At 41.9% G+C, this 144179-nt stretch overlaps 4 protein-coding genes across 15 annotated transcripts; 3 read left to right on the forward strand and 1 right to left on the reverse strand.

Annotated features, from left to right (window-relative positions):
• The first annotated feature begins 15308 nt into the window (after nt 1-15308).
• On the forward strand, nt 15309-45497 carry thrap3a (thyroid hormone receptor associated protein 3a). Of its 9 annotated transcripts, XR_016494621.1 has the most exons (12): nt 15318-15743; nt 25030-25181; nt 33320-34258; nt 35008-35748; nt 36125-36297; nt 36863-36974; nt 37384-37468; nt 37592-37804; nt 41429-41610; nt 42021-42201; nt 42493-42642; nt 42857-45497. XR_016494621.1 is itself a non-coding variant. In XM_021595475.3 (11 exons), the coding sequence occupies exons 2-11, from the start codon at nt 25060-25062 to the stop codon at nt 42859-42861; spliced, it is 2694 nt and encodes an 897-aa protein (XP_021451150.2). In that variant the 5' UTR covers nt 15309-15743; nt 25030-25059; the 3' UTR covers nt 42862-45497. The 9 variants fall into 9 exon arrangements, 6 of the variants coding, with proteins under 6 accessions (XP_021451150.2, XP_021451134.2, XP_021451138.2 ...); XM_021595475.3 differs by lacking the exon at nt 37592-37804 and having other exon boundaries at nt 15309-15743; nt 42493-42646; XM_021595459.3 differs by lacking the exon at nt 37592-37804 and having other exon boundaries at nt 15309-15743.
• Nucleotides 45498-49867: 4370 nt separating this feature from the next.
• LOC110517404 (SH3 domain-containing kinase-binding protein 1) lies at nt 49868-70805 on the forward strand. The gene is made up of 17 exons (XM_036973780.2): nt 49868-50100; nt 50845-51002; nt 51281-51338; nt 51884-51993; nt 52969-53059; nt 53156-53217; nt 53329-53374; nt 54519-54613; nt 56390-56491; nt 58837-58888; nt 65542-65592; nt 65802-65925; nt 66979-67144; nt 68038-68091; nt 68342-68550; nt 69149-69212; nt 69519-70805. Exons 1-17 carry the CDS (start codon nt 50097-50099, stop codon nt 69555-69557), a joined length of 1485 nt encoding a protein of 494 aa, XP_036829675.1. The 5' UTR covers nt 49868-50096; the 3' UTR covers nt 69558-70805.
• Nucleotides 70806-78121: 7316 nt separating this feature from the next.
• LOC149984543 (uncharacterized) lies at nt 78122-81335 on the forward strand. Its single transcript, XM_090229274.1, has one exon. It carries the CDS (start codon nt 78502-78504, stop codon nt 78802-78804), a length of 303 nt encoding a protein of 100 aa, XP_090085400.1. The 5' UTR covers nt 78122-78501; the 3' UTR covers nt 78805-81335.
• Nucleotides 81055-109494, reverse strand: LOC110517416 (protein eva-1 homolog B). 4 transcript variants are annotated; one of them, XM_021595500.3, is made up of 4 exons: nt 109005-109494; nt 85622-85791; nt 83071-83170; nt 81055-82857 (listed from the first exon to the last, which is right to left on the reverse strand). In XM_021595500.3, the coding sequence occupies exons 3-4, from the start codon at nt 83135-83137 to the stop codon at nt 82427-82429; spliced, it is 498 nt and encodes a 165-aa protein (XP_021451175.1). In that variant the 5' UTR covers nt 83138-83170; nt 85622-85791; nt 109005-109494; the 3' UTR covers nt 81055-82426. The 4 variants fall into 4 exon arrangements, with proteins under 4 accessions (XP_021451175.1, XP_021451168.1, XP_036829685.1 ...); XM_021595493.3 differs by lacking the exon at nt 109005-109494 and adding an exon at nt 97331-97966; XM_036973790.2 differs by lacking the exon at nt 85622-85791 and having other exon boundaries at nt 109005-109443.
• Nucleotides 109495-144179: the final 34685 nt, after the last annotated feature.

Here is a 144179-nt window from a genome sequence, read left to right on the forward strand (position 1 = left end):
CTGTTTACTTACACTGTATTAGCCCTATTCATCCCTGTCATAATACGAGACAGAAACATAATTCATTTATGTTTGTTCCACCAGAGTTCTAAAGACCAGAAATGCTTGGTATGTTGGTTAATTATTCTCATGAGGGAATAAATAGTGAAACCAGTGCTAATCCACAAACCTACTGATACTGTGTTCACCTGTATCCACTGTCCTTGGCCCAGTTAAATACAGTCGCGTCCTTTGTTTTCGTTTCTGCTGACAGCTTCTATCACATTTGTCAAACCACTAGGTTTTTTTTTGCTGTGTTACAGCCTGAATTTAAAATCGATTAAATTTAGAGTTTTTTGTCATTGACCTACAAACACTACCCTATAATGTCAAAGTCGTATTATGTTTTTCCATATATATATATTTTTTTACAAATTAATTACAAATGAAAAGCTGAAATGTCTTGAGTAAATAAGTATTCAACTCCTTTGTTATGGCAAACCTAAATATGTTTGTTAACAAGTCACATAATAAGTTGCATAGACAATAGTGTTTCACATGACTTTTGAATGACTACCTCATCTCTGTACCCCACACATACAATTATCTGTAAGGTCACTAAGTCAAGCAGTGAATTTCAAACACAGATTCAGCTACAAAGACCGGGGAGGTTTTTCAATGCCTGGCAAAAAAAGGGGATCTATTGGTAGATGGGTAAAAATTGTAAAAAGCTGACATTGAATATCCCTTTCAGCATGGTGGAGTTCTTAACTACACTTTGGATGGTGTATTAATACACCCAGTCACTACAAAGATACAGTTGCCGGAGAGGAAGGAAACCGATCAGAGATTTCACCACAAGGCCAATGATGACGTTAAAACAGTTACAGAGTTTAATGGCTGTGGTAGGACAAAACTGAGGATGGACCAAAAACATTGTAGTTACTCCACAATATTAACCTAATTGACATAAGAAAAAGCAGAAAGCCTCTACATAATCAAAATATTCAACAACAAAAATGCATCCTGTTTGTAACAAGGCTCTACAGTAATACTACTAAAAATGTTGCAAAGCAATTTACTTTTTGTCCTGATTACAAACTGTTATATTTGGGTCAAATCCAATACAACACATTACTGACTACCACTCTTCATCTTTTCAAGCATAGTGGTGGCTGCATCATGTTATGGGTATTCTTGTAATCGTTATGGACCGAATGTTCCGGAGTGGCCGAGTTACAGTTTTGACTAAAATCTACTTGAAAATGGTTTTCTAGCAATAATCAACCATGAATTTGACAGAGCTTGAAGAATTTTTTAAAGAATAATGGGCAAATTCAGGTGTGGAAAGCTCTTAAAAAATTTACCCAGAAAGACTCACGGCTGTATTCGCTGCCAAAGGTACTTCTACAAAAGTATTCACATCAGGGATGTGAATACTTTTGTAAATTAGATATGACATTTTCAATACATTTGCAAAATGTCTAAAAACATGTTTTCACTTTGTCATTATGGGGTATTGTGTGTATATGGGTGAGAAAAAACAAACACATTTAATACACTTTGATTTCAGGCTGTAACACAACAAAATGTGGAAGTAGTCAAGGGGTATGAATACTTTCTGAAGGCACTGTAGCTCAGGTTCAACATGACAAAGTCTCTTTTCTAAGTCTGAAATCCAAACTGTGTGGGTCTAGTCTACAGAGGAAATTACATAATGTCTTATTATGCTTTGGCCAGTTCTGTTCAAAAACATTATTATAATTTTTTTGTATTTTTTAGTTGTTGTATTATTTATTACAAAAAACACAAGGAAGGTGTATCATTAAAGTATTAGAACATGAAGGACAAACAATACAGCATCTAGACACTATCAAACATGTATCAGTCTTTCCGCAACAGAGCCATCTTTATGTGTGACGGTGCACGTGCATGATAGTAATATAAAATATATGTCACAGTTTCCTTTTTCATGGTCACAATCTTGTGAAACTCAAAAAAAATACAATTAATTCTATTCCCCACCCCCAAGAACCCCCCAATGCACCAAGATAATAAACTAAAGAGAAAAAAGGAATAGACAGAAGAAAACAGCAGACAACAATGCAATTTTTTTTAGCAAAATAATACATTTAAAACAAAGGACTACTGGTCAAGGACTACTGAAATCATAACAGCAATGCCAACTATATGTGTTTATGTGCATGTCTTGCACTATTACATGCACAGTATATGTGTGTTCTTGTATGTGTTTATTTGAATGAGAGTGTGTGTATGGGCATGTGTACAAACACCTGCACGGCATCAGCCTCAGGCAAACCGACATTAGTTGTAAAAACACTGCCACTTAGTGTCATTCAAATGTACTTTAATTATGTTTTATTTAGACTTTTTTTTCCCTTTATCTTTTGACCATCATTCTCTCTCTCACACAGCAACTCCACTCCCACTTGTCTCCAATTCCACATACCAACCCAGCTTCCCACAGCCCATCCCATCTATCTCTGCTGACCATCCACTTTCTACGCAACACATATCTTTCAACTATGCTATGATGTTTAACGTACAATTTCAATCTATCTAATCGAATAGAATCTACAGATTGTGTGTTGAAGATAAATACTTTTACTAAGAGTATTAGTATATTAGTAATTGACTGACCTGGTCTCTCCAGATCTCCTAACAGTACTATTTCCATTGTCAATTTTAGATCAATGCTATGCATTTTCAGCCATTCCTGAACCTGAGACCAGAAACAGGCTACCTGAGGGCAATACCAAAATAAATGGTCTATTGATTCTGTATCCTCACAACAAAATCTGCAGAGCTTCCATGATTGTATGCCCCAAATATTCAACATTTTGTTGGTGGCAAGAATTCTATATAATAATTTTAGCTGAAAAGCACAAATATATATCAACTCATACACCCTTTACCATGGAATTGGTACATCAAATATCCCTTCCCAACTATTTTGCAATCTGTATGGCACAGTTGTCAACATCCTGGTCTTCAAAATGAAACTGGTATACTTTCCTATTTATGCTATGTTTATTCCTCCACCAGTTTTGATCCTTTATATTGGGCAGACAGACCAGTTCCCTACCTCCTCCCGCTGCCACCTGCCTCCTCCATTTTTGGGGCAATGCTGTAATCAATTGGTTGTACTCTTGGATTGAGCAGACCTTCCCGTACAATTCTGATAACTCCATGAAGGACATAACTCTACCATTACCATTTACAATATCGTTTAAGAACAAAATACCATTTTCAAACATCTTTCCCATAAATACGTGTTTCCAACACAAAGGGCCTATTTTGGAAAACACATTAGCTTCCTTGTGTGGACTTCTTCTTATTTTTCTAATGACGCTGTTTACTTAAACTGTATTAGCCCTATTCATCCCTGTCATAATACGAGACAGAAACATCATTCATTTCTGTTTGTTCCACCAGAGTTCTAAAGACCAGAAATGCTTGGTATGTTGGTTAATTATTCTCATGAGGGAATAAATAGTGAAACCAGTGCTAATCCTGTATCCACTGTCCTTGGCCCAGTTAAATACAGTCGCGTCCTTTGTTTTTGTTTCTGCTGACAGCTTCTATCACATTTGTCAAACCACTTCAGTTTTTTTGTTGTGTTACAGCCTGAATTTAAAATCGATTAAATGTAGAGTTTTTTTTGTCATTGGCCTGCAAATCTCAAAGTCGTATTATGTTTTTCCATATTTTTTTTTAACAAATTAATTACAAATGAAAAGCTGAAATGTCTTGAGTAAATAAGTATTCAACTCCTTTGTTATGGCAAAGGAGCTCTTAACTACACTTTGGATGGTGTATTAATACACCCAGTCCCTACAAAGATACAGTTGCCGGAGAGGAAAGGAAACTGATCAGAGATTTCACCACAAGGCCAATGATGACGTTAAAACAGTTACAGAGTTTAATGGCTGGATGGATGGACCAACAACATTGTAGTTACTCTACAATATTAACCTAATTGACATAAGGAAAAGAATGAAGCTACATAATCAAAATATATACAATTTAAAAAATGCTTCCTGTTAGTGACAAGGCTCTAAAGTACACCTAGTGTCTGGATGAAATTATCCTCAGGCAGTCCATCCATCTAATGACTGGCCAAAACTGCCTCACAACTGTACATACAGACAGTACTATACCTTTATTTTTTGTTTCTACTGCATATAACCATTTACACAATTAGCAGACTTGTTATCATTCATATGCCATTATAGTTGAGTTTTACTCATCTTACTGTACACCTTGAATGTATGAAATTGGAACAATTCTATTGTAACAGCGATTATGTCTGTCAGGACACAAATTCTGCAAAAACAATTCAGAGTAGTTTGACAAGTGTAGCACAGTAAAAATGTAATCCATTTGGCAGCCGAGTGGCACAGCGGTTTAAGGCAGTGCATCTCTATGCAAAAGGCATCACTACAGTCCCTGGATCAAGTCCAGGCTGTATCACATCCGGCTCTGATTGGGAGTCCCTTAGGGCAGTGCACAATTGGCCCAGCGTTGTCCGGGTTTGGTCGGGGTAGGCTGTCATTGTAAATAAGAATTTGTTTTTAACTGACTTGTCTAGTTAAATAAAATCAAAACATTACATTCACCTGTGGACTCCTAAATTAGCTTTCAGGAAAAGGCTAGCCATGTTAATGGAGACTCATATTTAATCTTGTGCTCTGCAAATTGAATCCAGATGTATGATATTTGGGCAGTTTTGGGAATCTGAACCATAGCAATGCCAGCGACGGAACAATAACCAACTCACTACTACTACCTGAGACAGACTTCCCTGGCGAAAAAAAACTACATAGACCATCCTAAATGTCAAGCTGGTCTATGCTGGTTCATAATGGTCTATGCTGGTCAAGCTGGTCTGACTAGCATGGTCTAGCTGGTTAAGCTGGCCGACCAGCTGGTCAAGCTGGTGATGCTGGTGACCAGCTCATGCTGATATGCTGGTGACCAGTTTATGCTGGCATGCTGGTGACAAAGCTGGTTCATGCTGGTCTATGCTGGTCGAGCTGGTCTTGCAAAACCTTGCCCTCCATGACCAAGGTACTTCTCACCCGATTGCTCAGTTTTGGCCGGGCGGCCAGCTCTAGGAAGAGTCTTGGTGGTTCCAAACTTCTTCCATTTAAGAATGATGGAGGCCACTGTGTTCTTGATGGAGGCCAATGCTGCAGGCATTTTTTGGGACCCTCCCCCAGATCTGTGTCTTGACACAAATCAAGGGCCGCAGGTAGCCTAGTGGTTAGAGCATTGGACCAGTAACCGAAAGGTTCCTGGATTGAATCCCAGAGCTGACAAGGTACAAATCTGTTGTTCTCCCCCTGAACAAGGCACTTAACCCACTGTTCCCCGGTAGGCTGTCATTGTAAATTAGAATTTGGTCTTAATTGACTTGCCTAGTTACATAAAGAATAAAGAATAAAATAAATAATGAATTACAAAAAAATGTATCCTGTCTTGGAGCTGTAAATTGTAGAAACATCTAAAAGATGATCAATGGAAACAGGAAGCACCTGAGCTCAATTTCGAGTCTCATAGCAAAGGGTTTGAATACTTATGTAAATAAGCTATTTCTGTTATTTGTTTTTAATAAATTTGCAAACATTTCTAAAAACCTGTTTTTGCTTTGTCATTATGGGTGTAGATTGTGTGTAGATTGATGAGGAACAAAATACATGTGGAAGAAGTGAAGGGGTCTGAATACTTTCCGAATGCTCTGTATGTAATGTACTGTTTTAAATAATTAAGCACTTTGATGATGGTTTATGCTAGTGCAGACCCAGTTGCGGTCTAATTTTTTTTCTGATTAAACTAACAGTTTGGGAGCATTACCAGGGTGTAGGTTTCATTTCTGTGCTACATTTCTTGATATGTAATGGCAAAGAACTGCATCAATTAAGATGATCGTAAATCTGTGTGTCAACTTTACGTGTCATATGTCTGCTCAGCAAATTTGGACTGTTGATTTTAATGACACGGTCGATAAAATCTTAGATCAGATGGCACCTTCTTGGGTTCCGACCCTCGTCTCCTTTGAGCACTGACACGGAGCGGTGTGGTCTGAGGAGGTCCGAGCCCTCAGGTCCCTGGAAACAGGGAGGTGATAAGAGGTTCCGAACAGCTGGGTGACAGCCCCTCTGGAGTCAGTCTGGAGTCATGGGCAGCTGCCCCCCACAAACGGTTTCATCCTCTCAACCCAACCTCAGGTCAGCCCCGGCCTGTCTTTCAAAGAAGAGGGGACGAAGAGACTGAGAGACACATGGAGCCCGACTTGGTAAAGTGTGAGATGTCCAGACTGATTGTGGACTACGATAGGACTGGCCAGATGGTAGAGACATCGCATATCAATTTACTGGACTCATTATGAATAAATGTGACATCTAACTAACACTACCATCCTGAAATATAAAGATTGTTAACACATCTGATGGCAGTCTGTGGCTTTAGGGATTTACAACTGAAATGGTGAAATGTACTACACACTGGCATTTTATATTCTTGAAGTCGCTAATTCTAGCCTTGTGGCACAAAAAGAACCCATCCTTCAATGCATCACAAACAACAACAGATCGGACAAGCATAATCAAATGCAGTTTGGGGGCTGAATAGTAGTGACAGTCAACAGAGGGTAATGGACATTGAACTGTTGTTTCATTTATTTGTTTTCTCTTAATGATTTGTATGGGACATTGTGAAATCTATGGATTTCCCCACCTAAATCAGGGCAATCAATAAACTCCTTCAATTCGTTCTAACCTTGGTTAGAAAGGTTAAAGGCCTCTATACTTAGGTGAAAAATTAGACCTTTATGGGTCCTCAACTCGAATCCTTTAAATCCAATCTAAATTCACAGGCCTCTTCTTTGAAGTTGACCTTTCTGGGATCCTTTGTAGCTGGGTAGTTGGAAGAGGCTCACATAAAAAAAAAAAGGCCTGTAATTGAATAGCAGTGCTTTGTAGAGCGTGGAACAGGTGCCACGGTTGTGTCAGCGTGGAGTAGGAAAGTGAGTAGAGGCTCGATTTGGGAGTTGACGTGGGCTATGACGATAGCATGGCGTCTTGGCTCCAACCAACCCCGTCTCCCCGCACCGCTGTTACCGGGCAGGAAACGGCGAAAGTGTGCACCACTACGTGCTCTATGTATCACTGCTCTGTGCATCACGTACATAGTCTGAGCATTACAGAGATATTGATCTGAATCTTGAAAATGTTGTTTAAATAAATTCAATAAATAAATCTACGATGCCTTCATGTCATCACAATGCTTCGTAGTTCAATAATAGACACATGACCAACTGTATTGTTAAACTGTAGATCCCTCCACGCTGTGGTAACCATTAACAGATGGTCAAAAGGCTTTAAAACAATATCATGCAAAGATACTGGCACGGAGACACAGAGAAAATAGTCAAGTTCAGAAGTGCTTCTGAGAAAACATGTCTGTTTCAGACTGCATGCCCATTTGTGATATTTGTGCTCACACAGCGATGTTGGGAAATCACACAGCCTGCCAAACACGTCACTTTCTATTTCAAGTGTGTCCTTGATCCCTAGTAAGGTATTGGTTAATCATTGGTCTCAATCAGTAGAGTTTAGATTTTGTTTCTCTTTGAGGTTCACATTAGGTGTTGGTTGAGTCTGTGCTTGTCGTCGATAAGCATCTCCTGCTTCAGTATCTTATGTTATTCTTTACTATGAAACTACACTGTCTGTGGACCCCTGCAGATGAGGGCGGTTTTCTGGAAGTTAGATTGGATATTGTAAAGACCTGTGTGTCCTGACCTGTCAGTTAGGGAGAAAACGGCTCCAACAGGTGGGCAGTATGTGGGGGAGTGAGACCTCGTTTATCCAGGCACAGATGGAGAAAGTGGTGTCAGATGGGTCGCCCAAAAATAAACCTCCCTGCTGTCTGTACACTCGTGGGTTATACCAATTCTGTGGGTCACAGTCCAGGGCTAATAGGGTAGGTGGGGAAGTCCATGAGGGGCGTGACTCAGGGGGCAACTATTCAACTGTAAGTGTTAATGCAAAACCACTCTTTAGTTCACACACATACACACAAACACACACCGACAATGTGGCCTGTGTTTGGAATGGGCTATTCAGTCGAAGAGAACCCAAATATCCTTGGAATCGATATATATCACTGGATAACTATTAATTAATTAATAATAAAGACAAATCTTTCTCTATTTATGTCTTCAAATGTGAAGAACTCACAAAATACTTAAAAGCTGCTCTGGACCATAGACTGTGCTCTGAACACATGCATATTAATTCTGTCAATTGGACAGTAGTAAATCATCTAGGATATTTGTTAAGATATGAGTGCACAAAACTCATGATGGTTAAACAGAAGAGTTAAACAACAGTTTAACACCTTAACACCCCCCCCCCCAATTTTTATTTATTTATATATATATTCTTACAGAGGTACAGTGTATTCAATAAAAGTATTGCAGCTAAATTATTTCTGTGGATAAAGAGTACGATACTGAGGCCTTTTGGTGACCCCTTACAATGCAAACTCCATAAACACTGCAAAACAACCCCTGCTTGATGGAGAGACAACTCTCTTTGATACTTTAACCACTTTACAACCACTGACCCCTACTTTGCCTGCTCTCACATCTACTCATGAGGTAAACAATGTACTGTAGGCGTTTGCTTTTGGCTTCCTGCTTTAAATTAATCAAATAAGCTCTCAGATAGCACTATTTGTTTTGAGATGGATTTGTGCCACACATTTGGTTATAGAAATTTGTCTTTACCATGCAAAATAGGTTCATCATCGCTGTCCAAGTTTCTGGCACAAGTGGAAGCCTGTTTCAAGGTTTAAACCTTCAAAGGCCTCTACTTTTTTTTAATCTTATACAAGGATCTTATACAAGAATCTTATACAAGAATCTTATACAAGGATTTTGGGACCAGGGCCCATATTCCCAAAGCATCTCAGAGTAGGAGTGCTGATGTAGGATGAATTTTACATTCAAAATCACAATGAGTAACATTACATGGACAGGGGGATCTGAACCTAGATCTGCACTACCACTCTGAGAGGATTCATGAATACAGGCCCCCTACTCTTTAAATATTGATGACGGCATGCCACACATGCCAGTAACGCTACACTAAGCTTCACAAGGAGCTTAGTGTCATTTTGTCGTCAGATACGTTTTTCTCTTTCACTCAATGCGGTTGTCCCACAATGAGTTTTCCTACTTGACAGAACAAGTATTACACAGTAGAAAACAGAACTTAAAGACAAACGCAAGAACTGTCTTTAGGTGATTTGTCAGCAGGCACTGTTATAGGCTGTGTTGCGTCTTGAGAACAAAGCTATTGCTATGAGTGGAAAAGTCTAACTTACCTTTGCTAGTTACAGTGGTGTAAAGATTTTTATTTCATTTTATTAACCTTTATTTAACTAGTGACGGCCTACCAAAAGGGACGGAGGCCTGGGATTAAACATTCAAAATAAAAACATTATAAATATAGAACAAAACACACATCACAACAAGAGAGACAACGCAACACTACATAGAGACCTAAGACAACAACATAGCAAGGCAGCAACACAACATAACAACAACCTGGTAGCAACACAACATGGTAGCAGCACAAAACATGGTACAAACATTATTGGGCACAGACAACAGCACAAAGGGCAAGAAGGTAGAGACAACAATGCATCACACAAAGCAGCCACAACTGTCAGTAACAGTGTCCATGATTGAGTCTTTGAATGAAGAGATTGAGACAAAACTGTCCAGTTTGAGTGTTTGTTGTAGCTCGTTCCAGTTGCTAGCTGCCGCAAGCTGAAAAGAGGAGCGACCCAGGAATGTGTGTGCTTTGGGGACCTTTAACAGAATGTGACTGGCAGAACAGGTGTTTTATGTGGAGGATGAGGGCTGCAGTAGATATCTCAGATAGGGGGGAGTGAGGCCTAAGAGGGTTTAATAAATAAGCATCAACCAGTGGGTCTTGCGAGTTTAGAGAGGAGATGACGAGTTTAGAGAGGAGTATTGAGTGCAGTGATGTGTCCTATAAGGAGCATTGGTAGCAAATCTGATGGCCAAATGGTAAAGAACATCTAGCCGCTCGAGAGCACCCTTACATGCCGATCTATAAATGACGTCTCCGTAGTCTAGCATGGGTAGGATGGTCATCTGAATCAGGGTTAGTTTGGCAGCTGGGGTGAAAGAGGAGCGATTATGATAGAGGAAACCAAGTATAGATTTAACTATAGATTTAGATTTGATATGTGCTTAGAGAAGGACAGTTTATCAACTAGCCATACTCCCAAGTACTTGGTAGTAATAACACCTGTGGGTTCTTCTTACCAAACCACATGACCTTTGTTTTGGAGGTGTTCGGAACAAGGTTAAGGACAGAGAAAGCTTGTTGGACACTAAGAAAGCTTTGTTGTAGAGCATTTAACACTGTTGTAGAGCATTTAACACCAAATCCGGGGAGGGTCTAGCTGATTATAAGACTTTATCATCTGCATATAAATGGATGAGAGAGAGCTTCCTACTGCTTGAGCTATGTTGTAGATGTAAATTGAGAAGAGCGGGGACCAAGGATCAATCCTTGGGGTACTACCTTGGTGACAGGCAGTGGCTGAGACAGCACATTTTCTGACTTTATACACTGCACTCTTTGAGGGAGGTGGTTAGCAAACCAGGCCAAAGACCCCTCAGAGACACCAATACTGCTTAGCAGGCCCACAAGTATGGAATGGTCCATTGTATCAAAAGCTTTGGCTAAGTCAATAAATAGCAGCACAATATTGCTTAGAATCAAGGGCAATGGTGACATCATTGAGGACCTTTAAGGTTGCAGTGACACATCCATAACCTGAGGGGAAACCAGATTGCATACCCAAGAGAATAGTATAGACATCAAGAATGCCAGTCAGTTGATTATTGACAAGTTTTTCCAACACTTTTGAAAAACAGGACAAAATAGAAATAGGCATACAACAGTTTGGATCAGCCTAATCTCCCCCTTTAAAAAAAGGATGAACTGTGGCTGCCTTCCAAGCAATGGGAACCTCCCCAGAAAGGAGAGACAAGTTAAAAAGGTTGGAGATAGGCTTGGCAATGATAGGGGGAAGCAAACTTAAAGAAGAAAGGGTCTAACCCATCTGACCCAAATGGTTATTTGAGGTCAAGTTTAAGGAGCTCCTTTAGTACCTCGGACTCAGTGACTGCCTGCAGGGAGAAACATTGTAGCGGGGCAGGGGAAAAATAGGGAGAAGCATCGGGGATAGTCGCATTAGAAGGAATGGGAGATGAGGAAATGTTGGACGGGAAAGGAGGCGTGGCTGAGTCAAATAGGAATCCTGACTTAATGAGGTGGTGATTAAAGAGCTCAGCCATGTGCTTCTTGTCAGTAACAACCACATCATCAACATTAAGGGACATGGGCAGCTGTGAGGAGTAGGGTTTATTCTCTAGGTATTTAACTATTTTCCAGAACTTCTTGGGCTTAGACCCACAGAGAGAGAACTGCTCCTTAAAGTAACTAACTTTGGCCTTCCGGAAAGCCTGAGTGCACTTATTTCTCATGTGCCTAAACAATAGCCACTCAGCCTGATTATGCGTGTGCCGAGGCTTTTGCCAAATGCAATTCTTGAGGTGGAGTAACTCTGTGAGATCATTGTCGAACCAGGGGCTGAACCTGTTTTTAATTATTATTTTCTTTATTGGGGACGTGTTTGTTAACAATATCACTGAAAACATAAAAACGAAGGTCCAAGCATCTTCAACAGAGGGGATCAAGATGATTCTATACCATTTTTCAAAAGTAACCATTCCACAAGCTTCCCACTATGAGTTGGGTACATTTTGGCCCATTCCTCCTGACAGAGCTGGTGTTACTGAGTCAGGTTTGTAGGCCTCCTTGCTCGCACATGCTTTTTCAGTTGTGCCCACAAATGTTCTATAGGATTGAGGTCAGGGCTCATGATGCCATCTATTTTGTGAAGTGCACCAGTCCCTCCTGCAGCAAATCACCCCCACAACATGATGCTGCCACCCCTGTACTTCACGGTTGGAATGGTGTTCTTCGGCTTGCAAGCCTCCCCCTTTTTCTTCCTAACATAACGATGGCCATTATGGCCAAACAGTTATATTTTTGTTTCACCAGATCAGAGGACATTTCTCCAAAAAGTACAATGTTTGTCCCCATGTGCAGTTGTAAACCGTAGGCTTTTTTATGGCGGTTTTGGAGCAGTGGCTTCTTCCTTGCTGAGCGGCCTGTCAGGTTATGTCGATATAGGACTCGTTTAACTGTGGATATAGATACTACTGTATCTGTTTCCTCTGCATCTGGACCCAGGTTCAGAGAAGAGACCAGACAAGGAATCAGCGGTTAAGGATAAACATAACACTTTACTGAGAAACGGTAACGGAAGGATCACAGTATCACTGGGAAAACAACAAACATTAAGTATCGAAAACTCACTCAGAAGTCAATCGCACACGGCAAGCTTCAGCAAAGGACAACCAAAAACACACTTCTTTTAACAGAGAAATAATAATAAGTAAATAGGACACCTGAGTGTCGTTAATCTCTCGAGGACGGTCTCTGCCACCCTCTGTGGCAGAGGGAACCATGTCGTCTGCCTCCACTGCCTCTGATCTGGCAAACTCAATAACACAAATACTTTATTTGTAAATGATGTCTGAGTGTTGGAGTGTGCCCCTGGCTATCCGTCAATTAAAAAAACAAGAACACTTGTCAAGGGTGTGTACGGGAGGCAAAGTCGGGTGCAGTAGAGCAGAGTGTAGTGAACAGGCGCACTTTATTTCCGTTCCAAAAATTTCAGCACATAAAAACAATAACGTGCCAAAAACACAGAACATTGCAAAAGTAAAGCGCCTGACAATAATCCACATAACAAACAAACAATTACAAACAAAGACAATTGAGGGGAACAGAGGACTAAATACATGCAGTAATTATGGAATGAAAACCAGGTGTGTAATGGAACAAGACAAAACCAATGGAATATGAGAAATGGAGCGGCGATGGCTAGAAAGCCGGTGACGTCGATCCCCGAACGCTGCCCGAACAAGGAGAGGAGCCGACTTCGGTGGAAGTCGTGACAACACTGTGCTGTCTGGTTTGTTTAATATAGCATAAACTTTTGCTTATGATACTTACGTATATTTGAGCAATTCAATGTCGTTTTTAGACTTATCTTTAAAACCAAATATTGTTTTACTTTTACTCAAGTAGTTTTTTACTGGGTGATATTCACTTTTACTTTAGTCATTTTTTATTATTATTATTGTATCTTTACTTTTGCTCAGGTATGACAATTGGGTACTTATTCCACCACTGGCTAGTTAATATTTGGGTATTGTCTTCTAGTTGTGTCTACGCAAGGGTTTATTTTTAGGTTACTTGTGGGTCACTTGTAGGCTTACCTCTGGAAAGCTGTAGGCCTACATGGCATGGGAAAATTATCACTATTTACATTCTATCTGGTCTATGTCAAGATAAAAAGCAAAGATTAAAAGGTAGTGTCCCCTGGTAATATACGTCAATAGTTGGGCTTGTGGTTCTTGCAATTTGAATGGGCTCAATACTACTCAACAGAATTTTGCCTAAGGGCTTGTTAGTTCACTGTCTTTCGAGACTGTGTTAGCTTGATACATCCTAACATGTGCCAATATTTGCCATGCAATTACACAGCTCAAGGCAATGTCACTGTAACCCCAGGACCTGAACTGTCAGTGCATCCATTTGGTCCAAGCACTCAGGTCCGTTGATAAATGAATATGTCGATCACGCACGGTAGATATTGAAAGATTTGTGCAAGGTTCATGCCACCGTCATCATTTCAGTCTTCATCATCATCCTCCTGTCCAATTTATGCCAGGACAGAAATAACTTGCTGTAATATAGCGACAAATTATGGAACATGTCTATAAGTCCTCTCGCCTGCCTTAGAATCTTTCTTATACTGTGTATGCAGCGTACATGACCAATGACATTTCTGCAGAAGAGCTGTAATGACTGCAAAAATGTAACAACTGTGGTGGACTTTGTTACAGTGTAACACGCAGTTGCGGAAGAAGTAGAAAACATTTTGCTAGTGTAACTATACTGAACAAGAATATAAACGCGACATGTAGCAATTTCAAAGATTTTACAGTTCATGTAAGGAAATCAGTCAATTTAAATCAATTCATTAAGCTCTTAATCTATGGATTTCAAATGACAGGGAACACAGATATGCATCTGTTGGTCACATATATCTTTAAAAAAAAAGGTAGGGGCATGGATCAGAAAACCAATCAGTATCGGGTGTGACCACCATTTGCCTCATTCAGCACAACGCATCTCCTTCGCATAGAGTTGATCAGGCTGTTAATTGTGGCCTGTGGAATGTTGTCCCATTCCTTTTCAATGGATGTGCGAAGTTGATGGATATTGGCGGGAACTGGAACATGCTGTCGTACACGTTGATCCAGAGCATCCCTAACGTGCTCAGTGAGTGACATGACTGGTGAGTATGCAGGCCATGGAAGAACGGACATTTGTGTATTGATCCTTACGACGTGGGGGCGTGCATTATTATGCTGAAACACGAGGTGATGGCGGTGGATGAATGGCATGACAACGGGCCTCGGGATCTTGTCACGGTATCTCTGTGCATTCAAATTGCCCTCGATAAAATGCACTTGTGTTCGTTGTCCATAGCTTATGCCTGCCCATACCATAACCACACCAGCCACCATGGGGCACTCTGTTCAGCACACCGCTCGCCCACACAACGCCATACACGTGGTCTGCGGTTGTGAGACCGGTTGGATGTACTGCCAAATTCTCTAAAACAACGTTGGAGGCGTCTTATGGTAGAGAAATTAACATTCAATTATCTGGCAACAGCTCTGGTGGACATTCCTGCAGTCAGCATACCAATTGCACACTCCCTCAAAACTTGAGACATCTGTGGCATTGTGTCCCGGCAAGAAGTGCACTTGTGTAATGATCACGCTGTTTAATCAGCTTCTTGATATGCCACACCTGTCAAGTGGATGGATTATTTTGGCAAAGGAGAAATGCTCTCTAACAGGGATGTAAACAAATTTGTGCACAATATTTGAGAGAAAATAAACTCTCTTTTTGTTTTGCATATGGAACATTTCTGTAATATTTTATTTCAGCTCATGCAACATGGGACCAACACTTTACACGTTGCATTTACATTTTTGTTCTGTGTACGTTTGACGGGGGGATACCAGGAAGGAAATTTGACCTGTGTGCGTGCACGGAGCACTAGTCACACCCCCTGCTGCGCTGCGAAGGAAGGCTCTACTGTAGCCAGTACTATAGCTTCATATTGTATGCGTTCTCGGAGAATTTCTCCACTTTTGAATTCATTCCTCGTGAGCGCACAGTGCAGTGTCGCATTACAACTGCTCTAGCTATTTAATGTGACATGAATACGAAACCGATCTGATGAAAGGCTTGTTGAACGAGCTGATAAACGTCATCCCCGCACATTTTTTCGGTCAATACGATGCTTGACACACAGTAGTCAAATTTAGCTCAACTGGCCTGTTTATTCGGATTGCAACCTATCATCTAAAATTATTTGGTTGATAGTGTGACAGCAACGGATCCTCCGCCTGCTGTCACCCAAGAAGCTATACGACCCGGACCCGCCAGAGGAGCGTGAAAAAAACAGAAACATCGGAGGTAAGCTATAGCCTGTCTGTCCTTGCTCTAGTCTAGTGTGTCCTTGTATCCCCGCCAGCTACTATATATGATATAATGTATCACATGTGAGGTTATTCTCATGGCACGATACAGTGTAGTTACTATTATTTAGACTAACGTCTCGGTAACAATGTTATGTTTGCATTTTTCTGGGATTTCTTTGAAACCATTTCTCAAGCTACAGAAAGTCGACAGCTCGATTTCACTCTAAATTGCATTCCTTGTTGTCGATTGACTGATCAGCAATGTTAGAGCTTCAGTTCAGTCAGCCAGTGAGGTATCCAGCTTTTTTTCTTCCATAAATGCATCAGTTGCATAGTGCAAACCCAATTCATTGTTCACCCCCCAATTATAATTTCAAATGATTTATGAGCAAAAAATAAATACAAAATGGGACAGGGTTGATTGTGCCACCCTTGGCAGAAGTAATCACTACATCATATCGTATATCCTGTTGCAGTGTGCTCTAGGATCCTGCCTTATTGTTCCCTTAGAGCAAATAATATATGTTCAAATGTACACAGGAGAAAGGCGTAACCACATCCCCACCGGTATCCCGGCACAGGTCCTTATAACAAAGAAGCTGTGCTGTACTGTCGCTTTAAAAAAAAAATGTTTTACTAAGAATAACTTTTCTATTTGCTTATTTATGAGGATCATTGAAAAGCCATGGAATTTACAGTAATCGGCCTTGTGGTCTTTCACAGTTTGTATGCTCTGTTGTTGACTAGCCTACAGTTGATGCTGTGAATTCTGTATGGTGTACATTTGAGGATACCCCTGTTACTGGCACTCCAGTGTCGGGGTGTTGAATCTACAAGGGTGTTGTATCAACACTTGCCTCTTCACAGGATTCGCAATTTACGTGTCATTTCTTTTCAGACAGTCCAAAATGTTCACAGGAGAAGTCGACAATTTGATATGGAGTTTTTGACACAGCCAACTCTGGGGTAATGTCACTTGTGTGTGACTGTCACGACTTTGGCCCCGGTAGAATGGCTAACACTGAAAGTTGACCAAATGCACAGGATATCTACAGCTTTAGCCTACATTTGAATGAAAATATCTGTCAATAGGCAAGACCTAACATATACATATTCTCACCACATTGCTGAAATAAGGAATGATAGCTTGCCATTTGCCATGCTGTTCACAACGGACCAAAATAGAGAGGACCTTTAGCTGTTGAGTTCCATCTTGATAGCAGCAAGTTAAGACGCATATCCTCATGATTTGAGGATGCCTCAGTAATTTTCTACTATGTATTTTCAGGACAACAGTTGTGTAAATCAAAAGCTCACATAGCTACACATTAACGTTTTCACCTACTTACAGCAGCCCAAGAAATAAACATACTGATTATAGTGCTGACTGAGGAGTTTTTTTTAAGAAGTCTCAAGTAGCAACAAAGAGTGATTATATGTACCGCACATGAATCCTACATCTTTGGTGGGACTAGACAGACACTGAACTTTTAGTGAGACCCCACTGCTATGGGGTGCTGTATTTTCTCACTCTGAGAAAACAAAGCACATTACTTTTCTCAGCCTTTCAGTTACCGGGTGAGTCTTTTTTGATATGGTTTTAGTGATTATTGTTGCATTATCCGATTCAACGTTGGTTTGTCAACTTTGGTCGGTGTTGAGTGTGCTGCAGAAAATCACAATGACGCGGCCGTAGTTGAATTCATTCTTATTTGAGAGTGCCATTATTAATAGGCCTAAATCAAGTTACAATGGGCTTATTTGGTAATAAGGCAACTTTAAGAAACATAATAATTATCCTCTGATCTGGACTCTAGCAGCAGAGTCCGCTTGGCAATCCTTGAACTGCCTCTATAAAGCCACGTCTTGAGGAAAAACTCTGACACCCTGACAATGATGCCCACATTTCTGGTCCATTTTGGTTACCAAAGACAACATCAGTGACAGTTGCTGTGGCGAGTGTCATCTCAGTGGTCCATATAGATGCCAAATGTGATTCCAGCTGCTTCTGAGGCATCCGGGTCTTAATGATAGTGTAGTTGATTGAGCGGAGTGTGTCTGTTTATACTCTTGCTGCTGTATCGAGTTGCCCAACCATTGTTCGGGAACAACTTTTGCCCTAAAATGAACAGGTGACCGGGCTTGAGCAGCTGTCACTCTTTGCACGAGGGGCCCTATGGGTGTGTTTGTGTGTCTGTCAGTACAGGGTACATAATTAGTGTAGATGCTTGTCACAGCCTTTTGGAAGTTTAAATCCTAGTGATTAGGCCAGGGAGCACACTCTGTTAGGAAGAGACAGGCAGCTGCCTCTGGTTATCAGTTGGAAGTGGGTCACTGTTCTCTGACTGAAATGGACCCACGATTCATCACACTTTACAGACACTTATTAAGTTACAGTTAACTACACCTGGAATGGTCTACACATATCCTTGCAGTTTTACCAGTAGGATAAACCAGTCACACACAATTCAGGGGAGCATCTATTTAAGTTAAATATGATGATACATGATTTAATAGTTACCTAGTGAATGCCCAGTTTGCCCAGTTTTGGCCCCTGCAATTCGCTACACGGTTTTACCAGTAAGATAAACCAGTCACACAAAATTAAGTGAAGGAAGTGATTATACTATAGTTACCTAGTGGATGAATGCAAAAGTTATGGCCCTCATCCTGTTTAGTTTCATTTCACAGGCGTTTGAGAGCTTTCAGAAAGGTTTATTCTCAGCCTTATGAAACCAGTCCCGAGAAAAACAGATGTTTTTCTTGTTTGTTTAATGAGTTTTAAACAGATTCTTGGTATTACAGTATATGCAGTTACACAGCTACACAGCTATAGTCTACAGCTAATAAATCAACTGTGTTTGACTAGGTGATAAAGGTCTTCTGCAGAGAGTACCTAGCACAATGTCTAATTTCATAATATGCCATACCATCTGTTGACCAGGGTTTAGTTTCCCTTTATTTTTCCAAAATGTGGATACGGGAGCACGCTCTGAAATGCCAGTCATGAAATGTGCCCGGTAAGCAAAAAAGTATATTCCAGTGCATTCAGGAAATTAGCCCTGGAAGCCAAAAATAACAAGCGCAGTCTGCAATGAAGAAAAACGAGGGAAGGAGCACCATAGAGGAGTAGCAGGAGGAGGGATCCATTTCAATACTCACTAAAATAGTAGCAGGGATATACTCTGTGTCTAGCATGTGCTGCGTGATGCCGGTGCACCGTTTATGAAGTCCTCCCAATGTTTAGCCTGCAATTTCCTCCTCGTGGCATCCCCCTTCAGATGCATTTCAAAATGAAAAATACATGTTTTGATCCCTGCTCACTTAGACCGAAGATCATATGCCATGGTGAGTGTCCATAGACTGAATAACCTCATCTGCGGGATCATATGAATCACTCTCAGAATATAGCCAGAATCCCCTTATTAAGGAATCGTATTTACCCTCCACAGGGGTAAGAAACATGTTTGGCACTGATTGTGCTATTGAAGAATGGACATTCTCTGGCCACTGATTGGTAGTTGCTTAAGGCCCAATAATCAGACAATCTTCTCAACTCTCATGAGCCAATCCACTTGCTGGTCTGGCACCATATGACGTTATCCTTTCAATGAGTTTATTTCGAAGAGTGTTTTTCACACATTGTTGACATTCAAGGTGAGCCAGAGTGACCTCTTCTTTATTGGCAGCCTAGTTGTTCAGTCTGTGAATCTTACCAAGCTCTCGAGTCGTGTCTTGTAACTTTGTATAGTCAAATCAAAGTTTATTGGTCACGTACACGTATTTGCAGATGTTCTCGCAGGCGCAGCTCCAACAGTGCAGTAATAATACCTAGCAATATGAAACTATACGCACATAATCCAAAAATCAAATCAAATGTATTTGTCACATACACATGGTTAGCAGATGTTAATGCGAGTGTAGCGAAATGCTTGTGCTTCTAGTTCCGACAATGCCGTAATAACCAACGAGTAATCTAACCTAACAATTCCACAACTACTACCTTATACACACACAAGTGTAAAGGGATAAAGAATATGTACATAAAAATATATGAATGAGTGATGGTACAGAACGGCATAGGCAAGATGCAGTAGATGGTATCGAGTACAGTATATACATATGAGATGAGTAATGTAGGGTATGTAAACAAAGTGGCATAGTTTAAAGTGGCTAGTGATACATGTATTACATAAAGATGTAGTAGATGATATAGAGTACAGTATATACATATACTGTATATATGAGATGAGTAATGTAGGGTATGTAAACATTATATTAAGTAGCATTGTTTAAAGTGGCTAGTGATATATTTTCCATCAATTTCCATAAATTCCCATTATTAAAGTGGCTGGAGTTGAGTCAGTGTGTTGGCAGCAGCCACTCAATGTTAGTGGTGGCTGTTTAACAGTCTGATGGCCTTGAGATAGAAGCTGTTTTTCAGTCTCTGTCCCTGCTTTGATGCACCTGTATTGACCTCACCTTCTGGATGATAGCGGGGTGAACAGGCAGTGGCTCGGGTGGTTGTTGTCCTTGATTATCTTTATGGCCTTCCTGTGACATCGGGTGGTCTAGGTGTCGTGTACGCCGAGGAACTTAAAACTTACTACCCTCTCCACTACTGTCCCATCGATGTGGACAGGGGGGTGCTCCCTCTGCGGTTTCCTGAAGTCCACAATCATCTCCTTAGTTTTGTTGATATTGAGTGTGAGGTTATTTTCCTGACACCACACTCCGAGGGCCCTCACCTCCTCCCTGTAGGCCGTCTCGTCATTGTTGGTAATCAAGTCTACCACTGTAGTGTCGTCCGCAAACTTGATGATTGAGTTGGAGGCGTGCATGGCCACGCAGTCGTGGGTGAACAGGGAGTACAGGAGAGGGCTCAGAACGCACCCTTGTGGGGCCCCAGTGTTGAGGATCAGCGGGGTGGAGATGTTGTTACCTACCCTTACCACCTGGAGGCAGCCCGTCAGGAAGTCCAGTACCCAGTTGCACAGGGCGGGGTTGAGACCCAGGGTCTCGAGCTTGATAACGAGTTTGGAGTGTACTATGGTGTTAAATGCTGAGCTGTAGTCGATGAACAGCATTCTCACATAGGTATTCCTCCTGTCCAGATGGGTTAGGGCAGTGTGCAGTGTGGTTGAGGTTGCATCGTCTGTGGATCTATTTGGGCGGTAAGCAAATTGGAGTGGGTCTAGGGTGTCAGGGAGGGTGGAAGTGATAGGGTCCTTGACTAGTCTCTCACAGCACTTCAAGATGACAGAAGTGAGTCGTAGTCGTTTAGATCAGTTACCTTAGCTTTCTTGGGAACAGGAACAATGGTGGCCCTCTTGAAGCATGTGGGAACAGCAGACTGGGATAAGGATTGATTGAAAATGTCCGTAAACACACCAGCCAGCTGGTCTGCGCATGCTCTGAGGACGCGGTTGGGGATGCCGTCTGGGCCTGCAGCCTTGCGAGGGTTAACACGTTTAAATGTTTTACTCACGTCAGCTGCAGTGAAGGAGAGTCCACATGTTTTGTTTGCGGGCCGTGTCAGTGGCACTGTATTGTCCTCAAAGCGGGCAAAAAAGTTATTTAGTCTGCCTGGGAGCAAGACATCCTGGTCCGTGACGGGGCTGGTTTTCTTTTTGTAATCCGTGATTGACTGTAGACCCTGCCACATACCTCTTGTGTCTGAGCCGTTGAATTGCGAATCTACTTTGTCTCTATACTGACGCTTAGCTTGTTTGATTACCTTGCGAAGGGAATAGCTCCACTGTTTGTATTCGGTCATGTTTCCGGTCACCTTGCCCTGGTTAAAAGCAGTGGTTTGCGCTTTCAGTTTCACGCGAATGCTGCCATCAATCTATCAAAAGTAAAATAAAGAAAAATCAGAACGAGCAATGTTAGAGTTATTGGATACGCCCATCGAGTACCGGGTCGGATCCCTCTTTGACTCCAGAACAGAATGAATTCTTCGGGGGAATTGGTTCTACAAGGTGTCGGAAACGTTCGTTGCTCAATTGATATCAAGGGACCTAAAGTGTGCCAGTACACTACTGCCACCAGCCTATACCAGGCAGGATGCGTCCATGGACTCATGCTGCTTACGCCAAATACTGACTCTGCCATCAGCATGATGCAACAGAAAACGGGATTCTTTGGACCAGGAAATGTTTTTCCACTCCTCAATTGTCCAGTGTTGGTGATTGGGGGCCCATTGGCGCCACATCTTCATATTTTTTCCTGGCATAGATTAGGCCCCTTGATACCAGAGGAACATTTCCATGCCCCAAATAATTCAGGCTATTTTTGGGTCAAAGGGGGGTCCAGCCCTGTACAAGATGGGTGTACCTAATAACTGTATATATAATTGTGTATATAGACATGTTCGGCCCGTCAGAAAGTCCAGGTCCCAGTTGAACAGGGAGGGGTTCAGACCCAGGGCCCTGACCTTAGTGATGAGCTTGGAGGGAACCATAGTGTTGAAGGCTGAGCTGTTGTCTACAAACAGCATTCCTTACATAGGTATTTCTCTTGTCCAGGTGGGATAGGGCAGTGTAATGGCGATTCCGTCAGCCTTGGATCTGTTGGGGCGGTATGCGAATTGTAGTGGGTCTAGATTGTTGGGTAAGGTGGAGGTGATATGGTCCTTAACTAGCCTCTCAATGCACTTCATGATGACAGAAGTAAGTGCTACGGGGCGATAGTCATTTAGTTCAGTTACCTTTGCTTTCTTGGGTACAGGAACAATGGCGGACACCCCACTTGCATCAAGACAACTGACTGAGAATTGGAGAGATTGAATATGTCTGTGAACACTCCAGCCAGCTGGTCTGCACATGCTCTGAGTACGCGGCTTGGGATGCTACCTGGGCCGACAGCCTTGAGAGGGTTATCACGCTTAAATTACTTAATCACGTTGGCCACGGAGAGCGAGAGCACACAGTTCTTATGAGTGGAGAGGGTCTGTGTTGGTGTTTCAAAGTTGTTTTCCTCCAAGCAGGCTTAGAAGGTGTTTAGCTTATCTGGGAGTGATACGGTGTGTTTGACGTGGCTAGATTTCCCTTTATAATCCGTGATTGTCTGGAGTCCCTTCCACATATGTCTTGTGTCTAAGCCATTGAACTCCACTTTGTCCCTGTACTGTTGAATATACACTGCAGTTATGATGACCGAATAAAATTATCTTGGGAGGTAATGTGGTCTACATTTGATGGGGAGGTATTCCAGATCAGGAGAACAAAAGGACTTGAGTTCATGTACAGTATGTTACCACAATCACACCATGAGTTGTTAATCATGAAACAAATACCTCCGCCTTTCTTTTTCCCTGAGTTTTTTCTTCCTGTCTGCACGATGGATGGAGAACCCCGCTGGCTGAATGGATGGGGACAATATATCCGGAGAGAGCCATGATTCCGTAAAACAGAGTATGTTACAGTCCCTGATGTCTCTCTGGAAGGAGATCCTCACCCTGAACTTGTTTACTTTATTGTTCAGGGACTGAACTTTAGCAAGTAATATACTCAAAAGCAATGGATGGTTTTCACGCTGCTTGAGTCTGGCTAGGGCCCCACTTCTTCTTCCACTTCTCTGGACTTCTTCCTCTTTCGGTGCAGCCCCCAGGATGAATAGAGCTGCCTCGAAAAGTTCAAACAAAGGATCCAGGTCAGGGAAGCCAAATTTCTGCTGAAATGAATGATGAGTGACCGCTAATCTAATGTCCAAAAGTAAATTTTTCAGCTCTAGATAATGCTACAACAAACGCTCTGAGCAAATAATAACACAACAACAACAAAAACACTGCAAAGTTGTCTAGGAGCTAGAAACAGGGCGACCGTGTCTGTCGGCGCCATCTTGTCCTGTCCTGTATAATGATGATATAGTAACGCCCCTGACCTGTAAATGTTGCCTGTCATTTTCTATTACATTCCATTTAGCGCTGAGGCTGATTTGGAAAGTTATAAACGTGTTATAAACATCAGTCATGTATTTTATTATTCCTTCATTGGTCCATCGTGTCCATAAAGCCGTCGCTGTCACTCCTCATACTCCTTCTCTCTTTTTCTTTTCCACCTTTGCACGTAAACAAACTGGTTTTAAAATAATCTACACAGGAACAAAAACAGGGTTGTAATACTATTAAATATTGGCATGATTAATTAGTTTTCAGTAAGACTGTCTGTGCCGGGTAGATAACATAGAATGCTGTCCTAACAATGAGACTGATGGGTGTTTGGTAAGTAGTGAAACAGCCCCTGCTCTTTCCTCTTTTACCTTTGCTGAAAGCTGCTATTAGTCTATTTTTGAACAGCTGGCTATAAGGATTTCTCTCTTGAGAAAACAAACATTCCCATCCACCATTCTTAGACTAGCACACTAATTAGGGACAATGTGAAAGGCTGGTGGAATGTAAGATGATTGTTCCATTTGTTACTGAATATACTGTATAAAGTGTGTATAGAGGCTCGAGCCTGGAATGCATCTATCCCATTATAGGGAAGGTCTATACTTACGCAGACTTAGTGTAAGGTTCCTCATCTTTTCTTGGGACCAATACAAGTCAAAAGTTCAGTCCCATTACTGGAATGAAACTGATTCCTTAATGCAAATGACTGACTACATGAAACTGGTTTGACTGACTACATGAAACCGGTTATGTTACTTGCACCTGCAGTATCCACACTGTTCTCCAACAGTTTTTTTGGCAGCAATAGTTAGTGTACGGTAGTAGCTTTTTTGCACTTCTTTTAAAACTGCCTCAGTGCACATTTTTGCACAGAAGCTTTTCTGAGGTATGGCATCTCTTGAATGCTTTATATCTCTTGGAGGTGTTGTTGTCATGGTTTTCTCGAGTCACAGCTCTTTATCTTAATCCCTCTGTTTCTGCAGTGACTGTAGATAATCATTCAGCGGCCTAGCCGTCTGGTTGTAGTTTGCCTCCTGACACTTTGGTCACAGTGATTGACAGATTCGCCCACTTGTACTACTTGACAGTCATTTTGCTCTACATATTCAAATATGTGAAGAATCCTTTATTTTGTTAATTTGTTTTAAATTGTGGGTATCTCCTATGTAGTAGGCCTCTTTGAAGAATATCAGTTTTTGTACGCAATGGTTTCAATGACAAAAAATGAAATAATAGTCAATTATTGTTATTAATCCTATGATCAGCAAATTTTCCTTGTTCTACTTATTCAATGTTGCCTATGTGGGCCTATGGAACGTGTGGGTGAAATGTTGAAATTAAATGGATGCTCATGATCACTCATGACTCCCCTCTGTTTGTCTGACAGGCTGTCGTCTCAAAGAGGTTGCCTGCGGTGATGTCCAAGGCAACGAAGTCAGCATCTAAGTCTCGGTCCCACTCTGGGTCCTGGTCCAGATCTCGCTCTGTCTCCCGCTCCAGAAGCAGCTCACGGTCCAGATCTAGGAAACATCGCTACAGGTGGCTAACGTAACTTACCTACATATTACGGCCCACCTCAAACTAGGACATTGTTATGAATTCATGTTATTTTGTCTATAAATTGTCTTTAAACAGCTTAAGAGGGATGAACCAACATATTCAAATCAAATGTATTTATATAGCCCTTCTTACATCAGCTGATGCCACAAAGTACAGAAACCCAGCCTAAAACCCCAAACAGCAAGCAATGCAGTTGTAGAAGCACGGTGGCTAGGAAACACTACCTAGGAAGAAACCTAGAGAGGAACCAGGCTATGAGGGGTGGGCCAGTGCTCTTCTGGCTGTGCCGGGTGGAGATTATAACAGAACATGGCCAAGATGTTCAAATGTTCATAAATGACCAACATGGTCAAATAATAATAATCACAGTAGTTGTTGAGGGTGCAACAGGTCAGCACCCCAGGAGTAAATGTCAGTTGACTTTTCATAGCCGATCATTGAGAGTATCTCTACCGCTCCTGCTGTCTCTATAGAGTTGAAAACAGCAGGTCTGGGACAGGTAGCACTTCCGGTGAACAGGTCAGGGTTCCCTAGCCGCAGGCAGAACAGTTGAAACTGGAGCAGTAGCACGACCAGGTGGACTGGGGACAGCAAGGAGTCATCATGCCAGGTAGTCCTGAGGCGTGGTCCTGGGGCTCAGGTCCTCCGAGAGAGAGAAAGAAAGAAAAAGAGAGAATTAGAGAGAGCATACTTAAATTCACACAGGACACCAGATAAGACAGAAGAAATACCCCAGATATAACAGACTCTCCCTAGCCCCCCGATACGTAAACTACTGCAGGATAAATACTGGAGTCTGAGATAGGAGGGGTCAGGAGACACTGTGGCCCCATCCGATGATACCCCCTGACAGGGCCAAACAGGCAGGATATAACCACACCCACTTTGCCAAAGCACAGCCCCCACACCACTAGAGGGATATCTTCAAACACCAACTTACCATCCTGAGACAACATTTTTTGGGGTTCTAGTCAGGATTCTAGCAGCTGTATTTAGCACTAACTGAAGCTTATCTAGTGCTTTATCCAGGTTGTCGGAAAGTAGAGAATTGCAGTAGTCTAACCTAGAAGCGACAAAAGCATGGATACATTTTTCTGCTTCATCTTTGGACAGAAAATTTCAGATTTTTGCAATGTTACATAGATGGAAAAAAGTGAGTTCAGGGTCCAGAGTAACGCCGAGGTCCTTCACAGTTTTATTTGAGACGACTGTAAAACCATCAATATTAATTGTCAGATTCAACTGAAGATCTCTTTGTTTCTTGGGACCTAGAACAAGCATCTCTGCTTTGTCCGAGTTTAAAAGTAGAAAGTTTGCAGCCATCCACTTCCTTATGTCTGAAACACAGGCTTCCAGCGAGGGCAATTTTGGGGATTCTTGGTGCTTCATATTCCACTTTATAAGGACTTATACGTATATATTTGTTTTCTTTATAAGGTACAAATGAAAGCTCGAATTATTCTACAACATAGAAAATAGTAAAAGATAAAGAAAAACCCTTGAATGAGTAGGTGTGTCCAAACCTTTGAACGTCCAAACGTTTGTCATTTCATCGGGCTCTGAATAATACGGAGTGTTGCTGCCCTTTTACTCCACCCATTCCATTGGCGGTCACAATGCAAATCACTGTATATGGAATACATAATCATCACATGTTTGATTACTGCACTACAGAAAACTCTCTAACCAAACAACAGTGCAGTGAATGAGAGCTGAATTAAAGGGCAACTACTGTTAGATTTCTAACAGACCTCAAACCAAATCAGGGGATGAGTTGTTGTGGACACAGAAAATCAAATGTTGTTGTTTTTCTGTTTAAAATGTGTGAACAACTAAGCGAAAACCTGAAGATATTGGGAAAATCCCGAAACCTGGAAAGACTAAACTGAGAAAATGGAATTCGGCAAAAAAAATGATTTTAAAAGGCCACACCAATGTTTTTTTGCTGTGACTGACTGCATTTTGTTAAGAAGTTGGGCCATCCTAGAAATGTTTTAGAAAAACGTAATATTTCAAATTTAGCAGATGATTAAAATGAAAATACGTGAATAAAAATGAATACATTTTTATGCCCTGGGAATCGAAACCACTATTCTGGCATTGCAGTGCTCTACCAAGATGCTTGACAGGGTTATAAATTCTGTGTGAAGCCTCAATTTAATATGGTATATAAGGCCTTTATTAAGCTGTGCTTATGCCACCTTTTATAAAGCACAGGTTTATGTCATATTTGACATAGCGGGTTATGTCACATTTCACATTGGTGGTTATGTCACACAGTTATGCCACCTTTATGAACCCTTTACAAAGCATGACATATAGTTATAGATCAGCAGGTAGCCTTAGTGGTTAGAGCATTGGGCCAGTAATCGAAAGATTGCTGGTTCGAATCCCCGAGCTGACAAGGTAAAAATATGTTGTTCTGCCCCTGAACAAGGCAGTTAACCCACTGTTCCCGGGCGATGACGACGTGGATGTTGATTATGGCAGCCCCCCGCACCTCTCTGATTCAGAGGGGTTGGGTTAAATGTGGAAGACACATTTCAATTGAAGGCATTCAGTTGAACAACTGACTAGGTACCCCCCTTTCCCTTAGATGATTTGTTACACATTTATGTAGTATTTATGAAGGGTTTATGAAGCCTTTATAAGCTGCATGTCATTTAAAGATGGAATAAGCAAAAGCTTTGATTTATTCTTATATAAAATCACAATCATGTTGAATTAAAGACCCCTGCCAAATAGTGTCAACACTTAACAATTTTTTCTGCCTTCTGTAAGTTTAAGAAACATTGTCTTGTGCCTTGAAATTCTGTTACCAAAATCCCACATATCTTTAAGATATTTTCTAATTTCTGACCTTCATGAGGAGAGAGGCTAATGAAAGTTCACAGAAGTTACAAGTAAAGGCAGACCTACCAATTAGTTATAGTGTTTTACTAATATACATTTTGTTTATGAATTATTAAGTGAATACAAATCGGTAACAACATTTCATAAAGATCTGTAACGGGATTTCTGCTATTTAATAGGCTAAAATGGGAAATCATAGTACTCACAAACCACAATTGGGTCACCTGCTACTGTCCTCCCTTCCACTGGAATATTTTTATGTTCAGCTGATAACGGTTTCCTTTCTGTTGTCTGGTGGACAAAGCAAGAGTGTGAAGAGTCGGACAATCCTCCTTCTCTCTCCTTCCCTACCTCCAATTAATGTTACCTCTCACGGCTCTTAACACCTACCCATGAGCCCCCTCTCTTTCCATTTACTGTAACCAGCAGCATCCTCATCCACTGAGCACAGACCGATACCGGACGTCCATGGACGTTGAAAGTTAGTTGACATTTGGTCAGTCCGCCCTAGCCTTGATTTCAACGTCTACAAATGTCAGGACCGGCCTACATTTGTCCCAGACCGGACCAAATCTGAACCAATCATAGATATCTATGTTTCTAAAATGTGGAAAGCACAGTACATTACAGTACAGTAGAGCACAGTGGAGTACAGTACAGTAAAGAAAATCAGTGTATAGTAGATTAGAGTGGAGTAGAGTACAGTACAGTACACAGTAGACCATACTAGAGTTGAGAACACTATAATGTATTGTACTGAACTGTACAGTTCTGAATACTGTACGGAACTGAATTCTATTCTACTTTAATATACTCTACTGTACTGAACTCTATTGTACTTCACTGAATCCTACTCTATTGTGCTGTGCTGTTCTGTACTGTACTCTACTATACTCTACTATGCTCTACTGTGCTGTACTTTGATGTCCAAACTAGAGGTTGACCGATTAATTGGAATGGCTGATTAATTAGGGCCGATTTCAAGTTTTCATAACAATCGGAAATCGGTATTTTTGGACACCGAGTTGTCCGTTTTTTATTTTGTTTAATTTTTTTGACACCTTTATTTAACTAGGCAAGTCAGTTTAGAACACATTCTTATTTTCAATTACGGCCTAGGATCAGTGGGTTAACTGCCTTGTTCAAGGGCAGAACGACAGATTTTTACCTTGTCAGCTCGGGGATTCAATCTTGCAACCTTACGGTTAACTAATCCAACGCTCTAACCCACCTGCCTTACATTGCACTCCACAAGGAGCCTGCCTGTTACGCGAATGCTGTAAGAAGCCAAGGTAAGTTGCTAGCTAGTATTAAACTTATCTTATAAAAAACAATCGATCAATCATAATCACTTGTTAACTACACATGGTTGATGATATTACTAGTTTATCTAGCGTGTCCTGCGTTGCATATAATCGATGCGGTGTGCATTCGTAAAGAAGGACTGTCGTTGTTTCAACGTGTACCAAACCATAAACATCAATGCCTTTCTTAAAATCAATACACAAGTATATATTTTTAAACCTGCATATTTAGTTAACATTGCCTGCTAACATTAATTTATTTTAACTAGGGAAATTGTCACTTCTGTTGCGTTCTGTGCAACAGAGTCAGGGTATATGCAGCAGTTTGGGCCACCTGGCTCGTTGCGAACTGTGTGAAGACTATTTCTTCCTAACAAAGACAGCCAACTTCGCCAAACGGGATGATTTAACAAAAGTGCATTTGCGAAAAAAGCACAATCGTTAGGTACAGTCGTGCAACCATAAACATCAATGCCTTTCTTAAAATCAATACACAGAGTATATATTTTTAAACCTGCATATTTAGCTAAAAGCAATCCAGGTTAGCAGGCAATATTAACCAGGTGAAATTGTGTCAATTCTCTTGCATTCATTGCACGCAGAGTTGGGGTATATGCAGCAGTTTGGGCCGCCTGGCTCGTTGCAAACAAATTTTACAGAATTTTACGTAATTATGACATAACATTGAAGGTTGTACAATGTAACAGCAATATTTAGACTTAGGGATGCCACCCGTTAGATAAAATACGGAACGTTCCGTATTTCACTGAAAGAATAAACATTTTGTTTTCGAAATTATAGTTTCCGGATTCAACCATATTAATGACCAAAGGCTCGTATTTCTGTGTGTTATTATGTTATAATTACGTCTATGATTTGATATTTGATAGAGAAGTCTGACTGCACGATGGTAGGATGGCGGCAGCAGGCTCGTACGCATTCATTCAAACAGCACTTTCGTGCATTTTGCCAGCAGCTCTTCGCAATGCTTCGAGCATTGAGCTGTTTATGACTTACACTGGCAATACTAATACTGGCAATACTAATACAAATGGTATAGAGAGAAATAGTCCTATAATTCCCATAATAACTACAACGTGAAACTTCTTATCTGGGAATATTGGAGTCTCATGTTAAAAGGAACCACCAGCTTTCATATGTTCTCATGTTCTAAGCAAGGAACTTAAACGTTAGCTTTTCTACATGGCACAAATTGCACTTTTACTTTCTTCTCCAACACTTTGTTTTTAAATTATTTCATTATTTATTTGAGGCTAAATTTATTTTATTGATGTATTGGTATTTGGTCCGGACCAAATGTCTTGTTTGGTGGCTGAGCTCATTAAAATAATAGCCAGTGTGTAAAATAATAACCAAATATGCAAAGGAGGATATTGCATATTTCTACCTTTTGTATACCTATTTAGAATATACCACCATGAAGAGAATTACATTCACATCCAGATCAGAGACCCATGATGCAATTCCTTTAACGCAATTCTGTTAATGAGTGTAAATCCACTTCGCTTACTGTAGTTCAATAACCAAAATAGATTTTTGTTCAAAGTCAAGGTCTCATGTCATAGCTGACACCCCGTTCTTTCTGCAGATGTCCATGGTGTAATATGTGAGTGTGCTTGGAAGAGGTTGCAGTGGTGTTGAAGAATACACCTTTTGATTATTTTCTGCCTCAAAACCCATGCACTTCCTGTGTTTTATGGTGAGTTGGCGCTCATATTAACTGCAGAGCGACGACAGCTTTCTATTATGGGCCTTACCCAGGGTCTGGTGCACTTTATACAAAATAATTTGATGTGTGTGTGGGAAAGAGCTCTGGTGCTGTGATGGCACACTTGCCTCAGTGAGACTTGGTACTTGGCTATTGTGATGAGCTCTACCACTACTACACATACATTTGACTTGCACCAGAAACATTTCAGAGTGATTTGCATCACCCACACCTCTCTGATTCAGAGGGGTTGGGTTAAATGAGGAAGTCACATTTCAGTTGAATGCATTCAGTACAACTAACTAGGTATTCCCTTTCCCTTACTACGATATTGCCATTCCTTAGTAGGCTACATGTTCAACATCTACCTAGTGTTTTTACTATGTTGCTTTGTAGTCCTAAATTGAAATTCTTTGGCAGGGGTGTGGGTTATCTGTCAGTCGGCTGCAATGTTGTTAATTTGCAAGGGAAACTGTGGTTTGAGTGTGACTCCACCGGCCACTCTTGCTGCTGGCAGAATTGTTTTGTGTCTATTAAAATGGAGTGCATGGCAGCTCTTTTCCGGGGAGTGACACTGCACGGCATGGCACTATTAAGCCATGGTCTTGAGTTCTGTGAGTTCAGAAAAGAGACGGCTTGAACCTGAAAGTCCATGCTGAACCTGGATTGGCCTATCGCTGTTTACGGTGTGTGAAATGTAACCCTCTCGCAATACAAGACGGCACACACGCACAAACATGACTTATTTTAGTTGTAAGCATTCCATGAAATGTTCCTTCATCAAAGCTACTCCATGTAGACACAAATCCTTAGCATTACAAGTGAAATCTAAATCCATTGCAAAGATAGCCTACATTGTTTGGTTTGAAAATGCTGTATTATGTAATATTAGACCATTTCATTCATAAAACTGTGATTTTAGCTGTCCTAAATCCCTGTATATAGTTGCTGGCTGACTGAATTGCTCCTTTTAAGCCTAGGTTTCTGGGCAGGCTAGCCAGCCAGGGTAATTGGCAAGCCTAGCCCCCTCCTTTTGCTTTGAAGGATTAGAGTAGACATTTTTCCCATATGGCCCATGTGACCGCCTCTTTCCACTAGTGCTCAGCATAAGAGATGCAGATTGTCTTGCTCTCAATGTGAGTGTGCAATGCTGCTCGGTGCACTACTTTCTCTGCTTACTCTTTATTCCAATGAAAAAACACACGGGGTGAGTTGTGCCGCAGGGCTTCAGAAGTTTCCAGATGGGTCTTATTTAGAAATACTAGATTGTTTTCTGTCAATGGTGGTTTTCTGTTTTGATTTTGTGTGCTTTTAGTCTTAAGCGATGTCATTTTAGGTATTTTTCTGTAATGCTGACTGTAGTTTGGATTTCTCATTGTTATTTGTGAAAGTTATCCATCTTTGCCTGCACAGGGGAATTGACTGCAGTGCATAGCTGCGGAGCAGGTTGAGATTTTAATGACTTTTAACTCGCATGTTATCATCAAAGGATTCTGATTATTTACCAGGCTATTTATTGTTGGATCGTGCTGATATGTGAGAAGTTTCAGAGATGTATCCTCTTTAAAATGAGATTTGTTTTCTTTACTGTAGCTAAGATGGACCGTATGTGTCAACTAAATCTTAATACTTACGGAGGCGATAGATTGTTTTAGAAACTGGAGAAACTTGTCTAGTGGTACTGAAGGCTACCCCTTTAGCGTCCATGGTGCTAGGGAGCCACCATGTGGACTGGGTAAACCTCACAGCCATGTCTCTAGACGAATCAAGTTTCTCTCCATTGGTCCATTGTACACCCATGTATTTCCACTTCCCAGCAGTTAAATGTTAAGATGTGGTTTTTCTACTTCTGTTAATATATTTGTCAGATGCACACATCACTTTTTTTTCTTTTTTGTAACCAGAAATCACTTGAATTTAAGCTGTAGACCCATCACATTTCTCATGGAAATGTGAACTTGAAAACAAAATGTGTTGGCCTAATTGTTTCAAAGGTTTTGGAAGGAGGTCAGCATCACTTTCATACGCAACACAAACAAATTAATTGCTCATAATATAAGGTTGTTTATAGTCTTGAGAAAAACAGCATTTCACACCTTTTTCCTCAAAGCACTTTTTTCTAATGAGATATATATATATATAATGGAAGGTGTAATCAGTCTTCTCTTCGTCTTCCCTCCCTTTCATCTCTCTATCCCTTCTGCCTGCTCTCTTTCTCCCACTTTCAAAAGCTCTAGGTCCCGCACTCGCTCACGCTCCAGATCTCATTCTCCATCCCACAATAACCGAGAGCGGAACTACCCAAGGGAGTACCAGAATAATAACCGCGAGTTCCGGGGCTACCACCGAGGCTTCCGGAGGCCCTACTACTTCAGAGGCCGAGGGCGTGGTTACTTCCCACGGGGGCGCTTCCAGAGGGGTGGGGGAGGTGGCTACAACAACAACTACCGCCCCAATAACTGGCAGAACTACAGGCAGCACCCCCAACAGCAGCAGCAACAACAACAACAACAACAGCAGCAGCAACACCCCCACAGCCCGAGACGGGGACGATCCCGTACCCCTAAAAAGCGCTCGGGTAGCCCTCGTTCCCACAGCCACTCCAAGGTCTCGGACCGCTCTTCCTCGCCCCGATCCCGGCGTTCCCGCCACTCCTCTTCCTCACATTCCTCCTCTCCCACACGCAGGTCGGGCTCTGGGTCAGCCACGCAGAACTCTAAGGATGTCAAGGAGGAGCGCTCTGCCTCCAAGGAGGTCCATAAGAAAGGAGGAGGAGAAGGAGATGGCCAGCCCGTGGAGATCACAGGGGTGTCTGCAGGGCCTGATGGGAGCGCTGGTGGGGACAAGCCCAAGGCTAACTGGCAGGGTGTGACAGATCATAGCAACAGCACCAGCCCCAGGGGGTCAAGTCCTCAGGTGCGCTCAGCTGTTATCATTGGTCAGGGCGCCCCAGCTTCGACCCAGTCTAGTCCCTCTCCTAAAAGCACTAATGCTAATGGCTCCAATTCCAATGGTGCCCCCTCATGGCAGATTCAGACAGTGGGCAGTTCACCTTCCACCAAAAGCCCTTCTCAGAAAAGCCCCACACCTGTGTTCTCTGGCTTTGGCTTCTTCTCTAAAGATGACAACCTGTCAGGAGATAAAGCAGCTATATCCTCAGTGTTCAAAAGGTAATACAAATATTTTTATCCTTTTCTCTTTGCCACTTATGAAATATCTTTAGAAATGAAAGGCTAACACACACACTACCATGTTTTTCTCATTTTTTGGTGGAGGAATTTACTGCCCCAAAGTACACATTGTAGCACACGATTACTGTCAACATTTTGGTCAAATACCCTTTTCAAGGCTAGGAAATATTTGTCATATTTTTTTGAAACCTTTTATTTAGTGTGGTTAGTGGATAGTTGTAACGTGCCAATTGTATGAGTCTAGGACTCTTTCTGAGAGTCTTTTATTTGTATTTAGAATTCATGGTTCTTTCCCAATGAGTCATGCACCACATATAATTATTTGTCCCTGGTATTTTTCCTTGGACCTAAGCCCTTAGGGAAGTGGTGGTCATCATAGCAAGCTGAAACAGGAGTTTGTAAGTTGAGAAGGCATTACGGACCCTTGGGAGTTTTGAGACGTGTGTGTTTTCTTGGCCAGTCAACGCTGCACTAACCATGACAAATCCCTCATGGCTTGGGCCTTTGAAGAGGGGAGATCTTTTGCTGGCCGTCATATTCTATGTTTATAACTGTATCATCCATTACCCTATGTCCTCCACAATCAATGGGATTTTTACCTACACCATTGACAAGCGTCCTTATTTCTTTCACATTGTTTTGTAATTAAGTTGCAGGGCACTCACCGGAACAGTTGTCCGAGATGCATTTTAACACGGTTGTTTCTCTTTCTCTCCAACATTTTCTAGGTTCTTGGAAGAGCACAATCATAAGAAAAAGCAGTCTGCTTGGGAGAATGGCAGAGAGATGGAAACTAATGATGGGGATGTTGAGCGGGAGAAAGGGAATGGCATGAAGGCCTCTGGGGGCATCTTTGACAGAGAGCCCGACAAAGGGGAGAACGAGAAGTACAAGTACATGGAAGACTTTGACGATGACCGGAACGTGTCGTTGAACAGCTTCATGAAAGCCTCCCCTTTCTTTTCCTGCGATGGCGAGGAAGAGGACGAGGAGATGATACCCAAGTCCCGTCCCAAGGTGCTCCGCAAAGAGCATGCCCGGGAGGACGACGGGTCGCCCAAGCCCAAGTGCAAAGTCACCCTCTCGGCCAGGGAGCTATTTGAGGAGCGCTTCGGCAAGTGGGAGGACCTGGCCTACTTGCAGGCGGCTGCCAAAGACGATGATCTTGATGCCATGGTGGAGGAGATTTACCGTAGCCAGAAGCAGGAGAAGGCCACGGCCATAGCTGCGGCCTTGGCCAAGAGAGAGGCCATAGCGGGCATGCTCAGAGGCTTCTCCCCAGAGAACGTCAGCAAAGACAGGAGGATGGAGAAAGCTGCCTCCAGCCTGTCCCCCATACCCGCACCACGGAGGAACTCTGACCGGGAGATGTTCATGGTCAGGGGGGAGGACTCTCCCCCAAGGGCCTCTGAGAAAAGAGGAGCGGAGTTCAGCGTCAGAATGGATTCCCTCAGAGATGACGTGGCAAGGTAAGCAGAATGCACCATCATCACATAGATTCACATAGAGACTCTGATGCCTTATCGCCTTAGATAAGTTTCAATCTCCATTAGCAGAAAGCCATGACTCATGAGACGCACTCTTTGGCTCAGGCCTGGACCATGTTTTACAGCCTCTTTGAGTCATAGTTCTATGAAACCATGAGCTTTATGAAAATGAATTAAGATGTGTGCTAAGACAATTGAGATAATGAAATTACCTCTCCCGATTTAAATCTTTCAGGTGTTGTTTATAAAAGTCTCATGAAAAGGATCCCATTCTTTGTTTTCTGTTTATTTTTGCCAAAAAGGGCAAAGGTGAAACATCAAGTGAAATGTTTTTGTTGTTGTTTTGTCTCTTCCCCAGTTCCTCTGGTGTTATGGTTGGTGAGCGAAGGTTATCACGGGATCTTGTGCATCCTACTAAAAAGGAGCAGGAGTTTCGCTCTATCTTCCAGCACATTCAGGCCACACAGTTACAAAGGAGTCCCTCAGAGCTGTTTGCACAGCACATTGTCACCATTGTCCACTACATTAAAGGTGACTGACCTCTCTCACCTCTGCTCCTTTGCAACTGACCAGTCTCTCTGCTAGCTGTGCATTTACACAGGTGCAAGTTTAGGTGCAATTGCGATATCAAAAGGTTTATATAGCCTATACAGTATATCAGTTGATATTTCAAACTGAAAAAGGTTGCCAAGTGCTTGTGAATCTAGCCGTGCAATGCAATCCTGTGTGGGAATGATTATGGAAAAATATTGCTGTACACCGAAAAAACATGGAGTCGTTTTTCAGGCACAAATGTTATGTAATTTCATTTGGTTTCGAGAACCTTTCCAAAAATGGTTTTCATTGCTATGACACATTTGCATAGTTATTATACCTTTTGTGATCCTACATGGCTAATAAAATCACATTTAAATATATATATATATATATATATATATATATAATCGTTAATGCAGTAGCTGAAAATGTAGTTTTTATGGTCACAAGCTAATACTGTATGTAACTTCTGAATTTAAAGTAATGGGAAAGTGCATTGGCACCGAACGTACGGTCATATTTGTTGTTTAACACAAGTTCTGGTTCCTGTTGATTACAGCACAGCACTTTCCATCCAACGGAATTACTCTAAATGAGCGATTTGCCATGTACCAAAGAAGAGCTGCACAAAAAGAAATGATGAAGCCAAGAAAGAGCCCAGAGATACACAGGTAGAGTCTCCTTCTGAGTGACCATCTCACCTTTCAGTGTGCTGTGGCATCACCTCTAGTTTTATCAAAGCTTGCACAGGTATTTATCTTACCTTTTGTCATTCAGTGCAGGTTCAATGGTGGTCTTGTTTGCTATGTGACATCCTGGAGTTACATATGTACATCGCTCGTAGACTTATTCATTTTGGTCCTCATCTGATCATCACTGAAAATAAGAATAATTCATTGCAGTCATTTCAGTCCTCGCCTGAGCAGCACAGACTTGGAACTAAGAGTAATTCATTGCAGTCATTTCAGTCCTCATCTTAACAGCACTGACCTAAAATGTTTTAGAGTAATCCCTTCCTCGTGTTATGTTTGCAACCAGAGCTGTGGAAAAGTTAAGACCGTGTGTATTTCTCTCTTGCAGGAGAATTGATGTTTCTCCCAGTGCTTTTAAGAAACACTCTCACCTGTTTGAGGGGATGAAAAGCTCCGGGGATGGCAGTTACAAGGTGACTGAACATTTTTGAAATATGAAGTATTTTGGGAAAACTGACAAAACAACAGCAAGTGAGCGAGCCAGCCATCCCCCTTTAGACTGCGTTCTCCGTCTAAGCCTGTGCTTGTCTTTGAAGGGAGATGCATAACGTCTCAAAGCAAATGCAAAACGAGGCACATTGAATTTGTTGTGTGTTATATACTCCCCCTCCACGTATGATGATTTGGTGATACTGTGGGTACAAGCCCCCATGAGACCATTGAGTCGAAAAACATGAGGGGTCAGAAATGGAAACGGCCAATTGAATCCTGTGTCCAAGCCATTCAAAGGACTCTAAACAAATGTCATAGTAAGTATTATTCTTCAACAAATAAGGGGAAATATAGTCAAAAGCAAAACCTGTTGTACGTATAGAGTGCTTATACAGTCTCTAGTCTAGGCCTACTTATTACTTCGGTCGTTTGATGAAATCGGAATGAGACCATTTTGCGGTATGGTTAAGTTGAACTTTCTTCAAAACGGAAACACTTTAGGGGAATGAAACAGCGTGAAAGTCAATGAACTCAACCTTCAGGAGTTTGTAACCTCATTATGTCCGGTTGTATCGCAGAGGTTCAACATTGTGTTGTGCAAACCTGGGAAAGTACACTGAACAAAAATATAAATGCAACATGCAACAATTTAGAAGATTTTACTGAGTTACAGTTAATATGAGGAAGTCAGTCAATTGAAATGAATGTTTCAGAGACTAAAATCTATGAATTTCACATGACTGGGAATACAGATATGCATCTGTTGTTCACAGATACACTATACATCTCTGGAAAAAAAATATTTTTAAAGACCACTGCAATATTATCAGTTTCTCAGGTTTGACTATTTATAGGTATGTGTTTGGGTAAAATTAACATTTTTGTTTTATTCTATTAACTACTGATAACATTTATCTCAAATTCCAAATAAAAACATTGAAATTTAGAGCATTTATTTGCAGAAAATGACAAGATGCCGTGTTGTCAGACCTCGGATAATGCAAAGAAAATAAGTTCATATTCATTTTTAAACAACACAATACTAATGTTTTAACTTAGGAAGAGTTCAGAAAATCATCACGGATCCTCCACCAAATTTCACAGTGGATGCGAGACACTGTGGCTTGTAGTCCTCTCAAGATTTGTCATCGCCAGCCCAATCTCCAGACCTGAACCCCATTGAAAACCTCTGGAATGTGGGTGACTTTTTATGCCTCTCCTGGCACAAAAATGCAAGCAGCTCAGCTTTGTTTTATGGCTTGTGACCATCCATTTTCCTCTTGATCACTTTCCAGAGGTTTTCAATGGGGTTCAGGTCTGGAGATTGGACTGGCCCTGACAGGGTCCATCACAAAGACAAATCTGCCTGATTCCAGCCTTGCTGAAGCACCCCCAGATCATCACCGATCCTCCACCAAATTTCACAGTGGGTGTGAGACCTGGAGAGGCCTACAAGCTACAGTGTCTCGCACCCACTATGAAATTTGGTGGAAGATTGATGATGATCTGCGGGTGCTTCAGCTAGGCTGGAATCGGGCAGATTTGTCTTTGTGAAGGACGCATGAATCAAGCCACATACAAGGTTGTCCTGGAAGAAAACTTCCTTCTGCTCTGACAATGTTCCCTCTGAGGATTGTTTTTTCCAGCAGGACAATGCTCCATGCCACACAGCCAGGTCAATCAAGGTGTGGATGGAGGACCACCAGATCAAGACCCTGTCATGGCCAGCCCAATCTCCAGACCTGAACCCCATTGAAAACCTCTGGAATGTGATCAAGAGGAAGATGGATGGTCACAAGCCATCAAACAAAGCCGAGCTGCTTGAATTTTTGCGCCAGGAGTGGCATAAAGTCACCCAACATCAATGTGAAAGACTGGTGGAGAGCAGGCCAAGACGCATGAAAGCTGTGATTAAAACTCAGAGATATTCCACCAAATATAGATTTCTGAACTCTTCCTAAGTTAAAACATTAGTATTGTGTTGTTTAACAATGAATATGAACTTATTTTCTTTGCATTATTCGAGGTCTGACAACACGGCATTTTTTTTGTTATTTTGACCAGTTGTCATTTACTGGAAATAAATGCTCTAAATGACAATATTTTTTTATTTGGAATTTAAGAGAAATGTTGTCAGTAGTTAATAGAATAAAACATTTTTTTTTTTTTTTTCCCTAAAAACATACCCATAAATAGTAAAACCAGTGGTATCTCAATTTTTTCCAGTGCTGTATATACAAAAGTATGTGGACACCCCTTCAGATTAGTTGATTATGCTATTTCAGCCACACCAGTTGCTAACAGGTATATAAAATCAAGCACACAGCCATGCAATCAACATAGACAAACATTGGCAATATAATGGCCTTACTGAAGAGCTCAGTGACTTTCAACATGGCGCCGTCATAGGATGCCACCTTTCCAAAAAGTGTTTGTCAAATTTCTGCCCTGCTAGAGCTGCCCCGGTCAACTGTAAGTACTGTTATTGTGAAATGGAAACATCTATTAGCAACAACGGCTCAGCTGCGAAGTGGTAGGCCACACAAGCTCACAGAACGGGACCACCGAGTGCTGAAGCTGCCCGTCAAAACTATGTCCTCGGTTGCAACACTCACTCCCGAGTTCCAAACTGCTTCTGTAAGCAATGTCAGCACAATAGCTGTTTTGTCATGAGCTTTATGAATGGGTTTCCAGGGAAGACATTTTCAGCTTCCAAGAATTGTGAACAGATGCTTGCGACAGGGGGCTGTGCATTAATATGGTAAAAATGAGGTGATGGTGGCGGATGAATTGTACGACAATGAGCCTCAGGATCTCGTCAAGGTATCTCTGTGCATTCAATTTGCCATCAATAAAATGCAGTTGTGTTCTTTGTCCATAGCTTATGCCTGCCCATACCATAACCCCACCGTCACCATGGGGCACTCTGTTCACAACATTGACATCAGGAAACCACTCGTCCACATGACGCCATTCATGCCGTCTGCCATCTGCCCGGTACAGTAGAAACCGGGATTATTCCGCGATGAGCACAATTCTCCAACGTGCCAGTGGCCATCGAAGATGAGCATTTGCCCACTGAAGTCAGTTACGACGCCGAACTGCAGTCAGGTCAAGTACCTGGTGAGGACAACGAGCACGCAGATGAGCGTCCCTGAGATGGTTTCTGACAGTTTGTACAGAAATTATTTGGTTGTGCAAACCAACAGTTTCATCAGCTGTCCAGGAGGCTGGTCTCACAGGTGAAGAAGCCGGATGTGGAGGTCCTGGGCTGGCGTGGTTACACGTGGTCTGCGGTTGTGAGGCCGGTCGGATGTACTGCCAAATTCTCTAAAACGACGTTGTGGCTTATGGTAGAGAAATGAACTCTCTGGCAATAGCCTGCCAATGGCACGCTCCTTCAAAACTTGAGACATCTGTGGTATTGTGTTGTGTGACATTTTAGAGTGGCCTTTTATTGTCCCCAGCACAAGCACAAGGTGCACCTGTGTAATGATCATGCTGTTTAATCAGCTTCTTGATATGCCACACCTGTGAGGTGGATGGAGTATCTCAGCAATGGAGAAATGCTCACTAACATGGATGTAAACAAATGCGTGCACAATATTTGAGAGAAATACATTTTTGTGCATATGCAATATTTCTGGGATATTTTATTTCAGCTCATGAAACATGGGACCAACACTTTAAATTTTGCGTTTATATTTTTGTTCAGTGTAGTTCCAGAATGGTCTGTTTTCACTTATGCTGGTCAACTGTAACGCAGCAGCCGTTAAACGGGCAGTTCCCAGAATTTGTTGGTTATTTATGGTCTTGTAACAGTTCTCCCGGCCCCTCGCATGCAGTGTGCAAACAAGACTGACTGCAGACTGACATCACTTCTCCACGCTAACCCATAGCATGTCCACATCCTTGTGTTCTTTTTCTTTTTACCTGCACAGGACGAAGGTAAAAAAATGAAGGGTGACTCAATGGACCTTCGTCTGGATATTGAGCGCCGTAAAAAATATTCCACCCGGGAGAGTGATTATAAACAGGATAGGGGGAGAGATTCAGGAGACTCCCCAGAGGCTAGCAGGGAGAGGTCCGCTGAGAAATCCTCCAAGCACCACAAGAAGTCCAAGTATGTTCAACCAACTCACGCTCTATAACAGTGGTTCTCAAACTTCTCCCCGGGGCCCCCAGCTGTTCCACGTATTTGATTTATTGCATAGCTAGCACACCTGATTCAACTTGTCAACTAATCATCAGGCCTTTGACGAGGTGAATCAGGTGAGCCAGTTCAGAGCTACAGCAAAATTGTGAAAGGTCTGAGGGTCCCTGAGGGGAGTTTTTTTAGAACCACTGCTCTATCACAAGCATCACAATTACTTGACTTTACTACATTCTATTTACTACGTTTACTTTACAAGTCCTGTTCATATCTAAAACTAGCCAGGGTTGTACAAGACAAGCAATGGAGCCAAATGTCAATAACAATAAACTGACTTTTAAAGGGGGTTTTGGTCCCTCAACCTTCACCTCTTCCTCCAGGAAAAACAAGAAGAAGCCATCTCGCTCCTCCTCTTCCTCTTCTTCTGCCGAATCTCACAGGGGAGGAGACTATCCCCACGAGGAGCCTGAGCCCAAAGACGAAGGCTTTAACAAGGCCAGGCTGGGGCCTCGGGGGGACTATGTCGGTCCCACGGAGAGGGGACGAGGACGCGGAGGCTTTGTAAGTCTGCTCATGGACGTGCGCTCATATTAATTTTTAAAAGTAAAGGGTCTAATAAAGAAAATAAGCGTCAAGAGAACAAGACAAAGTACAACCACAACTAACCTGAAACAAAACATTTAAAATAGAAAAATATGTTATGATGGCACGTTTGTTTTCTTCTTTGACGTTGCACTTGGACAGATTTCTACCGGAAAACTCAAACTCAAGGATAGTTATTTTAATTTGTGCAATAATTATTGTCTTCTTGTTTTTATGATCTGGGTTCTCTGTGTCTGACTCATATTGCAGCAATTTAGAATAAGAGGAAGGGGCTGGAACAGGGAAAATGACCAGGGAAACAATTCCAACAGTAATACCGCTAACATTTGCATACCAGTTCACCCTAAGAATGAGGACTGGGACCCAGAGTACACCCCCAAGAGCCGAAAATACTACTTGGTAGGTTTGTACCCATGCCATTATAAATTATATCTTTGTTTCCTCTTGCCTATATATAACATTCCATCCTCAAATGAATTCATTCCTCAAGTCAAATCGGTGAATTCACCAAATTCGCAACTCCTTTGAACTTGCTAACAATGGTATTACCTTCAAACTCACTTCAAGATATGAACTGTTTCTCTCTTTTCCTGTCTTTCCATTTCTCCTTCAGCATGATGACAGGGAGGGCGAGAGGAAGTGGGTGGACAACCGAGGACGTGGAGGACGGGGGAACTTCCTGCGTGGCAGCAGGGGCCGTTTCATTATCCGGAAGGCCAGCGTTGGCTTACCCAACAACCACGCCAACAACAACAGCAGCCCCAAGTGGACACATGACAAGTTCCAGGTCAACGGGGGGAAGGAGGAGGGCGAGCCCCAGGAGGAGGACACAGAGCAGGACCACAAAGACCAGGAGAAGTCTGAAGACATGGAAAACACTGAGCAGTGAGGGAGCTCAGGGAGAGAGAAACATTGTACCAGCACAGTGGAAATGTTCTACTGTCTCAAGTCATCTGGGTCGTGTTGAAATGGATGAAAACGGACTGAAACGGGAGGAAAGGACTACCTGGACTTGTCCAATAACAAACACTGTCCAATAAGAAACTACCTGGACTTGTCCAATTAGAAAAGACCCTGCTCACAGCCTATATCCATCACAATGGTTGGACATGGGAGAGCTTTGCCCATGCACAAATACACACATTAGGAATCAATCAGGTCTAACTTTGACACAATATCTTTACTTATCATTATGTTATACCTTTGTCAGGGTATAGCTAACTTGTGTTTTATCTGCTTATAGTAGAAACACTGTTAGACAGTGAACTGCTGTGTTGGAATAGGAAATCTACGTAACCAACCTCTGCGCTTGATAGGTTAGCGTGATGAACAGTACATTGTGGGGTGTTATGCCTCTTAGTACAGGGCTGATGCAACATTGCATAACATTTTTAAAAACATTTTTATATCTTGACGCAAAAAAGTCACATTTTTACAGAGCATGACAGGAGGATCTTTTTGTGCCTTAGACTTAATAAAATATGTAGGACACATATTTATATAATGAAATGACATTTGAGGCCAAATGGATGAATACTATACTAGAAGATAAACATTTTATTTATTTATTATACGGTAGTGATAAATCGTACACTATTACACAGTAGATATCTTTTTAGACCAGTTTAGCCATCAACTGCAGAAAATACAGTAAGTATACTGTTGACTTTAGCAAGTTTTAGGATTCAACAATGTAACCTACGGATTCAAATACGTAACCTGCTGATTCAAATACATAACATTCAACTACGTAACATGCAACTTTGCAGCATGTTTCTGGATTCTACCAGGCTAAAGTACAGCTAGAGGCAATCGAATCCCCTTTTTACATGACAACTGGGCCAGTGTCTAATGGTCTATATGGTTTAGACCGTATGGTTTATAGTGGTCTTGCTAGTCCAGCATCTTGCAAGTGACCCCTCTGACAATGGGACCAAATTGGGTCAAAGGTTATATTCTACAGACCTGCACTGTGGAGTGAAACAAGATGCTCACAGTCCCCTAGAAGAGCAAACAGCAGTGGTGGAAAAATGACCCAATCGTCATCCCTTAAAAGAAAATGACTCAAGTAAAAGTTGAAAGTCACCCAGTAAAATTCTACTTGAGTAAAAGTCTAAAAGTATTTGATTTTAAATATACTTAAGTAACAAAAGTTAATTAAAAAAATATATATACTTAAGTATCAAAAGTAAAAGGATAAATAATTTAAAATTCCTTATATTTATCAAACCAGACAGCACCCTTTTTTTGTTTTTTAAATTTATGGATAGCCAGGGGCACACTCCAACACTCAGGCATAATTAACAAACAAAGCACGTGTTCTATGAGTCCGCCAGATCAGAGGCAGTAGGGTTGACCAGGGGCGGTCTCTAGATAAGTGCGTGAATTTTACTGCCCCGGCTAAGCATTCGAAATGTAAAGAGTACTTTTGAGTTTCAGGGAAAATGTGCAGAGTGAAAAGTCCATTATTTTCTTTAGGAATATAGTGAAGTCAAAATTATAAACATTAAAGTAAAGTACAGATACTCCCCCCAAAAAACTACTTAGGTAGTACTTTAAAGTATTTAAATACTTTACACCACTGGGAAACAGAGACTGTTAAATAAAATGGCATACCCTGTCTGCAAAGTCACAATGGGCTACCTGGGTGTTAATCTTGTCTAGTTTGTTGAGAATCCTCTATTGGATTGTTATATCTTGTACATTTCAAAACTGTTAACTTGGGTTGGGGGTGTGTACTACTTATTAATGGCTCAATTTATAATTATTTGTAGCAATTAATGCTTCCTTTGTATATGAAGAAAAAAATGGTGATTGATTATATCACGGCATTGATTAGATCATGGCACACTCAATGCTTTGATGTGATAGGTTTTCTCATTGAATGGGGACTTTTCCCCCTTGTACAACGTCTGTTAAGTTTTGATTGCTGAATAGTATGTGTGGGGTGCAACACAGTAAACTTTGGTTGAATATAAAATAAAACAACTTCTAAGGTATTTGAATTTGATCCCCAAAAAATTGTGCTGTTCAATAAAATATAGTTTATAAAAAATTCTAGAAAAAGTAGACTGTTGCACTATTTGGATTTGTTTGTCTTGCTGTGGGAGGCACTACTCTTTAATGTACATGATAAATGTTGTGGTTGACACTTTCATGTTCAATTCTATGTGGTTGGGGCAATAACTTTTTTAAATGGTTCCTGTAGACAATGTTTTTCAGATGTAAATTAAAAAGAACTTTGGTTAATTTAACATCTGTTAAATTTACTTCTGTGTTGCTTATTTTTCATATCTTTATTCAATAAGGAGTTGAAAATCTAACATTTACATTATTGACACCTGTCTATACTGTACTGGAAAGGTGAGGTTGTAAGAGCCAGAGCATAGACCACACAGTACATGCACTATACACATAGACACAAGAGCAGAGATTTATAAGTCGTTATACTGACTGTCAGTACTGTATTCTGTGTATAGGGAAGAGAAGTGGTGAATGCTTTGATTTACAGATGTAGGATCTTAATTTGATCACTCTTCTGTTGTTGAGAATTTTACTGCACTGCAGGAAATGCAGATAAGCTTCATCCTTATTCCAAGATGGCGTAGCAGTCGGATGTGTGTTTTCTCTTGTCTTGTGTTTTGTCTTCCTCGTTTTTTTCGTATATATTTTGTATATATTTTAATCACTCTTTCCATCTAAGGACTGAATATACTTTCTTGCAACCCACCTCACCCAATGTGGTACGGATCTGCTAATTTTATATTTTAGAACCGGAACCCCCATCAGCAGCTAGCCAGTTAACTAGCTAGTAGGCAGTAAGCCACTGCTAGCGGTCTTCAAACAATCACCCCTCATCACGGTCAAATGGCCATGCTAGCCATGCTTTCCACCTGGCTACTGCTACCCCGGCCAACAGCTCTGCACCCCCTGCAGAAGCCTGCCCAAGTCCCCCCCGCTTCTCCTTCACCCAAATCCAGACAGCTGATGTTCTGAAAGAGCTGCAAAATCTGGATCAATACAAAGCAGCAGGGCTAGACAACCTGGAGACTCTCTTTCTAAAATTATCCGCCAAAATGGTTGCAACCCCTATTACTAGCTTGTTCAACCTCTCTTTCGTATCGTCTGAGATTCCCAAAGATTGGAAAGCTGCCGCGGTCATCCCCCTTCAAAGGGGGAGACAATCTAGACCTAAACTGTTATAGACCTATATCCATCCTGACCTGCATTTCTAAAATCTTCGAAAGACAAGTTAACAAACAGACCACCGCCCATTTTGAATCCCACCGTACTTCTCCACTATGCAATCTGGTTTCCCGAGCTGGTCATGGGTGCACCTCAGCCACGCTCAAGGTCCTAAACAATATCATAACCGCCATCGATAAAAGACAGTACTGTGCAGCCGTCGTCATCAACCTGACCAAGGCTTTCGACTGTCAATCACCGCATTCTTATCGGCAGACTCAATAGCCTTGGTTTCTCAAATGACTGCCTCACCTGGTTCACCAACTACTTCTCAGAGTTCAATGTGTCAAATTGGAGGGCCTGTTGTCCTGACCTCTGGCAGTCTCTATGGTAGTACCACAGTGTTTAATTCTCGGGTCGACTCTTTTCTCTGTATATATCAATGATTTCGCTCTTGCTGCTGGTGATTCTCTGATCCACCTCTACGCCACCTCTAGAATATGTGGACAACTACAAATACCTAGGTTTCTGGTTAGACTGTAAACTCTCCTTCCAGACTCACATTAAGCATCTCCAATCCAAAATTAAATCTAGAATCGTATTCCTATTTCGCAACAAAGCCTCCTTCACTCATGCTGCCAAACATACCCTCGTAAAACTGACTATCCTACCGATCCTTGACTTCGGCGATGTCATTTACAAAATAGCCTCCAACACTCTACTCAGCAAATTGGATGTAGTCTATCACAGTGTAATCTGTTTTCTCACCAAAGCCCCATATTCTACCCACCACTGTGACCTGTATGCTCTCGTTGGCTGGCCCACGCTAAATATTCATTGCCAAACCCACTGGATCCAGGTCATCTATGAGTCTTTGCTAGGTAAAACCCAGCCTTATCTCTATCAGTAGCACGCGCTCCAGCAGGTATATTTCACTGGTCATCCCCTAAGCCAACACCTCCTTTGGCCGGCTTTCCTTCCAGTTCTCTGCTGCCAATGAATGGAACAAATTGCAAAAATCACTGAAGCTGGAGACGTAAATCTTCCTCTCTAACTTTATGCATCAGCTGTCAGAGAAGCTTACCGATCACTGCACCTGTACATAGCCCATCTGTAAATAGCACACCCAACTACTGTACCTCAACCCCATATTGTTATTTATTTATTTAGATATATTTTTTGCTCTTTTGCACCCCTATATCCCTACTTGCACATCATCATCTGCACATCTATTACTCCAGTGTTAAAGCTATATTGTAATTATTTCACCTCTACATTTCACACTACATTTGCACGCACTGTGCATAGATTTTTCTATTGTGTTACTGACTGTGCATTTGTTTATCCCATGTGAAACTGTGTTGTTGTTTTTGTCGCACTGCCTTACCTTATCTTGGCCAGCTGTAAATTAGAACTTGTTCTCAACTCCCTTACCTGGTTAAATAAATGTGAAATTAAAAAAATTCTCTCTATTTTTTTTAAACATAAATTCACTGAAACTACACTCTCAAACACGGTTGGCACTCCAGTTTCCTTTTCACCTCATTTAGCACCTGATTTTCATGACTTGGCACAAGTGAGGTGGTGGGCCTTTCCCCTTTTGCTCTCTATTGCTCCTCTATTATTCCTCAGGTGACTGTTGACATCACAGATTCCCATCACACCAACTCATTGAATGCTCTTCTCCTTGAAGTTTGCGGTTGTGTAAAAATATATATATATTTTGCCTTCAGTGTGTGTACTTCACTGTATTTACGGTTGGGATATCGCTCTTCAACTGTAAAAGTTCAAAATCGCTGTTAGGACGTCTTTAACAGTGTTGCACGTTTATGTACAGTCGTGGCCAAACGTTTTGAGAATGACACAAATATTAATTTTCATAAAGTCTGCTGCCTCAGTTTGTATGATGGCAATTTGCATATACTCCAGATTGCAAAGTCCCTTTTTGCCATGCAAATGATCTGAATCCCCCAAAAACATTTCCACTGCATTTCAGCCCTGGACCAGCTGACATCATGTCAGTGATTCTCTCGTTAACACAGGTGTGAGTGTTGATGAGGACAAGGCTGAAGATCACTCTGTCATGCTCATTGAGTCGAATAACAGACTGGAAGCTTCAAAAGGAGGCTGGTGCTTGGAATCATTGTTCTTCCTCTGTCAACCATGGTTACCTGCAAGGAAACACGTGCCGTCATCATTGCTTTGAACAAAAAGGGCTTCACAGGCAAGGATATTTCTGCCAGTAAGATTTCACCTAAAAACAACCATTTATCGGATCATCAAGAACTTCAGGGAAAGCGGTTCAATTGTTGTGAAGAAGGCTTCAGGGCGCCCAAGAAAGTCCAGCAAGCCCCAGGAACATCTCCTAAAATTGATTCAGCTTGCAGGAATGGCAGCAGGCAGGTGTGAGTGCATCTGCACGCACAGTGAGGCGAATACTTTTGGAGGATGGCCTGGTGTCAAGAAGGACAGCAAAGAAGCCACTTCTCTCCAGGAAAAACATCAGGGACAGACTGATATTCCGTAAAAGGTACAGGGATTGGACTGCTGAGGACTGGGGTAAAGTCATTTTCTCTGACGAATCCCCTTTCCGATTCTTCGGGGCATCCGGAAAATAGCTTGTCCGGAGAAGACAAGGTGAGCGCTACCATCCTGTGTCATGCCAACAGTAAAGTATCCTGAGACCAGTCATGTGTGGGGTTGCTTCTCAGCCAAGAGAGTGGGCTCACTCACAATTTTTGCCTAAGAACACAGCCATGAATAAAGAATGGTACCAACACATCCTCCAAGAGCATCTTCTCCCAACCATCCAGGAACAGTTTGGTGATGAACAATGCCATTTGCAGCATAACTGAACACCTTGCCATAAGGCAAAAGTGATAACTAAGTGGCTCGTGGAACAAAACATCAATATTTTGGGTCCATGGCCAGGAAACTCCACAGACCTTAATCCCATTGAGAATTTGTGGTCAATCCTCAAGAGGTGGGTGGACAAACAAAAACCCACAAATTCTGACAAACTCCAAGCATGGATTATGCTAGAATGGGCTGCCATCAGTCAGGATGTGGCCCAGAAGTTAATTGACAGCATGCCATGGTGGATTGCAGACATACACACACACACACACACACACACACACACACACACACACACACACACACACACACACACACACACACACACACACACACACACACACACACACACACACACACACACACACACACACACACACACACACACACACACAATTACGTCACACTGATGTATTTGTAGTCTTGTATTTTTCCCCATACAATGTGTGACAGTTACTTGTACAGCTGACAATATGTGGTCATGTTCTTTTTCAACCTTGCCTATCATCTCTCTCCTTCAATTAGAAACCTGTCCCACCTGTTCTCTCTCTCTCCTTCTCTTACTCTCTCGCTTGCTCTCTCTGACCCATCCTCCTCCTGGCTGGTGGCTTGTCATGACTAGCCTGAAGTAGATGTTAATGTTTGACTAGAGGGAAGGAGGGCCCTGGCTGGCCATATATAGCTTTGCTTCTTGGGCAATGCTCTCACTTTCTTTCAGTTCTCTTCCTGTAGCATATGAGGTGTCTGTCTGTCCATCTGAAGAGGAATTACCTACAAGTCTAGAAGAGAGAATAAAGCTTTCCTAAGAAGTCATGGGTAAGTGCATTGTAACTGTGTTGTCCATTCAGTAGTGTTTACAAGGGTTTGGGGAATGTTTACAATGTCTGTCAATTAGTTACATTCAGGGCAATTGACAAGAACTCTAGCTTCGAAACTGTGTGGTCATTTTGTAATCCCAAATAAGATTTGCGATTGGAGGGGATTTTAGTATACCAGATATGTAGGCCTGTTCATGTTTGTAGATTATACACCCTCTTTTTCAGAAAAGAGATAACAGAGATAATGATCTTGCTTCTTTATTATCCTGAAAGCAAAGAGGTAGTAAGTCTCTGGGTGTCTACGATACTTTTGTATTTGGTGTTGCAGGGTTTCTTCATAGCTACCATTGACATAAATGCCTAAAGCCAGGTAAACAGGTTAGCACTAGTACTAGCAGTGGGTAAGGTACATTTTTCATTATTTTCTTACTTGCAGGTTGGTTGTAGGCAATGGGTGTGTGTGGTACTGACATTTTGTTTTGTATAGTCCTTGCCTAAAAACTACTTGAACATAAACTTTTTCACAATGCCAGGGCAAATTCCAAACTGTAATTTTTGGTATCCATTTTGCTGCCCCGGTGCTGTACTGTAACTTTGCTTTACGTATGTGTTGTTCAAACACAAATATGCTACAGGAGACTGGTTTGGCTTACAAAGGCCTTGGTGTTTATTCAGAAAAAGTAAAGCTGAAATCTTTTAACAACATACCTCTTCTCCCTCCTCCTCCATTTGCATGTCTCAGAGGTGCTGGTGCTGATGGACTTTGAGGGCATGATGGGAGATGAGATGACGGTGCAGGTGGGAGACGTGGTGACGAGTGTCACCAAGCCCAGCGAGGAGGGCTGGCTGGAGGGAGAACTGAGGGGCAAGAGGGGCATCTTCCCCGCTAACTTCGTCAAGGTACAGTGTGTCCATCAAGAGTTTGCCTTCAGTCCCAGTATTAGGATGAATACCATCTCAATTCAGTCAACGAAGGAAGTCAAATTAAATTATATTCTGTCAAGGAACTGAAATTCCATTATTTCAGTTTACATCCTTCCTTGACTGATTTGAAATCAATTTGACCCCGACTCTGACCAGCCTATTGTTCGTGCATTTCTCATGTGCAATCCATTGTCTAATACTTGACTCATTAGCTTTTTCCTTGTGTGTGTTTGTATATTTTATTTCCCACACAGGAGGTGCCAGTGTATTTGATAGGTGGCAGCCAGAGGGAACCGAGAAGCCTACGGAAATGTATGTGTCACTCTCCAATGGCTTTAAACCTCCACTACCATAACGCTCTGCTTATTGTGTGTCCCATAACTTGGATCTGTAGCTTAAACTGTATCCAGATATGTTTCCCAGTCTGTCAAACACGAACCCTGTTTTGTACTGAAATGTGCAAGTGTTTTGGTTCGTGCTCATCGAGATACACGCACACTTTGTCAGCACGACAGGCTCAAACAAGTAATTAAAGGCCTTGTGTAGATATACAGCCTCGCCTGCTAGCACCAAGCTTAAATATAATGTACAAGGAAGGAACAGATAAAAACCACAGTCTACTGTTACAGCACAGTCCCTTTGAGGGATTCAATTAGTTACAACACAAAGAAGCTTTGATTATTCTAGTCATGCTCTGAGTCTGGAGTCTACAAGTTATCATATTGAGACTTCTGTATTTGTTTACTTCTGAATTTCTCTACTGAATTTCTATTCATCATTAGTTTTAACTATCATTTTACAATAATAAGAGCAGTCTTGACTAATGATGTGGCTGGTACAATGCTTTGCTCATGCAGCAAGGATGATTAAGCAAACAAGGAAGTGTGAGGTGGCCTTTGCCTACAGTCCCTTGAATGAGGATGAGCTGGAGCTGGTTGTCGGGGAGACCATTGAGATCCTCAGAGAGGTATGGTGTTGCTTTTATCATTACTGACACTATCAATAGATGGGAAAACACTTGCAAACATACTAGAGAATGAATCTCAAAGAAATATCCCACAAGACAATTTAACAAGGCCCTAGACCCAAATTAGTTTGAGACCCCTGCTATAGTGTATCAGTGTAAATTAGTTGTAGGTTCTTGGAGAGAACATTAGCTGCTCTATTTCGAAAGATATGTTTATGTTTTTGCTTCATAATTGGAGTGTCATATCATATTTACTTTCTTTGCATCATCTCTCTAGTAGCAAATGCATGAGCAACCACAAATCATTTATCTTGTTTGCCTAGCTAGATATGATACTGAAATATCACCCCTCCAAAAGCTCAGATAACCAAATTGTCGCACAGACATTTCAGCAATGCATATTCATTGTGATGTTTCCCCAAGATTATGCTGAGAAATCACATTTCCCGCACACATTCCAACTTCACTTTGAGGTGTGTACAGATGTCGGATCTTAATTTGAGCCAGTTTGCTACAGCAGGAAAATAATCCTGCAACAGTAACAGGAAATGATAGATATTATGTGGATCACAGGAGGTGGGTTGCACCTTAATTGAGGAGCACGGGCTCGTGGTAATGGTTTCACCGTTCCAGACATTATTATGAGCCATCCTCCCCTCATATAGCCTCCACTGATGTGGATTGTAATTCATGGACATTTCATAGGGGAATTTACAAACTTCTGAAACCTTTTTAAACCTCAAATACACTCTGAGTTTTTAATTTCCTGCATTGCAGGAAAGTTCTCCTGCAACAGGATGATCAATTGAAGATTCTACATCTGTAGACATTATGCTGACCAAACCTGTTGTGAGAATTCCTATGCATGTGGATGATTGGTGAAATATGCTCTGCTACACTGTACTATTCTTACATTTCCATTTCTCTTTCTTTTGACTTCTTTCTCTTTTACCTCTCTCTTGTAACACCTGACAGATTGAAGATGGGTGGTGGATGGGAATGAAAAGTGGTAAAGTGGGAGCGTTTCCATCAAACTTCACCAAAGAGATATTTGTCTCTCCAAAAGGTGGGATGGGCACAATTTTCACAAGGCCTTTTTTTGTTCTGAGAGTGGACTTGAATCAATATATCCTTATAGAACTTCCTTCTCAATCTTTTTCAGATGTTAAGCACAACGAGAGCAAAACCAGACCCAAACTCTCAGATACAATGTTCAGTAAAGAGGTATGGAATGCAATATAAATCAAAATACACTAAATCTGGGACTTTTTCTCTCCTGAAAAACTAGTTGTGAGATGCCACTGATTAATTTAATACATTTGTCTTTTTGTTAAGACAAAGCTACCTCAGAGGACGAGTGTGAGGAACAAACCAAAAAATTGTAAGTTTCTATAGTTCTAATTCCTACTTTATGTAGGTCGTATAAATGAGTGGACTGCATTCTGAAATACATTTTAAATTGTCAAATAAAAGGCCCATCCCTGTACCACTCATCAAATTCATCCTCCTTGTGGGAGATACTTTTTGATACATTGAATGAAACTGCAAAGCAATGTCTCCACTGAATGTAGACATGTTCTGATGTACTACAACAACAGTGAGACCTCTGCTTGTGACAAGTGTTCTATTTTTGGACCAAACTACCACTTAGGCAGGTGTCCACAAAGAACAGACAGCCACATCATTGGCATGTGACAGTCAGCAATTCCCGCAGTTTACCAAATAGGCTATGTGGGTGTGTGCCCACAGAAACTCTGACAGTAACACTGGCTTGGTGTCACCGTTTAACGTGGAAAGAGATTAATGGTTCAAATAGGTTCAAGTCAATATCCTTCTCAGAAAAATGTATGGATGTATGGACTGATATTCTTCTTCGATTGGTTAGTCATGATCAGTGGTGTAATGTACTTCAGCAAAAATACTTTCATTAAAGTACTATTTAAGTTGTTTTTTGGGGTATCTGTACTTTACTATTTATATCTTTGAGAACTTTTACTTCACTGCATTCCTAAAGAAAATAATGTACTTTTTAATGTACTTTTTACATACATTTTCCCTGACAACCAAAAGTACTCGTTACATGTTTAATGCTCAGTAGGACAGGAAAATGGTCCAATTCACGCACTTATCAAGAGAACAAGTGGTCATCCCTACTGCCTCTGATCTGGCAAACTCACTAAACACAAATGCATTGTTTGTAAATGATGTCTGTTGGAGTGTACCCTGGCTATTTTAAAAACTGAGGTACATTTTAAAAACAAGACAATGGTGCCGTGTAGTTTGCTTTATATAAGGAATTTGAAATTATTTATATTTTTACTTTTGATACTTAAGTATATTTAGAACCAAATACTTTAAGACTTTTACTCAAGTAGTATTTTACTTGGAGACTTTCCCATTTACTTGAGTAACTTTATTTTTTAGGTATACATACTTTTACGACATAATCTTAAAACCAACCTATTCCAGCCAAGCATTGCTTAGGTTCTCTTTATAACGCTCCCCTCTCTATTATGTCTACTCAGTGAAAGAATGTTGTCAAGTCATGTTCGACTACGCAGCCTTGACCGAGGACGAGTTGAATCTAAAGAAGGGAGACATTGTTACAATCATCACCAAGGTTTGGGTCTTTGTACTAATGTTGTCATTCATGTTCCCCAATACAATATACTGTACCTTCATGACTTTATGCCTTTTGGGGCCAAAATCAAGAATATAATGCCCCAGTTTTGGACTAGAATTAACCTGGTTATACAATTTCATCAATATTTTTTTCTCCTCAACCAGACAAGCCTGTTATGTGACTTGTGAGCAATTCTGTGAAAATATGTGCCACAATACACTAGATGACAAAGCATGCACAATTACATAAGTAGGGAAACCATCCCAAAATCTGATGGTATAAATTATATTCCAAATTACAGTGGTGTAAAGTAACGACATTAAGTAAAAATACTTTGAAGTACTACTTAAGTGTTTTTTTTGGGTATCTGTACTTTACTTTACTATTTATATTTTTAACAACTATTACTTTTACTCCACTACATTCCTAAAGAAAATATGCACTTTTTACTCCCATACATTTTCATTGACACCCAAAAGTACTTGTTACATTTCAAATGCTCAGGTAGGACAACAATGTAGTCCAATTTACGCATCTTCAGTATCAATATAATGTGTTGTCATACCTACTGCCTCTGATCTGGCGGACTCACAAAAAAAATAATACTTTGCTTGTTAATTATGTCTGACTGTTGGAGTGTGCCATTAGCGGTCTATAAAACAAATAATTATATATATACACAGTACCAGTCAAAATTTTGGACACACATACTCATTCAAGGGTTTTTCTTTATTTTTACTATTTTTTTTTGCATTGTAGAATAGTAGTGAAGACATCAAAACTATGAAATAATACATATAGAATAATGTAGGAGCCAAAACAGTGTTAGACAAATCAAAATATATTTGAGATTCTTCAAAGTAGCCACCGTCCGCCTTGATGACAGCTTTGCACACTCTTGGCATTCTCTCAACCAGCTTCATGAGGTAGTAAAACTGTCCAACTTTTCTTTGCGGGGATGTGAAACACATTGCAGTGCTACTGTGCTTTATTACCGTTCCCCTGGAATGAATTTCAATGAACAGGTGTGCCTTGTTAAAAGTTCATTTGTGGAATATCTTTCCTTAATGTGTTTTAGCCAATCAGTTGTGTTGTGACAAGGTAGGGGTGGTAAACAGAAGATAGCCTACATATTACCGCAAGGAGAAACGACAGTCCATCATTACACTTTTTTTGGTTCCTACATGAGTCCATATGTGTTATTTCATGGTTTTGATGTCGTCACTATTATTCTACATTGTAGAAAATAGTAAAAAAAAAAAGAAAAACCCTTGAATGAGTAGGTGTGTCCAAACTTTTGACTGGCACTGTTTATATAAAAGAGAGAATCGTGCCGTCTGGTTTGCTTAAAGTAAGGAATTTGATGTCTAGTATTTACTTTCACTTTTTATTTTTACTCAAATATGACAATTGAATACTTTTTCCACCACTGTACTTAAGTATATTCAAAACCAAATACTTTTAGACTTTTACTCAAGTAGTATTTTACTCAAGTAGGGTGACCTTTACAGTTACTTGAGTCATTTTATATTAAGGTATCTTTACTTTTACTCAAGTATGATATTTGAGTACTTTTTTCCACCACTGCTAAATTATAAGTGGAAAAGGGAGGTTTATGATAACTTTGAAGATCAAATAATAGTGTCTACTGTGGGCAATGACCATGCTTCCCCTGACCCTCTGTTAACCTCTCAGATGTTCAGATTACTTGTCGTTTTATGATCTGTTGTGTAGTTCTTTGAGTTGCTCTTTACACAATCTCTTCTTCTGAAGGAAACAGAGGACGAGGGCTGGTGGGAGGGAGAGATGAACGGACGCAGAGGTTTTTTCCCCGACAACTTCGTCATGGTGATACCGACGATCGACGGTCTCCAAGTGAGTTAGAGCAGGGAATCAGGGAAACATTCCCAGGGATAGTCTCGCTGTAGCCCTTTGAATGGGAAATTCCCCCACACATTCCAGTGGGGGTTTAGCCATTACATTACACTGACCTAAGCAGCTATGACACCAACCAGTAATGAACATGAGCTATTTATTAGACCGCAACAGGTCAATAAAAACAAAGCCCTTTATCTACAGTTGGCTAACATAAAAATACATTCTCAGTCAAGTTTTTCTTATATTTTTTATATAACCTTTGTTTAACTAGACAAGTCAGTTAATTAAGAACAAATTCTTATTTACAATGACAGCAGGTTAACTGCCTTGTTCAGGGGCAGAACAACAGATTTTCACCTTGTCAGCTCAGGGATTCATCTAGCAACCTTGCGGTTACTGGCCAAATGCTCTATCCACTAGGCTACCTGTCAACTTTTACTTAACTAACTTATAAAGGTTTCTGACTCAAAGATCTCTTCGACATCTGCAGTTTAGGAGTCACTGACTTTACATTTCTGTCTGTGGAAAAAGTGTGTTAGTTTATTTTGAATTGTATTACTTTTATATATACAGTGCCTTGCGAAAGTATTCGGCCCCCTTGAACTTTGCGACCTTTTGCCACATTTCAGGCTTCAAACATAAAGATATAAAACTGTATTTTTTTGTGAAGAATCAACAACAAGTGGGACACAATCATGAAGTGGAACGACATTTATTGGATATTTCAAACTTTTTTAACAAAATAAAAACTGAAAAATTGGGCGTGCAAAATTATTCAGCCCCCTTAAGTTAATACTTTGTAGCGCCACCTTTTGCTGCGATTACAGCTGTAAGTCGCTTGGGGTATGTCTCTATCAGTTTTGCACATCGAGAGACTGGAATTTTTTCCCATTCCTCCTTGCAAAACAGCTCGAGCTCAGTGAGGTTGGATGGAGAGCATTTGTGAACAGCAGTTTTCAGTTCTTTCCACATATTCTCGATTGGATTCAGGTCTGGACTTTGACTTGGCCATTCTAACACCTGGATATGTTTATTTTTGAACCATTCCATTGTAGATTTTGCTTTATGTTTTGGATCATTGTCTTGTTGGAAGACAAATCTCCGTCCCAGTCTCAGGTCTTTTGCAGACTCCATCAGGTTTTCTTCCAGAATGGTCCTGTATTTGGCTCCATCCATCTTCCCATCAATTTTAACCATCTTCCCTGTCCCTGCTGAAGAAAAGCAGGCCCAAACCATGATGCTGCCACCACCATGTTTGACAGTGGGGATGGTGTGTTCAGCTGTGTTGCTTTTACGCCAAACATAACGTTTTGCATTGTTGCCAAAAAGTTCAATTTTGGTTTCATCTGACCAGAGCACCTTCTTCCACATGTTTGGTGTGTCTCCCAGGTGGCTTGTGGCAAACTTTAAACGACACTTTTTATGGATATCTTTAAGAAATGGCTTTCTTCTTGCCACTCTTCCATAAAGGCCAGATTTGTGCAATATACGACTGATTGTTGTCCTATGGACAGAGTCTCCCACCTCAGCTGTAGATCTCTGCAGTTCATCCAGAGTGATCATGGGCCTCTTGGCTGCATCTCTGATCAGTCTTCTCCTTGTAACAGCTGAAAGTTTAGAGGGACGGCCAGGTCTTGGTAGATTTGCAGTGGTCTGATACTCCTTCCATTTCAATATTATCGCTTGCACAGTGCTCCTTGGGATGTTTAAAGCTTGGGAAATCTTTTTGTATCCAAATCCGGCTTTAAACTTCTTCACAACAGTATCTCGGACCTGCCTGGTGTGTTCCTTGTTCTTCATGATGCTCTCTGCGCTTTTAACGGACCTCTGAGACTATCACAGTGCAGGTGCATTTATACGGAGACTTGATTACACACAGGTGGATTGTATTTATCATCATTAGTCATTTAGGTCAACATAGGATCATTCAGAGATCCTCACTGAACTTCTGGAGAGAGTTTGCTGCACTGAAAGTAAAGGGGCTAAATAATTTTGCACGCCCAAATTTTCAGTTTTTGATTTGTTAAAAAAGTTTGGAATATCCAATAAATGTCATTCCACTTCATGATTGTGTCCCACTTGTTGTTGATTCTTCACAAAAAAATACAGTTTTATATCTCTATGTTTGAAGCCTGAAATGTGGCAAAAGGTCGCAAAGTTCAAGGGGGCCAAATACTTTCGCAAGGCACTGTATATATATATTTTTAAATAAAACAATAAAAGACTATACGAATGGCCGCTCGCGTCAATGGGTGCTCTAATCAGTGGGTGTGTGTTGCAGCAAATAGGCAGCAAAGAGAGACTCAGCCAACCTGTTGTGTTTTCTGTTGCTTTTCCTACAGTCTGGAAGCACCAGCCAACCACCTGCGCGCCGTGGCACGGAAAGACGCTCAGGTAAATACAGCAACTTCCTGTTTTAACAGAGAGACCAGTGCAACAGCATATACTGTTACACAAGTTAGTCCATGACACCAATATGACAGTACAGAATGTCTTGTGATTTAGATGCTGACGATGGAGCTTATGAGGTGTAACATAATAACTGGTGCAACAAAATATACTGTGACACCCATAGAGATTCTATTAAATGACTATTCTAATTAGTATTAGTGTGTTAGTATTTTAATTCCTAATTCTATGGTGACACCAATCTGTGACACACCAATATGACAACATAGATTGTCTTGTGATATAGAGATGCTAATGGAGGCTGAATTAGAGAATTTACGGTGGTGCGTGTTCAGTCTGGCACAGTGTTCATGTTTTAGGGTGTGTGAGGTTGTTGCTTTAGCAGCTGAATATGAGATTTTGTGTGGTCCAAATTGCTTCCTGAATATTTCAAAATCTAGGTCTTTGCATTTTACAGATACTGTTCTTGTGGATGGAAAACAGACATTAACATAGGAATGTCACAAAAAAATGTAATACTCAGCATGAGTGAGTATGGCGACCCTAAGGGTCAAATTAGCTTTTAAAATTGAGTGACATCGGCACATCCATTCTGCCTGTCTGTCTGTCGGCTGTCTGTAACTGAACTACAATTAGGTTTTTATTAGCAAACCAGGCCACCAACACACTCACATTTCCTCAGTCCAGGCTACATAGGCATATCTTATGTAAGTGAAAATCTACCTAAAGAGCAATATAACACAGAAAAGCCCAAGAATGCTCATCGATTTCTGCGTCAAATTCAGACAACCACAGCTACAGTGCCTTGCGAAAGTATTCGGCCCCCTTGAACTTTGCGACCTTTTTCCACATTTCAGGCTTCAAACATAAAGATATAAAACTGCATTTTTTTGTGAAGAATCAACAACAAGTGGGACACAATCATGAAGTGGAACGACATTTATTGGATATTTCAAACTTTTTTAACAAATCAAAAACTGAAAAATTGGGCGTGCAAAATTATTCAGCCCCCTACTTTCAGTGCAGCAAACTCTCTCCAGAAGTTTAGTGAGGATCTCTGAATGATCCAATGTTGACCTAAATGACTAATGATGATAAATACAATCCACCTGTGTGTAATCAAGTCTCCGTATAAATGCACCTGCACTGTGATAGTCTCAGAGGTCCGTTAAAAGCGCAGAGAGCATCATGAAGAACAAGGAACACACCAGGCAGGTCCGAGATACTTTTGTGAAGAAGTTTAAAGCCGGATTTGGATACAAAAATATTTCCCAAGCTTTAAACATCCCAAGGAGCACTGTGCAAGCGATAATATTGAAATGGAAAGAGTATCAGACCACTGCAAATCTACCAAGACCTGGCCATCCCTCTAAACTTTCAGCTCATACAAGGAGAAGACTGATCAGAGATGCAGCCAAGAGGCCCATGATCACTCTGGATGAACTGCAGAGATCTACAGCTGAGGTGGGAGACTCTGTCCATAGGTCAACAATCAGTCGTATATTGCACAAATCTGGCCTTTATGGAAGAGTGGCAAGAAAGCCATTTCTTAAAGATATCCATAAAAAGTGTTGTTTAAAGTTTGCCACAAGCCCCCTGGGAGACACACCAAACATGTGGAAGAAGGTGCTCTGGTCAGATGAAACCAAAATTGAACTTTTTGGCAACAATGCAAAACGTTATGTTTGGCGTAAAAGCAACACAGCTGAACACACCATCCCCACTGTCAAACATGGTGGTGGCAGCATCATGGTTTGGGCCTGCTTTTCTTCAGCAGGGACAGGGAAGATGGTTAAAATTGATGGGAAGATGGATGGAGCCAAATACAGAACCATTCTGGAAGAAAACCTGATGGAGTCTGCAAAAGACCTGAGACTGGGACGGAGATTTGTCTTCCAACAAGACAATGATCCAAAACATAAAGCAAAATCTACAATGGAATGGTTCAAAAATAAACATATCCAGGTGTTAGAATGGCCAAGTCAAAGTCCAGACCTGAATCCAATCGAGAATCTGTGTAAAGAACTGAAAACTGCTGTTCACAAATGCTCTCCATCCAACCTCACTGAGCTCGAGCTGTTTTGCAAGGAGGAATGGGAAAAAATTTCAGTCTCTCGATGTGCAAAACTGATAGAGACATACCCCAAGCGACTTACAGCTGTAATCGCAGCAAAAGGTGGCGCTACAAAGTATTAACTTAATGGGGCTGAATAATTTTGCACGCCCAATTTTTCAGTTTTTGATTTGTTAAAAAAGTTTGAAATATCCAATAAATGTCGTTCCACTTCATGATTGTGTCCCACTTGTTGTTGATTCTTCACAAAAAAATACAGTTTTATATCTTTATGTTTGAAGCCTGAAATGTGGCAAAAGGTTGCAAAGTTCAAGGGGGCCGAATACTTTCGCAAGGCACTGTATATTAACGGATGTCCCTGGTAACAGGTTAGATGTAGTTTGTAGTTTGTATGGTTAGGGTTAGGGTTAGGAAGCTCCTAATCATCCCTATTTCAGATGCTCGTTTTTATTGCCTCTCAATTATCTATAGCTACGCATCATACAATGAAGTTGGGTAGCACAAATGATTGTTCATTGTTGAAGTTTCAAAGCTGTTTCAATTTGACCTCTCTTGACCTGCTATCTATGTGGTGTATCTCGAAGACACAGTTCCCTTTTGAGTTTTTATGACTGTGTGTTGTTCAATGAAGGAATAGACCCACTGGGCACACCACGTCATTTCAATGTGGATAATACCGTTCAAAATTAGGAACAGATTATTACAGCAATTGTGAGGATCCCCACAGACCTGCGACAACCTATGCATGCTATCTATAACATGTGATTACATAAGAAGAAATGTAGAGTCTCAGTAACCTCACAGCGACCAACCATGGTTGTGTTAATCATGTTAAGGATGAATGTTACATTAGTTTGTAAGATAGACTTAACTTTTACTGTATTACAAAAGGTAATATTGAATTGTGCTTGGTTGATATGAAGAGAGAATCGTGCCGTCTGGTTTGCTTAAAATAAGGAATTTGATGTCTAGCATTTACTTTGACTTTTTACTTTTACTCAAATATGACAATTGAATACTTTTTCCACCACTGAACTTAAGTTACATTCAAAACCAGATACTTTTAGACTTTTACTCAAGTAGTATTTTACCGGGTGACTTTCACTTTTACTTGAGTCATTTTCTATTAAGGTACTGTACCTTTACTTCTACTCATGAATGACAATTTAGTACTTTTTCCACCACTGCATTGTAGAATAATAGTGGAGACATCAAAACTATGAAATAACACATATGGAATCATGTAGTAACCCAAAAAGTGTTCAACAAATCAAAATATATTTTATATTTGAGATTCTTCAAAGTAGCCACCCTTTGCCTTGATGACAGCTTTGCTCACTCTTGGCGAGACTAGCTTTGTGAGGTAGTCACTTGGAATGCATTTCAATTAACAGGTGTGCCTTGTTAAATGTTCATTTGTGGAATTTCTTTCCTTCTTAATGTGTTTGAGCCAATCAGTTGTGTTGTGATAAAGTAGGGGTGGTATACAGAAGATAGTCCTATTTGGTAAAAGACCAAGTCCATATCATGGCAAGAACTGCTCAAATAAGCACAAATAAACGACAGTCCATCATTACTTTAAGACATGAAGGTCAGTCAATCCATAACATTTCAAGAACTTTGAACATTTCTTCAAGTGCAGTCGCAAAAACCATCAAGCGCTATGATGAAACTGGCTCTCACGAGGACCGCCACAGGAAAGGAAGATCCAGAGTTACCTCTGCTGCAGAGGATATGTTGATTAAGAGTTACCAGCCTCAGATTGCAGCCCAAATAAATGCTATACAGAGTTCAAGTAACAGACACATCTCAACATCAACTGTTCATAGTAGAAGGTGTGAATCAGGCCTTCATGGTTTAATTGCTGCAAAGAATCCACTACTAAAGGACACCAATAATAAGAAGAGACTTGCTTGGGCCAAAAAACACGATCAATGGACATTAGACTGGTGGAAATCTGTCCTTTAGTCTGATGAGTCAAAATGTGCGATTTTTGGTTCCAACCGCCGTGTCTTTGTTAAACACAGAGTAGGTGAACGGATGATCTCCGCATGTGTGGTTCCCACCGTGAAGCATGGAGGAGGAAGTGTGATGGTGTGGGGGTGCTTTGCTGGTGACACTGTCTGTGATTTATTTAGAATTCAAGGCGCACTTAACCAGCATGTCTACCACAGCACTCTGCAGCGATACACCATCCCATCTGGTTTGCACTTAGTGGGGCTATCATTTGTTTTTCAATGGGACAGTGACCCAACACACACCTCCAGACTGTGTATGGGCTATTTGACCAAGAAGGAGAGTGATGGAGTGCTGCATCAGATGACCTGGCCTCCATAATCACCCGACCTCAACCAAGTTGAGATGGTTTGGGATGAGTTGGATCGCAGAGTGAAGGAAAAGCAGTGAACAAGTGCCCAGAATATGTGGGAGCTCCTTCAAGACTGTTAGAAAAGCATACCTCATTAAGCTGTTTGAGAGAATGCCAAGAGTGTGCAAAGCTGTCATTAAGGCAACGGGTTTCTACTTCGAAGAATCTAAAATCTAAAATATAAGTTTTGGTTACTACATGATTACAAATGAGTTATTTCATAGTTTTGATGTCTTCAGTATTATTATACAATGTAGAAAATAGTACAAATAAAGAAAAACCCTTGAATGAGAAGGTGTGTCCAAACTTTTGACTGGTACTGTAAGCAGGACTTGGTTAAAACCCTGGACGGGAGATCAAAGCTATACGTGAGTTATCCAGTAGGAGGTGCTGCCTAGCCTAATGATCTGGCATTGTTTTAAAGTTACAAATTCAACTTATTTTATGTTGAGATTTGGTGATGACATAATCCTGTGGTTGTAATTTCACCCTCAAAACAACAGTTTACGAGAATGACTTTTTTCAAATCAATGTCGTTTCCATTTAGATTCCGTGTCACAACACGCTGACAAATGAGATTGAAACAACATTGATTCAACCAGTTAGTTCCCAGTGGGGAGGGACAGACAGCTTGTGACACATGTTTTGCCTTAAACAGTAAAGAGGATGTGAGAGTCCAATCTTGAGACTGTCAGTGCCACACATAGCAGGATGTGGTGCACAGGCAGTTTTTATCTGAGGGCACCAGATCTTGTTTCAAACACACACTTCTGCTGAAGGTGCACATTGTGTTTAAGACGCTAACTGTTAGTTAGCTGTTAAGGCTGGATGTTTCTTCCCAGCTTTAAATAAATGAAGCCTTTCTAATTGAATACGAAGGGTACACAACATTAAGATACAATATTTCAATCACGTCATTTATTTTTTATGATACAATCAGTGCATAAATACTCAAAGGAAGCTTGTTATTGCTACATGGCCCCTTTGACATTTTGAGGCGCTCACTCTCGCTGAACATTCACAAACGTTCATATCTTGTGTGTATGAGTTTGTGTTCAAACATTAAGAGGCCTAACAGTCATTTGGAGATAATATCATCCCAGAGTCAAGCCACTGCCCTTGAGTCCCTGAACCCCACCCCATCGCTCCCACTACTCCATTGGCGTCTAGTGTCACTGGGGGGTTGCAGATATGTCACAGGAAGTCCTACACCATGATGGAGAAGGGGGTGTAATACAGTACGTCACATGACCTGGCTGAGATGCCTTGGAGGAAGCCAGGGGGTGGGGGACCGTAGAGAGCTCTGTCTGTCACAGTGGCTTTTCACAAGTGGCCCAAGCAGCAACTCTGCAACAACTCTAGTGCTTCACATTGGTGGAAGGGCTTGGTCAGGGAGTTTTACGTGTCTTTTGAAGAAGGTAGGCTCTATCCTCATTGATTTGCTATTGGCACTCTTAGTCTGTGGAATTCATCATCACCAGTCACTTTTCGTGGTTTATTGTCTTACATGTCAGCATGACACTCAGCATGTTCTTCCTCTGTATCTTGAGAGATGTGCTAAAAGCTATAATGCAGATTCATGTTGTTATTGACTTAGCTGTTTTGTGGTCAGTTCCCTTAACTGCACTCTAGTTGATCGTTTCTCGTTTTTATTAAACACTATAATTGCTTGGTTAACTCTTAATGGTAATTGAGAGGCAGAATATTGTGCTTTGTCAAAAGACAATCCCATAAGTCTATTATACATACTGTAGCTGTTCACACTTTAGGGATCTCCTTTATGATAAATAAGTTATTTCCACCCCCAAGCCAAGGCCTTCTCAAGAGAGACTCTTGGGAACAGTAACTACAGTCTTTTGGATTCTGTCGGATTCTATTGGACACAGCTGTGACCTAGCCTGCTCCTATGACATGCAGCATCTTGGCTTCCCATGCCACTCTACTGGTTGGAATTTCTTCAAACTCAAATGGAAGAAAATGAACAACGTTTCTGCCCTACATGAATATGAATTTGCATTTGAATTAAATTATGTTAAATTCATTTTTGCAGAGAACGATTAACCCCAGAGGTCTGGGTCTTGATGCTGTTGTACACTCACCGTTCTCATGGCAAAGAGAACAACACACCAGTGGCAAGATAGATAGCTGTGGCCGTGTATAATATGGTGTGAGTTTTGTGCTCTAATGTTCTTTTAGTCAAGGCTGAGGGTTCAGCGATGGAGAAGAGCAGCCCTGCAAAAGCAAAAGGTAAGATACAGCATGTCGATACTGTTCAATAAAAGTACAGTTTTACTGTGTCTGCAGTCTCATTCAACCAGATGTTGTATTACATTATACTTCAAAATACAGAGGAGATGATGCTTCACAATTGCAAAGAGGTGTGTGTTGTTAATAAGTACTTACGAGTACCGTTTGCTTACTACCAGCAATGCTTAAATGTGCACATGTGCATACAGATGAGAAACCAGAGACTAAAGACCTGAGAAGCAACCCTCCAACCAAAGTCAAGCTCCCTGTTCCAAGTAGACCTGCACTACCACCTCCAGTGAAGCACAAGCCTCAGAAGTTCGGTTGTAGCAAGTGAGTGACTCTAGAACAGCCATTTTTTTTTGTCTCGGTCAACACCAACCATTTGGGTAGAGTACGGAGGTATAGTAGTGCCGACGTAAATGCAATCTTAATCCAATGTTGACACTAATATCACTCCATAGTATCAAGTATGAACGTTAATAGTGAGACTTGTAAAATAAGGATTTCTTCATGAAGCATCGCTTTCAGTCTTTGCTACTGATCAGAATGGACAAATAGGGCGCTCATATGGAAGCCTTAGTAGTTATATATTTGCAAAAGCCAAATAATACGAAAGCAAAAGGTCTCTGTCAAGACAGGAACTGTTTGTTCTCTTTAAACTGGCAAGGAAGGAGAGTGTGGAGGAGAGTTTTGGTTGGTGCCTAGGTTACTATAGCACATAGTCGTCATGTCTTGACGCTGAATTGCCAGGATTCCCAAACCTTGAGCGGTGCACTGGAAACTCTGGGATGAGTCAGTGTGGGCCTAAACAGACGAGAGCAGCCCATTTCCTTCTTTCTGAACAAACACACACTACTGGGAAAACAAAAAGGGCCGTCTTTACCAAGGGGAAATTGACGAATAAATATTGTTCTTTCTAAATAAAAGGTCACATGTTGGAGGCAATGCAATGACAGTGTGGCCTTGGCTAAAAGCATATTGCTTATTTGTCAAATTAATTTGAGATTATACTTGCAAAGGTCAAACAAGTTTGTATATTTTATTAAAAGCTATGGACGTCTTTTGTTTGTTCTAGTGAGGGTGTGGACGATGAAAGGAGAAGTCTTAATGCTTGGCTAAACATAAACTCACTGAGGTTTCAATATGCAGTGCATCAGCACCTGCCTCTAAGACCTTGCAAGAGGAAACAGGATACCACTTTTTCCACACTGAACCACAGCTTTTGTCATCCACTGATAATCTCAACCGTAGAAAATGAAGCATCTCTTTCAGTTCTCTCTCTACATCAGAGCAATTTGGGTCAAGTTAACCTTATGAATCAACCAGTGTAGGCCTGAAAGAATGAATGTTTCATTTCTCTGAAATGATTTTTTCTCCCATTAGAGCCAATGGCGATCTCCCTCCCCTTTCACCAAAATGTACAGAGGAGAGCAACTCGGACCAGTTTGACGGAGTGGAGGTGTCCCCTGAGAAACTGAGTCACCCCACAGCCAACAGAGCCAAACCCCCACAGAGACGACCCCCATCTGCCCCCGTCACCGGTCCACAGGTATGGCAACAATATACCATACTGTATTATTATTAATATTATTATGGTACAGAATGCACCTCTGTACAGTGTACATATTATGACATACTAGGAACAGAAGCGTTTCGCTAAACCCACAATAATATTGACTAAATATGTGTATGTGACCAATAAAATGGTTTTTGATTTGATTTAGGACAGATCACATATTAGGACAGAGTCACACATCCATGGACGTTGTCAGAGTCACTTTGAGTTAGTATCGTTGTCATATGTGTGGACACACCACACAGTTATGTTTCCTTCTGAGACCACAGGGAGACAATGTGGCTTAATCACATGACACATGACACATCACATGACAGTAGACCCACAACCCCTAGGTTATCATAGCGATGATGATACAATCCCTGATTTGTCTAGTGTCATGACGCCACCAGTCTATATCTGCCCAAAGGTGCACGTTGTACACCACATCCCCTCTGAAACCACAGGGGGGCAGTGTGGCCCAACACTCATCATGCAGCGACATTATGAACCGACAACCCCAGGTTAACATAAAGATGATGATATATTCTCGGGTTAGTCTGATGTCATTTTCTAATGTCACGCCACAAGTACATATCAGCCTAGAGGAATCACTGTCAACACAGTCATAGGGGCATATCAGTGGAGAATAGTGGCCCTTGTTAGATTTAATTCCTCCAGAGTTTCCCTGAAGACTGTTTGTTCGTATGACGTGGCCCATCTGGCCCACTAAGTCTTTACTCACCCGCCCAGAGAGAGAGAGAGATGGCCTGTTCATAAGTGGCTTGACAAGTTGCATGCCATGAAGGGTTAGTGAGGCCATGATGCGAGGAATGACTCTTAAAAAGGAATCGTCATTAAGGTCATGGTTGTTGTTCTAACCCTAGGCTCTGAGTGGCAGGGACCAGACAGATGCAGAAAAATCGCCTAAACTGCTGAAGGTTTGCAAAATTGACTTTGATTCCATATTCATGAATACTCTATCATCATGTTAGGCCTTGATGGCAAGTACGTAGAACACAAAATTAACATAACGTCAATGTATCTCTCTCAAAGTATCAATTAGCCACAAAGTAACAACTGACTTTAAATAAGATTACTGAGATTGAATAGATTTAATATAAAAGTGTTTGAATCCTAGACCTGTCAATCCTTGACAAAACATTGAGATACCTTGCTGAAACATTGCAGGTTGCAGAAAGTCATTCACCGCCATCCAAGCCTGAACATCCTCCCAAGAATCCGGTAGTCTCCGGTAATCCGGTAATCTCCAGACTAGTGCTACCCAAGGCTATAGTGGAGGCTAGGGCAGCCCAGGAGGAGAAGCCTTGTCTGGCCAGCCTACAAGCTGAGGTCAGGGCACTGAAGATTGCTCTGGAGCTGCTGCAAAACAGACACGAGTAAGTAGTATTACCCAGTTATTCAGACTTCTAGATAACCAGGGGAAAAACTTGAGGAATCAGGTACATTAACCCATTTGTTCAGTTGTTCCACCAAGCTATTTTCAACTATTTTGATAAAAGGCATAATCTACCGCACACTCAAAAACGATTAGTGAAGGTGCTGGAGGCAAAATGTGAAACTAGAAAGACAGGAAAAAGTCCCTGCACACATCCAGTCAGATCTCTCCTAGCCTGGTTAAACCAGACTGAATGCTGGACTCACCATTGTTGAAACACTTCAGTATGTGTTAACCAGGCTACATTTCTCCTGCCAGAAATGTAAACCATTCCTTCATTTTCTGACTCTTCTTTGACCTCTTAGTGCATCTATTGAGATATATATATATATATATATATATATATATATGTGTGTGTATATATATGTGTATATATATGTGTATATATATATATATATATACATATATATATATATGTGTATATATATGTGTATATATATATATATATGTGTGTATATATATATATATATATACATATATATACATATGTGTATATATATATATGTGTATATATATATATGTGTGTTCTTTCCTTCTAGACAAGACATACAGGAACTGAAAGAGGGACTGAGAGACGAGAGAAACAAACGTGTGGCTCTGCAGGTACGTGGAATATTTACAGTGAGCTCCAAAAGTATTGGGACAGTGACACATTTTTTGTTGTTTTGGCTCTGTACTCCAGCAATTTAAATTTGAAACAATACCATGACTGAGGTTAAAATGCAAACTGTGCACAAATATCACACAAATAGTATAACCCCAGAACATGCTAACCTCCCCTGTTATTTTAATAAATAGTGAGAGGCTAGCATGTCTTGTTCTGAGCATGCAGTGGAACATACAATGTTTGGAGCATAAACACAAGCTTTTGATTTAGCTGAATATTAACACAACGTTTCCCCTGTGCAGGAGGAAGTACATGGTCTTAGGATTAAACATTCATCCTAACTGACACCATGACCGGGCAGTACATCTAAGTAAGGCTCTGCTATGTCATTCCCTTGAACACAAACTTGAAATGGAATTAAAATGTTCCTGACGTTGGAGTGCAAGAGGGGATGGAAAGGATGCATATCTGCTTCCTCTGCAGACATACCAGCTGAGGCCACATTAAGGCCTGGAATCAATCCGTATCCCTGAAGTATCGTGGAAGATCCCCTTTATAGCTCGATAAAAACATTTGAAGGCAGTGTTCCCACATTTGCATTTACGGTAAACACTGCATTGGAAATTACCTTTAAAGCGACACTTTGGGATTTTGGAAAGTCTACTTCCCCGGATTCAGATGAACCCGTGGATACCATTTTCATGTCCCTGCGTGCAGTCAGAAGGAATTTTCTAACTAGCGTAAGCGCAATTTCTAACTAGCGTTGGTGCAATGACCTGAAGTATCTACTAGCATGCTAGTAGACACCATAGACTTCCAGCCATTGCTAGTTAGCATAGTTTGCATTGGCTCGCAAAACTACCTCTATCCTTGAGTTTATCTGACTTTGGGGAAATACACAAAGGTCTTCATTGTCAAAATCACGAAGTTTAACTTCACATTTTAACACGGACCTTCCGCAATACTTTTGCGATAACGATTGAATCCAGCCCTAGATTGTGGTTAGCCATTTTTTTTTTTGAGGGCATTCTGGACTTGATTGGCAAGTGAATCGACCAAAATGCTTTGTATACATCGACCAAAATACTTTGTAGCCGGGATTCAACTCAAGGTGGGTTATAGCGTAGTGCACAATACAACTGACAATGTGTCTTTTTAAGGGACTTTTCCCCAGCGTTTACATGGTAAATGCTGCAGACGTTGGACCAAGCCTAAATCACTTAAACTTAAAGTATGTTATAGTGCGGCGTGCTTTAACACGCCTTGCATTGAATCCCGGCCTTTGGGTAGAAAATGTGTTTTATTTTATATTGATGATATTGTAAATTTCATTGAAAGAACAACATCACACAACAATGCAGAGGACTGGTTTTATACATCGACTGTGGGCTATGTTTCTCAGTGCTTATTTTTCTCTGAAAGCATATTTCTTGTTTTTTGGGGTATGTTTGGGAATATTTTGAAGCATAGTGTTTGGGGAACATGAGTCAACTGAACAAACTACTTGTATCTTTTGTGCGAACTGCCATTGTATATAAGAGTAACTATTTTGTGCCTTTTTTAAAATATTAAATATTACTTGTCCAAAATACTCCAGTGATTTAGCAAGCAATATTTTGCAACTATTCTGCAATGCTGCATGTGTCCATTGGGAGGCACTTTTGTATTACTGTTGTTAATTCAGTGCTGCACTGTAGTTGACTTTCAGTCCACAAAAACAAAACTATATTAGTTAATTCTGTATAAATGTACCCTTTTCTCATTTTTGGATATGTCTTTTAGAATAGGTGCTAAAGTGAATCTAATTAAAACCATGAAAATACAAACACAGTGAAATGAAGTGATCCGCAGTGAAGCATGTCGGTATTATACTTTTGCAGCTGGATAAAAGTGGCTGCGTCAGTCACACCAGAACATTAACTTACAGCACACTGAAAGTGAAAACAAGTTGACTTATCATAAAAATAGAGGATGAAGGAAGAAAAACAAAAAAGAGATTTACTGTCGGATATTTGATGAGATTTGATGATCAGTATTTGTTGTTTAGGGCTTTGGGCTCTCTTGAGTGAGCCCTATAGATCTGTTTCCATCTCAGCATTGGCGACATGCTTCTGGCATGGCCTGGGAAGTCTGTGAGCTGGAAAGCACATCTGGAGAGCATCTGGAACACATTAGAGAGAGTGGGCTTCTGAAACTGCCATGGGAACAAACTATTTTTAAAAATGGCATTGAATACGCCTGATGGAGTGCATATTCCCTCTCGGGCTAAAACGGCTAGTGTAACATGAAATAAACTATAGTAAATAAATAGGGATTGTTGGTACGGCAGTATTTTCATAATGTATTTCACATAAGGCCTATTGAAAGTCATCCTTCACCCGTATGAACCTGCAAAGACAACTGAAAACAGTACTTCATAAAACATATTTGATAGGTCATTAATCATAACTGTTAACAGCACAGGCATTTCCATGAAACACATCAATTTTGCAACTTCATGAAACGCCATAATCAACCAAAGAGACAATAGACAGCCTTTTCATTAGTCCAGAGCAATCTTTTTTTTTTAGAGGGAAACAGTTGCTGCAAAAGAGGAGGGATTTGAGAGAAGAGAAATGGTATCGGCAAGAGGCACGGAGCCAGAAATAAGATACGGAGGAGGGTCAAAGGTAAACTAAAATTAGCCTTAATAAAAAAGGGTCTGATACGGAGAGAAAGAGAACAGTTTTACCTCGTTTCTGTGAAAAGGAAATTATGGATGAGTAGAGGGCACGAGCTTAAGCGGGTTAACCTCCAGGAAATGACAACAAAGCCCGTTTTTAAAATGTGTCAATGTGTTCATAAGGAGACACAAGTCACAAACAGTACAGTTGTCACTGGTGACTGACATATCATTCAAAAGACATGGGCCCATTATGAATGCTTTTATCAATCATTCCTTCCTCATATACTGTAGGTTCAAAACCTTAGTGACACAGCACAGTTAAAAATATACAGTTGAAATCTACAATAGTGGATGGAAATGTGAACACACATAACCTAAGATGTTATTATTTCATAGAATGATACATTGTAAAAAAAGAAGAAAAAAAATACATTGTTATTAGCATGTCAGCATCTATACTGAACAAAAATATAAACGCAACATGTAATGTGTTGGTCCCATGATTCATAATCAGAAATAAAAGATCCCTGAAATGTTCCAAACACACAAAAAGCTTACAGTTGAAGTCGGAAGTTTACATATACCTTAGCCAAATACATTTAAGCTCAGTTTTTCACAATTTCTGACATTTAATCCTAGTAAAAATTCCCTGTCTTAGGTCAGTTAGGATCACCACTTTATTTTAAGAATGTGAAATATAATAATAGTAGAGAGAATGATTTATTTCAGCTTTAATTTCTTTCATCACATTCCCAGTGGGTCAGAAGTTTACATACACTCAATTAGTATTTGGTAGCATTGCCTTTGAGTTGTTTAACTTGGGTCAAACGTTTCGGGTAGCCTTCCACAAGCTTCACAAATTAAGTTGGGTGAATTTTGGCCCATTCCTCCTCACATGGCTGGTGTAACTGAGTCAGGTTTGTAGGCCTCCTTGCACGCACATGCTTTTTCAGTTCTGCCCACAAATTTTCTATAGGCTTGAGGTCAGGGCTTTGTGATGTCCACTCTTGACTTTGTTGTCCTTAAGCCATCCTTAAGTCCATTTGGAAGACCCACTTGCGACCAAGCTTTAATTTCCTGACTGATGTCTTGAGCTTCAATATATCCACATCATTTTCCTCTATCCTCATGATGCCATCTATTTTGTGAAGTGCACCAGTCCCTCCTGCAGCAAAGCACCCCCACAACATGATGCTGCCACCCCCGTGCTTCACGGTTGGGATGATGTTCTTCTGCTTGCAAGCACCCCCCTTTTTCCTCCAAACATAATGATGGTCATTATGGCCAAACAGTTCTATTTTTGTTTTAGAGGACATTTCTCCAAAAAGTATGATCTATGTCCCCATGTGCAGTTGCAAACCGTAGTCTGGCTTTCTTTATGGCGGTTTTGGAGCAGTGGCCTCTTTCTTGCTGAGCGGCCTTTCAGGTTATGAAGTAGATGTCTTAACCGACTTGACAAAACTATAGTTTGTTAACAAGAAATTTGTGGAGTGGTTGAAAAACTAGTTTTAATGACTCCAACCTATGTGTATGTAAACTTCCAACTTCAACTGTATGTCAAACAGAAAAAAAACTGGATGGACATCAGAAATAGATGGGGGGGGTTGAGGGTTGAAGTAGAACAGGACTAAAAACAAGCAAAATATAAGTATTGTAAAATAGATTGTGTCCTAAAATGTATGTATAATGTATGTAGTATGCATAAGCTGGAAGTAGAAGCCTAAGTGTTGCTGTCCATTAGTTTACTCCAATTAGGGGAAGGGTGGTAGGGTTAGCAAAAAATAATACAGGAAAATACATTTTATAAATATGTGTATACTGTATCTATATAGTATATATGTACGTTTGGACATACTCATTCAAGGGTTTTTCTTATTAAAAAAACTATTTTCTACATGTAGAATGATAGTGAAGACATCAAAACTATGAAATAACACAAATGGAATCATGAAGTAACCAAAATAGTGTTAAACAAATCAAAATATATTTTATATTTGAGATTCTTCAAAGCAGGCACCCTTTGCCTTGATGACCCTTAAATGAGTATCTGTGTCCAAATTAATATTTTCATTTTATTTAACTAGGCAAGTCAGTTAAGAACAAATTCTTATTTAATAAGAAATTGTGGGTTAACTGCTTTGTTCAGGGGCAGAACGGCAGATTTTACCTTGTCAGATCGGGGATTTGATCTAGCAACCTTTCGGTTACTGGCCCAATGCTCTAACCACTAGGTTACCTGACACCCCAAACTGGTAGTATTTTATTTATTTTTATTTCACCTTTATTTAACCAGGTAGGCTGGTAGGTAGGCGACTTGGTCAAGATAAAGCAAAGCAGTTCGACACATACAACAACACAGAGTTACACATGGAATAAACAAACATACAATCAATAATACAGTAGAAAAATCTATATACAGCATGTGCAAATGAGGTAGGATAAGAGAGGTAAGTCAAATAGGCCATGGTGGCGAAGTAATTACAATATAGCAATTAAACACTGGAATGGTAGAATGTGCAGAAGATGAATGTGCAAGTAGAGATACTGGGATGCAAAGGAGCAAGATAAATAAATAAATACAGTATGGGGGTGAGGTAGATTGGATGGGCTAGTTTACAGATGAGCTATGTACAGGTGCAGTAATCTGTGAGCTGCTCTGACAGCTGGTGCTTAAATCTAGTGAGGGAGGTAAGAGTCTCCAGCTTTAGTGATTTTTGCAGTTCGTTCCAGTCATTGGCAGCAGAGATCTGGAAGGAGAGGCGGCCAAAGGAAGAACTGGCTTTCTTGTGACCAGTGAGATATACCTGCTGGAGCGCGTGCTACGGGTGGGTGCTGCTATGGTGACCAGTGAACTGAGATATGGCAGGGTTTTACCTAGCAGAGACTTGTAGATGACCTGGAGCCAGTGGGTTTGGCGACGAGTATGAAGCGAGAGCCAGCCAACGAAAGCGTACAGGTCCCAGTGGTGGGTAGTATATGGGGCTTTGCTGACAAAATGGATGGCACTGTGATAGACTGCATCCAATTTGTTGAGTAGAGTGTTGGAGGCTATTTTGTAAATTACATCGTCGAGGATCGGTAGGATGGTCAGTTTTACAAGGGTATGTTTGGCAGCATGAGTGAAGGATGCTTTGTTGAGTGAAAGATGCAGATTCTAGATTTAATTTTGGATTGGAGATGTTTAATGTGAGTCTGGAGGGGAGTTTACAGTCTAGCCAGGCACCTAGGTATTTGTAGTTGTCCACATATTCTAAGTCCGAACTGTCCAGAGTAGTGATGCTGGGCGGGTGTAGAGTATGTATATATATATGTATATATGGGGTATGTACAGTATTCAGATCCCTTGACTTTTTCAAAATTTTTCTAGGTTACAGCTTTATTCTAAAATGTATTACATTTTTTTATTAAAACATTTTTTCCCTCATCAAACTACACACAACACTCCATAATGGCAAAGCAAAAACAGGTTTTTAGAAATGTTTGCTAATTCAAAAATAGAAATATCACATTTACATAAGTATTCAGACCCTTTACTCAGTTCTTTGTTGAAGCACCTTTGGCAGCAATTACAGCCTTGAGTCTTCTTCGTTATGGCGCTACAAGCTTGGCACACCTATATTTGGGGAGTTTCTCCCATTCTTCTCTGCAGATCCTCTCAAGCTCCGTCAGGTTGGATGGGGAGCGTTGCTGCACAGCTATTTTCAGGTCTCTCCAGAGATGTTCGATCGGAGTCCAGGCTCTGGCTGGGCCACTCAAGGACATTCAGAGACTTGTCCTAGTGTTGTCTTGGCTGTGTGCTTAGGATCATTGTCCTGTTGGAAGGTGAACCTTCGCCCCACTCTGAGGTCCTGAGCACTCTGGAGCAGATTGTCATCAAGGAGCTCTCTGTACTTTGCTCTTTGCCTCGACCCTGACTAGTCTCTTAGTCCCTGCCGCTGAAAAACATCCCCACAGCATGATGCTGCCACCACCATGTAGGGATGGTGCCAGGTTTCCTCCAGATGTGATGCTTGGTATTCAGGTCAAAGAGGTCAATCTTGGTTTCATCAGACCACTTCTGGCCACTCTACCGTAAAGACCTGATTGTTGGGGTGCTGCAGAGATGGTTGTCCTTCTGGAAGTTTCTCCCATCTCCACAGAGGAACTCTGGAGCTCTGTCAGAGTGACCATCGGGTTCTTTTTCACCTCCCTAACTATGGCCCTTCTCCCTCAATTGATCAGTTTGGCCAGGCAGCCAGCTCTAGGAAGAGTCTTGGTGCTTCCTTACTTCTTCCATTTAACAATGATGGAGGCCACTCAACTCAATTACTACTACTGAGATTGATCACATGTCCGATGGAAAACAAACGTAATTTACTCACATTTAGTCACACTATAACTTATACAGCTTAAAGAAGCTTTCATAAGCACTACGTAGATGCTTCACAAAGCATTTACAAACAAATGTCACTATATAAAGGCGATGATCTAATTGGTACTTTGAGAATTGTGGCATGACCCTTTTGCCGGCCCTTATATGGTATGACATTCGTTTATACATTATTTGTGAAGTATTTAAGGCCTTATTATATGAAAACAAATACTTCAGTGTCTTCAATGATGGAGATTGGACCGTGAACGTTGTACTGAACAGCATTCATATATTTCCAGATTAATTGCCATACGATTTCATCTAATTGAATGTTCTCTAATGTACTGACATACCCTCTCATTGAATTGTAGTTACAGTAAACGCTAGTCAACATCATTGAACAAAAAATGCCGAGAAACATTGCAAATTCAATAACAAAGTCTGACACCTGAAAGGTCATCACCACTACAACCATAAAACAATGCAATGCCCATTTGTTCTAAGATAACCGTTATGCGACTATTAAGTAGCCCGTTCCTGCACTCAAATGACCTAGTGGCCTCATGGGTGGAATGCTATATGTTTGCAATTTCATAATTAATTAACATGAATTGTTTTTAAACGCCTGAAAATCCAGTGTTTCTATGTTAACAGTTTTGTTATATTGCAGTCTTCCGTGATGTATATAAACTGTAATATTGCGATGCAAACTCAAAATTGAATATATGTCAACGCTATATCTGACATAGTACACATATCTTATTTTGTTTTAAGCCCATAACCATGTGTGTGAGGTGTATACTTTTGTTTCAAAGTAGATTTGTTTAAGACCACCAAGAAACACTCTGTGTGACCCTGATTTTGCCCACTGCAGTAAAAGGTTGAGGCTTCTGAGACTTACGAGCTGTCTATAGCAATCATAGTCCAAGCTGTATAGGACGGCAGGCAGGGTCAAGGTCAGGTCAGGCAGAGGTCAGTAATCCAGAGTAGTGGGGCAAAGGTACCGAACGGCAGGCAGGCTCAGGGTCAGGCAGAGGTCGGAAATCCAGAGTAGTGGGGCAAAGGTACCGGACGGCAGGCAGGCTCAGGGTCAGGCAGAGGTAAGTAATCTAGAGTAGAGGGCAAATGTACAGGTCGGCGGGCAAGCAGAAAGGACAAAACCGGGAAAACAGACAAGGCATGCACAAGGGGAAACACAGTGGTAGGTTTGAGGAACAAAACAAACTCACAGACAGACAGAAAACACAGGTATAAGTACCCAGTGGATAATGGTTAAGATGGGCGACACCTGGAGGGGGGTGGAGACAAGCACAAGGACAGGAGAAACAGATCAGGGCCTGACAAACACGATAAATTCATTTGAGTTGGTAAAAAATACATTTATGGGACCTAACTTGCTTACCACTTTTTCCATGTGGTTTCTTCCTTCACAGATTCCATGAAATTATGACCTGTTCCTAAATGTTTGGTTAAATTATACATTTTGTGTATGGTTTCCCAGAAACAAAGGTGGCTCATCTTACCCCTTTGGCTCATCTTACCCCTTTGGCTCAACTTACCCCTTTGGCTCAACTTACCCCACTCTCCCTTAGCGTTCTTAGGTCCGGCCTGAAAAGTAGAAAAGGCGTTGTTAATCGTGTTACTATCAGTCTTTTTCTAAGAAATTAGTGTTCAATGGCTGTGTAATAAAGACTAGGGGCTCTATTCAGTCCGCATCGCGGAGGTTCAGCTTTACAGCGTAATTGAAATTTAAAGGCAACGTTCCCGCTTTACCAGAGACTACATTCATGATACACGCTGCATGTTTCGGCTAAATCGAAAATGACCTTTACCTTTCTATTGCGGACTCATAGAGCCCTAGCTCTTTAGAAGAGGGTTTATACCAGGGTTGGGGTCAATTCAAATTAAACTCAACAAATTCAAGAAGTGATTAGAATTTAATATCCCAAAATGCCAAAAAACATTTGACATAAATAGCATATCCTTTTCAGTTTGTCAACTCATTGACAATAGATTCCCTTTTTCAATTATTGAATTGGAATTTCAGTTTACTGGTATCAGCCACACTAAGATGTCAAGTCATTCTAAATAGATTACACATTCAAATTATATTGCTATTCATTTTATGTATTGATAGCATTGTACTCGTCAGGGGTATTACGTTTTCATCAACATGTCAGTTTTCACATCAGTAACATAGAGTCCGCTATAAAGCTAGCTTGCTCCATGGGCCTACAGTGTTTGGAAAACGGCTCACTAAGTGTGTCACATGGAGGAGGGTAAGGCTCAGGTCAAGCCTCTGACCGACAAGATCCAGGAGCATGCTGAGAAGATCCATGAGCAGAAAAAGCCCTTCGTCAGTGAAATCGAGAAGCAGGTCCACTTCCACCCCATGACTGACAACATCCAGACCCAGTTCAGTCCTCTGGCTGACAACCTGCAGGCCCAGTTAATGGCCCTGGTCAACAAGATGCAGGCCCAGTTCAAGCCTCTGGCCGATTACTTCCAGGACCAGATGGAGCAGCTCTTCCAAGGCCAAGGCTCTCACCCCCCCCCCCCCCCCCCCCAGTAAAGCTAACATAACATCCTCCTAGCTTGGATTCAGACCATAGAAGGGGGGGAGGTTGATTCCCCTCTGTCTGTTTCACCTGTGTCATGTCCATCTAACTCCTTCTCTTGACATTATGCAGACATTTCACCAATAAAGTGGTTGTGGATTTGTCTGTGATTGTTTCTCTATATAAACTCAGCAAAAAAAGAAACATCCCTATTCAGGACACTGTCTTTCAAAGATAATTAATAAAAATCCAAATAACTTCACAGGTCTTCATTGTAAAGGGTTTAAACTGTTTCCCATGCTTGTTCAATGAACCATAAACTATTAATGAACATGCACCTGTGGAACGGTCGTTAAGTCACTAACAGCTTACAGACGGTATGCAATTAAGGTCACATTTATGAAAACTTAGGACACTAAAGAGGCCTTTCTATTGACTCTGAAAAACACCAAAAGAAAGATGCCCATGGTCCCTGCTCATCTGCATGAACGTGACTTAGGCATGCTGCAAGGAGGCATGAGGACAGCAGATGTGGCCAGGGCAATAAATTGCAATGTCCGTACTGTGAGACGCCTAAGACAGCGCTACAGGGAGACAGGACGGACAGCTGATTGTCATTGCAGTGGCAGATCACGTGTAACAACACCTGCACAGGATCGGTACATCCGAACATCACACCTGCGGGACAGGTACAGGATGGCAACAACAACTGCCCGAGTTACACCAGGATTGCACAATCCCTCCATCAGTGCTCAGACTGTCCGCAATAGGCTGAGAGAGGCTGGACAGGGCTTGTAGGCCTGTTGTAAGGCAGGTTCTTTCCAGAAATCACCGGCAACAAAGTCGCCTATGGGTACAAACCCACCGTCGCTGGACCAGACAGGACTGGCAAAAAGTGCTCTACACTGATGAGTTGTGGTTTTGTCTCACAAGGGGTGATGATTGGATTTGCGTATATCGTCGAAGAAATTAGCATTACACTGAGGCCTGTACTCTGGAGAGGGATCGATTTGGAGGTGGAGGGTTCGTCATGGTCTGGGGCGGTGTGTCACAGCATCATCGGACTGAGCTTGTTGTCATTGCAGGCAATCTCAACGCTGTGCGTTACAGGGAATACATCCTTTCCCCTCATGTGGTACCCTTCCTGCAGGCTCATCCTGACACGACACTCCAGCATGACAATGCCACCAGCCATACTGCTCGTTCTGTGCATGATTTCCTGCAAGACAGGAATGTCGGTGTTCTGCCATGGCCAGCGAAGAGCCCTGATCTCAATCCCATTGAGCACATCTGGGACCTGTTGAATCAGAGGGTGAGGGCTAGGGCCATTCCCCCCAGAAATGTCTGGAAACTTGCAGGTGCCTTGTTGGAACAGTGGGGTAACATCTCCCAGCAAGAACTGGCAAATAATTTTGCACGCCCAATTTTTCAGTTTTTGATTTGTTAAAAAAGTTTGAAATATCCAATAAATGTCGTTCCACTTCATGATTGTGTCCCACTTGTTGTTGATTCTTCACAGAAAAATACAGTTTTATATCTTTATGTTTGAAGCCTGAAATGTGGCAAAAGGTCACAAAGTTCAAGGGGGCCGAATACTTTCGCAAGGCACTGTATGTAGCTAGGACCTTGGCCACATAAGGGTTTAGCCCTGACCTCAACAGAGAAAACCTTGCCAAGGCAAACCTGCTACCCTGTCTGCTTTTCCAGCACATTGTGTACTTCGAGGAGGTTTAAGACATGTTGCAGAAGTTCTTGGCTGGTTTCCTTTACAAGCAATGCCTTCCTCCTCGCAACGTTGGCCTGGCCTCTCAATACATTGGTGTCCAGCACAGTCAGACTCTAGCTCTAAGGCTTCTGGCTGCTAGGTTGGCCAAAAAGTCAAATGGATATAAAGCATACCTACTGATCACACACTGGTTGAATCTATGTTGTGTCGAGATTCAAGTTTTAATGTCACGTGCACGAGTACAGTGAACTGTCTTCCTTGCGGGCTGTAAACCCAACAATGCCGTGATCAATATAAATGACTGCATTGGTTCAACGTAATTTCAATTGAATTACGTTGAACCAACGTAGAATAGATTTTGAATTGATGTCTGTGCCCAGTTGGAGGGCCAGGTCTTTATTTGGTTAGTAACCTGTACAGCTAAAGCCCAAGAGAACCAAAATGGATAATGATCATACCAAAGAAACATACGCAGATTGTGTCACTTATCATTGTTCAACATGACTCTGTTGGCAATCAAATATCCTTTTGTCCTGTGTTTTATTTCAGACAATAAAATAAGACTTTATTTAGTTTAGATAGAACACTGGGTTTTGCCAAAACATTTAGCAAACAAGTTTTCAAGATATTGTATTATAAAAATCACATCTATTTAACATTTCAAGGCACACATGGTAGCAATTGGTTAAGATTAAAAATAAACAATGAGTGACCTTACAATCCATTGTAATTAAATGGCTCAACTGAGGTCTTTCAGTTGTTAAATTTCACCCCTAGACAATCTTTATATTGTACAGTATATTCAAAATACATAGCCCAGGGACATTTTAATAAGGAAGAGTATTGTTTGTCTAAAAGACATTATGTGTAACAGAAACAACCACAAGGCCTTTTGAGTTTAACACTTTAATTATTTAATTTCCCCAAGTGTAATTGGTTCTGAAAACAGCCTAAAACTGTGTCCATAAACTGAGCAAACTGAGCAGTCCAATTCCAAAATGACTTGACATCAGGTGAAAAAGGGTCCCACTGAATCTATTTCTATTTTCTTACTTAGGCGAAGCAATTTCCTCACAGAAGGTTCCAAGACCACTTGAGGATAATTTCCTAATATAATGACAAACAGTTCACGGAGCTGTCCCGCTGTAAACTCACCAATATGTTGAGGGAAACATGGCTCCATAGCAAACAAAAGGAAGTGACCTCTCATTGCAAAATACTTGGTCCTGACTCCCTACTCCCTACAGTATCTCTGGCTATTTGTCAATAGCTGTATTAGTCCTCCCTTACTCCCTTTGTGCTTTTCTAAGGGCAATACTTTATTCAGGCATCTCTCTACACTGTAGACTCCAATTATGATAAATGTTCCCATTCACATGCCTAGATCACAAAGCAGCAGAACTGGTCTCAAAGGTGCCTTGTGGTGTAACTCCATTATGGCAGTGATAGTAGGTGACAAATGTTGATGGGGGAAATACATTCACACAGCACACCACTATCACATAGTGTTAGAGTCAAGACTTACACTTCAGGGGCCTGTTCAGAGGGATGTCACGTTACAGAGAGTTCAGATAGAAACATATCATGTAGAACATATATGATTGTCTTTCAGGTAGAATAGGGAATTGTGTACGCTCTAATCATTCTATTTCTATCTGCAACATTCAGAACATTTCACATCACTGAATACACACCAGATCGAAGTAGCACGCCATTTGTGACCTGCCTGTATGCACAGCATGAGTAACACCCCTCATGGGAATCGTAAAGTCTCCCTCAGGGAACTGACACACCCAGAGGTCTGATTCTAAGTCTGTCTTTGGCGGGTGTGGACCACAGTGTACCCCCTGATTCCATAGCACCATAGTTCTGTATAGTATGTCCATTCAGTGGTCCCGTAGTACTGGGCGTTAGTAGTAGTGCACCCGACCTATAGTGCCTGTTCCTGAACCCAGGATATCAGGCTGCCCATTCCTCCAGATCTCCCGTATGATTCGCTCCCTCTCCTCCAATCGCTGCGCCCGCTCCAGCTCCTCGGCCGACGTGAACACGTTAACGCTCAGTGTCCCGTCCGATTGGCTGTGGTTGTGGTGGTTGCCAATGGGAATCTCTGTGGTGGGCAGGGGGGTGGGTGCTTCGACGTCACCCTCCTCTTCCTCATCCTCGCTATCTTCATCACATTCGTCCTCACTGAAATCCTTTAAGTGTTTCTTCTCGGGCGTGGAGGCCGGTATGTTGGTGCGGGGCTTGCAGGAGATCCGGATGACCAGGAGGCAGAGGGTGAGGACCAGGCCGAAACAAACCCCGATTACAAAGTACAGCCCAAAGCTCTCCGGGTTCTCTACAGGACAGAAAAAGATCATTGGTAAATTCACCTGGGATTAAAAAAAAACACCACAATATGTCAAAAAGTAATTGTGCTAGTAGCCTAAATCAATATTGTTATGTATGACTGGCACATTGGCGATTTTGTTTCATTGATTCATGTTGTGGTACTTTAAAAGCAATGTGGCAACTACTGTTGTTAAAGTGATTGATTGATTGATTGACTGACCTTTGATGTGTGCGTAGGCAGCTATGCTGTTGCTGAGGAGGTCCATCTCTTTCCTCTTTGCATCCATGCTGACGATATGTCCAGTAGCCCTTTCTTACACCTAATACAAATAAACACAGCACACTGCATCAGAATTCCTTGCGATCTCAACTACTATGCCATGCATGCAATGCCAAGTACTGTCTGCATTAATGTATGCATGAATTCAATTATTCCCACCATGTATCACAGAAACTTCCACACACCCTCAAACAAACTGACACAATGAGGTTTGGCCAAAAGACACATGCTACCCTCATGTACCCCACAGCTACCCTCATGCTACCCTCATGCACCCCACAGCTACCCTCATGCTACCCTCATGCACCCCAAAGCTACCCTCGTGCTACCCTCATGCAGCCCACACCTACCCTCATGCTACCCTCATGTTCCCCACAGCTACCCTCATGCACCCCAAAGCTACCCTCGTGCTACCCTCATGCAGCCCACACCTACCCTCATGCTACCCTCATGTTCCCCACAGCTACCCTCATGCACCCCACAGCTACCCTCATGTTACCCTCATGCGCCCCACCGAAACACTTCTGCTACCCACAAACCCCCATAATTACCCTCCCCTTTACAATGTATTTATAGTGTTTTACGAATGCCTCTAGTGCCACAATAGATGTTTTCTCATTTGCTATCGCGCCAAACACACTGACCACAGCATTTCTCCATAGTAACATTCAAGTGACATTTTCTCAAAATTGGGGTTACAAGTTGATCAACTTTCAAAGCAGAATTACTTTCACATTGTTCCTCAACTGTAGTGTTTGATATACCATTTTCTAGCTCTGAGTCTACTTTTATCCAACGTAAAAAAAACACAATTTCAAATTTTGCTACACTGGACCGAATTGAGCCGGTCGGTCACACATGTCTTTGGGTGGGTGAGGACAAGGCCTACTGGTCCAGCTGTGGCAAACAAAAGCTCCACTGTTTCATCCTCAAATACCAACAGCGCAAACTGGGATCATGACGCATTTGGCACATGGTTCTGCCTATGAGCTGGGACAGGCCTCTACAGTGAGGGGCCAGGGGTCAACTCTCTCCTCAGAAGCCAATGAACAGCACTTCCTCCAACGAGCCTCCCGGATCAATAGGAGCACGGCCCAAGGACCTCTGTGTTGTTTTTACAGTACCTGGGTTGTTCACCCTTTTAATTTCCCCGACTGACACAAATGGGTGAAGACCTGGAGGACCTGTGTTGCTGTTGTTTAAATATCTATTTTAGTCACACTTTGACTGTCCCTGACTGAAACAGAGTCACTGGGGTTTCCTTTCTTGATCTTGTTCTGAAGGCAGCTCTGCATGGAGAGCAGAACCAAATGTGAATGAGTCATTTGATTGGTTTAAGTTTTGGCCACTGGGCTTATCCCTGGTGACGCTTTCTGGTCGTCTGAGTCTTTTCCTCAGCGTTTCCTGTCGCTCTGTTTGGCTCCATTGTGTTCCTGCAGGCCCTCGCTGGCCCGGTCATTACTCCCTCGCCTCAGGCTCCCCAGGAAGTCTCAGATTTCCCTCACAGAGAACCTTGCGGCGCCACGCCTCACCACGCAACAACAGTACAATGCCTGGTCCTGCTTCTTTTCCTATGTGGTCAATTACATAGGCTAGGCTATTACAGCGAGCCCCTATGCTACCCCTGCGCTTTTGAGAGAGCAAGCGAGAGAGAGAGAGAGAGAGAGAGAGAGAGAGAGAGAGAGAGAGAGAGAGAGAGAGAGAGAACTTGTTTCCAATCGAAGTGAGAGGCTGTGTAGATTCTCACATATGGAACACTCTATCCAAAGGGTCATGTGGCTCCTGCTGGGTCTCTCCCGCATTTCCTGTGCAACCCCCTCTCTTCACCCTCAACCCTTGTCATAGCCCTTTCCTGCTGACTCTGCCCTTTTCTCGTCCGCTCCACTATGACATCATCACATGGTACATGCAAGGCACATGGCACAGGAAAACCAAGACGTGATAGATAGCGACACAGGGGCCCAGCCAATACGAGTATCCCTGAACCTTTTGATGTGTTAGCATGTTAGCATTAGCCTCCGATCCCTTTCATTCTACACGTGTTCTGTGTTATGGCTCCCAGGGGAACAAACATGTTGTTCAAGTATGAAAAGATGGCTGACTCTAGCACAGTCACATACAGTACTAACCCGTGGAATTGCTCACAACATGCTGTCATAGCACATGGCCTACAGATCATTGACATCAAAAATGGCACAGTCCACCTGTTTTTGTTTTATGTCACCTACATTTTTTGGGGGTGATCTCTTCAGTCTATGGATTCTACGCTAATGTGAATCTCGAGGATATTATGCTGTTGTTATCACCCCCATTTGTTGATACAAAAATGCAACAAAAACATGGGTCAACCATATGTATTGCAGCTGTTCATAGCACATGCCTGACTCTTTATAAAAAAAGCACAATACTCTTTCTGTTGCTCTAAGATATAAAGATAGGCAACAAGAAGTACAGACAGATGTACACTTTTGTATTGTATCATTAACCTTACCATAAAATGAAGCTGTAGAGGTAACTCTTTAGTCCCAGCTCATGGTGGAAGTGGAGAGGTTTGCTGAATGATTGAGCCTCTCTCTCTCTCTCTCTCTCTCTCTCTCTCTCTCTCTCTGGATCTATGCCCGTGCCCTTCGCTCCTCAGGCCGAACAGTTCATTTGGCCGCCCTGAGACAAGAGCAAACACACAGACACTCACACAGCCGTCAGCCTACATCAGATCCAAACTCACTGAGGCGTTTGCAATGCAAACAATGACTGGCCTTTTGCTGTTGCCGAGGGATACACAGTCCGGCAGCAGACAAAATGCAGGCTTAGCTTTCAGTAGTACAACCGTTCATATTTGGATACGCAAACGCATATATATTAGAAATATTAAACCCCGAAACACTGCACATGTACGGAGACTACACAACAATAAATTATGTGCAGGGAGACAGAGACATTTTGGGGGGAGGGGGGTTGTCCGTGGTGTTTGTCATCAAACATGACTAAGAGTGAATTCTCTCTAGGTTTTTGTCTGTACTCCTAAGCACTGATATGTTTTGAAGTCAAAGCTGCTTACAAGTGATAAATGAAAGTACATAAAATATCTCTGATACAGTCACAGGCTGATGTTTTCCCGGAACAGTTTAACATAGAAACTTAAGTCTCTGATGCATCAAACCACTTTAAGATCCTCAGAGCACTTTGTCTCCAAGAAGTACAACTCCTCGTCTGTACACCCGACAGCCACAGTATATCTCACGGAAAATGAGCAGCTCTATACATTTCAGGTGGGGAAAGAGGACCATGAAAAACGCTGCGCTGTGAATTTTTCGCAAACCCTTTTTTTTGTGTTGAGAGGGAAAAGCCCAGTGCCAGCTTAAGTTGGTTTAGTAGGGCCTCTTTGCTTTCCAGTGCAGATTTTGATCTTGCTGACTCTTGCCATGTACACTAATGCTGGGCCCGAGAGAGTGTTCGCAGCTAGCAAGGACACAGGGAGCAGTCGCCATGGCAGCATCTCCACCGAGTCATATGGTCAGCCTTTTGTTTTGGACCACAGAAGCGGGATCCATCCTGTATGTGCTGTATGTATAGCCAACTACAGTCATCGTAATTGCCAAACACAAAACAGATCTCGGACCAGGTCACCTAGGCCTAATCCTTGCTTAGCTATTTGAAACGATTCTTCATCTAGGCAAAGCAGCCAGTATCCACATAGGATACTGTCTAAAGAGCTTTCCAATGCAATATTATGCTTTGGTCTCAAGGGCAATAAAGTGTAAGGCCTGAGTGACTTCACCAGTTCGCCAAGGTCATGGCTAATGATTTGACTGCTAACTGCTCTTTTCTCAGAGTGGAATGCACCAGAACGAAATTCATCAGAACTCAGGCATCTGAGAACGGTGGTTAAAGACAACCGGAGACTCATTTGAAGCCAATCTAAACAATAATTAACCTGAGCCTGTTGTTTTGTTGTTTTGTTGTGTTTTTGTTTTACCGGGAGGAAGAAATGATGAACAGATGTGCTCTCGACCTCCCTCAACGCACTATCCCATGACTCAACTTTCAGTCATGTTCCTCAAGTGAATTAATTTTCTATTCATTAGCAGATGTTGCCATGTCCCTTGAATGCTGGAGAGAAAAACACTGTTTACATATGTTTCAGTATTTCTGCAGTTTTTGGGACCTTGAATGTGTGCTGAAAATGTTCTGGCATATTACTCCCTTCAAGAGCCTCTAAAGAAGTTAAAATGCTGACTGGATCATTTTGCCACTATAAAACAAAGTTGTCACAAACAGGTTCTCAAAGGGTTCTTAGTGGTTGTAGAATTCTATATGAAACCAAACTGGGTTCTCCTACACCGACATGCCAAATACTACTTCCGGCACCGACAGATGGCCGCCTCGCTTCGCGTTCCTAGGAAACTATGCAGTTTTTTGTTTTTTTACGTGTTATTTCTTACATTAGTACCCCAGGTCATCTTAGGTTTCATTACATACAGTCGAGAAGAACTACTGAATATAAGATCAGCGTCAACTCACCATCAGTACGACCAAGAATATGTTTTTCGCGACGCGGATCCGGTGTTCTGCCTTACAAACAGGACAACGGAGTGGATCCCATGCAGCGACCCAAAAAAACGACTCAGAAAAAGAGGGAAACGAGGCGGTCTTCTGGTCAGACTCCGGAGACGGGCACACCGTGCACCATTCCCTAGCATTCTTCTTGCCAATGTCCAGTCTCTTGACAACAAGGTTGATGAAATCCGAGCAAGGGTAGCATTCCAGAGGGACATCAGAGACTGTAACGTTCTTTGCTTCACGGAAACGTGGCTTACTGGAGAGACGCTATCCGAGGCGGTGCAGCCAACAGGTTTCTCCACGCATCGCGCAGACAGAAACAAACATATTTCTAGTAAGAAGAGGGGCGGGGCATATGCCTTATGACTAACGTGACATGGTGTGATGAAAGAAACATACAGGAACTCAAATCCTTCTGTTCACCTGATTTAGAATTCCTCACAATCAAATGTAGACCGCATTATCTACCAAGAGAATTCTCTTCGATTATAATCACAGCCGTATATATCCCCCCCCCAAGCAGACACATCGTTGGCTCTGAATGAACTTTATTTGACTCTTTGCAAACTGGAAACCATTTATCCGGAGGCTGCATTCATTGTAGCTGGGGATTTTAACAAGGCTAATCTGAAAACAAGACTCCCTAAATTTTATCAGCATATCGATTGCGCAACCAGGGGTATGACAAGTGACACCCTACACCCACTCCAATTTGCTTACCGCCCAAATAGGTCCACAGACGATGCAATCTCAACCACACTGCACACTGCCCTAACCCATCTGGACAAGAGGAATACCTATGTGAGAATGCTGTTCATTGACTACAGCTCGGCATTCAACACCATAGTACCCTCCAAGCTCGTCATCAAGCTCGAGACCCTGGGTCTCGACCCCGCCCTGTGCAACTGGGTACTGGACTTCCTGACGGGCCGCCCCCAGGTGGTGAGGGTAGGCAACAACATCTCCTCCCCGCTGATCCTCAACACTGGGGCCCCACAAGGGTGCGTTCTGAGCCCTCTCCTGTACTCCCTGTTCACCCACGACTGCGTGGCCACGCACGCCTCCAACTCAATCATCAAGTTTGCAGACGACACAACAGTGGTAGGCTTGATTACCAACAACGACGAGACGGCCTACAGGGAGGAGGTGAGGGCCCTCGGAGTGTGGTGTCAGGAAAATAACCTCACACTCAACGTCAACAAAACTAAGGAGATGATTGTGGACTTCAGGAAACATCAGAGGGAACACCCTCCTAGCCACATCGATGGAACAGTAGTGGAGAGGGTAGCAAGTTTTAAGTTCCTCGGCATACACATCACAGACAAACTGAATTGGTCCACTCACACAGACAGCATTGTGAAGAAGGCGCAGCAGCGCCTCTTCAACCTCAGGAGGCTGAAGAAATTTGGCTTGTCACCAAAAGCACTCACAAACTTCTACAGATGCACAATCGAGAGCATCCTGGCGGGCTGTATCACCGCCTGGTACGGCAACTGCTCCGCCCTCAACCGTAAGGCTCTCCAGAGGGTAGTGAGGTCTGCACAACGCATCACCGGGGGCAAACTACCTGCCCTCCAGGACACCTACACCACCCGATGTCACAGGAAGGCCATAAAGATCATCAAGGACATCAACCACCCGAGCCACTGCCTGTTCACCCCGCTATCATCCAGAAGGCGAGGTCAGTACAGGTGCATCAAAGCTGGGACCGAGAGACTGAAAAACAGCTTCTATCTCAAGGCAATCAGACTGTTAAACAGCCACCACTAACATTGAGTGGCTGCTGCCAACACACTGACACTGACTCAACTCCAGCCACTTTAATAATGGGAATTGATGGGAAATGATGCAAATATATCACTAGCCACTTTAAACAATGCTACCTTATATAATGTTACTTACCCTACATTATTCATCTCATGTCATCTCATCTCATCTCTACGTATATACTGTACTCTATATCATCGACTGTATCCTTATGTAATACATGTATCACTAGCCACTTTAACTATGCCACTTTGTTTACATACTCATCTGACATGTATATACTGTACTCGATACCATCTACTGTATCTTGCCTATGCTGCTCTGTACCATCACTCATTCATATATCCCTATGTACATATTCTTTATCCCCTCACACTGTGTACAAGACAGTAGTTTTGGAATTGTTAGTTAGATTACTTGTTGGTTATTACTGCATTGTCGGAACTAGAAGCACAAGCATTTCGCTACACTCGCATTAACATCTGCTAACCATGTGTATGTGACAAATACAATTTTATTTGATTTGATTTGAAATACCCTTTATGGTACTAGAACCTTTTTTTGGAAATAAATGAAGGTACACTCCAAGCTAATGTTGCGTGAGAAGGCTTCCACTTTCATGGTTTCACTCATAGATTACATCACCTCGCATGTGACCAGATAATGCCTGTCATTCATTCCTAACTGACCTCATAACCTCAGGTCAAACAATTTGAACACACAATCCACTTCCTGTGTCCTTAGTCACTTGGTGGGCATCATCAGTCAATCAATGAGTTCACATTGAAGCCAATCAGTTTTTACTTAAGAGTGTAAGAAAATTGTATCTTGACACCACGTCAAGATACAAAAACAATGAAAAGTTCATCCAAGTCTCAAATAACTGTAAGGCCTAAGCACAAATTGTGCTGAGACTGACGCCAATGTAAACAACATGTGGTGTTGTGAGGCCTGGGAAGAGTTCATTCTCTATTTCTGACTAACAGATGTTTACTTTGGTTGGGAGGAAAGAGGAACCAAATTAAGGAAAACCCTGTCCGTTACGTTGTGTGATATTTTTGTTCTTATCAACTTGGAGAAGAGCACAATAGCTTTTCCTTTCCTACCGAGTTTCCTCCCATACGTCTGGTTGTACTGTCAGTCCGGAACCCAGTCCAGACAAACACCCTCATCTCCCACTCCTTAAATTTGACAAACAACAAAACGGCAGCCCCGCCACTTGGTTTGTTATAAACCTGGGTCAAAGAAATGTAAACAATTCTAATTCATAGATGGAGATATGGATACAATGTCTGACTGTCCATGAAGTCAACATAAAAGTTAAAGTGGGCCTTTAAAGTGAAGGATAACATTGTCTGATTGTCTGAGCTTTGTCTGATTGTCTGAGCTAATCACACTGTTATTGTCTTGTGGGGAGAAGCTGATTATGCCATCTCACTAGATAAAGGTACTTCCTAAATTATTGACTAGCCACATAGTGACAGGGACCAACCTCAGAAGCAAGAGTTTTAGCTCCTATTACCAAACAGAAGCCCTTTTGTACACTATAAATCATTCATAAAGTATCTAACCATAGTACTCCTCTGTCACGTCTGAGAAATCACATTAACAGCCCCTGAGTAGGAATTTATCCAGGGAGTGTAGCCATAATTGAATTACAATGAGAAAATACATTACAAAAAAACAAATCCCACTAGGGAACGAGTACGCCTGTTTCCTCACCATAATGACACACTTTGAACCACAGAGCGAAAGGGATATTTTCGATTCCTAGAATGTACGTGCGGCCACAATAGTTCCCTGGCACAGTGGATGATCTTTCTGTGGTTTGCCTGGCATAGGTCTTCAGTGAGTTGAAAAAAAACAGATTTGAATTTAATCCCATTGTTGTTGTTTTTATGCACATATATAGCCTAGTCCAACAGCTCTGGCATGGGAGATCAGAGACACACTGTAACTAGTGTCACTTTGAGTTTGAGTGTAAAATGAGGACAATTTTATAGCATTCATCATCTTTGCCCCTGACAAAGTTCATTAAAAAGTTCCTTGTTTCTTAGATTTTTGTTTCAGCTACTGAGAGAGAAAATATGTCTGGGATTAATGATCCATGGGATCAAATGGACCACTGAGGAGTAATTTATTCATTGTTTTGAGCACATGGAGGCAGTTCTAAGCTCAATATAGTCCACTTGACTTTTGCAACTTGAATAAATACTGTATGCTGCAATTGAACAGCCTGTAGAGCTAGTGCTAGTGCTTTGATTTACTTAGTTTCCATTTTTCTCACAAAGCCATGATGTGAGATTCTGTAATTAGCAGAAAAGCAGGTTAATGGCTGTTCCCTAGAATGCTCATAAACTGTTGTATCACAAAAGTATCTACTGGAAGTTTTTTTCCATACTGTTCCTATTTGAACAGCTTTCAGTAAAATAGTTTACCATGTGGCCTCAATCACGCCAGTGTATGGTCTCCCAGGCATTCTCTATACCTAAACCCAGCCAACCAAGATCACCTGACCAAGGCAGGACAGCATCCAAGTCCAGAAAAGCCTGATGTAACTTTTCACTAGATGGGATGCAGCTTTTGTCAAATTGTATTCTTCGTGAGAGGTTAGGAGAACTTACGCAGAAGGTTAGGAGAAGAGGTTAGGAAAAGAGTTAGGGTTAGCTAAAAATGCACAACAACAAAAAAAAATGACTTTTGACATTCATTTGACAGAAGCTGTATCCCTTCTATCCCTGACCCTCTCCCTGAGACAGACAGGCAGAGGTGCATGCGGGTAACGTTCCAACCGATAAAAACGGACACTTTTCCTAAGAGCTAGGGCTCTGTTCGTGCCGGTGCCTGCAAAAGCAGTCAGAGGGTAGGCATCTGGGGAAGGCATTTTCTGTCCAGCACGGCTGGTCTTCCTTGACGGCCATGAAGGGTTGTAAGGGCATTTTGGAGAAAAGAGAGTGTCTTCCATTTTTGTTTTCTCTTGACATGGGATCTTGGGGATCAAGCTGTGCTAAGTGTTGGTGCTGTTTTCCATTGCACCGTGCCCTGGCCATGGGCTTGTACTGTGGGGGGGATTATTTCAGTTCGAGCCCAGTCAGACATGTGTTTGCCATCAGGCTCAGTAACACTGAGCACAAGGTAGAGCTGACCCCAAAGATGGCTGCCAGCTGAGAGTATGGGGAGCTTCACAGAGCTGAAACTCAAACTTAGAAAATCAGCTTTATCGTTTTTCCTCTGAACAGCGAGCAGGATTGCCACCCAGTGAAGGTGGTTTCCAAACAGTAGCCTTGGATTAACTTTAAACTGCCCGCTTCGCACAAATTGGGAGAATCAACCTTTTTTTTTTTTGCATAAAACTTTTAACCAAAATGCACTTACATGGCTCAAAGCTTGTGTTGATTTCATTTTCAATTCACGCTCATTGACAACGCAATGAAATATAATTCAAAACTAGACGTTGTACCGACATTTGTGCACAGTGGGTGGACATATTTGAGTTACACATCATTCTCCATTACACACTTTTGCCACTTACTGCCTTGCTGACAGCCAGCCAGTTTTGATAAGTTGTTGAACTTGACTTTAGACTCAATTAACAACAGCTTTTTAACACTGTAGCTTTCAAGGACCAGAACTTTCTTCTCAGTCAAGGCATTACTAAACATTCTGATCTAATTCACAGGGCAGGTACTCAATAAGGAGGTTGTTTTGGTTTCTTTATGTCATACTTATCCACGTGAGGCCATGATTCCATTTAAATGGAGAGTGGCAACTTCAACTCCACTCCAACTTGGTTCAGCAGAGAAGCATGTATGCTTTGCAGTACGTATGTCACTGCAACCCCGTGACAAACCGAAGCAGGTATTTTAGTGACATAAGAAATGATCTAGAGAGCAATCTCTTTACCCCGTGAGGATTGGGCTGGTGGGGGTATGGGGGGGTAATAGAGATACGGGCCCATGGGGGTGGGGGTTAATAGTGGCCAGATGTGGGGTCTTAGGGGTTTGATGGTAGACAGAGACAAAGTGCTGCTCTCATATGGAAATCCAGAAGAGGAAACACATGCTCTATCTTCATTTTGACTTATGTGTTCCATCTCTATCCAGTGCTGTGCATACGGAGCCCAGGACATTGATGCTCAGAATTGGAACTTAATGAGTTTGTGTGTGTGTGTGTGTGTGTGTGTGTGTGTGTGTGTGTGTGTGTGTGTGTGTGTGAGACAGAGCGTGAGAGTGTCTGTCTGTGCATACCACCATATGTGTTTTCATTTTTGCCCCCTCGCATGCACCCCAGGTGATGCCCAGCCTCGAGCTCCAAAAATTGAGTTGTGATCTCTGATCGATCTGGGCCAGCATGCAACAGCCGACCACAACCACACACTGTATTCAGTACACAGGACTTGTGATAACCCTATGACACAAACCGTGTTAACCCTTTCCATGGGTGGCTGGGCAGAGTTAACTCTCCTGTCCACAAACATATAGACATAAATGAAGCCTAGTCTTCTGGGAAAGTGACCCGTGGTGTCATTTTTAGTCTGTATGGTATGAATTCTTTAGTTCGTCAGAGTACAATTTTGTCGGAGCTGGACAGACCAGCTGGTGTAGACTGTGAATATTTGATAACCGACCTTAAACTATGATTCAATTATAAGATTAAGCTTCTGAGTCCAGTGTCTCTTATTTAATGTGTAATCAACACGAGACGCTTTACAAACGTCACTGTACCCGTTTCTGTGTGCTTAACCCTGTCATCTTCTTTTTTTTTTATTCCTTCTTCACCATATGGTTTCTCTCTTCCCCCAGATTCCCATGTAAAGTTTAAACAAATTCAACCTTAAATCCAGGGTTTATTTATGTTCTTGGATATTCACGTGTGTGTACAGAGCGAGAGAGAGAGAGAGAGAGAGAGAGAGGCTTAGGCAAACCCTAGTGGATTTAGCACGTCAAACATCCCCCTAAGTCTAAGGAGACCAGGGAGAAGCCGCCACCAGAAAGAATGGAGCCTTTATGAGACAGCAGTGGTTTTAGTAGGAGTCTTGCTAAACACAGCTTCAGAGATAAATCCCTCATCAGCCTATTATTTGTCAATGGTGAATGCGAATTCGAATACAGTCTTGTTGGCTTTACATCTGATTAGACGAGGCAGTTCATAGCTTCTGCGTCTCCTTCAAAACCGGTTTACAACATCTAATGGCTAGTGGTCTACAAAATATAATATACTGTCCGCCCCACTTCGTTTAGATGGCATGTCTCAAACTCGCTATCATGTTACACAACAAACCAATCGTTATACCAACACAAATGGGAGAGTAATGTTTCACTCACCCTAAGAAACTGTCAGATGTGAGTCACTCTATCAGTGTCTGCTAGGAGAGAATAGCAAGACCAAGGCAACTGCTTACATAGCGATGCCAAGGCATCATTACAGGATGGTAGTGGTAACGAAGCAAATACACCACTCGTAAAATACACCCCTCATCTTGATCCTGGGCCACGTGTGTCCGTGAAAGCACCCCGAAACACTGTTGCCTCCTGTGCAGTAGAGGGCCAGGCAAATGGTTTAGAGTTTAGACAAGCTTTTCAAGTCAAAGATTGACTTGTGACTCCTTAGAGGCCACAGATAAAGCAAAAACCCCAGTGATAAAACATGGGGCAGTGAGATTGAGGAGAACAAGAGGATGGAGGGGAACATAGCTGGGAGAGGTCAGATACAAGTCAACTGTCCCAAAACACGCCTGGAGGTTATAGGCATTCACACTTATCCTCTGTTATCTGTCACTTTATCAGATTGACACAGGGAGGAACAGCAAACAGCCTGCCCACTTAGATGTGCTAATTAGAGGGGACCTCTGAGAATGGCTATCTCCTACTGATAAGAGGACCACGGAACTCCAGTAGAGACGGTGTGTATGTGTGTGAGACAAAACCATTATTCCCCCCCACACACACATACAAATGCACACACACAGGACCCCTATATGTTGACGAAATGGTGGGCTGCACATTAGTGATGCGTGAGGCTCTAACCTCGGCTCCCCCTAATCGTATTACGCTGTTGATGCGGCACTCAGCAAAATACAGGATGTTTTGTATTTATTGTGGTCGAAAGTGCACTCATTTATCACCGCAAGGTTAGCCACTGTGCAGCTGGCTGCATCAGCCCTGCTCTCTGGCACCGATCCATCAGAAACGTGTTGTAACCACACACACTTCATACTGTAGCTCTTATTGAGACGCTCAAAAGGTGAGCATTGCTTCTCTTGAGGACACTCCAACAAGAACAGTATACCCCCTATAAATGAGCTTGAATCACGTAAAGATATGAATATAGCTACTGAAGGAAGGAAACAAGGTACAACACACAGCGCTGGAACCTATAGCTGTGTGTTCTATTGAGTGTACGGACTGAAAGGGAACCTCTAGTCATCATTAGAGTTTTAAAGTGTTTTTAAAGTGTTCGCAAACTCGTGCAACCACAAGAGTACTGCTTTGCAGAGTTCTGAAGGAACGTAAACTGCAAAACATGAAACAGCAGGCACTCATTGAAACTCCACTGTACCTAGACACACCACACGTCGCACCCCCATAAAAAAATCAACCAGTTTAAGATAGAGATATCAGCATCTGCCTGTGTCGCACTTCCACATCTGCAGTGAAAGGTGAAAGAGCTAGAGCTGTGTTTGTCATACCATGAGACATCACGAAAATCTATCTTCCCAAACTATTATGACCCCTGTATGGAAAGATGAGACTTTCACGAACCCGATGGTGTTCTCCTTTTTGCTCTACGACCCCAATAAGCGTCTTGGGACTTGTCTGAAGTCGGTACAGCCGATCTGTAGAGTCCTAACAGTTTGAGCTACACACTAATATGATATCAGTTGAAAAAATGTATGGAAGTATTTATATATATATATATATATATATATATGAAGACTGTTAAGTGCCAAAAATAAGGGTTTAAATACATGTAAAAAAAAAAATACAAATGTTTCTTTATCTTTCTTATATCTCTCTTATGTCTCTCAAGAGTGTCACACCTGCTCTGCTCTTCCTCCCCCTCCCCCAGCCGGCTTGCCCAGCGCCTATGTCTCGGCCGGTTCGCCCAGGTGGGACGTCGGGTGATGCCCTAGAGGGGGAGGGGGGGGGGGGGGATACTGTCACGCCTGCTCCTGCTCTTCCTCCCTCTGGCGCTCGAGGGCGCCAGACTCCCCAACATTACGCACTCAGGTCACCTTTAGTACGCTCACCTACCTTTCCCCGTCACGTTCATCCACGCTCTTTGAACTCACATGGACTCAATTACTTATGTCATTTCCTTCCCTATATATGTATGTTTCCCTGCTTCGGGATTGTTTGTCATGTGTCCTTGTTGTCCCGTGTGCTGAAGCTGTTCCTGTCGTGTTCTATGCCCGTTCCTGAATAAATGTTTGACTCCATTTACCTGCTTCTCCTGTACGGCGTCGATCCTCACAACGGCGTCGATCCTCACAAGGAGAGGCATTTCAGAACAAACTTCCTTTTGATATTTTTGGGGGGCTATCTGTTGTTTCATGTGTTTGTATAGGCTAATAGCAGGACAGCCCAATATAATTTTTCATACCTATTTTTTTTAAACATATTTTGGGGGGATACTTCAAGAGGTCTTAAAATTATAAATGAAATAGTAAAATTATTCTTGTTATGAACTTCTTCAAAAATTCCATATAGCTTAGTAGAACCCCCTCCCCCGGCTCAGGCAGGGCTTAGACTCTTATGGCTTTTAAGGGAAAAGCAAAAAGTTACAGCCTTTACATTGTAAATGCAGTGATATAAATACCTTGTTGAGGTTCATATGTTATTATACACACACAGACTGGGGTTGTCACACTTACCAGGTAAGTAGTGCTGTCAAGGTGTCTTCTTAGGAAAGTTAACTCCTGTCAAGATAAGGTAAGGCTCAATGCTAGCCTCAGTCAAAACAGTACACTTCTCGCCTCCAGGATGGGAAAATCAACACAACAAACAATCCTGACTTTGTCAATCTTGACGATTCCCTGTGTGTGACTACTGCTGTTCTCCAGTCCTGGAACATGTAGAGAAGCCTATAGGGAAGAGGTGGTAACTTCCTCTGAATAACAGACTTTCCCTCTCCCTCACAGTCTCCACTCTCTCTGCCAGCAGCAGGAATAGCTGTCATACAATCCCTCTAGGAGAGAGAGAAAAAAGGAGGAACGAGGAACTGCCAAAAATGAGCAGGGTTTGGGAAAGAGGGAGGTAGGAAGGGAGTATTGGGAGGGGAGTTATTCCCCCTCGTCCCCTCTGTTAAGATGATGAGCAGGAAAAGCACAACCCCTCGACAAATTGATTTTCCACACCGAGTACAGAACGACAGCAAACACAAACAAAAACAAAACACGAGGCATGACAATGAAGGATTGTTGTTTACCTTTGGAGCCATTAAAAATAACTATATCTGAAACAAAATTGTACTGGATTGCAGCTTAAGCCGTTTATATGTAAAGATGAATGGGAAAGTGGAACATTTGGGGGGGTAGGAAGGACATGTAATCTGAATAGTATGACAACCCCCTCACTGAAAGTTAATTGCTAACAGTTGTGAGCCACACTCAGAAACATATGGCTACCAATATGATTTTAAAATCCATTATAGAGAAGACAAGGAAGATTGAAGAGGTTTGACTGCATAATAGGAGATACCTATCTTGTAACTATCCTTGCTGAATAACACAATAACACAAATCCACAAAGCCATGTAAGTATCCATACTCTTTTGAATACTTTAGAAAAAAATAGCCTACTTTTCAGGCTTAGCACTTGGCCCTGACAGCATGACATGGACATAAGTCCTACATTACAGACAGCACACACTGGTCTTGTTTTGTAACCCAGACTTACTAGCAGGGAGGAAACCCCCAACCAACTTAAGAGAGTGAGCAGTAAATACACTGGGCCACCAAGCAAAGCCTTGACCAGATTTAATTAAAGCCAGACAGAGTGGGTGGGCATGGAGATACAGTATTTCCTATCAACATGGACAGGGTCTCCATGGGAATCCAGGGAGGGGAAGACTTCTCTACAAAGTGCTGTGAAATCAATATTGAAAAGCTGCATTAGAAAGTGCTTCATCAAATTTCCTTATTTCTCAATGGGGTCAATGTCGGCGCAAAGCTGTTATTTTGATACACCCTGTTGCTGAGGTGGAAAGAGAAAGAAACAAGGTATTGGGATTACATCCCAGATAGCACCCTATTCCCAATGTTGCGCACTATGGGCCCAGGTCAAAAGTAGTGCACTATAAAGGGATTAGGGTGCCAATTGGAATCTAGTCTTGGTTTCTGTCCACATATTTTACTCATTAACCCACGCTCACTAGAGAGCAGAACTTAATAACCCATGACGGGACACAAGCTCTTTGGATGCTCTGAAGGTGGATTCAGTTCAATTGGACTTCATCATGGAGTGGAGATGGGTAACAACTGCGCATGTGCGCTCTCAGGGGAATCCCTGCCACGTAGAAACTGCACGTTATACCCTTATTCACAGATGCATGTTTTTTTAGGCAGAGAAGTGGAGACAGTGTTACACATTAGTTATACAAAGTAAAACAGCCTACAAATACTGTATGTCTGGTGACAAAATACTAGCTACGGGAGGGGCACTGATGATATTGTTGAATCGTATTTATATGAGCCTGAGTATTCGGATGAAGAATTGAGGGAAATTGAGCTTCAGATGGTCGCTGCCGCTCTAGCCACCAAAGCCGCAGCAGTAGCTTACCCAAAGCCCTAACCCATCCCCAGGATCAACACAGTCTGGTGGTGCAGTTGTGGCAATTGTGCTCCAATGGCACGAATGAAGAATGTTTCCGCTGCAGAGGATTTGCATACGTGTTGACAATTCCTACAGAAATAGAGGAACGTAAGGATGATGAGGAGAGGTAAGGTTGCTTTTGCGACCACAGGGATTTGGCTGCCCACATAAAACTCTGGTGTCCTGGAAACAATTGTCCGTATTCCAAAAATGAATTGGTGACGCAACCCTGTTCCAGCTGGGCAAAACGGACAGTTATTTAATGAATAAGTAGCTAAACTTTACATCATTGAATGATTGCTTATAAATCTCTATGAGCGGGACCATTAGTGGGCTTATGTTTTCACATTGCCCAAAACACAATATAGCCTATGTTTATTTATCACAATGGTTTTAGGATACTCTATTCTGCAATGTAAGGTGACATAATATCTATTGTCTCTCACCCCCTGTCATAAATACATAGGGCATATATGCTAACCTGTAGAGCACCTTTGCATTTTGGCACTGCGCCAGATCCAGTCCATGGAAATAAAGCAGCAATGGTCGTATCTATTAGTATCCTTTGGTTTTCTTTCTCTATCATTTCAGATGACATATCTAAATCATATGCATTGTCGCTGAAGTGCTTACTACGCACAGACAGCGATGCAAGGTTTGGCTGTGGGGGTATTTACATATTGTTTCGGAAAACAGTGAAATTTGGTACCTTCTTCCCTTGATTTCCTGTATAAAGTGCAGCCAGGGACCGAACACTAGCTTGCTCTTGCTGCCATCTCTGTTTCCAATTTGTGTAACTGACTTTACCTGCGATATGCCTAACTCCATCAACTTTTGCACAAGATCCTTCTCCTCTCCCAAAAACTTGAATCAATCAATCAAATGGTGGCTAAGGAAAACTCCCTAGAACGCTTAAAAAAACGATGAATTTGTCCATATCAGAATCATGAATTCACTGGCAATGGATCAGAGAAAGGGCAGCATCCAGCAATGTCACATGTCCTATTTTTTGCTGCTGTTTCAGTACAGCACTACAGGGAGAGAGATGGGGAGAGGGGGAGAGGGCAAACTCCAATGAACTAGTTTCAATGTATGGAATCACTTGTATGGAATCACAGTTTCTGTATTTTGGGTACACTTCTCCTTTAAGGGTTAATAAGGTGCCCAAAGTAAACTGCGTGCCCAAAGTAAATTGCCTGCTACTCAGGCCCAGAAGCTTGGATAGAAAACACTCTAAAGTTTCTAAAACTGTTCAAATAATGTCTGTGAGTAGAACAGAACTTATTTGGCAGGCGAAACCCCGAGGACAAACCATCAAGATTGTTTTCTATTTTTTTTTCTATGGGAAACTAGATTTATGAGGCACCTGGTTGCAGTTCCTATGGCTTCCACTAGATTTCAACAGTCTTTAGAAATTGGTTGATGTTTTTCCTTTGAGAAATTAAAAAGTAGGGTTGTTCAGTCTGAGTGCCAAGCCAAGTGGACTCTTTTGTTTGGTGTGTGTGACCTGGAGCTCGCTCCACTTTGATATTATCCGCTATTGAACATAGTATATTCCATAATTGTATCAATTATTTTAGGATACCTAAAAGTGGATTAGGAAAGTTGTTTGAAATGTTTGGACCAGGTTTACAGGTAACTTATTAGATAATTTGTAGTCATGTTGGGCGAGTTGGAACCGGTGTATTTCTGAATCAAATGCACCAAATAAATGGACATTTTGGGGATATAAAGGACTTTATCGAACAAAATGACCATTTGGGATGTTTCTGGGACATATTGGAGTGCCAACAGAAGAAGATCTTCAAAGGTAAGGCATGAATTATATTGTTATTTCTGACTTTCGTGTCGCACCTGCTTGGTTGAAATATGATTTTCATGTGTTTGTATGATGGGATGCTGTCCTCAGATAATCGCATGGTTTGCTTTTGCCTTAAAGCCTTTTTGAAATCTGTCACGGTGGCTGGATTAACAAGAAGTTAAGTGTTATTTTGTTGTATTGCACTTGTTATTTATGAAATTGTTTGAATAATTTAATTTGAATTTCGCGCTCTGCAATTTCACTGTTGTCGTAACGTTAGCGGAGCGTCTAGCCGTAACAGGTTTAAGGTAAGGGTTAAGGTTTGGGATAGGGTTCGAACAAAAGACTAAAACAAAATGTCCACCACTGGGACCAAACACACAACTTTCTGATGCAGAGTCATGGGATTACATCCATCCACCACCCCTGTCCACAACATCTTAGCAAAATCCAAGCCTACTTGGAGCCGACAGATAGGGCTGCCGTGCGTCTTGCTCTTAGGAATCGTATTAATACATACAGTATTCATATTTTTTGTATGTGTTATTTCTTACATTTTTAGCCGAGACATGTTTTAGTGTTATTACATACAGCAGTGAATAACTTTTGGAAATCATAGCGGCAGTAACTTACCAGCTTTACCAGCATTACCACATAGAATACGACTTTCCTGAATCGGATCCTTTGTTTGTACCCCCTAGGGCAATTGAACTAATTCCAGAGGCTGACCCTAAACACCGCCCAAAGGAGAGTCGGAGGAGAGGTACTCAAAGTGGACATCTAGTCCAACTCAGGAGGTGCACACACCATCCTCAGCTTTCAACTATATAACTCACTAATGTTCAGTCTCTGGATAATAATGTTGATGAGCTCAAGGCGAGGATTTCTTTCCAGAGAGACATCAGGAATTGTAACATACTCTGCTTCACGGAAACATGGCCCTTTCGGGATATACTGTTTGAGTACAGCTAGTTGGTTTCTGAGTTCATCGGGCAGACAGAAATACATTTCTGTCTGGGAAGAAGAAGGGTGGGGGTGCATGTTTCATGATTAACTAATGGGTTGATTATGAGAAAATACAGAACTCAAGTCCTTTTGTTCACTCGACCTAGAACACCTTACAATCAAATGTCACCGTATTACCTCCCAGGAGAATTATCTTCGATTATAATCACAGCCGTGTATATTCCCCCTCAAGCCGATACCATGACGGTTCTCAAAGAACTTCACTGTGTTTACGGACATATTCAATCTCTCCCTATCTCAGTCTGCTGTCCCCACATGCTTTAAGATGTCCAACATTGTTCCTGTACCCAAGAAAGTAAAGGTAACTGAACTAAATGATCGCCTCATAGCACTCACTTCTGTCATCATGAAGTGCTTTAAGAGACTAGTCAAGGATTATATCACCTCTACCTTACCTGAAACCCTAGACCCACTTCAATTTGCTTACCGCCCCAATAGATCAACAGACGATGCAATCGCCATCGCACTGCACACTGCCCTATCCCATCTGGACAAGAGGATTATCTACTGTATGTAAGAATGCTGTTCACTGACTATAGCTCACCATTCAACACCATAGTACACTCCAAGCTCATCATTAAGCTCAAGGACCTGGGTCCTAACCCCGCCCTGTGCAACTGGGTCCTGGACTTTGATGGGCCGCCCCCAGGTGGTGAAGGTAGGAAATAACACCTCCACTTCGCTGATCCTCAACACTAGGGCCCCACAAGGATGCATGCTCAGCCCCCTCCTGTACTCCCTGTTCACTCAAGACTGCATGGCCACGAACACCTCCAAATCAATCATCAAGTTTGCAGACGACACAACAGTAGTAGGCCTGATAACCAACACTGATGAGACATCCTACAGGGAGGAGGTGAGGGCCCTGGGAGTGTGGTGCTAGGAAAATAACCTCTCACCCAACATCAACAAAACAAAGGAGCTGATCGTGGACTTCAGGAAAAAGCAGAGAGAGCACCCCCCTATCCACATCAACGAGTCCGCAGTGGAAAAGGTGGAAAGCTTCAAGTTCCTAGGCGTACACATCACTGACAAACTGAAATGGTCCACCCACACAGACAGTGTGGTGAAGAAGGCGCAACAGTGCCTCTTCAACCTCAAGAGGCTGAAGATTTATTTTACAGATGCACAATTGAGAGCATCCTGTCAGGCTCTATCACCGCCTAGTACAGCAACTGGACACCTAAAGCACTGTCACAGGAAGGCCACAAATAAAATCAAGGACAACAACCACCCAAGCCACTGCCTGTTCACCCCTCCATCATTCAGAAGGCGAGGTCAGTACAACTGCATCAAAGCTGGGACTGAGGGACTGAAAAACAGCTTCTATTTCAAGGCCATCATGCTATTAAATAGCCATCACTAGCACATTCGAGGCTGCTGCCCTATATAGACTTAAAATCACTGGCCACTTTAGTAATGGAACACCATTCACTTTAATAATGTTTACATATTTTGCATGTCTCATATATGTATATACTGTATTCTAACATATTTTATGGTATCTTAGCCCACGCCACTCTGACATTGGTGACCGAAATATTTATATATTCTTAATTCCATTCCTTTACTTTATATTTGTGTGTATTGTTTGATATTGTTAGATATTTTTTGTTAGATATTACTGCACTTTTGGAGCTGGAAACACAAGCACTTTGCTCTACCCGCAATAACATCTGCTAAACACGTGCATGTGACAAACACAGTTTGATTTGATACTTGATGGTAATCGCGCTCACTATTGCCAAATGACTGTATATATGAATGGACAAAGCCATCGATCATGTGACACCATTCATTCCTATGTGAAGGCTCAATAGCACATTGCAATTTAAATCGGTTAAGACGGTAACTCATGGAGACATAACATGTGACATTTTAGCTACTCCAGGAATTACGTTGCAGGCTAGGTCAGTGCTGTCCCCTCTCGTTAAATGTCTTATGGCTGGGGGCAGTATTGAGTAGCTTGGATTAATAAGGTGCCCAGAGGTGCCCAGAGTAAACTGCCTGCTACTCAGTCCCAGTTGCTAATATATGCATATTATTAGTATATTTGGATACACTCTGAAGTTTCTTAAACTGTTTGAATGATGTCTGTGAGTATAACATAACTCATATGGCAGGCAAAACCTGAGAAAAAAATCCAATCAGGAAGTGGGAAATCTGAGGTTGGTTGTTTTTCAACTCATTCCCTATTGAAGATACAGTGGGATATTGGTCATGTTGCACTTCCTACGGCTTCCACTAGATTTCAAGAGTCTTTAGAACCTTGTTTGATGTTTCTACTGTGAAGAGGGGGCGAATGAGAGGGGAAGGAGTCAGAGTTCTGCCAGAATGCCTTGTGACGCTCGTTCACGTGAGAGTGAGCTCTGTTCCAATGCTTTTCTACAGACAAAGGAATTCTCCGGTTGGAACATTATTGAAGATTTATGTTAAAAATATCCTAAAGATTGATTCTATACTTCGTTTGACATGGTTCTACGGACTGTAACGGAACTTTCTGACATTTCGTCTGCTCCTCCTAGTGAACGCGCTTCGTGAGTTTGGATTTGTTTACCAAAGGCGCTAACCAAAAGGAGGTATTTGGACATAAATGATGGACATTATCGAACAAAACAAACATTTATTGTGGAACTGGGATTCCTGGGAGTGCATTCTGATGAAGATCATCAAAGGTAAGTGAATGTTTATAATGTTATTTCTGATTTCTGTTGACTGCACAATATGGTGGATATCTTTTTGGCTTGTTTGGGCTCTGAGCGCCGTACTCAGATTATTGCATGGTTTGCTTTTTCCGTAAAGCTTTTTTAAAATCTGACACAGCGGTTGCATTAAGGAGAAGTGAATCTAAAGTTCAATGTATATCACTTTTTTTAACACTATTTTCATCAACATTTATGATGAGTATTTCTGTAAATTGATGTGGCTCTCTGCAAAATCTGCCTGTTGAGTCTATGGGGGTGCTATTTCATTATTGGATAAACAAACGTGCCCGTTTTAAGCGCAATATTTTGTCACGAAAAGATGCTCGACTATGCATATAATTGACAGCTTTGGAAAGAAAACAGTCTGACGTTTTCAAAACTGCAAAGATATTATCTGTGAGTGCCACAGAACTCATGCTACAGGCGAAACCAAGATGAAACTTCAAACAGGAAATTAGCAGAATTTCTGAAGCTCTGTTTTCCATTGTCTCCTTATATGGCTGTGAATGCACCACGAACGAGCCTGCCCTTTCTGTCGTTTCTTCAAGATGTATGCAGCATTGTGACGTATTTGTATGCATATCATTGGAAGATTGGCCATAATAGACTACATTTTCCAGGGGTCCGCCCGGTGTCCTTTGTCTAAATTGGTGCGTAATCTTCAGGTGCGGGCATTTTCTCCTGGGATTCAGGAGAGAAAGCACACTTCCACGAACGATATATCATCGAAGAGATATGTGATAAACATATTGAGGATTGATTCTAAACAACGTTTGCCATGTTTCAGTCGATATTATGCAGTTAATTTGGAAAAAAGTTTGGCGTTTTGATGACTGGATTTTCGGTTTGTTTTGGTAGCCAAACGTGACGCACCAAACGGAGCGATTTCTCCTAAACAAAACTGAACATTTGCTATCTAACAGAGTCTCCTCATTGAAAACATCTGAAGTTCTTTTCTGGTTTTTGTGAAAATGTTGCCTGCTGAATGCTAACGCTAATGCTAACGCTAAAGCTAACGCTAAATGCTACGCTAGCTAGCTACTGTTACACAAATGATTGTTTTCCTATGGTTGAGAAGCATATTTTGAAAATCTGAGATGACAGTGTTGTTAACAAAAGGCTAAGCTTGAGAGCTAGCATATTTATTTCATTTCATTTGCGATTTTCATGAATAGTTAACGTTGCGTTATGGTAATGAGCTCGAGGCTGTATTCACGATACCGGATCCGGGATGGCTAGAATCAAGAGGTTTTAAGTAACTCAAGTTGAATGCCAACCAGGGTACTGCAGGTTTCCATTAGCAACTGAATTATCCTCATAACTTCTCTGTGTGCTATTTTAAAATAATCGGTTCAAGGACATACATTATTGGTACCATGATTGCCTTCGATTTTATACATTTTTTCCCAATAAGATTGACCATGAAGAGGAAAAAGGATTAATTCAGTTTAATGGGGGGGTTCTTGTTTTCTGCTAATACCTGCAATGCTGCGGTCGGCCTTGGACTACTGGGGCTTCAACGAGAGGGGGCAGTCGTTCTCCCTTGCTTTTGCCCCTAGTGGCTGATTTTGAAGGAATTTCCCAACGTCCTCAAGACATGGACAGAGGTCCAATTTATAATTCACTCTTCGCTAGAGCCTCCTAGCCCCCTACGTTTGCAATTCGCAACATATCATATTAACCTCTCTGATCTCCCAAACCCGGATCCGGTATCGTGACTACAGCCTCAAGCTCATTACCATAACGCAACGTTAACTATTCATGAAAATCGCAAATGAAATGAAATAAATATGCCATCTCGCAAGCTTAGCCTTTTGTAAACAACACTGTCATCTCAGATTTTCAAAATATGCTTCTCAACCATAGGAAAACAATAATTTGTGTAAAAGTAGCTAGCTAGCAAAGCATTTAGCGTTAGCATTAGCGTTAGCATCCAGCAAAAACATTCCATTTCAACAAAAACATAAAAGCCTTCAAATAAAATCATTTACCTTTGAAGAACTTCTGATGTTTTCAATGAGGATACTCTCAGTTAGATAGCAGATGCTCAGTTTTTCCAAAAAGATTCTTTGTGTATTAGAAATAGCTCCGTTTTATACATCACATTTGGCTACCAAAAAAAAACTGAAAATTCAGTCCTCAAAACGCGAACTTTTTTCCAAATTAACTCCATAATATCGACTGAAAACATGGCAAACGTTGTTTAGAATCAATCATCAAGGTGTTTTTCACATATCTCTTCATTGATACATCGTTCTTGGACACATGGTTTCTCCCCTGAATCAAATGGTAAAGTACAAGCAGCTGGCAATTGCGCACCGAATTCCACGCAGGACACCAGGCGGACACTTGGAAAATGTAGTCTCTTATGGTCAATCTTCCAATGATATGCCTACAAATACGTCACAATGCTGCTAAGACCTTGGGCGAACGACAGAAAGTGTAGGCTCATTCCTTGCGCAATCACAGCCATATAAGGAGACAATGGAAAACAGAGCTTCAGAAATTCTGCTAATTCCTGGTTGATGCATCATCTTGGTTTCGCCTGTAGAATGAGTTCTGGGGCACTTACAGACAAAATCTTTGCAGATTCTGAAACTTCAGAGTGTTTTCTTTCCAAAACTGTATGCATATGCATAGTCGAGCATCTTTTCGTGACAAAATATCGCGCTTAAAACGGGAACGTTTTTTATCCAAAAATGAAATAGCGCCCCTAGAGATCTAACAGGTTAATTGTTATTCGTAACATATCATATGAAATGGATGGACATCCACAAATTAATACATACCAAATGAAATGTAACATATCATAAAATAGAGGGAGACAGACGTTTACTATGTTACGTCTACCCCTGAGTCCAGGTTGACTATAAATGTTAAGCAGGTTTTGGAAGAACAAAGGCCATGAAAGTATAGCCTCTAGCTCAGATGAATCCTCATAGAACAGTGTTTGAGAGAAGGGAATAAGGGTGCGCCCACGCGATCCAAAATATTTCCTTTAAACTCCTTTGTTGATGCTTTGTATTGTGTGGGTGGATGTGTGAATGGTACTGGGGAACACTGGTGATGAAGGTCTGAGCTGCTTTACAGACACATTCACACAAAGACAGAAAACGCCTGGCAAACACTGGTGCCAACCTTATACATATATAAATAATATAGGCTACATATGCTTAGCAAAATGACCCATATCCCACATGTAAACACTTGTTACACTTTAACTGTGAACAGAACAGGGCATTAAGATTGACAGGGTTAGCTGTTATGCTAGCTAGCAGTTAGCTTCAAGGTGAGGAGCATAGACTGTTATAAACAACACCATGATTTTTCAACACAGCCACTAACCTGATAATTGACTACGATCATTTCATCAGTCAAGATTCAATGGCCATTGAAAAGCCCAGACAAAAGTGAGACAGAGGGGGGATGAACACACCTCATACCACTGTAATAGTCATCTGTAGAAGTGCAGTACACTGGAAATGAATATCATGGGAGAGATCCCAAAGGGAATTAGCATACTTTGTTTTTAATCAGAAACGGAGTCAATATTTTCAAACTCCAAACACATGTTGCTCAGCCTCGGCTTGAGCTGTGATTGCTTACCTCGACTGACACTGAAATTAAAGAAATCTTAAAAAGTGAACAAGATGGAAGGAATGGAGGGAGGAGAAAGGAAAAAGCATGTACCTTTTCCAATTTACATGTCAGAAATGCCAAGATGAAAATAGCATGCCAAGACACAACAATATGCCTTGGCACCTCACAACCATTCAATTACCTAAAGACGGCTCCCTTGACAAGTCTACCGGATTATTGGTCCAGTTTTCCCTGCAGGTAGAGCCCACACTTACACCCTCCACCCAGTACATAAAAACACGTCTTTGTCTTTTGGCCCCAAAGGCCCCTCGTAAAACTAACTGGAGGCATTAGCCAGGAGACTCTTTATGACACACATGGGATTCCATGGCAGTGCCTCCACGTTCCTTACGTTTTGTGATCAGGGGATTCCACTTCCCCCTACATCAACTACTCCTATACACACACAGGCATGCATGCCGTCTAACATGCACACAAACAAACACATGCAGAACCCACAAAGAACATGCGCACACGCACACGCACATGCGCACACACACACACACACACACACACACAGAATCCACTCTATACCTCTCCACTCCCTGCTGAGCCATTGCTTACCTTGTGATTCTAGAGTTGTGATGACAGCCAGCTCAGTACTCCTTTCCCCTGCCTCTACTGCTAAGTGAGAAGCCTCACAGAATCCTGAATTCCTCTATTACAGCCAGTTCTAACCCCTTGTTAACTGACCATATCGTGGAATATCAGCGACACTGTGGTGTTAACCAGCGATTGGGGTTTTACAGCCCAATATGTTTCCGGGGAGGGACTGCAGCTATTGTGAAATGGGCGCGATCTGTGAAGGTTCTGGCACACCCATGCAGCATGCAAGGAAGGAGAAAAATCTACAGTAAGCCTCAGGACTGAAGAAATGGTCTATTAGGTGGGAAAGGCTGGGTAAGCTGGTACAGGAAATGGCTCAGGGAAGACTGGGGAGGGAGGCCCCTGCACGGCAGTGGGCAAGGGTCCCGTCATGCAGCCCCTGGGCCGAGGGTCGAATATAAGGCCCCTGTGTTCCCCTCTCCTCAGAGGGGGTGACAGAGTTTGAACTGGTGCAAGCCAGGCTCAGAACTGAGGGAGAGACGGTAGAGGGGAAGGTCTGTGTTACCCTCGGGAGAGAGGGTGGAGGGGAGGGGAAGGAGAGGGGGTGGTGTGGGATTACATAAATAGTTCCACACCCTGGCAGCCAGGCATCTTGACTTCCATCTACCTCTTCCCATCTCTCCCATCTCTCCCTCTCTCCCTCTCTCCCTCCTTGACAGCCCTGTGCCAAGCCCCCAGGGCTGTAGGCCCCTGCAAGGTTGCAGCAGGTACGTTGGAAGCACTCCTCACATTCCTGTGCTTCAGCTTGTCCAGATGATACGCTAATGTTAGACTAGTTGGTATGAACTGTTTCTTTCAACAGAGTGGATTGTTGGCATGACATGTATTCTTTGTGGGGTGAAATGGTCCCTAAAGCAGTCATAATGCATAGTCATGCGTATGTTCTATTTATTTTCTACAGGATGAACTCAAGAGACTGGACACAACTCAGTCATCACTCGTCTTTTTTGTGTGGAGGGACTAAACTCATGACAATTTGAAACATACTTGGATATGGTCAAAATGTTGTTTTCCAAAGACCTAGATTTGCATACAAAAATAGTTCAGCGTGCGTGTGTGTGTGTGTGTGTGTTGTGCGTTGTGAGGAAATAGTGTGACGGGACTACTTCCCTAGTCAGCCTTGAGGCAGTGGGTTTGGACCCCTGTATGTGCCATTATCAATATTTAATGGGGACCGGCTTCAAACACTCACAAGGCAAAAACACTCATTATTCCACACTTGTCCATGTCGTTTTTAAATAACTCCCTTGTCATTTGATACTTTTCTGTGTTGTTTTGAATGAACTCACTGAACTGGTGTCTAAATAACCCGTTTGAAAGTGTTGAAAATAAACTTGGTTTCAGATGTTAATAAAGTAAACAGGGATAAGATTAATGTTGTATGCTGAATGACTGTGATGTTACTAGCTATGCCTGTCATGGGCCGTTCGGTCACACGGTTGTTGATTTAAACCATTCTAGAACCCACTTACTGAAAGGAGTTCAACAACTAGTTACTGATTTACTGTAGGCCGGGACACTGACAGGGATAGAACGGTCGGAACCATGTTTGAACACTTAACATTGTTATAAAATGGCAGTTGACAGGGCTTCAAAGTAAGGTATACATGTTGTCATTCAGCCTTCCAAGTCTTCGATGCGTTGGAATTTTGAAGTAGCTGAACCATTCGTTTTCACTGAAAGTGTAACTTTTACCCCTGTAGCATTTGTGCTTAAGAGAGGGAGGGATATGAAACACTTCTGTGCAGTATTGTGCAACTTGAACATTCCGTTTTACTTGAGCTTGATTAAACTTTAGTTACACAGACTTTCTGTTTTCAACTATTTTCTGGAAAACCCAGAGTTAACCACATGTTACCTTATATCTGAACCTACCAGCCAGTGCTATTTAGCTCATAACTGTTTGGGCCAAAAATTGAAATGAGATGCTGATGTTGACATAACATGTGGTCCTTTGCATAGCTGTGGGAAGAGTGCATCGCTGTGAGTTAGGGGTGCTAGACAGGAGGACAATTAAAAAATATATATATATATTTAGTAAAGCGTTGCATGAATCTATAATCATATTATATCTGAGCACACACATTTTTAGGATTTCCATGCATGGGGATTTTCATGGATTTTTTTAAAGCAGGGTAAGGAACAAATGGGCCTTTTATAAACACAATTCATGCACTCTATGTAATTTACATGATAGAAGACATTAACAGAATCTTTCTTAATACCACACATATGGCCGAATGCTAGCTACTGCGCAATTCACTATTCAGGTAGGATGCAGTTTTGGAACTGAATTATTTTTTCTTAGTATTTATAATAATTTGTTTTACCATTATTATTATTATTATTATTATTATTATTATATATCATGGTTATTATTGTAGGCCTATTCATTGTAAAACATGTCTTGTTTCATTCTGCTGTGACATTTTCTTTGGCTAAATTATGTTTGAATCTGTCTTTTGAATTTTGTGTTCTGTATTTAGTTTAGGATAGGTTTTAAGTAGGCCTGTTGTAAAATAAATATCATTAGCCTATTGTTGTCATGTGTTGGGTACGGTAGGCACTAGCCTTTATTGGTAATTGCTGCACTATATTGTAGCCTGTTCAACACCAGTTCGCAAGTGTTTTATTTCATTATGTTGAGCCATTTTCCTTGGCCAAATGAAGTTCCAACTGTAATGTTCTGGTTGCTTAGATATAATATCCTGCTCGTATTTTCCCTGTAAACAATGGCTTGATATACTTTTGATATTACCTTAATAACATTGAAAAACTTTTGTGAAGGTTTAGTGGGTGTGGCCATTAGCCTATTATACTGCATGTCTATGATATGAAAGCAGTGCACACTGGCACTCCAACTGACTATGACAGTTAAACTTGAGGAACAATGTTTTAGGCCTACCAGAGTTACGCCTATAATCTAACAATATAATGCTTATCTTTACCCCAAAAAATGTGGATTGAAAATTCTTCTGTATGCCTATATCTGTATAGCAGCCGAAGTAGCATATCTGATAAAGATACATGTCCTAGCATTTGACTGGTCATACTTATCGTCCATGGGTTAATTTGCATAATTTAGTGTAATGAAATTGCCACTTGTGTAAATTCCTTATGAATCGTATTAATCACATGCACACAGCATACAGATCCAGAGCCTTTGAGTGGACAATCTGTCAGACAGCGCTTTTGTAAACCCAATCATTGCGCAACAATTCCAAATGCAATCATGTGTTAATTTTGTTTTCATAGCCACGATTAAAAAAAGCTAATATTTTTAGGCCTACTTCTCATGGTAGCCTAATTGAAGCGCTCTTCCCATTCACCATTCAACTTGCAGACTTGTTTATGTGTTGCTGTGCGTTTTGTTGCCAACCTTACTTTGCTACCTTTACGGTTTTTACTTTTTAATTACGTTTACATTTTAAGTTTTTCCATCACTCAACTTTTTTTTCATTCAACTTTTTCACTCCGGACGCTTTATCTGGACATGGTTCGTCAGGACCTCCAACGGCCGAAGCTAAGTAGTAACATTAACATGATGGCTTCTAATTGCAGTCGCTGTACTCATAATATACAGGAGAACGACCGCCTTACGGCGAGGATAGCTGTGCTTCAAGCCCAGCTTCAGACACAATCATTAGGCAAGGCTAATTTCAGTGTAGGAAAGGATGACACAGCGTCTGTGCCACCAGTAATTACAGATAGTAATGTTAGTATAAATCCCCTCAAACGGTCCCCGCAGCCGGACAACTTTCTCATGGCTTCTGGAGGGAAATGCTGTAGGAATGCTCAACCGGTGTCGCTCATTCAGCCGACAGAAACTTTCAACCGGTTTTCCCCATTAAGCAGCGAGTCGGAGTCTGAGGCCGAGCCTTCTCTGGTCTCTACTCCCCCCTTTACGTGCTCTGAGACGCTGAAACCTCCCACCATTAGCTCTGACAAATTGAAAGACTTAGACTTAAAACGAATCATCCAGCGATCATACACTGTTTACCAGGGGGCAGGGCTACCAACGTTAAGGCTAATCTGAAGATGGTGCTGGCTAAAGCTAAAACTGGTGAGTCTAGAGAGTATAGAAATATTGTTATCCACGTTGGCACCAACGATGTTAGGATGAAACAGTCAGAGGTCACCAAGCGCAACATAGCTTCAGCGTGTAAAGATGTGTCGGCATCGAGTAATTGTCTCTGGCCCCCTCCCAGTTAGGGGGAGTGATGAGCTCTACAGCAGTTTCACAACTCAATCGCTGGTTGAAAACTGTTTTCTGCCCCTCCCAAAAGATAGAATTTGTAGATAATTGGCCCTCTTTCTGGGACTCACCCACAAACAGGACAAACAGGACTCCATCCTAGCTGAGGAGTGACGGACTCCATCCTAGCTGGAGGGGTGCTCTCATCTTATCTACCAACATAGACAGGGCTCTAAGTCCTCTAGCTCCACAATGAAATAGGGTGCAGGCCAGGCAGCAGGCTGTTAGCCAGCCTGCCAGCTTAGTGGAGTCTGCCACTAGCACAGTCAGTGTAGTCAGCTCAGCTATCCCCATTGAGACCGTGTCTGTGCATTGACCTAGGTTGGGCAAAACTTATAGCAGATAATATTCCAATAGTTGGTGATTTTAATATTCACATGGAAAAGTTCACAAACCCACTCCAAAAGGCTTTCGGAGCCATCATTGACTCAGTGGGTTTTGTCCAACATGTCTCTGGACCTACTCACTGTCACAGTCATACTCTGGACCTTAATGTTTTTCCTCATAGTTCTGGACTATCGGCCCACCATTTTATTACGTTTGCAATCGCAACAAATAATCTGCTCAGACCCCAGCCAATGAGCATCAAAAGTCGTGCTATAAATTCTCAGACAACACAAAGATTCCTTGATGCCCTTCCAAACTCCCTCTGCCTACCCAAGGACGTCAGAGTACAAAAATCAGTTAAACCTACGCCCCAGTTTGTGATTATATAAGGAACAAACATAACATGGTGTCAGATTGGTAGTCGCTATGACGAGACAGAAAAGAAAGGAGTAACTCTGCAAATTTCCGCGACGAATATTGAACATTCTACCACAAGTCAAGTGACGTGAGTAGTCAAAGATGCTAGCTTGCAAGAGCGAGGACAACGAGCCGCAGCAGCGAGAGTGACAGCAGCGAGAGCGAGGCTGCATTGGAATCTGTTGACGAGCAAGTTGATGAACAACATACGAGAAATTGACACTGTTCCTGTGCTCCGTCATGGCTAGGTTTAGTCCTCCTACTCCTATGCAGTTAACAGGCAATTTAGCTGACAATTGGAAATGTTTCAAGCAGAGATTCAATATCTACCTAGCAGCCAATGGTGCAGGGGGAGATGATGACTGATGCATGTTCTGCATGTTATTGGAGAGGATGCATTGGACATTTACAATAGCTTTCAGCAAGATGAGGCAAACTTGACATTGACGGTGCTAATGGCTAAATTTGAGGAGTACTTAGATACAAGTTTTTCTCTCATGATTAGAAACAGGGAGTCAGTTTTGACCAGTATTTGGCTGAGCTGAACACACTGAGCAAAACGTGTGAATTTGAAAATCTGAAAGACTCACTAGTGAAAGACAGGATGGTCTGTGGCATACTTGATAATGGACTCAAGGAGAGATTGCTGCGTGATAAAGATGTAACTTTGGACAAAGCAGTAAATATGTGTGGAGCAGCTGAAACCACCAGAGCACAAGCTAAAGAGCTGTGCAGGGAAGAGACGTCAGTGTATGCAATAAAAAGAGAGGAGCAATACACACAACGCCTTACAAAACAAAAACAAGCAAAAGAGAGAAATCAAAACATTACATGTGGGAAATGTGGATTTATCCACAAGCCAAACAAAATGCCCTGCATATGGGAAATCATGTGACACTGTGGGAAAAATAATCCTTTCTCAAAATGCTGCAAAGCCTGTTGTCGCTGGATGAGTACAAAACACTGAAGGTGAAGAGCAAAATACATCCGGTGAAAATTAAGGTTACTGGTTATACTGGGGAGAACGTACCAGTCAAAGGGAGCTGCATAGTAACTTTACAGCACAAAGGAAAACAGTTCAGAGCACAGCTGCTGATTGTGGAAAAGAGTGTATAGCCTATTCTAGGAATCAATGCACGTGAAAACTCAATTTGTTGAAAAGAGTGTATGTAGTGACATCACAGACTGAAAATGACCAAGAATCTGGCTGAGTATGAGGATGTGTTTGAGGGTCTTGGATGTTAACCAGGAGAACACAAAATATGTACTGATGACAAAATTACTCCAGTTGTGCATGCATGCAGAAAAGTTCCATTTGCATTGAGGAAAAAGCTCAAAGAGGAACTCGGACGCATGGAAAAGATGGACGTCATCACAAAAATGGATGAACCTACAGACTGGGTATAACAACTGGTTATTGTGGTGAAAAATAATTGAGATCTCAGGATATGTCTAGACCCGAGAGATCTCAACAAAGCAATCAAGAGAGAGCATTTCAAGTTGCCAACCAGAGAAGTGATAATGTCCCAGTTTGCTGGAGCAAAGTGGTTCAGTAAGCTTGATGCCTCATCAGGATTCTGGCAAATTAAGCTAAATGATGCAAGCCCAAGGCTATGCACATTCAACACACCTGAGGGCAGGTACAGATTTTTTCGTCTACCATATGGGATTCTCTCAGCGCCAGTGGTCTACCACAAGACAATCCACATGATCTTCGAGCACATTCCAGGAGTGGAGACTATGATGGATGACATCATCATCCTAGGGGTCCACAAAAGAAGAACACGATGCGACAGTGAGACAAGTGCTGGACCTGACACGGAAAGTAAACCTAAAACTAAACAAGGACAAATGCGAGTTTGGTGTGAAAACACTTACCTTCGTGGGAGACGTACTTTCAGAGGACGGAGTCAAACCAGACCCAAGGAAAACATCAGCCATCAACAACATGGAGCGCCCGAAGAACAAGGACGATGTGAGACGCTTCATGGGCATGATCACCTACCTTGCAAAGTTCATACCTCAACTGTCAGCACAGTCCGCTCCACTCAGATGTCTTCTGGAACAGAAAAATGAATGGGAATGGTCCTATGAACAGGAAAACTGCTTCAAAAACCTCAAGAAGACAATCACAGAAGAGCCAGTGCTCAGGTTCTATGATCCAGAGAAAAGCACAAGGATTTCTGCAGACGCGTCACAGTTTGGACTGGGGGCAGTTCTTCTGCAACAGCATGACGACACATGGCAACCCGTCGCTTATGCGTCCAGAGCCTTGACAGGCGCAGAGACAAGGTATGCACAAATATTAGAAATAAATACTGGCAAGCACATGCGCTTGCGAAAGGTTTCACCAATACGTCTACGGACGAGACTTCGAAGTAGAAACTGACCACAAACCATTGGTGTCAATCATGTGTAAGCCACTGAATGATTGTCCAATGAGAATCCAGAGAATGTTGATCAGACTGCAAAAATATGATGTGAAGACGATCTATACCCCAAGAAAGTTTATGTTCACCGCCGACACTCTTTCTCAAGCAGTCGACAAGAAGGAGAGCTTCGACACACAGAAAAACACTGAGATTCAGGCCTACGTCAACATGATCGTAGCATCACTTCCTGTGTCTTCTGAGAGAATGGAGCAAATCAAAAGAGAGACTGAAGCTGACCAAACAATGACAGAGTTGAAAGAAACAACACTGATAGGGTGGCCTGCACAGAAAAACAACTGTCCAAGGAGATTACAGGATTACTGGATGTGCAGAGCAGATCTCACCGTTGTGGATGACAATGTTCAAAGGCAACAAGATTGTCATTCCCAAGACACTATGTAAAGAAATACTACAGAAAATACACGAAAGCCACTTGGGTGAGGAAAAATGCAAACGACGAGCACAAGAAGTAATGTACTGGCCAAGAATGAACCAGGAAATCAGCCAGACCACTGCTTCATGTGAACTGTGTTTGACCTACAGGCCAAAGCAGCAAGCAGAGCCGCTAATGCCTCATCCAGTACCCAACAGACCCTTCTACAAAGTTGGAGTTAGCATTTTTGACTGCAGTGGCAAAAGTCATATTGTTGTTACCGACTACTACTCAAACTACCCTGAAGTAGCAACACTGCCAACTACCTCCAGCAAAGCTGTAATCACCTACCTGAAATCAGTCTTTGCAAGACATGGGGTTACGTCTGACCTGTACTCGGACAATGGCCCGCAGTTCTCAAGTTCCGAATTCCGATCGTTCACTAACGACTGGGGATTCCGACACAACACCTCCAGCCCCAACTACCCAAGGTCCAATGGCTTGGCAGAGAGTTCAGTCAAAATTGTCAAAGGTCTGATGAAAAAGTCACACGATGGAAAGGAGGATTTCCTAAAAAATCTGATGATCTACCGCAGCGCACCACTGCAGAACGGACTTTCACCTGCACAAATGTTGATGGGACGTTGCATCAGAACCAACCTACCCATCCACGAGGACTTGCTAACACCCAGAGGTGCTCACAAAGTCAAACTCGCAAAGGAAAAACAGAAAGACAAACAAAACAGCAACACGACAAAAGTGCAAGACACTTACCTGAAATGAAACCTGGAGAACATGTACGACTCTGAGACATCACTACAGGAACCTGGATGCAGCAAGGGTGTGTGCAGAGAGAAGTTGCACCGCGATCCTATGAGATCCAATCGGAGCATGGATCACAACTGAGACGAAACAGAGTGGATCTAAGGCTTCAGCCATTCACTCAAGGGACTGAGGATCATCAGGAGGATACTGCTGAAGCGTCAAATGCCTTTAGAAATGGACAATTCAGTCAGAACACCCTGACTGACAATGAACGCTGTCCACCTGTTTCAGGAAGAACTTCAGCAGAACGACCAAAAAGGACTGTCAGAGCCCCTGCAAGGCTTATTGAGAATTGCTAAAAAATATATGTTTTTTGTTAATTTGAAAAGTTATAAGGCCACAATTGAGTTTTGTTGGACAGACCATATTTAGTTGAAAAAAATATTTTATTTATAAGGAAAAGCAATTTGGGGAAAGAAATGTGTGTTATTGAAAATTGCATGTTATAGCTGGTTGAGTAAACAAATGTGATGTGACATGTGTAGTGACATAGAAAAGTAGATTTATTTTAAAGGAAAGAAGATGTGTTGTTATGTGTTAATAACATTTAGACTACGTTACCCAGCAGGCTATGCGGGAGGCGGAGGGTTAAAGAATACCTTGCATGGCTAAACATGGAGTTTTCTAGCTGAAGTATATGTATATTAAAAGTAGTTGAACCCATGCCCCAGTTTGTCATTATATAAGGAACAAACATAACAAATGGCTGCAAACTTTCTACTTTTAAACTCGGACAAAACAGAGATGCTTGTTCTAGGTCCCAAGAAACAAAGAGATATTCTGTTGAATCTGACAATTAATCTTCATGGTTGTACAGTCGTCTCAAATAAAACTGTGAAGGACCTCGGCGTTACTCTGGACCTCGATCTCTCTTTTGATGAACATATCAAGACTGTTTCAAGGACAGCTTTTTTCCATCTACGTAACATTGCAAAAATCCGAAACTTTCTGTCCAAAAATGATGCAGAAATATTAATCCATGCTTTTGTTACTTCTAGGTTAGACTACTGCAATGCTCTACGTTCCGGCTACCCGGATAAAGCACTAAATAAACTTCAGTTAGTGTTAAATAAGGCTGCTAGGACACTGACTAGAACCAAGAAATTTGATCATATTACTCCAGTGCTAGCCTCCCAACATTGGCTTCCTGTTAAGGCAAGGGCTGATTTCAAGATTTTACTGCTAACCTACAAAGCATTACATGGGCTTGCTCCTACCTATCTTTCCGATTTGGTCCTGCTGTACATACCTACACGTACGCTACGGTCACAAGACGCAGACCTCCTAGTTGTCCCTAGAATTTCTAAGCAAACAGCTGGAGGCAGGGCTTTTTCCTATAGAGCTCCATTTTTATGGAATGGTCTGCCTACCCATGTGATAGACGCAGACTCGGTCTCAACCTTTAATTCTTCACTGAAGACTCATCTCTTCAGTGTTTCCTATGATTGAGTGTAGTCTGGTCCAGGAGTGTGAAGGTGAACCGAAAGGCTCTGGAGCAACGAACAGCCCTTGCTGTCTCTGCCTGGCCGGGAACCAGTCAACATTGGTTTTCATATCAATATTAAAGTGTCTACTTAAACAATATTTATAACAATGACCAAACAAACATAACCCTACATTGCAGTAGATGCTTAGAGGGGGAAACCCTCTCTCCACTGGGATTCTCTGCCTCTAACCCTATTACAGGGGCTGAGTCACTGGCTTACTGGTGCTCTTCGGTCCCTAGGAGGTGTGCATCACTTGAGTGGGTTGAGTCACTGACGTGATCTTCCTGTCTGGGTTGATCTTCCTGTCTGGGTTATCGCCCCCCCCTTGGGTTGTGCCGTGGCGGAGATCTTTGTGGGCTATACTCGGCCTTGTCTCAGGATGGTAAGTTGGTGGTTGAAGGTATCCCTCTAGTGGTGTGGGGGCTGTGCTTTGGCAAAGAGGGTTTGGTTATATCCTGCCTGTTTGGCCCTGTCCGGGGGTATCATCGGATGGGGCCACAGATACTCTCAATGATCGACTACGAAAAGCCAACTGACATTTACTCCTGAGGTGCTGACTTGCTGCACCCTCAACAACTACTGTGATCATTATTATTTGACCATGCTGGTCATTTAGGAACATTTGAACATCTTGGCCATGTTTTGTTATAATCTCCACCCGGCACAGCCAGAAGAGGACTGGCCACCCCTCATAGCCTGCTTCCTCTCTAGTTTTCTTCCTAGGTTTTGGCATTTCTAGGGAGTTTTTCCTAGCCACCGTGCTTCTACACCTGCATTGCTTGCTGTTTGGGGTTTTAGGCTAGGTTTCTGTACAGCTCTTTGAGATATCAGCTGATGTAAGAAGGCTATATAATTTGATTTGATTTGATTTGAATGCAGACTTCATCAGTGTGTCACACACTACTTTGCAATGAGCTGGAGATAGCATGCATTTTGAAAATATATTTGAATCCTGAATGTTTTACTACCTATTATGAGGTATGTTTTACCTCGCTTCAAAGGTGCCTTGGCAAAGTATCCGTGGAGGCAAATATTTTATAAAGACTTCCATGTGCTATTGAAACCAGTAGCCTATTTCTCTCATGTTCTATTGGTTTTCAACCTTCTTTCATCGTCCGGTAGCCAAATGCACAATCCTATTAGTCATATTATCAACCCATAGTTGTTGCATCATTAGATTTCCCCTCTCTAAATTTCTAAAGGATATTTTCATCTGTCACGTTGACTATGGTGTTTTCCATTAATTGTATTATGAAACCAACATTCGTGCGTAGCCTATGGCCTTGTGCGCATTGCTATGCTTATAATTTTAAGCTAAACGTTCTGATCTGTTGCATCAGACTCATTGCTTTTTTTTATGTAGCCTAGGCCCACTGGTTGTATGAATTTGGGATCTACCGTCCCACAATTGTCCCAGGGTCTGTTTGGAATAGGATGTTCCTTTCTCAACAAGCTGAACAATAGAATAGTTCAACTGTTCTACTATGATAAATAGTATGTTGACATAGGCTAGTGATTCTGCTGTTTGTAACCAGTCTTGTTGGCTGAGGAAAAGTAAATGTAGTCTAACATTTTCAAAGTGCACATCGAAATTCAGTAAGAAGGACGCACTTCATTGCATCCTCACTTGCATGTTCTGTTCGGATGAATGCTATAATCTAAATGTGATTTCTGTCATTCTGAGAACCACATCCTAATCAGGTTAAGCACTCAATGGATGGTCCAGTAAATTTCTCAGATGTCTGGTAAGTGAAAATGCTGCCTGTCCCTGGTCCGGAGCCATATGAATACAGTACACTGTCAAAATATACAGTGCCTTCGGAAAGTATTCAGACCCCTTCACTTTTTCCACATTCCACATCGTTGTCTCTGATTGGGAATCATACTTAGGCAGCCTGTTTTCCACCTGAGTTTGTGGGATCTTGTTTTTGTTCAGTTACTGTGTAGCCTGCAGAACGTTACGTTCGTTTATCTTTTGTTGTTTTTTGGTGTTCATCTAAAATAAAGAAAGATGTACACTTTCCACGCTGCGCTTTGGTCTCATTCCGACGACGTACGTAACAGAACTTAATGTTTTAAATATGAATATTTGACCTAATAGGAGTACTATGTCACTTGTTCAGCATAGTCTCAAAAGTGCAAACTTACCCAGACTACTGGGTAAGCTAAGTCAAGCTCACCTCAAGTATTTGAGTTAGGCCTAGATTCAAATCAGATCCACCTTAGCCCGAGGTAACCAATAAAATGCATAGCATATTTTAGTTTTTGACAATGTCAGAGGTGTAACTGCGTTAAACTGTCAAATCGGTAAGTGGCTGTTTTTCACAGCAACCTAGGGTGTTGTGGATGGGCTTGAGGAAGGAGTAAATCGTGAGCTACGGCTTCAAACAGCTCCGGTTCAATCCCAGTACTAGTTCGTTATTTGGCTGTTTAGAAGTTTGAAATGGGGGAGTCGTAATTCTGGAGCTTGTGTTGTGCATTAAAGTATAACATTTGAGTGTTAACAGAGAAATGTTTGCAAATTCAGGTGGAATTGAATGTGAAGAATCTAACAACAGCAATGATGATCTTCACTTAACTATGCAAGTCAGTTAAGAACAAATTCTTATCTACAATGTCGGCCTACACCAGCCAAACCCGGACAACTCTGGCCCAATTGTGCACCACCCTATGGGACTCCCATAGGGAGGGTAGTGATGCCTCTAGAAGTGAAACGCAGTGCCTTAGACCGTTACGCCACTCGGGAAGATGATGGATATTGATGACAACATGTATACCATCAAGCCCAGAAAAAAGTATGAAGTTGGTTTTAAATGTTCAGGTATCACTGCAAATCCATACACACACACTTTTAATAACAGGTGAGAGTACTGTGGTACATGTTATTTTTAATGATCAATTGAGAAAGTGATGAAAGAGCTGCTGGGGCTGGGGCTGCTGTGTCTTTTCCTACTGGCTGGGATCATAGGCCTGTCTGTCTACTGTAAGTTTAGAATGTTTTGACTGACATATTTGTAATCTTCAGTGGTGTGATAGTTACTTGTGTTTGATTAACTTTTCGCTTTTACAGAAGGAGTCATTGGACATCACGAATCAACCGAGAGAGATCAAAAGGCCAGTTTCAGCATTCTGACTAAAGGAGATCAGCAACCGACCAGTTATAATAAACTGACTAAAGAGCGAGACCAGCTAGAGACCAATTAGAACACCATGACTAAAGAGAGAGACCAGTAACAGACCAGTTATAACAATCTGATTAAAGAGAAAGACCAATTAAAGACTAGTTAGAACAATCTGACTAAAAAGAGAAACCAGATACAGAATAGTCTCAACACAAGAAGCAGGGAGAGAGACCAGCAACAGAATAGTCTAAGGACCAGGACCACAGAGAGGGACCAGTTACAGAATAGTTTCAACTCAAGGACTAAAGAGAGAGATCAATCAAATACTAGTTTGACAGCCCCGGACTAAGGAGAGAGACGAGTTGCAGAATAATCTCACCACTAAAACTAGAAAGAGAGACCAGCTACAGAATAGTCTAAATAACAGGACCATGAGAGAGACCAACTACAGAATAGCCTCAACTCAAGGACTCGGGAGAGAGATCAGTTGCTGAATAGTCTCAATATCAGGACCACAGTAAGAGACCAGTTGCAGAATAGTTTCAATACCCAGACTAGGCAGAGAGACCAGTTGCAGAATAGTCTCAATATCCAGACTAGGGAGAGAGACCAGTTGCAGAATAGTTTCAACACCCAGACTAGGGAGAGAGACCAGCTACAGAGTGAGACAGGAAGTCTTTATTGGTCAAAGGTGTTTCTGTATCTGTTTACATGTCATGTACAAATGGCTAATTTAAAATACACTGAAGAAAGTAACCAAAAACATACATTCTTAAGTTATTAGTTCTCTGTCTGGGATAACTTGATATTTAATTGCTTTCTTGATAGTTCTAGTATCAAACGATTGTGACTAAAAGAAGGAAATGTAAAATCTTGTATGTGCTGTATTCTGTGTGAGTAATGGCTAAATGCTACAAATTCCCGAGTATTTGTTTTCTGTTTTGTACATTTCTTGTATCCTGTTTAGGGCTGTTGTGGTGACCGTATTACCGCCACACTGCCGGTCACGAGTCATGAAGGCAGTCAAATTCCACATGACGTTTAGTCAATCATGAAGGCAGTCAAATTTCACATCAAAGTTTAGCCAAGTAATTAGGCTTCTCCAAGCTCTGATGCTGCTGCTGGTCATTAGTAGCCTATCAAACTTGCTAACTGCCTGGTACTCACAATCTATTGTCCCTCTAATCACTCTGACAATGCACATTTATTAAAAAAATTGAATCAAACACTTCATGAGAGCCCGTGAGCTCATGTTGCGCAACATTTCTATAGGCTATGCAGTTGCGGGAGAAAACAGAGTGATGGCCGTTAATAAAAAGAGGATCCCATCAGCTTTCTATAGGCTAGGGCTAGGCCTACTATATTTATTTCTCAACGTTCCCAATATTACGCAAATTGCTTATATTTACAACAGGAGTATATGCTACCTGGCAGACATGAAAATAAATCACAGGGGAAAGCGTCCTTCATTCGATATTTAAGTGTATAGATGACATGTATTCTTTCCTGCTGCCCCTGTTTCGATACAGGTGCATGATAATGGTCCATTCTAAGTCAAAACAAATGTAACACATATATTAATTAGTATATGTTAACACAAGATTAAATCAAGAATAGTCTGATGGGTGACAATATTAGCCTATCACTTTTGAATTATATATTTTCACTTGTGAATGATGCCCAGCATAAGAAACAATGCCTTTTTTTGCGACTAGTCGCACACCTCATTGAGCCTAGACCATGGGCCTGTATGTTAATAATGTTTGTATCACAACTAACATGGCCAAATAACTTTTTTTAAAAAATAAGCACATTAAGGGGTGTAAAGTCCAACTGGCATATATATAAGCAGTGTGTTTCAAGTTTGGGAAAGATCATTTTATAATGTGAAGAAATAGCCTTCCGCCACATTGCTTAAAACATGTTTTTTGATGCTAGTGGTTGTATTAATTTGGGATCTATTGCATCCTTCAACTGTCCCAGACTGTTTAGAATTTATAGGTGGACTTTTGTACTATGGGGGACAGTAGACATAGGCTAGTGTTTTTGTCATTAGTTAGGCCTACTCATCTTGTTAGCTGACGAAAAGTAAACGTGGTCAGTTCCTCCAATATGCACCTTGGAATTGGAGGTGCATATTGTTGCGTGCCCGATATATCTGTCTTAACTTGTAGCCCGTGTGAGTGGGAGACGCAATCCGCAGCACACTCAGGGAGAAGGGCACAGTGCAGCAAAAGGCATGGATTTTTTTAGGGTGCTTTACGGCCACAAAGGGGATGCCACCGTGAAATTCGAGGCATTATCAAGTGCTGGTCAAATTGTGAATGAGAGACAATTGGAGCATTTACAGCCAGCACGAAAAATAAATAAAAAAACAGAGCTCATGCCTTTCATCATGCAGCCTTGCAATGTATAACAAATGTAAACATATAGCCCATTTGTAGAACAACTAAAGTTACATCAATAGTGTGCACATGCGGCTATTCTGTGTTGAGCGGTTAACAAAGAAATAGGCAATAAATAGGCCATAGTAGCGAAGTAATTACAATTTAGTGAATTAACACTGGAGTGATAGATGTGCAGATTACATAATTTTTTTTATTTCACCATTATTTAACCAGGTAGGCCAGTTGAGAACAAGTTCTTATTGACAACTGCGACCTGGCCAAGCTAAAGCAAAGCGACAAAAAAACAACGACACACATGGGATAAACAAAAGTACAGTCAATAACAAAATAGAAAAATCTATATACAGTGTGTGCAAATGGAGTAAGGAGGTAGGCAATAAATAGGCCATAGTAGCGAAGTAATTACAATTTAGTGAATTAACACTGGAGTGATAGATGTGCAGATGATGATGTTCAAGTAGAAATACTGGTGTGCAAAAGAGCAAAAAAAAGTAAATAAAAACAATGTGGGGAAGAGGTAGGCAGTTGGATGGGCTATTTACAGATGGGCTGTGTACAGGTGCATCGATCGATAAGCTGCCCTGAGAGCTGATGCTTAAAGTTAGTGAGGGAGATATAAGTCTCCAACTTCAGCGATTTTTGCAATTCGTTCCAGTCATTGGCAGCAGAGAACTGGAAGGAAAGGCGGCCAAATAGGCGTTGGCTTTGGGGATGACCAGTGAGACATACCTGCTGGAGCGCGTGCTACGGGTGGGTGTTGCTATAGTGAACAGTGAGCTGAGATAAGAGCATGCATTTAGTTTTACTAGCATTTAAGAGCAGTTGGAAGCCACGGAAGGAGTGTTGTATGGCATTGAAGCTCGTTTGGAGGTTAGTTAACTTCTTGACGCACCCATCCCGTTAGCGGGATCATTTGTCAACATCTGCTGAATTGCAGAGCGCCAAATTTAAATTACTAAAAATATTTAGTTTTCATAAAATTGTGTGATATAGCAAAACACAGTTTAGCTTGTTGTTGATCCACCTGGCGTGTCAGATTTCAAAAAAGCTTTTCGGCGAAAGCATACCAAGCATTTATGTAAGGACATCTCTCAGCAGACAAAACATTACACACCGCTAGCAGCAAAGTAGATTGGTCACAAAAGTCAGAAAAGCAATAAAATGAATTGCTTACCTTTGATGATCTTCAGATGTTTTCACTCACGAGACTCCCAGTTACACAATACAATGTTCATTTTATTACATAAAGATTATTTTTATATCAAAAACACTACCATTTGGTTGACGCGTTATGTTCAGTAATCCACAGGCTCGAGTGGTCATGACGGGGCAGACGAAAATTTCAAATATTATCCGTAAAGTTCGTAGAAACATGTCAAACATTTTTTATAATCAATCGTCAGGTTGTTTTTAAAATATATAATCGATAATATTTCAACCAGACGATAACTTCTTCTACAGGAGAGAGAGAGAAAATGTCTGCTCCACTCTGTTGGTGCATACAAAACGCTGCTGGCACCCAGCCATCCACTGACGCGATATGATCTTTCTCGCTCATTTTTCAGAATAAAAGCCTGAAACTATGTCTAAAGACTGTTCACACCATGTGGTAGCCATATCAAAAGGAAAGGAAACATGTTTGGATGAAAAAGGGTTGATATCCCTTTAAATGGAGGGAAGGCATGCAACAGAGAGCTTTCAGGAAAAACAGCACTTCCTGGTTTGATTTTCCTAAGGGGTTTCGCATGCAATATCAGTTCTGTTATACCCACAGACAATATTTTGACAGTTTTGGAAACTTTATTGTGTTGTCTATCCTAATCTGACAATTATATGCATATTCTAGATTCTGGGCCTGAGAAATAGGCAGTTTCATTTGTAGATCCTTCTAGTGACGGAGGTTGATACCCATAAGTGAGGCTGACCGTGACCCCGAGCTTCTCCAAGAAGGCCCTCCAAACTTGTGATATGAATTTGGGGCCACGGTCATCGACGCGGTCCTCGCCATAATGCCGGAACACCTTCTGGAAGAATGCCTCAGCGACCTGGAGAGCAGTGGAGAGACCAGGAAGAGGGATTAAGCGACATGACTTGGAAAATCTATCCACTACCACCAGATTGGTGGTGAAACCATCAGAGGGGGGGGAAGACTGGTTACAAAGTCAATGGATAGATGTGACCAAGGTCGCTGAGGCACGGGAAGCGGCAGGAGCTTCCCTGCTGGAGCATTCTGGGGGAACTTAGTTTGAGCACATAGGGAACAGGAGTTGACATACCGAGTGACATCCTGCACCAAGGTGGGCCACCAGTACTTCTCAGCTATGGAGTGGATGGTGCGAGAAATACTTGAATGTCCAGCGACGACAGCTGTGTGCACAGGTCAGCAGCCGATCCCTTATCCCTGTGGGAAAATAGATGCACTCAGGATGACTATTCCGGGGTGCGGACTTCCTCTCTAGAGCCTGGCAGATGTCCACATCTATGTCCCAAACGACTGGACCCACGACACAGGAGGATGGGATTATGGGTGCCCTCTGGACAGGAACCTCTCCCGAATCGTTGATACGGGACAGAGCATCGGCCTTGATGTTTTAGAACATGGGCGATAGGTCAGCATGAAGTCTAACCTGGTGAAGAAAAGTGCCCACCTGGTTTGGAGCGGATTCAGTTTCGTCGCTGTCGGTATGTAGGTTCCGCTGGTCGGTGAGAAAAAATTAATGGTTCCTTGGCGCCCTCCAGCCTCTCCTCTAATACCAAATTCACCGCCAGGAGCTCTTGATCGCCAATGTCGTAATTCCTCTCTGCGGAATACAGTTTATTGGAGAAAAAAGCACAAGGATACAATTTCAATGGGTTACCCTTTCTTTGTGACAATCTGCCCCCACGCCCACCTCAGATACGTCTACCTCAAAAGGTAGCGTGAGATCTGGGTGTTTTAGCAAGGAGGCGGAGGTGAAACGCCCCTTGAGGAGACGAAAGGCCTCATCGGCTGCTGGAGACTACACCAGCCTACGAGGCCCACCCTTGAGGAGGGAGTTGAGAGGAGCGGCGACGGCGCAGAAGTTCCTGATGAAGTCGGGAAGCAGGTGCAGGCGAAACGTTTAATAAAACATTAAAACCAGAAACGAGACAGTTCCATGTGGCTATACGCCGGTAAACAAGCATAACAACAACTGGTGAGAAAACATAAGAAAGTGACATATAAAAGGGGAGGAAATGATGAGGGTAATGAAGTCCAGGTGTGAATTCTAATGATTAACAGGTGTGCGTAATAATGAGTGCCAGGTGTGCTTCACAATGAATCCCTGGACCGGTGGTTAGTGTTCTGGCGAGGTCGTATGTCGGAGGGGAGGAGCAGGAGAAGATGTAACTACCACGTAAGATTGGTCTTTTCACAGATATCTTGTAATTGACCAATATGAAAGGTTCCAACGTATTATCTTTTTTATGAGATGTAAAAAATGATAGAGCATATAAGAATAAACATGTCCAATAATACTTGTATACCAAATGCATTGTTTGAGGTTAACACTAAAAATGGCAAGCGTGGTGGTTTGGGTTTGATAAAGCACCAGGCCTGCAAGCTGGAGCCAGTTAACTGTCCTACCCTCCCTCCCCCTACCCCACACTGGCGACTTCATAATGACAGAGTTCGTCTGCAGTTGCCCCACCTAAAACATTCTGCTACTTTGGCCTCAGTCCGACCTCTTCCTCCCCAAACCATCTCCCTGAACTTTCCTACTTGCCTCCTCTTCGACCCTCAAAAGTCTTGACAGATGCGTTCTTTCCCGTTTAAAAAAAAGAGACTACGATGAATCTCTCAAAGGCATACTGTGTTCAACTCACAAGGAGGAACAGAGAAAGAGGCAGAGATGGAGACAGAGAGAGAGAGAGAGATGGTGAGAGAAAGACAGGGAGGGAGTTGGAGAGAGAGTGGGAGAGACGAGGGAGAGGGAGAGACGAGGCCTCACATGCCTGTGTTGACCTGTGTTTTGAACTCTGGCGCCTTGACCATTTAACTCACTTAATTTCACAAGACAGGGACATGACAGATCATTAGCCTGGGAATATAGAATCAAAATAGTTACTATCTCAAACTGTTCAGACTTTACAGATGTTTTCATGAGAAGACCTGTTTCCGGGATGTCTCCTCATCTCACAAACTCTGCTGTATGTCACCTGTTTTCCACCACAGAACCAAATGGCCGACAATGGCGGATGGAGTGGATTGAGACTCAACCCATGCAAAAACCTGAAGTCTCTAGCTTATATTATATTAAATATTATACTCATTTCATTTCTGTGCGGATGCGGCTATAAATTCCATATATTTACTAATAGCTAAATAATATTAATGACATTTTGCTGTCATAAAATTACATCTAAAAAGGTATTAAATAAGATCAACAAGATTGCATTCACTCAATATTACTGGCCTGTATGACAAAGTGAAAAGAAAGAAGTCTGTGTTAAATAATCTATTATGTGTTAAATCATCCATTCTGTTTGCAACAAGGCTGTTAAGTAATACTGCAAATAAAAAAACTATGGGGATGGGTCAAATCCAATACAACACAACACAGAGTGAAAATCTCTCTATTTTATAGGTTATTGTGGGTATGCTTGTCATTAGGGTGGCAGGTAGCCTAGTGCTTAGAGCGTTGGGCTTGTAACTGAAAAGTTGCTAGATCGAATCCCCTGGCTGACAAGGTAAAAATCTGTCGTTCTGCCGTCATTGTAAATAAGAATTTGTCCTTAACGGACTTGCCTAGTTAAACAAAGGTTAAATAAAAATTGGCAGGGACTAGGGAGTTTGTTAAGATCAAAATAAATATGAATGGAGCAAAGCCCAGGTAAAAAGTTAGAGGACAACTCACCTCAGTCTTCTGAAAACCAACCCTAGAATGGAGTTTTATTTTTCAGTGAGACAATTACAGACATTGTACTGCCAAAGACACACCAAAATGTCTTTCCAAGTGGTTTGCATATTGGTTTGAATATAGCTGTGATGGTGTCCTTCAATGATTCCCAACCAAATTGAATGAGCATGAGAAATGTCAAACATTAGGAATACCTTCCTAATATTGAGTTGAACACCCTCACTTCGTCGTGGCATGGACTCAACATGGTGTCGAAAGCGTTCCACAGGGATGCTGGCCCATGTTGACTCCAATGCTTACCACAGTTGTGTCAAGTTGGCTGGATGACCTTTGGGTTGTGGACCATTCTTGATACACACGGGAAACTGTTGAGCATGAAAAACCCAGCAGTGTTGCAGTTCTTGACACAAACTGGTGCGTCTAGCACCTACTACCATACCACATTAAATGGCACTTCAATCCTTTGTCTTTCCCATTCACCCTCTGAATGGCACACATACAAAATCCATGTCTCCATTATCTCAAGGCTTAAAAATCATTCTTTAACCCACCTCCTCCCCTTCATCAACACTGATTGAAGTGGATTGAACAAGTGACATCGATAAGGGATCGTAACTTTCCCCTGGATTGTCATGTCATGGAAAGAACAGGTGTTCTTAATGTTTTGTATTCTCAGTGTATGTTGCCCTAAGAATTTTGAAAAGGTTCTGTAACTTTCTTCCACTTGGAAAATGTGGAGTAGGTTGTCTAGGAAAAAAATGTGGAAGTAGTGGATACAGCTCCGGGCGAAGTCATCCCCCAAGCCCCCTCCTCTTAGTTGATGTCCTATACAGTATGTGAGTCACCAAGTCTGAGTCCCTCTACCCTACTGCCTCCACTCAGACAGGAACCCCAGAAAAGGCATGCGGGTGCCTTGTGGCACTCCGGGCTGCAATTTGGTTTACACGTAAACAAGCGTTCCTGCCAACAGGAAACCAAGTCAAAGCATGTTTTGAATTCCCAGTTATTCCCAGCTATTCCTGGTCCATGGCAAAGTAAGAAAAAGGAGGATGTTAAAAAAGAATTACCACAAAAGAATTGGTGTTTTTCTTAACACTATACCCTGTTAAAGTCTATAGTGGGATTATGATTTAAGATCATGAGGCATTTATACGTACATGATAATCAATGGGTACCATTCATTCAATTGTTTAAAAAACATGGCTATAAATATCAGAGTAAGCCTTTAAGGCTGTGAAACCTTGTGCAATCTGTTAGTTTCGTTCACCTGTGGGCAAACGTCCTTGTTTGTCAAAGGAGGATTTCCTTGCTGATAGAGCTCATTTAGAACAGGGTGTCTTTTGGTCAAGGCGTTCTCACCACTAAACACTAATGGTTTATGAGGGCTAATGGCTTGTTTATTAGTAAAAAGCTAAAAGCCTCAGGAAGAGAAAACCCCTCGTGTAGCAAGGCCAATAAAAAAAAACTTGGCCAATCAAAGCAACACTTTAACTAGTGCAAATGGCCAATATTGTTACATTTGTGTCTTGGGCCTGAAGGATCGGAAAAGGCCTTGTGATATGAGACTAATAGTCAAACTGATTTCTCTTGACTTGGGATAACACTCACACACACATACACGTTCACACAGGCACAGGAACGCATGTGCACGTGTGCGCACACACACACACACACACACACACACACACACACAGAGGGATAAAATGTAAGAAGTTAATTAACCAGCAGACTACTGTAGCTTTACAAACATCTAGCCACCTAGTTATTTTGTCACCCCTCCCATTTCACCCTGCCAATACCCCACCCCAACCAATGAGCACTCCCTTGGGACCAAATCTGCCAATCGGGTGCTAGATAAATCCACATGGTCCCCTCACGAACGTGTCCATGCTCCAATGATATATTGTACTTCCTGGAGCCCCAGCAAGTTTCAAGTCCTTACAAACATCATCCTCCCTATAAAAACACATAACTGCCTCACCCAGTCCTGTAGACACTGTACTGTATATACACAGACAGAGAACTAGACTTACAGACTCACAGCCCGTGGACCTCTGTGACTCTGTGAACTATCCCACAGATGTGAGCTATAATTACAAGCTCTTAATTCTTTCTGTTGTGAGCTTCTCGTGTCTGTTCCGGGAAAGAGATAAAGAGGTGAAATGTTAACCAAAGGCAACCAAATGCATCAGATGAGGGTTGCATAAATAATAAGGATGCCGGTTTAGACTGTAGACTGTATAAAGGAATACCCCAATGCAGATTATAAACTGTATAAAGAAATAGACGCATGCCTTGCCAAAGCCACAGAGAGAAACAATCACCTCACAGGACCAGATCTGGGATAAAATACTATTGACCGTTTGCTTTAGCCTGTGCCAGGTAAACGTGTTTGCACATTTGGGACACTTCTATTGGTTCCTTTGCAAAAAGGCAATTTTAATCAAGCACGGGTAAAGTATTTGAAATGATTTCAAATAGTATTCGAACCAAGGTCTGGATGGATGCGTGCCTCACTACAGCCGAGGAAACCAACAAACACAGCCTTCCACATACTGACATGGAAACTAACTGGCAGCAACAATATGATTCCAACAACAAACAATCTTTTGCCAGTCATCCGCTTCCCACAATTTAATATCTGGACTTGTGCATAGTGTTTACAGTATGAATATTGAACTACCACACAGAAAAATGTGGTCACATTCTAGCATGTATAACATAAATGAATGTAGACTCTACAGCATGTGTGTGCGTGTGTGTGGTTGGGGCATTTGTGTGTGTGTGTGTGTGTGTGTGTATTATGATGACGTAGGACAGATCCATTAGCACCAGTGCTCTCCCTTTCATTAAGATGGCCTACAGGAGCATGCTAGAGCAGAGGGGTATAATCAGTATAATGACAGGGTGCACACATACTGATGATAGGCAATGGAGACCAGAGCCAGGTTAACAGGCCAGGCCCACTGCACATTTACTGCAGGTTAGCACCAGGTTCAATGCACATTCTTCCCCCAGTGCAGGACCCAACAAGCTCAGGCTGGGAGAGGGGAGAGAGAGGACATGCCAATCCTGAATTACCTCCACTATGTGTTCTGTCGGTCTCTATCACACACACACACTGTCGTCTACAATAGTTGTATTCCACACATCTACATGCTAGACAGACAATATGCACATTCTTCTTATTTCAATATTAATACTGTATACACTATAAACAAGTCCAGACATTTGAGATATTTAACCTAAACTGTCTCCATCTCCATTTCCCAAATTATTTGCAACACTCATACATTTTGGTCTTCTGAATCACTCAGATTTCCTCTTAGTGTTTCTTTCAACTTCTGATGGCTGCTGGCTAACTCAATCCCCATGCAATCCCTCATTACTGTGGCCCCTTCCTCCCTCTCCCTGTGCCTGTAACTGTTGACTCACAGTTAATTCAAATAAACAGACTGAGTTAGTGGCATCCTCCTGGGCTGGAGTCATTTCTGCGTGGTGTCTGCTCAGCCATTTGGACTCTACCAGTTCAACGACCCAGGAGTGCTGCTCAAAGGACACCCGCACGAATGACAACAGGAAGCTCTGCTTTTCATCACAGTCCATCCACAAGGCAAAGATTGACACTCCACATTAATCAGTGGGGTTTAGACATATGGCTAGTGCAAAAGGAATCTTAGAAATGGGGGAAGACACTGCATATTCCAATGAGCAACATGCTGTAATTCAAATGTGTTTTTAAGGCAAAGGTACTGCAAACAAAGACTTTGGGTTTTAGTTACACATGGCTGTAGTAAGGCTATGCAAATGTCATAGTCACACCATAATAGTAGATTATAGATAAAACACAGTCTAAAATCATGTGGACTAATTGTTTCCTTTTACATGGAGCTTAGATCAGCTCTCATATTGCTGATAAATTGTAGGTTTTATCAATTTAATTGTTTGCATCATTTCTGATCCCCCTAATTTATATTTTCTCAATACATTTTTTCCCCTTACCATCCTACCCTAATTGGACTTAACTAAAGGACAATACTTCTACTGCTACATACAGCTATTTTGCTTACATCTATGGTACCAGTAGTTAAATAATTACAAACATATTTTCCTTATTTCCTCTTTCATCAAGTGCTGGATTTTCACCGACAACGGCCAATTCACCATTCATTTGATCTTAATAATTCCAACCCTACGTCCACAGATCAAGAGTTCATAAGGTGAATGGAAAAAACTCTAAACAGGAAATAATCACCCACAAAACACAGGTGGGAAAAGGCTACCTAAGTATGACGGCGGCTCTGGCAGCTCAGGACAGACGGGCGGCTCTGGCAGCTCAGGACAGACGGGCGGCTCTGGCAGCTCAGGAGAGACGGGCGGCTCTGGCAGCTCAGGAGAGACGGGCGGCTCTGGCAGCTCAGGACAGACGGGCGGCTCTGGCAGCTCAGGACAGACGGGCGGCTCTGGCAGCTCAGGACAGACGGGCGGCTCTGGCAGCTCAGGACAGACGGGCGGCTCTGGCAGCTCAGGACAGACGGGCGGCTCTGGCAGCTCAGGACAGACGGGCGGCTCTGGCACCTCAGGACAGACGGGCGGCTCTGGCAGCTCAGGACAGACGGGCGGCTCGGGCAGCTCAGGACAGACGGGCGGCTCGGGCAGCTCAGGACAGACGGGCGGCTCTGGCAGCGCTGGACAGACGGGCGGCTCTGGCAGCGCTGGACAGGAGGAAGACTTGGGCAGCACTGGACAGGCGGGAGCACCTGGAAGGAGGAGACGGCGAGACAACCTGGTGTGTGGGGCTGCCACTGGAGGCTTGGTATGTCGAGGAGGCACCGGATGGACTGGACCGTGGAGGTGCACTGGAGGTCTCGAGCACCGAGCTTGCACAACCTTTCCTGGCTGGATACTCCCCACAGCCAGGTCAGTGCGGCAGGGTGGAACAGACCGCACTGGGCTGTGCTGGCAAACCAGGAACACCGTGCGTAGGGCTGGTGCCATATACCCCGGGCCGAGGAGACGCACTGGAGACCAGATGCGCTGAGCCGGCTTCATAGAACCTGGCTCAATGCCCACTCTAGCCCGGCCATACGAGGCGCTGCGATGTAGCGCACCGGGCTATGCCTGTGCACTGAGGACACCGTGCGCCTCACGGCATAACACGGTGCCTGCCCGGTCCACCTCTCCACGGTAAGCACAGGGAGTTGGCTCAGGTCTCCTCCTATTTTTTTTATAAAATAACTGAACCCTGAACAAAACAATAAATGACAAACGAACAGTCCCGTAAGGTGAATGGAAAAAAACACTAAACAGGAAATAATCACCCACAAAACACAGGTGGGAAAAGGCTGCCTAAATATGATTCTCAATCAGAGACAACGAACGACAGCTGCCTCTGATTGAGAACCATACCAGCACAAACACAAAACCACAACTAGACTACCAATATAGACTACCCACCCCAACTCACGCCCTGACCAAACTAAAACAAAGACATAACAACGGAACTAAGGTCAGAACGTGACAACCAGTCAAAGTTTGAAAACACCTACTCATATTTTTACTATTTTCTACTTGTAGAATAATAGTGAAGACATCAAAACTATGAAATAACACATATGAAATGATGTAGCAAACAAAAGAGTGTTAAACAAATAAAAATATGTTTCATATTTGAGACTCTTCAGAGTAGCCACCGTTTGCCTTGATGGCTTCTTTGCACACTCTTGGGATTCTCTCAATCAGCATCATGAGGAACAACATATTCATTCTCTCAACATCACCAAGAATGGTTCAGAGTTGAAAGCTTAGCAAACAAAGCCAGATCTCTGCTTTTATAGAGAAAATACAACCCCTTTCTGTATAAGTGGCAGTCAGCAGATACTGGATAAAAAGTAATTCAAATAGAATATACAAGAGACTATTCTTTAAGCAGTAAAACACGGGTCAGCATGACTAATTATGTAATTTTCCACAACATTCCCTCCCTTTTGAGACTAAGTCTCAAACTAATAAAAAAATTACTTACAAGCATTTTCATAAAACAAGCATTAACATAAGGAAAAAGAGGAAAGGAAAAACTCTTCTTACACTTAGTACATTACAATGCATTACAATTGTAAATTGTCATTGTAAATGACCTCCGATGTCATTGAGTTTCAAACGTTCACATAGTGCAAGAAAGGAGGAAAGGAACATGTGAATATTAACACCAGTACATACGTTATCACCACACACAAGGCAATCGCTTCGTTGAAACTGTCCATATTGCCACAGGTTCACCATGACGGTAGGCCACCATTAACTTAATGTTTTTATCTTGGTGCTATGAATTTTCATAGTCTTCATCAGACAAGCAATCAGACACAGGAAGTAAATTTTGCACCAAGATTTTGCAGATAATTTTAGAAAGAGAGGGTCTAGTTTGTCTAGCCCGGCTGATTTGTAGGGGTCCAGATTTTGCAGCTCTTTCAGAACATCAGCTATCTGTATATGGGTGAAGGAGAAATGGGGGAGGCTTCGGCGAGTTGACCGGGGTAGGGGTAGCCAGGTGGAAACCATGGCCTTCCCGTAGAAAAATGCTTATTGAAATTCTCAATTATAGTGGATTAATCGTGGTGACAGTGTTTCTAAGCCTCAGTGCAGTGGGCAGCTGGGAGGAGGTGCTCTTATTCTCAATGGACTTTATAGTGTCCCAGAACATTTTTGAGTTTGAGAACTTTTGAGCAGTATTTATGCTGCAATAGTTTGTGTCGGGGGACTAGAGTATTTCGCCTGTCTTATCCAGTGTGAATTTAACCTCTCTCTCTCAAGAGGGAATTTATAAATACATTTGATTGATTGATTACTATTATGGTTATTATGGTTAAATTTACCAAAGATTCTAAATTATATCCTACTCTATCTAAATCATGGGCATTTTCCAATGCCCCAAACCAAGGAATTAACCAGCATCAAAGCTTTTCAAGTTTCGAGGATCGTCGTTTTTGTTTAAATAGTGGGGTACTCCACATTCAGTTTAACGGGAATGCTAGAAGCGCATGTTTCATTTATCCAGCTATATCCTAGCTATATTCTATTGGTAAGACACTAATTAACATGTTGACATTCCCAGATAGGATTCATTGAATTGTGGTATGGAGATATACTTGGGTTGTGACAATGGCAGATTCAGAATGGGGTTCACCAGGGTTGGATTAGAATAGGCTCTGGTACACGGTATCTGGATTCTAAAATAATTTTAGTGTACCAATGTGCACAATCAAATTCGCCTCTCATATCTTTTGTCAATGACAAATCACCATTAATGTATTTTCCCTCAAAGATTTACCCTGTGAAGGTTTACACCATGAAGTTTAATTTCATAAGATCACTTCCAGTGCACATAGTGTCATTAATGCTGGCCTCTGCTGAATACTGTAAGAATGGTGAAATCGCTGAGTGTGGAAAAAGACTACATACATAGCAGGAGGTGTTTTCTACCACCAGTTCAGTTTTTACTGCATGATTAACTTCTTGGTGACAGGGGGCAGTATTTTCACATCTGGATGAAATGCATGCCCAAATTCAACTGCCTGCTACTCATCCCCAAAATATATGAATATTATTAGTAGATTTGGATAGAAAAAACTCTGAAGATTCTAAAACTGTTTGAATCATGTCTGTGAGTATAACAGAACTTATTTAGCAGGCGAAACCTCGAAGACAAACCATTCAGATTTTTTTTGAGGTAACTCTCTTTTCAATGGATTTTCATTGGGAATCCAGATTTCTAAGGGACCTTCTTGCAGTTCCTACCGCTTCCACTGGATGTCACCAGTCTTTAGAAATTGGTTGAGCTTTTTCCTTTGTGTAATGAAGAAGTAGCCCTGTTCAGAACGAGGGTCACTTGCAGTGTACTGTTAAATAGAGGCGCATGACCAGAAAGCTAGCTACAGTTTGTTTCCCTCCTGTATTGAACACCGATCATCCCGTCTTCAATTGTATTGATTATATACGTTAAAGGTAACTTTTGAGGTATTTTGTAGTCACGTTGCGCAAGTTGGAACCAGTGTTTTTCTGGATCAAACGCGCCAAATAAATGGACATTTTGGATATATATGGACGGAATTAATCAAACAATAGGACCATTTCTGATGATTATGGGACATATTGTAGTGCCAACAAAAGAAGCTCGTCAAAGGTAAGGCATGAATTATATTTTTATTTCTGCGTTTTGTGTCGCGCCTGCAGGGTTGAAATATGCTTTTCTCTCTTTTGTTTATGGAGGTGCTATCCTCAGATAATAGCATTGTTTGCTTTCGCCTAAAAGCCTTTTTGAAATCTGACATGTTGGCTGGATTCACAACAAGTGTAGCTTTAATTTGGTATCTTACATGTGTGATTTCATGAAAGTTAGATTTTTATATACATTTATTTGAAATGTGCACTGCATTTTGCCTGGCTTTTGGCCCAGAGAGGTTAAGCAGTGACCACCAAGTGTTTCCGGCCGGGACGCTCATTAAGTGGATGCATCGACCTCCTGCTTCTTCTGGTATCGGAGCGGCTATTGTTTGTTGGACTCCTGTCTTGAGCCTGCCGTTGGCTTGAGCTGGAGTGGCTGTTATTTAAGTCCCGCTGTGGGACTTTGCTGGTGTTTTATTCCTCAGTTGCATTGTGGCTACTTCTCACTCTGGGCCTGTGAGATAAGAGCATGGACAGCTTGAGGAATTTGAAAGGTTAATGAGCACAGTGCAACAATGCTAGCACAAGCCAACACTGCTTCTGTAGCAGCCGCTACAGCCCTGAGACAACTCTCTCTTACCTCTTATCACACTGTGAAGTCTTTTAGAATAATAAGCAACAAGCCATTGCTTTCCACCATGGTCCTGAGTGAGGACAGATGACATGAAACCATTTTTGATGCTATCAAACAGATGAAATGGTTTAGAGTGGTCTGGCAATCCTAATCAAAGAGTAGTATCGAGAGAATTAAGGCCACATGATCCAAACCCAATTTCCTACTATTAGGTATAATGTATGTCCCAGATATTTAACTGTTTAGAAGACAAGTTGTAACTTTTTCTTAGAAACTTTGTGGCCATTTTCATCAAGAAACACTAACAGAGCTCTGGTGTCGACTTCGCAAGCTTGTTGGGTTTCAGAACACATTAACAGGTCGTCGACATACTGTATTAACATACTCCCATATGAAACACTCTAAATGTTGCGCCAAAGCAGCAGAAAATACCGCTGGAGATTCCGAGTAACCCTGGGGGCAGATGGTCCAAGTCCAGCACTTGTTTAAGAACGTAAACATGAACCAGAACTCCGATTCTGGTGTGACGGGATTGCTAAAAGAAAACATTAGCCAAATCAACAACTGAAAACCATTTAGCCGACGTCGGCACAGCAGATAGAATCGTAATGGGGTTTGATATAACAGGATCCCTTGCATAAACTACATCGTTAACAGGTCTGAGATCTAGAACAAAACGCCCATCACCTGTGGCTTTTCAGATACGAGAATGGGGGTATTACAGGGAGAGTCTGGACAAGGCACAATAGCTTCTCTTTCTACCAATGAAGCATGAACAGGGGTAATCCCCTTGACAGCTTCCTGATTTAGGGGATACTGAGTTCTGCTTGCTCTGTGTGTGCCCTTAGGTGTGACAGTTCAACGGTTCAACCCCCTTCATTTGCCCAATGTCATACTTATCTTTAGCCCATAGAGAGTCCGGGAGACTCAACACGGGTGACTCATTCTCCACAGAAATCATCTGTTTAGTTGGTTTAGGGCTATCAAGGCCGTGTACACCTCGTTGTACACGTACAGCCCCCCAAAAATGGAACACACAAAGTATATGTATAAGTTCCCAGTCAGTGACCTGCAAGACAGACTTCAACGAAATACCAGTATCCTCCCAAGCAAAACTGTTTTAGCTACCGATACATGTGGCACCCTGTCACTAAATACAATGCCTTGCGAAGGTATTCGGCCCCCTTGAACTATGCAACCTTTTGCCACATTTCAGGCTTCAAACATAAAGATATAAAACTGTATTTTTTTGTGAAGAATCAACAACAAGTGGGACACAATCATGAAGTGGAACGACATTTATTGGATATTTCAAACTTTTTTAACAAATCAAAAACGGCAAAATTGGGCGTGCAAAATTATTCAGCCCCTTTACTTTCAGTGCAGCAAACTCTCCAGAAGTTCAGTGAGGATCTCTGAATGATCCAATGTTGACCTAAATGACTAATGATGATAAATACAATCCACCTGTGTGTAATCAAGTCTCCGTATAAATGCACCTGCACTGTGGTAGTCTCAGAGGTCCGTTAAAAGCGCAGAGAGCATCATGAAGAACAAGGAACACACCAGGCAGGTCCGAGATACTGTTGTGAAGAAGTTTAAAGCCGGATTTGGATACAAAAAGATTTCCCAAGCTTTAAACATCCCAAGGAGCACTGTGCAAGCGATAATATTGAAATGGAAGGAGTATCAGACCACTGCAAATCTACCAAGACCTGGCCGTCCTTCTAAACTTTCAGCTCATACAAGGAGAAGACTGATCAGAGATGCAGCCAAGAGGCCCATGATCACTCTGGATGAACTGCAGAGATCTACAGCTGAGGTGGGAGACTCTGTCCATAGGACAACAATCAGTCGTATATTGAACAAATCTGGCCTTTATGGAAGAGTGGCAAGAAGAAAGCCATGTCTTAAAGATATCCATAAAAAGTGTTGTTTAAAGTTTGCCACAAGCCACCTGGGAGACACACCAAACATGTGGAAGAAGGTGCTCTGGTCAGATGAAACCAAAATGGAACTTTTTGGCAACAATGCAAAATGTTATGTTTGGCGTAAAAGCAACACAGCTCATCACACTGAACACACCATCCCCACTGTCAAACATGGTGGTGGCAGCATCATGGTTTGGGCCTGCTTTTCTTCAGCAGGGACAGGGAAGATGGTTAAAATTGATGGGAAGATGGATGGAGCCAAATACAGGACTATTCTGGAAGAAAACCTGATGGAGTCTGCAAAAGACCTGAGACTGGGACGGAGATTTGTCTTCCAACAAGACAATGATCCAAAACATAAAGCAAAATCTACAATGGAATGGTTCAAAAATAAACATATCCAGGTGTTAGAATGGCCAAGTCAAAGTCCAGACCTGAATCCAATCGAGAATCTGTGGAAAGAACTGAAAACTGCTGTTCACAAATGCTCTCCATCCAACCTCACTGAGCTCGAGCTGTTTTGCAAGGAGGAATGGGAAAAAATTTCAGTCTCTCGATGTGCAAAACTGATAGAGACATACCCCAAGCGACTTACAGCTGTAATCGCAGCAAAAGGTGGCGCTACAAAGTATTAACTTAAGGGGGCTGAATAATTTTGCACGCCCAATTTTTCCGTTTTTGATTTGTTAAAAAAAGTTTGAAATATCCAATAAATGTCGTTCCACTTCATGATTGTGTCCCACTTGTTGTTGATTCTTCACAAAAAAATACAGTTTTATATCTTTATGTTTGAAGCCTGAAATGTGGCAAAAGGTCGCAAAGTTCAAGGGGGCCGAATACTTTCGCAAGGCACTGTACATACAACAAAGCCTGTTCTTTAGTCAATTGAACATTTCTAGGGCAGGGGTTCCGTTAGCGGCAACATTCTGACAACATTCTGCTGAAAAGGCAGTGCGCAAAATTCAAAAATATTTTGGGGAAATATGTAACTTTCACACATTAACACTTAAAGTGCAAAATTGGGGCCCACTGTACATGTCACCGCAAAGTAAGCTCTCATGGGTTATGGTTCCTGTTAGCCAATTTTGTTCATAATCTAAATCTATTGTTAATAGTGAGAAATGTGTGGTGCAATGTAAGCCAGTCTGTAACATAAAACTGCCTCTCTTTCCATCAACTGCGAGCAGTTGAGAACATTTTGTCAGTAGGGTCATGATGTGGCACATCAATATCCTGATGTCCCATTCATAGTACCAATCACATGTTGAGACTGTGTCTGACAACATCATGAGATGACATGTCTCCTGAGGCTGTACAACAGTGAGGCATTTCCTTTACAAAGAATATTAATTCCCAATTTACAGAGAAGATCTCTTCCCGCCATATGTACAGGACAACATGCAGATTTTTATAATGGTTTATGCATGTGTTGTCAATTTTAACAGGTATGGGCATCGTGAGCAACTCTTTCATAGTCACTCCCGAGGCTTCTACAGTGGTATCTGATTCATTTGACATGGGCGGATTGGACATAGATTTTGAATTTATGACCGACATTGCAGTATTGCCAGTATATGCTAGAAATTCAATTGACTCCATTGACGAAGAGACAAACCTCCACATGGGGGTTTGAAAAAATGGTTGTCAATTGTCTCTACCTTGTGTGAGTCCATACAGTGGCTTGTGAAAGTATTCACCCCCCTTGGCATTTTTCCTATTTTGTTGCCTTACAACCTGGAATGGATTAATTATTTGGGGGTTTGTATCATATGATTTTCCCAACATGCCTACCACTTTGAAGATGCTAAATATTTTTATTTTGAAACAAATGTGGTGGTTAAATTCTTTACTATCAAATAAGGAGAGACAAACTTAAACGTATAGTTATACTTAAACTAAATCTTAAAAAAAAAAGAGCTTTGCAATAGCAATGGCTTTCAACGATTCACCATTTCTAATGATCCGTTGAGTGATAAAACAAAAGTACAAAGGTCTTTTATAGCCAAGATACACCACTTTCAACCTACATGACGAAAATCAGATACATAGAATGTCCACAAGGTTAAGACTCCAAACTGGAACCATCTCTTCCTGGTATGGTATAGAGCAGAAACATTAACTGATGTTTTCTGGAATGCTCTTTAGGTTTTATCACCCAAAGACATCGTAAATCTCCTCTGTCAGTGTTCTCATAGAGGCCCATCCTCAGTAGAACACACACACAATAGTTAACAGAATACTCTATTCTGTCGAATAAAACAACCATTATAATGCAATACAAGCATTATAACATAATCTTGCAATTTCCCTGACACAAACAAGAAACAAAACAAAAAAACTGAAAACTTGAGTGTGCATAACTATTCAGCAATTACAGCTGCAAGTCTCTTGGGGTGTCTCTATAAGCTTGGCACATCTAGCTACGGGGACTTTTGCCCATTCTTCAAGGTTAAACTGCTCCAGTTCCTTCAAGTTGGATGGGTTACGCTGGTGTTTAAGTCATCTTTCAATTGGATTGAGGTCTGGGCTTTGACTAGGCCATTCCAAGACATGTTTTCCCTTAGTGTTGCTTTAGCAGTATGCTTAGGGTCATTCTCCTGCTGGAAGGTGAACCTCCGTCCATGTCTCAAATCTCTTGAAGTCTGAAACAGGTTTCCCTCAGTAATTTCGCTGTATTTAGCACCATCCATCATTCCTTCAATTCTGACCAGTTTCCCAGTCCCTGCCGATGAAAAACATAGCCACAGCATGATGCTGCCACCAAGCATCACTGTTCTCAGGGTGGTGAGAGGTGTTGGGTTTAAGCCAGATATAGCGTATTACTTGATGGCAAAAAGCTCAATTTTAGTCTCATCTAACCTTCTTCCATATGTTTGGGGAGTTTCCCACATGCCTTTTGGTAAACACCAAACGTGTATGCTTATTTTTGTCTTTAAGCAATGGCTTTTTTTCAGGCAACTCTTCCGTAAAGCCCAAATCTGTGGAGTGTATGGCTTAAAGCGGCTCTATGGACAGATACTCAAATCTCTAAAGGAGCTGCAAAGCTCCACACTGGAGGTTGGAGTATCTGTCCGTAGAACCACTAAGCCATTGGGCTTTACGGAAGAGTTGCCAGAAAAAAAGCCATTGCTTGAAGCTAGGGGGCACTATTTTTATGTTTGGAAAAATAATGTTCCCAAAGTAAACAGCCTATTTCTCAGGACCAGATGCTAGGTTATCTTTCGTCTCTTTGTTGCCTCTCTGATTAATGGCCTCGTTGCCTGATCCGTGAGTTTTGGTGGGCGGCCCTCTCTTGGCAAGTATGTTGTGGTGGCATATTCTTTCCATTTTTTAATAATGGATTTAATGGTGCTCCGTGGGATGTTCAAAGTTTTGGATATTTTTTTAGAACCCAACCCTGATCTGTACTTCTCCACAACTTTGTCCTTGACCTGTTTGGAGAGATTCTTGATCTTCGTGGTGCCGCTTGCTTGCTGGTGCCCCTTGCTTTGTGGTGTTGCAAATACTGGGGCCTTTCAGAACAGGTGTATATATATACACTGAGATCATGTGACACTTCGATTGCACACCCGTGGACTTTATTTACCTAATTATGTGACTTCTGAAGGTAATTGGTTGCACAAGATCTTATTTAGGGGTTTCATATCAAATGGGGTGAATACATATGCACACACCACTTATGTTTTTTATTTTTTATAATTTTTTGAAACAAATTATTTAATTTATTTCACCATTTGGACTATTTTGTGTATGTTCATTACATGAAATCTAAATAGAAATCCATTTAAATTACAGGTTGTAATGCAACAATATAGGGAAAAAACCAAGGCGTGTGAATACTTTTGCAAGGCACAGTATGTGGGTTGTAAAGGATTGTTTTCG

This window comes from Oncorhynchus mykiss, chromosome 3, assembly GCF_057628025.1.
Source record: "Oncorhynchus mykiss isolate SJ-2025 chromosome 3, ASM5762802v1, whole genome shotgun sequence".
Lineage (NCBI taxonomy): Eukaryota > Metazoa > Chordata > Actinopteri > Salmoniformes > Salmonidae > Oncorhynchus > Oncorhynchus mykiss.

Excerpts from the sequence above, each read along its gene's own strand:
- thrap3a (XM_021595459.3), top strand. The coding sequence starts at position 25,060 with ATGTCCAAGGCAACGAAGTCAGCATCTAAGTCTCGGTCCCACTCTGGG. Across the intron at positions 35,749-36,124 it reads CTCAGAGATGACGTGGCAAG|TTCCTCTGGTGTTATGGTTG; the intron begins GTAAGCAGAATG and ends TCTCTTCCCCAG. Across the intron at positions 42,643-42,856 it reads AGAGCCGAAAATACTACTTG|CATGATGACAGGGAGGGCGA; the intron begins GTAGGTTTGTAC and ends TTTCTCCTTCAG.
- LOC110517404 (XM_036973780.2), top strand. Across the intron at positions 58,889-65,541 it reads TGGCACGGAAAGACGCTCAG|TCAAGGCTGAGGGTTCAGCG; the intron begins GTAAATACAGCA and ends ATGTTCTTTTAG. Across the intron at positions 68,092-68,341 it reads AATCGCCTAAACTGCTGAAG|GTTGCAGAAAGTCATTCACC; the intron begins GTTTGCAAAATT and ends GAAACATTGCAG.
- LOC149984543 (XM_090229274.1), top strand. The coding sequence starts at position 78,502 with ATGGAGGAGGGTAAGGCTCAGGTCAAGCCTCTGACCGACAAGATCCAG.
- LOC110517416 (XM_021595500.3), bottom strand. The coding sequence starts at position 83,137 with ATGGATGCAAAGAGGAAAGAGATGGACCTCCTCAGCAACAGCATAGCT. Across the intron at positions 82,858-83,070 it reads TGCCTACGCACACATCAAAG|AGAACCCGGAGAGCTTTGGG; the intron begins GTCAGTCAATCA and ends TCTGTCCTGTAG.